This window comes from Mauremys mutica, chromosome 9 (genome assembly GCF_020497125.1).
Source record: "Mauremys mutica isolate MM-2020 ecotype Southern chromosome 9, ASM2049712v1, whole genome shotgun sequence".
Lineage (NCBI taxonomy): Eukaryota > Metazoa > Chordata > Testudines > Geoemydidae > Mauremys > Mauremys mutica.
Genome location: NC_059080.1, coordinates 66,924,788 through 67,068,966, shown reverse-complemented (window position 1 = coordinate 67,068,966; position 144,179 = coordinate 66,924,788).

Genomic DNA, 144,179 nt, shown 5'->3' with positions numbered 1-144,179 from the left:
AGGAGGGACGTCTGTCTACTAACAATTGTTCTATGCAGTGTAGTTTTAGCTGTGTTGGTCCCAAGGTATTAGAGAGTCAAGGTGGATGAGGTCATATCATATGCTGAACAATCTGTTCCACCTGGAATTTTGCTGTGACACTAAGCGTTCCTTTCCCAGACCTGAAGAAGAGCTCTCTGTGGCTCAAAGGCATCTCTCTCATACCAACTGAAGTTGGCCCAATAAAATATATAACCTAACCCACTTTCTCTGTCTACTAACATGTAAGGATTTTGGTGATATTTCATATGACTCCGTAAAAGGGAATGTTGGCTGCAGCCACTGAATAACTATTTTGAGTAAATTATAGAATACTTTCTAGGCTCCCTATTCATTTCCTAATGTGATTAGGAGTTGGTGTGGAATATGGTTCTAGTATTCCACTTTGTACCATGTGGCCTGCTTTGGATTAAGAGAAGTTGTACAGTAAATGCAATATAGATCTGATCCAAATCACATTGACATCAATAGTTTCCCAACTGGCTTTGGATCAGGCTTTACGATCCTAGTCAACAATTTATATTGAGACGTCAGCACCAGTAGGAGCCGAGTGCTACAGCTATAAGTCTTCTGCAGATTACCAAATTAAGCTTCCCTCCCAATCAGTCCACTGCCTGGGATTGATGCTGCAGGGACCAGTGTTTATATATTTTAAGAGGAAATTGGCTGAATACTCCTAATGCCTTATGCAAATTGTATACACAGTAGTAAAGGAATGAACTATCATTTAAAACCAATGGAGGGTATAAAGTCCATATTAATAGTAACATGGTTGAAAGAGAGAATCCAAATACAGTCCCATGTAAATCTGATTGTGATTGGAAGGAGGACAAGGCAAAAAGGCTATCAAATAGTAAGGATGAATGTGGTACAAAAACTTAGCTTTGATGTAAAAAAAAATCTCCTTTCTTTCTGCACCCTTTAAGCTGAGATCAAGTATAACCACATTTCCCTGCCCTCTGCTGAATGCAGGGACTGCTCCCTGCTAGCACCCTCTGCAAGTCCCCACAACTGGAGTGAAGAAGTGAGGGTGGGAGGTGGGGAAGCTGGGCCATAGCCAGCCTGGAGGGGAGATCTAGCTTAGACAGCCAGTGAGTGATGCAAGGAAACACTTGCGGGTCTCCCTGAAGCACTGTAGCAGTTAGTAAGCTCTTCATGTACATTGGAACCTCTAGAAGGCATTGGGCTACAATGATCCTTCTGTGACAGGGTCATTCCACCTCTATTGCAGGGCTTTCCCTAAAAGACACAGTAAAGATCTCGGTGGTGATGACTTGGGGCTCGATCCAAAATCCTGATGACTCCAGTGGGCTTTGACCCAGGCTCCCAGAACTGAAACAACTATCCTCCTCCTCCACTTCTGTGCTGAACACTGTTGTAGTTTTTCTTTTGCGTTCATTGAAATGTTACCTTTCCTGGTCAAACTTTGTCCTTTTCTGGAGTGGGGAGTTATCAAGGGATAATGGCAAAACTCCAGTTGATTCCAAGAGTGGAGGCTCAAGCCCGGAATCAACATTGTCCTCTCTCCCTGTGACCAGGAGGGGCTGTTTCTACAATAAAATTATGAATTCATTCTCCTAGACAATGTATGTCATCCTGCCATTTCAGCTTGATTTATTAAACTATTGTCTCATTGGTGGTTCTTCTATGCAGTATAGAATTTGCACATTACAGGCACGTGTATTTCATTAGCTTATAGCAAGCAAGAGATACATTTCCAGTTCTTCTTGCAAATGGTGTGTAGGTACTTGGGGCGTGTGTGTGTGAGGTACTATTGATGACTTGTTGTTGGGGTTTTTTTTCATTTTTTTTCTGGATAAATATTTCTAATGTAACCAACATGCTCTTGAAATGTTATTCATGTTTCAGGCTCTTAATGGAGTACTGTTTTAATTCAGGTGCTGAGACACTGAGTGACATGACATAGCACCTTGAAGCATTACAGAAAGTTATGCACAAGACCTGTGTCGGACACCTAACCTTTTTTATGTGGCTGCTATGTTGTAACTTACTTTCCATTCTGTTTATGCTTGCCATCATAAATGTCATGTCTGATGTAAGTAATTATTTAAAATCTTGGGGATGGCAGGGTGGCAATTCTGTTCTCTGCTAAATGAACAGATCTCAATGGGATTTGTAGTCAGACAAAGCCAAAACCTGCTGGGGAAAGTTATGGAGCACTTCATACATATTCATGTGCCTTGTATCTGATGGCCAAATTCTGCATTCCTTATTTAATCCTTACTCAGACAACAGTATATTTGAAGTCAAATGAAATATGTCAATCCTGAACCACCTTTACCTATCTAGGGCCTCACTCAATGACCATTAAAGTCAATGGAAAAACCTCTACCTCCATCTCCCTGACTTCAGTCACCATTAGAGCAAGTTCTCAAACATCATTAAATCTAACCTAAAAGTTAAATTCAATAGTCTGAGCAATCTGAACAAGGAAAATAGGGCAACAGTGTGAAAACACTAAATGGACTTTTTAAATCTGAGCTTTGAATTGTACGACTGGAAAATAAATTTGATCTTTTTGTGTAACATTTAGGCTCATTCCAAACCCAGGCTGAAGTATTGCTTCAGTCTTAGAACTTGAGAGCAGAACTGTTGTTCATTTTAGCAGTAAATGCTAGGGTAGGATGAAAGGAATGTCATCTCCAACTGATGTTGAAGTCTAACCCTCTGGTTTCACTGGCTATTTGGATTCCAATAACACAATACTAAGATCCTTCTTTTTTTCCTTATTACATTACCAACAACTAGTAAAATAAGTGTAACAAAATGCCGATCCTGTTAAAATGTGGTTAAACAAATGCACATTTCACCTCCTGTCTCTCATGATTTTGCCATATGCCGTAAGTTAAATCACTTTATACTTAGCATCTAGGCCCCAGTGCATCAACATGGCTTGTGCAATAGAGACATTTGTAGTCTAAGACTAGTTTGCTTTTTTTTTTTTTTGGTCTTGAGTAGGGAAAGATTTCCCCCTCCCCCCACGCAATAAAGTTCCTTACATAAAACTAGAAAGTCAATAAAGCTAAAAAGATGTGTCAGCAAAGATCCAAACAGTTAATTTATTACTCAAACATCCTGCCCAGGCACTTATTTACAATCAAATCTGGTCTTATAAAGCTATTCCTCTTCCCTTGTTTTGTATCTCACTGTTTACAGATCCCTGTCTGTTACTTTGTATCTTATAACATATTGAATTCATGTGTGTGTTCAATGAAAACAGTCTTGGTTTTGTTTCAAAGTCTTTTTTTGGATAAGTTGAAAGTGTATACAACACAGTTCTGATCTCAGCCCTGCCAACAACATTAAATTGTGCCACAATAAATCTAAATAAATTCAGCAATTACTGAATAGTGGCCTTCCTTACCAAAATCCCCCAAATTATTTAGAAAAGTGTTTACAGAAACTTACCCAGCAAGGGAAATATATTACAAGTAACATGTTACTATACTCATTTTTTTGCCTTATAAATATACACGAGAGAATATGCCTAACTATACAGTGCTTTGTATATATTACAGAATATGGTTTCTATGGGACTAAAGTATGGGCAGTGCCAAAAAATAATCTATCTAATCTGTCAAACATTTAGATAGAAAAATGTGATTTACTTGCTGAGGTTGTAACACAAATAAAAAGGTTACATTGTGAATCAAACAAATCTAGTCTCTTTACGGCTGTGAGCAATTAGGGGTGTGACATCCCAGCTGCGTGGTCTGCAGCTCCTAATTTGGCCTTCAGACAGTGTCTTTGCAATGCTAGAAAGCTTTGTATTTAAATGTGGTTCATGTACATCTGCTTGTGTTCATGGGGGAAAATCCGGGACCAATGGGCAGCTTTTATTAGATTGAATCCACACATGTGAGTGGGTTCCAAAGCACTCTACTTGACAAAGGAGGACAGTAAAAATCTTCCCTTCTGGTGTCAGACCAACTCCAGAGATAGCAGATTTCTCCAGGATAATGAGGTGTGCAGAACAGTGACAGCGGGCCAAGATGTACTCTTGGTTAGCTATGCTGGTGTAGATCTGAAGTATCTCCATTGACTTCACTAGCATTACTACAAATTAACACTGGGGTCACTGAGCAGAACATGGCCCAGAGTAAATGGTGTAACCTTATCAGGTGCCAGATCTCATGGGGGGGCAAGTGAATGGTCTAGGATAACTAATTGTCCAGGACAGATGTGACAGGAATAAAGAGGGAGGGCCACATATCAAATAAAGAAAACTATTTTCCTAGCTTGTTGGCATCAGGCTCTCTGTTCACATTACTGTGTTTCCTATTTGTTCTCCTTTCTGCATTAAAGCCCAGGAAAACTACAAAGTAGTCATAGTTCTTGAGCTTAAATCAAATTGCATTTGCAAAATAGATATACAATTGCATGTGTTATTTACACATAATTATCATGTTATCTGCATACAAGTACTGTAACTGTACTTTCAAAATGGGTAACGAGTACAAATAACATTACATAGACAAGTTGAGTAAGTGCATACGTACAAAGTTCTGCATGCAAACTTGTTTGTAATCAGACTCTAAAGATACATCAAAAGATACTACACAGGCTCAAGTCTACAACAGTGATTTTCAGTGTTATATCAGCTCCTCTGACTCATGTATTCTATAAATGTTCTTAAGAATTTTTGAAGAAAAATCCTCTGTAGAAATTACAGCGAGGAGTCCTTGTGGCACCTTAGAGACTAACAAATTTATTTGGACATAAGCTTTAATTTGTTGGTCTCTAAGGTGCCACAAGGACTCCTCGTCGTTTTTGCTGATACAGACTAACATGGCTACCATTCTGAAATCTGTAGAGATTGTAGTTCTGATATACAAAGGTGTAGGAAGTATTCCACTGCCTTTTCACCTGTCCAAAGTTGTGTAAAATGCTATCAAATGGTAACTCTTACAGCTTGATGAGAGTATGCCAGCATAGGGGCAGAGGTTTTCCAGTCAGTTCTGAGGGTTTTCATGGGGTGTTCTGCACTAGTAACAGAGAAGTTACTAACATGGAATTCCCAAGATGAGTTACTTCAAAGCTGGTGGAGAACAACTTTGCTCTTGTGTCAAACAAGTTGCTTATTACTGGTTGGTGCTGGTGGTGGTGGTGAGGGATAGGCTTGGACTCATGGAGACCCCCTTCACTGTGCCCTTTTCAAGTTTGCAGATGTTCTCTCTAGGATATTAATTTCTCCCATCTCTACCCACCTCCAGCCTACGTGCAGTAAGCAAATGTGCCAAATGACACTTCAGTCTCAGAAAAGGTCATACATGCACCTTCTTGTGACCTGTTAATCTAACCTGTCTTGCTGCTGAGAGTTGTGCCCAATCTCCTGTGCTGAAAAAACTTTGTGGTGGTGAAGGCTGTGATTAACGGGTTTTCATTAACTCTTCTGAAATTACTGTCTCTGAGGCCTCTTAGACATGCTATAATCTCCCCCCTAGACTATATGCTTTATAATGACACTAACCTTGCTAGATTCCTGTTTGGGAAATTCTACCCAAAACTCATTTCAGGGGGGATAAGGACAAAAGATGATGGTCTGTATTAGAGAAGAGTTTGGGCTACTCTATCACAGTTCAAGCTTCCCTATGTAGGGGGGAGTAAGGGACAGTAACTACCCCCCTTTACTCCCCTTTTCATCTGAGTAAGGGTTACTCAGCTTACAGCTGCAGCATAGTGCAGAGCAAGGGCCACTTGGGGATACGTCTCACAGTGATCAAGGGACTTGGGAGGACTGGGAAGCACAATGTGCACTGACTCAGATCTTGCCCAACCGGCATGCTGGCTGAGTGCACAGAGGTGAGGGGGTGCAAGCTGCTCTGGAAGGGAGTGAAGTCACTGACTTCCTCCCCAGAGCAAGGGAGAGGTGAGGAGTTAATTGCATCTCTGCATCAGTTGGGTCTCTGGTTTGCTCCTGTGGCGATGCACCAGCACCCTGTCCCTCATGCAAGGCAGACAGATTATACACTTACTATTTAGTCTTGAGTTATCTTTGAAATACCCAGTGCCGGATTGTCACTCGTAGGAGTGGCAAATGTCTACTCGCCTACAATACAAATACGGGCAGGAGTGTCAAAAGTAGCTCACTGATGGGGCACTGTTATATCCTTGGGGCAGCCGGTGTAGGAAACAATCACTTGAGGCCAGAGAGCAGGCAGCTAACCAAAACCTCCATTTTATTTACATATATACAGAGAGCTCCTCAGCCGGTTGAAACCGGTTGAGCTAACCCATAATAATCTAACTCAGTTGCCATAGCAACAAAACCATGACAACCAAATACACAACATATTCCTCCCCCCCTAATAAGAACATCCCCTAAATAAAACACACCTAGACTAGAGAAGGAGGGTAGACTGCCTCCATTCCCGGCTAAACCCTGGGGATTATTTTGCCCCATAACCGTGGGTTCGCCCTAGCTAAAGATCCAGCCGATGAGGAGGCCTTCTGTCTCTAGGTGGATTACGGTGAACTACTGGTGTTATTGCACCCGAAAGCACTAGGGGCTCAGGGTCCGCAGCACGAACAGGTGAGGAGGTGGTATCAGCTCGTGCTGGGCAAAGGGGTATCTCAGCCGCCGGCAGTAATGGAGGAGAACAGTCAGAAACAGGTGACTCGTGATTCGATCCCTCACCAGAAGAGGTGAAGTCAGACCCCTCAACTGCAGATGGGTCCTGAGGACTGGCATGACCTGGCAACAGCTGATCTACATGTCGCCGCCAGGTAAGATTCTCTGCAGTCCGGACTGTGTAGGAAACAGGTCCTGTTTGAGTGATGACTGTGGCCGGAACCCATTTAGCTCTGGAAGTATAATTCCGAGCCAAAACTGGCTGTCCCGGGCTAAAGGTTCGGTCTTTTGCTCTGGGTGCCCGTCTGATTACTTGATATTGCTGCTGATGTTGCACAATTTGTCGGGGTTCAGAAGGTTTCAGCAGATCAAAGCAAGTGCGCAGCTGTTGTCCCATCATTAGAAAGGCCGGAGATGCGTGGGTCGTAGCATGAGGTGTGTTTCTGTAGGAAAGTAAAAAGGTATCCAGACGCTTTTGAATGGAGTGTTGTCCCCTTGCTGATTTCAAAGCGTTTTTCATTGTCTGCACAAATCTTTCAGCTAATCCGTTGGTGGACGGATGATATGGTGCTGATGTGATGTGGTGTATCCCATTTGCTTTCATAAAATTTTGAAACTCCTGAGAAACGAACTGCGGTCCGTTGTCGCTCACAAGTTGTTCTGGCAGACCAAAACGACTAAAGAGTCCTCGTAGTTTTTGGATAGTACTCTCTGCAGAAGTGGACTGCATTATAGAGACTTCTGGCCATTTAGAATGGGCATCTATTGCCACCAAGAACATGCTTCCTTCAAGGGGGCCAGCAAAGTCAACGTGAATACGTTGCCACGGGTTTTCAGGCCAGTCCCATGGGTGTAGGGGTGCCCACTGGGGTGCATTCCTCACACCCTGACATGACATACAAGCTTTTGCCTTCTCTTCAATAGCGCTGTCCAGTCCAGGCCACCAAAAATAGCTTCGTGCAATTTCCTTCATGCGCACTATTCCACAGTGACCGGAATGTAGCTGTTCTAACATCTGTGATCTCAGTGGTGGTGGAATAATGACACGTCTCCCCCACAACAAACAACCAGATTGGACCGATAACTCCGTCCGCTTGGACATGTAGGGAACAAGGTCGGATGAGACCGGAGAGGTTTGTCGAGATGTTCCATGTATCACCAGGTCCATAACGTGGGACAATACTGGGTCAACGCGAGTTGCCTTCTTTATCTGAGTAGCAGTGATGGGTGTATTCTCTACCTGTTCAAAGTAGAAGATTTCCTTGTGGGCACTATCTTGGTGTTTGACCGGCAAAGGCAACCTTGAGAGGCCATCTGCATTGCCGTGTAGAGTGGATTTCCGATATTTGATTTCATATGTGTGTGCTGAAAGTAACAATGCCCAACGTTGCATACGACTAGCAGCTAATGGGGGAATGCCTGTGTAAGGTCCAAAAATTGATGTCAGAGGTCGATGGTCTGTGAGAAGAGTAAATTTTCGCCCAAACAGGTACTGATGAAACTTCCGAATTCCAAAAACAATTCCTAATGCCTCACGTTCGATTTGGGCGTAGTTAGTTTCTGCTTTGCTTAGAGTGCGTGAAGCAAAAGCAATAGGTCTCTCTTCTCCTGAAGGCATAATATGTGACACGACTGCTCCCACTCCATAAGGGGAGGCATCGCAGGCCAATTGCAGTGGTAAGGATGGATCAAAGTGCGTTAGAACTTCAGAATTTAGCAATGCATCCTTAGCTTTGTTAAACGCAACATCACAGGCTTCAGTCCACTTCCAGGTCTTGTTCTGCCCAAGGAGCTCATGAAGTGGTTTTAGCAGTGTGGCTAACTGTGAGATGAACTTTCCATAATAGTTCAGGAGTCCTAGAAACGAGCGCAGCTGGCTTACATTTCGAGGTGGGGGAGCCTCCACAATAGCTTTAACTTTTGCAGGGGCCTTATGAAGACCTGCAGAATCAATTATGTGTCCCAAATATTCAACAGAGGGCTTGAAGAATTCACACTTGTCTTTGCGAACTCGTAGGCCATACTCTTCCAGTCTTTGTAGGGTAGCCTCTAAATTCTTTAAGTGATCCTCTTCATTTCTTCCAGTGACCAGGATATCATCCAGATAGCACTGAACTCCTGACAAGCCACACAAGATCTGGTCCATAGCCCTCTGGAACAGGGCGGGAGCAGATGTTATTCCGAAGAGTAGACGACAGTATCGATAAAGCCCCTTATGAGTCACAATAGTCAACAGCTCTTGGGACTTTTCATCGACGTGCATCTGTAAATATGCTTGACTCAGATCAATCTTACTGAACTTTTGTCCCCCAGCCAGGCCTGCGAAGAGGTCATCGATGCGGGGAAGCGGGTATTGCTCTGCACACAACACTGGGTTGACAGTGACTTTAAAATCACCGCAAATCCGGAGAGAGCCATCTTTCTTCACGATTGGAACGATAGGAGTGGCCCATGAGCTATGGGTAACTGGTATTAGGACTCCATTGGTGACCAGGCGCTCCAGGTCTGCTTCAACTTTTGGCCTGATGGCATATGGCACAGTTCGGGCTTTCAGATATTTTGGTGGACTGCCAGGTTTAATGTTCAATGTCACAGTGATTCCCTTCATACTTCCCAAATCATCTCCAAAAACAGCAGCATGTTTCCTTAGTATAGGGGTTAGGCTGGTTTCTTCTTTAGTCATCCGGTGCACTTCTGCCCAGTTCAGTTGAATCTTCCCAAGCCAAGACCTACCCATTAAGGCTGGGTAGTTACCTCTCACCACAAACAGTGGCAATTTAGCCACCTGTCCATTGAGCTCCACCTTAACATCAATAGTGCCCAGCATAGGCACAGCTTCTCCCGTATACGTCTTCAGAACAGTTTTTGTTGCCTTAAGCGGAAGATGCTGTAGCTTTTCTTTATACACAGTCTCGGAGATCAGTGAGACGGCTGCACCGGTGTCCAGTTCCATGCGTATACGTTTGCCATCCAGTAACGGGGTTACCCAGTATTCATGTGAGCCCATTGCCAAAGACAAAACATGCAGTGGCACTTCCTCTTGCGATGAGGTGTCACCTTGATCATCCTGGGTCTGCTCTAGGGTATGCAGGGTTCCTCTTTTTGTCGGCCAGACCACAGGCCTCTTTTTCTTTTGTTTACAGGCACACTCAATGTGTCCCTTTTTGCCACAGTGTCGACACACCAGGTCCTTACACCAGCATTCTGATGCCTGGTGACCCGGCTTACCACAGCGGTAACATTCTTGACTCTGCACAGTTTTGTGGGTCGGTTCTTGTGACACTTTTTGCACCCTAGGGGGTGCACCGATGTATTGTGCCTCCCTTGTAGCCAGTTCCATGGAGACAGCAATATCAACAGCCTTCTGTAAGGTAAGCTGAGCCTCTGTCAGTAGGCGCTTCCGTATAGCTTCACTATACAGGCCACACACTACCTGTCACGCAGGGCATCATGTAACATTTCTTTAAATTCACAGTGTTCTGCTAGCTTTTTTAAAATGGCTACAAATTGTACAACTGTTTCATCTTCCTTTTGGTCTCTTTTGTGGAACCTATATCTTTCAGCAATTACCAGTGGTTTTGGGGAGAAATGAGACCCCAGGATTTCCACAATGTCACTGTAAGATTTAGTCTCAGGCTTAACAGGGTGTAGTAAGCTGCGTAGCAGAGAGTAGGTTTTAGCCCCTACAACAGTTAAGAATATTGGCACCTTCTTCGCTTCTGTAATGTCATTTGCAATACCAAAAAGCTCAAAACGCTCAGTATACACATGCCACTGCTCTGTATTCTCATCAAAAGGCTCCAGGGGCCTGATCAGAGTAGCCATGATTTTTAGTTTCACTTTCACAGTCAGTGCAAACAAGCAGCTTTTTTTCTTTGTTTGGTCTTTACCTTGACTTCTACTTCCTTCTGTTACTGGAGCAGCACCGGAGTCTCACCCTCGTCGCCAGTGTTATATCCTTGGGGCAGCCGGTGTAGGAAACAATCACTTGAGGCCAGAGAGCAGGCAGCTAACCAAAACCTCCATTTTATTTACATATATACAGAGAGCTCCTCAGCCGGTTGAAACCGGTTGAGCTAACCCATAATAATCTAACTCAGTTGCCATAGCAACAAAACCATGACAACCAAATACACAACAGGCACCACTGTTGCCATGGGCACAGGGCTGGCTCTACAGTTTTTGCCGCCCCAAGCAGCACACTGAATTGCCGCCACGGGGGTGTGTGTGTGTGGGGGGGCAGTCTGTGTGCCCTTAAGATGGCAGGCGCGTTTCCGCGGCTGCGGCAATTCAGCGGCAGCTTCTATGTTTAGCTGAAGCCGCCCCAGACAGCTAAACATAGAAGCTGCCGCCGAATTGCTGCCGCTAAACGCGCCTGCCGCCTTAAGGGCACACAGACTGCCCCCCCTCACCTGCCCGCGGCGGCAATTTGGTGCGCTGCGTGGGGGCAAAACAACAGGAACTGCCGCCCCTTGCAGATTGCCGCCCCAAGCACCAGCTTGGAATGCTGGTGCCTGGAGCTGGCCCTGCATGGGCGGCACCTCTGCATAACGAATCTGCACACCTATAGCCTTGCCCCCACCTTGTGGAGACAGGAGAAGGAACGAGGTCACAGGCTCTCTGGAGCAATAGAGCAGCCTAAATTCCGAGGTGGATTCCTCCAGTGGAGTTGAGCAACTAATTATTTTTTCCACTTGGTGGCTGAACTGAAATTTAAAAAAAAATCATTTTTTTTCTTGTTGAAACATAATTTCCTTCAGGTTGAATGAAATGTTTTGAATGTTTATTTGAATTGACTTTTGACACTGACATTTTGTAGGGAAAAATCCATTTTTTTTCCAGCTGAATTTTTTTTTCTGAACTGGACCCAAATTTACAAATACATTTTTCAGGGTGTTGAAACTATTTTTCAAAGGATTTATTATTGTCCAAAAAAAGTCACGCAGCTCTATCCTCCAGCCCCCACTTCTGTTCTCAGTTAGAAGAACCAGTTGATTGATTGATCTGAAAGAGGAACCACAGTCTTGGCTCTAAAGTTGAACCAAACTAGAAACTTTTGAGGTTCAAAAAAATATTGTATGGAAAGCTTACTTCCAAGTTATCACAGCAATTTGTATCCAAAGGATCAGAGCCTCATCTGGTGTAAATGGTATAGACAATTGAGGATCTGACCTACATAAAGCCAGGGAGTCCCTCACAGGAGATTTCTAGATTAAAGAATTGTGGACTAATTCAGAGAAGCTCTTGAACTTTTAAATTAGATGAGAAAACCAAAACTTTTCACATTCATTACTCTAAATCAAAAAAGGAGTGAGCATTCCAAGATAGCGTCTGAAGACATATCTTTTGTGAGTGTCCATTTTATCTCTTCTTTTCAAAGGACTTATAAACCAAATAAAAAGACAGATCTTTGAAAATAATGTTTCTTATGTGTCCATCTGAGTTTATCTCTTCAAAGCCATAGAAGATGCCTAGACACCCCATTTGCTTTCTTTTAATGGAATTTCTTATCCAGAATTGCTGATACTTCTGTTTATTTCTTGCTTTGAGAGATCTGCTCACCAGCACTGAGACTGCTGAACTCTCTGTGAAATCCTGCTTGATCACATATTGCAGGGATCTTTGGCACCTAGACTATGTCTGGCCTCACTTCCATGAATAAACAAATTCACCCAGACCTTCTCCACTGACCTTCTTTCTATTATTGTGCTCTCCATTGTAAAAAACGTGTTGGCAGTCAGGGGCCTGATATTCATTTTATATTTTGCACAGTTTGCAGTCTTTTATAGTTTAATATTCATAAGCTGGAGATAAAGGCTAGAAAAATTGAAGCAACACCAAGAAACTCTGGAAAAATAACTGGTTGATTCTTCTAGCATTTTGCCTTAGAGACTTACAAATATTAAATATGACTTAAATACACAGTTTTTTCTAGATAGTTTTAATGTGATTGTTTTGGAAATTTATTTGGCATTGGTGCAAACAGAGCAGAAATGACATTCTTCACTAAAGCTAACGGTAACATTTATAGTCCTGAGCCTACAGCCAGATATACACAGTCCTCTCAACCCCCCCGCAACAAACTGCACTCAGTGGGGCTGGCACAAGTGCTAGGATTTACCCTCACAGATATGAATGCAGTATCAGAGGTCTACCAATTTATCATTACTAAGGTCATTACCAGGGTATATGATGATTTCATTTATATATTTTCTGGATGGCTGGGGGAAGAGATCTTGTGGCAAAAGTGCAAGACTAGGGTTGTGACACTTGGGTTCTGTAGATTGTTTCTTATCGACAGTCACAGGCATGTTGTGAAGCCCAAGGTGAGCCTTGGTTAGAAGGCAGATGTGTTTTTAGTACTCAAAACACATCTGCATGCAATTTCATCATCCGTCCTCAGCATAGCACTGGAAGACCTTTCACAGTCTTAGAAAACAGGCACAGTCTCATGCTGCAGCAATACTCATTGAGATCAAGTATCTATTGAAGAGGAAGCTACCTCTGAAATATTTCCAAGTAACCATTTTCACAAAATGTTTCTCTGAGCAATCCCTCTGGCATAACAGGAGCAGCTGTTCCTCTCTAGGACCTATACTTTAAAGCTGTCCTAGCTGATTTGTCAGATCAGCTTCTTTAATGTACTAATCTGGTGAGGGATTGCTATCAGCTGCTCTGCATACTGCCACCCTCAATTCTACCTATCATTACCATATGCAACATCAGTGCCAATCCTCTCTCAAACGGAGGCTGTCACTTGTACCAAAGAATGAAAAATGGAGAAATCTTCAAGTACGGATGATCACTTATTGGGACTGTAGCAGCATTGGAGAGCCTCTGTCATCGACCTGGACCCCTTTGTGCAAGTCACTGTACACATTCCGAACAAAAAGATGGTCCCTGTCCCAAACAGCTTATAGTCAAGGCAAGAAACAAAAAGCTATAGACAGATAAGGGAGCAAAAGGAAGTAGTGAGACAATATTGGGCAATATGATAGGCAATGGTCTCAAGAGTAGAGTGCCAGCTGATGTGACACTACTATGTGAATTTGAAACTAATTCTGTAGTAGAACTGCATGCAGCTAGTTAGGGATGAAATTAGAAGTCCTGCAAAATCATCTAGTTTGGGGTTTCATTAAAACTCAACATGATTTGCTGTGGTTCACAATTTTTTTTTTTTAAACCTGGTCCCAGTTTTGAACAAATGTCTCACTAAAAATTGGTCTGAGCTAGAAAATTTTACATCTAGAATCAAACTTTCCCAGAGTTCAGGTGTGTTTAGATCTGAGCTTGTTGCTCTGGTGCATTGCTAGTTAGAACCCCATGTAACTTGCTGTTCATGATTTGACCGCAGAACCAGGTGAAACTGGGTGGCTTTTAATTGAGTTTCACTTTTTGTTTGAACAAAAAAACCAAACTTATTTAGCAAAATTCTGTTGCTGTGAACCCAAGTTTGAAGAAATGTCTCTAGTCTAGTGATACAAATTCACTGTATTAACCCGCAAATATCTCTGAACATGAACACACTCTACATCTGAAGCAAAGCAAGCTAATTGCAGTACAAGGAATCTTATGTGTCAGTGGGTCAATAGATCCATTGAAATCAACTCAGCTGTACCAACTTAAGCCAGCTGAGCCTTGAGTATGCATTCACATGTCTTAATTGATGGAAACTGGAATAAAATAATTATACCAAAAGGCAAGATGAGAAATATTGTTGCACCTCCCCCATGTGAAACACAAAATAATATGGCAGGTAACTAAAATGCCTGCAAACTAAAACAATACAATATTCTTCATAGACAACATTAGCCTAAAACTTGCAGATGTTTAAGAACTATTTCCAAAGTATGCCAGAAGAATTCCTTATTAGAGAAAAACAAGGATCTGGAATGGCTTCCCCACTGGTATCATAAAGAGTCTTCTACTATAACTCATTTTAATCCCCCCCCCCGCCCACTAAACAGAATTCAAACTCAAATAAACTGAGCCACTGGAGTTTACTACTTGAATAGTTCAAATCTACATAATCCCACTGTTGAATCAGGTATTGTTTTCTATGTTTTATAAGGAAATTTCAGACACATTTGACTTCTCTCCGCCAAAGGTTTTGGCGGGCGGGGGACAGGGAGGAGAGACACATGCCATTGAGTATATCTGTCTTCTTAAGTCAAATCTCCAGGCTTGAAACTGGAACATGCACTTTCCATTAAAATTATACAAACTTGTGAAAACCCTGACTAGGCCAACGTTGTGGTTAAATGTGGGTTACTTTAGTTCATAGCTGCTGTGATTCAATATTCAGTGAACAGATTGCTTCTTTCATTACATCAAGATTTTCTTGAACTTAAAACAAAGATCTCTAATTTTTAAATAGCAAGACAAACCATAATGGATATTGGGCCAGGCTCACTTCCCCCCATTGAACCCACGCAGCAGTCTCTCAGTGAGAAGAAGTCTGCCAGGAGTGAGATCACAAGCTGCTTGCCACCCTCCCAAGCCTTCATGAAATGGCCGCATTACAACTTTTCAAAAGCTAGTTTCTTTCTACTGAATATTTTTCATTACAGTAATTTTTTTTGTTTTTGTCAAAAAATAAACACAAAAAAACCTAAATATTTTTGGTCTCTAAAATCCTTTTTTTGGATTTGTAATCTTCCAGGAAAAAAAGAAATATGAAAAACTCACTTTCCAATGTTAAGCAGTTGTTTTGCAAAAAAGCTGCCTAATATTTTTGACTAGTTCCAGTTGTCAAAGTTAGACTCAGGACTCACAGTTTGTCAGACCACTCTGTTTTATTAGCACAGCGCTTCTGCTAATAACACCCAGATAATGTGAGCCCCATGCAAGACACAAACTATCTTATTTATACAGATAAAAGGATGAGAACTTAACAAGATAACAAAGGGAGCAGAATCAGATAAGTTTACCTGGGTTAGGCATGCATATTTTATTCCCTTACTAACTACTACCCATCTTCTGTTAATGTTTTGCCATTAGCACCATTGTTTATGCCTAATGTTTCTTTTCCTGGCACCTGTATTTCAACATTTCTTATTTCTGCTTAAAGGTACATACAACATTTCTTTAATCCATTCTTATTTTTACAATATAATTTATTCTACTTTCACAATCCCTCCTTTTGGTCAAGCTTACGCCATGACCAAAATTTTACTGGGTTTTACATATTAACCGTTTTTTTATCTCTTTGTTCATTAGCAATATTTAAAATTATTGTATTAGCACTCTGTTCTGGGGCAGTTACCTGAGTAGCATGCCTTACACAATTTTGGGTACAACAGGAGACTAACTGAAAACATACAAAAATTATTAGGATTTCAAACAGGATAGTTAGGGCTTCCTGAAACAACCAGTTTCCTATACCACAGAATACTTAGCCACTTCCATAAAGAACTTGGCTTTTTATGGGGAATATATGCGATTTGTTCTAAGTGGCTAGCGTGATCTATTACCTTATTGGTATCGTCAGGTATAAACACACAACATTGTTTTTTTTTTAATGAGAGCACAGGTCCCTCCTTTGGCCGCCAGCACTATGTACAATGCCTGACGTTTTTGGAGGGCCACCTGTCGGACCGCCCCTGTTTCTTTGGCCAGGGCTCTTAAAACTTTCTCCAGTTTTATTTGCCATTATTTTAACTACTTCTTTTAACCTCAGGAGCCTTTTTGCCCGGTGTATTACTCCCCCAAGTGGGTTAAAGGAACTGCCAATAGTCTCTTCCCAGGTGTCATTACTGTTCCATATTGTATTAAACGGACGAGGTCCTCCAGTGAGGTCTGGGGAATTGAGTGGGATAGCCAGGACAGGAACATCAGTTTGACAGTGGGCTGGGATGTGGCTGCAGACCCAGCATTTAGAAATATTAAGGGTCTGAGCTATCCACACTTGCTGCTGGATAAAAGAATTGTCATTGTGGACTCCCCCGACCTTCAGACACCAACAGCCGAGGAACAGGCACCACATGTTGGAGGCAGGGCCCTTCTGGTTCTGACAACCTCAACTGAGGGAACTGTAGTCACAGTTTTATGTCCACCAGGCAGCAGGCGCTAGGCTCACTACTGCTTTTTCTTGGGCCTTGCTTTAGGTAGTCGTCTGCTTCTGGCAACCCTTACGAGAACGTAGATTGTAAGGTATTGCAGGCTGTTCCTCTACGTCATCTTCTGGAGTCAAAATTGACTCTGCGTGGTCCTGAGGTGATGATTGGTTCGCTGGGGTGGTGCATTCTTACACGGCAAAGCATGTATTCATGCTGCGGATGCCAGACAGTTTAACAGCAGTTTGGGTAGTAAGCAGTGCCTGATGATTCTTTGATACTCTTTAAGTCTTTTTGCTTCTTTTCTTGACTCTGGCTATAACAATGGCCTTCACACCTTATCTTTTCCTGATGCATTCATTCCTCATTCACACAAACAGATTGAGAATACAAACAGTAGTATTTTATATTGAGCAAAAAGGCATTGCAAATTAAACCTTGCTAAGTTTTACAATTAACCAAGACAATTTACATTGAGACCCAGGCCTTCAATGTTTCTCTAATTTACTTAACATAGACACAATAGAGAATCCTGTCTCTTACTACCTAAATCTTAAAACAAAGAGTTAGAGAGGGCCCAATTTGTAATGCATATGGGAAAACAGAATCTTATAGTCCCAGAGGGTCATTTCTTTCTGCTATTCAAAAAGGGTGGCTGGTAGGATGAAATCAAATTATACATTATAAAGTCCAGCTCCTACATATCCCCCTTTTGACACTAAGATTATCAATCGCCAGTGTCACTTCTTATGTAGTAAAATACTGGGAGGTGATTTGGGCCTGTGGCTTTAGCTGTGCATACATTTGTTTTATTTACCAGCATATTTTAAACATTTTAATTAAACACATACAATTTAAAACCAAAAACAATTAGGGGTAGTAACATTAGTATGCCAGTAGTTGTGGGAGACCATCCAGATAATATGAATGGTTCTGTTTCCCACATACAGGATCCTAGTGAGGTGTCTTTACTACAGAGCTTTGGAGCAACAGGCATGGATAAGCATAACCACTTTTGAGGAGTTCACTTGGTACAACCTCTAGTGTCCAATAGTTTCCCTTCCTCCCCAGCCCACTGGCTTGAGGTTTGAGGTAGCCAGAAGGATCCCAGGTGCAATCTGTGGAGTGGGCTAACTTTTCATTTTTTTTGCTTCCAGAGCCTGTTGGTGTGCAATTTTAACAACAATTTCTTCACTTAACAAATTTTGTCTTACCGTACTGGAGACATACTGCATCCAGTTATATTGATAGGTATTAAACAATAATCTTTTCCTTTGATTTAACAGATGCATCAAAACCTTAATATTTTCTGATATTACCCAAAACATCTTATGTTCTAATTATCTGCATTTTAGTACATTTCATAGCTATTGCAGTATGTTTTTTTTTTTAACTTATTTGTTTTTGTAATAGGTTGTTCTGTAGCTGGTATTAGCTTTTTCTGATTTTCTGAAAGACAAAAATAACATTTTTCTACCCCTTTCAGGGTGGCATTGATTGTTGCTTAAAATATTCCTTTCTTTTACAAATACCCTTGCTGATTGCAGGCAAAACAGAGGAATTACCCCCATATTTTCCTGTGGTTTTTTTTTGTTCTATAGGCAGGCCAGGTTTTAATGGGTTCTACTTTTTAAGAGTTATGGGGAAATTATTCCACTGTTGAGGTATACCACCTCATGAATTTAATAACTAAAGTTTTTCTTCTTATATAGCAGACCAAGTTTGTAATGTTTTTCCTGCTGTGTTAAGCTTTAAGTTTATTCACAGGTAATAGCTGAGAAGCATTATTACCATATTACCTTCAAGGTTTTTTCCAAAAATCATACACACTATACGTTGTTACAGGGGTACTTACTAACATTAAATTTATTTCAATGTTTAATATTAACAATAACATTTAGCATCAAATCTCTTAAAGGGATCTTGTTATACCATGTCTTTTATTTAGGCAATTTCTTTTGTGCTGGCAGTTTTTACCTTCCTTTATCAGTTAGGTAATTTGCATTAACACAGGCTTGGCTTGTGGATTCAAAGCCATTAGCAGAGCTCAGAGACTTGTCTTAAAAGGGACACAATTAACTTCCACCAGAGTTTTAATTTCTTTCCACTTTCAACTCCTGCTTACAAAACACACAGAGATCTGAAAAAGAAAACAGTCTATTGCGGCTCTTTTTGGAGCCCTAATAGGATTTTAATTCAGTAGCATATTTCATTTGTATTTCTTTTACCCCTTTTTACAATATACACTGCACATGTCCTAGGGAAAAAGCACATTCCTTCTATATTACAACTTTTTTTTTTAAACATTAGCCATATCAATTTTTACATACGATGTAACTGTTTCTTTTTTCTTACAGAGTTTTCATGTACCCTTATCAAAAGTGACAGTCTGATTACACAGAGCCATTTTAAGGCTCAATGTTTTTAACATTGCTTCTTTTTGTTTTGTGCACCTCACCTCTGCTGTTGCTTCAGAGGGGCACTGTTAAAATATTTTTTTTTAATTCTTTCACTACAGCTCTTATCTGCTATTGTTACCAAAAAAAACAACAACCAACCAAACAAAAAGACTCCAGAATCTCTCCCTATTCTCCTGATTTTGACTGCCCTATTGCAGCCATGACTTGGTTTTTATTTAAAAAACATTTTAAATTTTATAAAGAATCAAGTTACCCCTTAAGGGTTAAATGCTAAATCCCAAAGCCAAACAACACTAATTACCTGTGTCTTGCAAAAAGGTCTGTCAGTTTTGCAACTTTGAATTAAGAGTCAAATGAATTTTTAGTGGCATTAAAAACAAAAACAAAACTAATTTATCTTACACCTACAAAACAGGAGTTTTACAAACCAGATGTGCTGGTTTAGATTCTTAGAACTTTACATATTTTCACAGACAACTAGATACATACACATTTTCTTTTCCTTAACATTCCTTTGCACTGCTTTGTTTTTACATAGCTCTATATATATTTGGATTATTTACAGGCATTCTTTTGGAAAAGGGCCCATTTTCCCTTCAGAATGGCTGCAAAGAAACCAAGAATTCTCTCTCTTTAACATGGTCCTTTTTAACATTTTCACAAAGTTTAACTGCTTAATTCTCTCCAGCCTTTGTAGAGTTAACTTTTCACTCTCTTTCCTTAAATCACTCGTTTATCTCCCAAAATAACACCTTTATCACCTCAGATTTCACCATTTTAAGTATTGTTCCAGGGGTTCATGCCTGCACTTACTGCTTTTCTTACTCCTTACACGATGCCCTTAGGGCTTCCAACCTGTTTTTCAGTTGTTTTTTTTATCTGTTGCTTGCCTGCTTTTCTGGGCCCGATCCTGCTTTTTGTCCTTTTTACAATGAGATGGGAGTATTAAGGGGGTTGGATCGATCCGGGGTGGGTTTTCTGAGAACGGGGTAAAGGGGAGCGCTCGGTCTGGTGGTGGGAGAGGAGGCTTTTAATAAAGCTTTCAACTTATTATTTGAATATTTGAGAGAGGCGAGTTTTTGATTTTGTCCAGCTACGATTTGCCTCTTCCCACCACTGAATGAAACAATTAACCTCTTCTTTAGCCAATTTAGTTTTAGGTTGGCCGAGTTTGTCCTTTAAGATGTCCACTCGGTCTTTGTTCCAAGATTTTAACAGTGGCCACTGAGTTTTGGGATCCCCCTGAGTTAGCCTAGACCATTTTTCCAGAAATTTACAGGAGTCCGGACCCTTCTTACAGGAGTCTGGACCCATCCTAAATACATAAAATGAGCCGGCGTTCGTTTAGGGAACTGTCCCTACTTAGACGTCTGGTTACCCATACAGGAGGACTTCACACACCAATCGCACAAGAAGGAAATTCGGGTTTGTCAGAGCAATGCCCAGTGCAACACACAAAAGGAGCCCACAGGCTACTGCCTCAATTGCCCTTGCTTTCACACCCAGGGATTTACCCAAAGTGTGGTGCGGCTGCAATTGTGCAGATTCCACTCACTCAGACCGCAGGGACAGGAACCCCTTGGTTGGCCGATCCCCGGACGGAGATGGCACCCAGACTCAAACACTCCACAGGAAGACGGATAGACACAGAGACAGAACAGTCCTCAGTCCGGACAAAACACAGAAATAATTACCTGACCAGATTCCTGATGTCAGATCCCGGATCCCTACCAGAACAGAGTGGGAACCAACAGGTTCAATGGCGTAGACTTCACTGTGGTTGTGCACCTTTCCGTTCTGGTGGAGGACCGCTCGGGCCAAATGCCCAGGTGCCGGCTTCCACGGTCGTCCTACAAAAACAGTCAGGAATCACACAGCCCCAGTGAAGACGGTTGCCATCTCGGTGGAACCTCCAAATTGTCAAAGTTAGACTCAGGACTCACAGTTTGTCAGACCACTCTGTTTTATTAGCACAGCGCTTCTGCTAATAACACCCAGATAATGTGAGCCCCATGCAAGACACAAACTATCTTATTTATACAGATAAAAGGATGAGAACTTAACAAGATAACAAAGGGAGCAGAATCAGATAAGTTTACCTGGGTTAGGCATGCATATTTTATTCCCTTACTAACTACTACCCATCTTCTGTTAATGTTTTGCCATTAGCACCATTGTTTATGCCTAATGTTTCTTTTCCTGGCACCTGTATTTCAACATTTCTTATTTCTGCTTAAAGGTACATACAACATTTCTTTAATCCATTCTTATTTTTACAATATAATTTATTCTACTTTCACACAGTCTTCCTATGGATCACAACTTTTCAAATTGACCCTTATTTAAAACTGTTAGAATAATTTGGAAAAATTATTCTTTAGAGCTTTGAGGTTGTTCAGATAACAGGTTGGCTTGTTCACAATCTGCTCATGGCAAGTAGTTTGAATTGAAGATTTGAATATTGTCTATTTTGATTGGACACTCGGGTTGCCTGTCTTCTCATCCATGGTTGGATGAGTACAATTCTTAAGAATCATGTTTCTAATTAGGAAAGAGAAAGATAATAAGACAGAAAAATATCAATCCATGGTACGCCTTTACCTTGAATTCTGCTTGCAGTTCTGGTCACACCATCTGAAAGTGATATGATAACTGGAAAAGGTACAGACAAGGGCAACACAAATGATTAAGGGCATGGAACAGCTTCTATATGAGGAGAGATTAAGAAGACTGGGACTTTTCAACTTGGAAAAGAGATGACTAAGAGGGTCTATAAAATCACAAATAGTGTGGAGAAAGTGAATAAGGAAGTGTTATTTACTCCTTCACATAACACAAGGGATTACCCAATGAAATCAATAGGCAGCAAGTTTAGAAAAAAGGAAGTACTTTTTTTTCACACAGTGCCCAGTTAACCTGTGGAATTCATTGCTGGGGATGTTGTGAAGGCCAAAACCCCAAAAGGAGTTTAAAAAAGAAATAGCCATTGATGGACCTATCCTCGATGAACCTATTAGCTGAGATGGTCAGGGGTGCAATCCCATGCTCTGAGTGTCCCTAGCCTCTGATAGTCAGAAATTGGAAGTGGATGATGTGATGAATCACTTGATTGCCTGTTCTGTTCATTCCTTCTGAAACATCTGGCATTATCCACTGTTGGAAGACTAAATGAACCATTGGTCTGACCCAGGATGGCCATTCTTATGTTCTTAATGTGACTGCTCATTGGCTTTAACCAAATATCTCGTAAAACTTGTTTTCTCTGTGTTTCTGTCAGTTAAGTAACTTTACTAAGCTACTAATGAACATGATCAATCCACTCAAATTTGAAAAAAAAATTGTGGAAATAGTTTCTCAGTCTTTGCACAGCTTTGTATGCAAAGTTTGCAAAATGCTTGTTGAATCCTTTAGGATGACAAGCAATCTAAAATGCAAATGGTTTTGGTTTATATTTACACAGTCTGCAAGGAAAATATCTATGTTCTAGGCAGTTAACTTTGCACTGGTTTTGTTAATCAGTCTTGCTACCTCTTTCTCATTGTTCTTGGTTTGGTGGCTTTGGTGTTTCTAAGTAATGGGAATATAATGGCATCTTCCATATTATTCAGTGAACAGCAAAAAACATTATGGAGGAGGAGGAATTTTACTAAAACGTAGCTCCTATTATTGATAAGAAATAATGTAGACTGGAGTGCAGTAACAAGCACTGAAACTTTGGGTCAGACTTTTGTCAGCCCTTAGTAGTACCTTAATGTGAGTAATCCCACTGAAATGAGTGAGACTACTTGAGGAGTAAGGTGGACAAATCTGGCCTACAAAATACAACGTCAGCCTCTCGTTGAAAGGTTATTTTGGCAAAGGTTTTGTATTAAAGGCTGTTTTGATTAGAGAGTTCTCAGTTGTGTAGCTATTGGGTCTTTCTCCTCTCACTGTATTTGAATTCAGACCAGCCCTAGGCTATGAGTTAGTGAATCAGGCCACATAGTTTAAGGAGCCTCTGAATCTTCTCTCTGTCCTTTAAAAGTCTTCAAGCAGATCTATTTAAGAGCATATTTTCAAATCACAGGAACTACTGGGCTGATTAGCATTGTATCATTTTGCTGTAGCACATCGTTGCTGAAAACTAGAATCCAAATTGTGTCCGAGCCCCCGTGGAGTGTAGAGTGTATGGAGCAGCTTTGCCTGAGTGGTGAAGGAAGGTGTTGTTCCTATGTAAAGACACAATGTGCCTGCATTCTTGCTAAAATCTATTGAAGTCTTCACTTGAGTGTACCTAAGCACAGGTCTATAGCAAGTGCACTCCCCAGGTGCTGGGAGAACCACTTGCCGTATACACCTGCAGACAAGATGTAGCATAGAGGCAGAGGCTTTTCCCTCTGTGCTCCTTTCCCAGTGCTGCCCAGTTCACAGGGAAACCCTGGTCCATGCAGGTACAACCCTTTAGGCAGAGTTAGCATCCCTGCTTGCTGCTTCTGGGACTAAAAGCAGCAACTTGAGTGGCCTCATGCATACAGATGCTAGTGGCAATAACAGGAGTGTGCAAAACACTTGTATTGAGCAGGGTATTGGATGAATTTAGCTCTTTTTCCTGTTTGTTTCCTCTAGTCTATCAATGAGGTATCTGAACACCTCCAAGTATTTCCTCTTAGAGCTCCCCTCCCCAGCAAGTAGGAGTAAAATCTTGACCAGAGTTAAGACTTTGAAGTGGTAGTTATGGGAGACCTAGCTTACAAAATTCTTCTGCTTAAACAGATGATGCTAACAATCATTACTCTCCCTGCTGTGGTTTCATAGTCTGCCATATGCCTGTAACGGTCTGTCTTCTACATTGAAATCTATTCCAGTTAGTTGAATTTCATTAGGGAGGCACCTTGGCTTATTGGATAGGGCTTGGGACTGGGAATCAGGAGAACTGAGCTCTAGTCCTGGTTCTGTTACTGACTTGCTGTGTGATCTCTGGCAAGTCACTCCACTCCTCTGTGCCTCTTTCCCCTCACCCTTTGTCTTGTCTATAACTGACTGTAAGCTCCTCAGAGCAGAGACCCCTTCTGTGCTTGTACTGGGTCTAGCATGTTCAGACCTTGGTGCTACTGTAGTTGAAATAATTATCAAGAAACATGGACATGGTCTCTCCTTTTTTAACTATCTCAAAAATAGCTAAGGCCAACCACAGGAACAGGTGCAGAGAGACAGTTATGTCAACTTTGACTCTGAGATTTCTCCCATCCAAAGGGCTAAACTGGCTAAATCAGATTTCCATCCTTCTCTTGCTATCATAGTCTTGCAAAGAGGACAGAGTGGGGCATAGAATCTAAACTGATTGATGTATAGATATTGGGTCAATCCAGGATGCTAAATTTGTAAGACCCGTGGACATGATATGGATATGAAAGAATATGCACAACGGCTGTGACATTCTTGCACATCTGATCTCAGTTAAGCAATGAACCCAGGAGTCAGATGGCAACTTACATACATGGCTAGTCCCTCTTCTGGTTGCAATACACAATCCTCCAGGGCTTTGGAGGCTTAGTGGACCTAAATAGAGAGGTCATACCTGTTTCATATGGTAGCAACATTTGATCAGCGGTCATTTCCAAAAGGAAAAGTGGGGCATCTGCTTAGCATACAAGGTTGTTAATGACATCCCCTTCCCCCTCTGACAGGTCAGTGGCCTGGTATTTGTCTTTGGTGCAAAGTAAAGGAGCTGGCATATTCTGCTGATCTCTAACACAGAGGAGAGAGTGAGGGTGCCTAAGTCAACTTTCACCTGTCACTTCATCTGCACTTCACACTCTGCCCCAAAAATTCCATCCATCCCTCGTATGTCACACCTGGCACTCTGTTGACTTCCAGAAGGCTCAGCAGGGACTGAGGCTGCTGATAAAGGCTGATTTGAGATTGAGCTTCCTCTCTTATCAGAGATTCTCAAGGACAGTTCTGGTGACCTGTAGAACAACAATTATTGCTTGCTTGTCTCTGCTTGCTTACCTCTCTTCTTAATCAATCGCTTGTTTCTTTTGAACCAGAGCTGGGAGACAGAATCCCATGCCATAGCAATTAGCAGCTCCAGATCTCATTGTTACACAGTGCTCTCAGCTTTAGTGTTTTCCTATGCATTCATTAATTTTGATTTGAGAGAAATCACTGCTATATATCCATGCACAGGAAAGAACCTGTAGCAACTCTGCTTACAGAACAATCAGAAACAGCAAAGAGAGAAAATGAGACTGATCCCTCTTACAGAAGTACAGGAAGCTTAGCCGGACTTCCTGAAGTTGGATTTGTCTCTTTGGCTGTGTGTTTATTGCTATCACAGCCTCCAAATCTGAGTCAGGGACTATCATTCATGTGTGTCTTCCCCATTTTGACCCATGATGTAACACAGGGTGTGCAAAAAATGTTTAGTCAGCTATCTCACCCACACAATGAGAATATTTGGTTTTATGCAATCAGCTGATAGATAAGAATCAGATTTATGCTACCTGATTTCACACAACATTATTTCACACAATGGGCATATTTACCTTAACTTGTTTAAATGTCACCTGACCTGAGGGAGAAAAACTGAGTTAATGATTCACTTAATGAATGAGAACATGTGGGCTGAGATCCCTGAAATATAGAGTTCATTAGCTAAGGAGGAACCCAGGAAGAACCAGTCAGTCAAGTCCGTGGTTAGACAGCCTGCATCAAAAAGCTTTCTGGGATGACTTTACTGAAAGTATCATCTGAATTTCTCTTGCTGCCCCTAAAGTTAGCTTTCTATTGCTTGTTTGTTTGTATAGCACCAGCAGTGTACTATGCATCTTACAGACAGGTATAAAAATGAGGTCCTTCCCTTGAAGAGCTTACAGACACCCACATGTGTGCTTATTCGTACTTGCGTGAGTAAAGCAAAGCCCATGGGGGGTGGGGTCCTGCAGCAACCTACAAATGGAGAATGGGATGATGTAGATCAGGGGTGGGCAAACTTTTTGGCCCGAGGGCCACATCTGGGTATGGAAATTGCATGGCGGGCCATGAATGCTCACAAAATTGGGGATGGAGGTGTAGGAGGGGGTGAGGGCTCCAGCGGGGGGTGTGGGGTCTGGGGTGGGGCTGGGGATGCAGGAGGGTGCTCCGGGCTGGACCGAGGGGTTCAGAGGGCAGGAGGGAGATCTGGGCGGGGGCAGTGGGTTGGGGCCTAGGGGCAGTCAGGGGTGCAGGCTCGGGGTGGCACTTACCCCCAGCAGCTCCCGGAAGCAGTGGCATGTCCCCCCTCTGGCTCCTACACAGAGGTGTGACCAAGCGGCTCTGTGTGATGCCCCATCTGCAGGCTCCCCCCTGCAGCTCCCATTGGCCACAGTTCCTGGCCAATGGGAGCTGCGGGGGCAGTGCTCGGGGCAAGGGCAGCATGCGGAGTCCCCTGGCTGTCCCTATAGATAGGGGCTGGAGGGGGGACATGCTGCTGCTTGCAGGAGCCACGCAGAGCAGGGCAAGCCCTCGACACTGCTCCCCGGCTGGAGCGCCGGAGCAGGGCAAGCCCCAGGCCCTGCTCCCTGGTGGGAGCTCGAGGGCCGGATTAAAATATCTGAAGGGCTGGATGCTGCCCCTGGGCTGTAGTTTGCCCACCCCGATGTAGATACTTTATTCTAACAAAATCTATAATATATTAATTGACTATTTCAGTTTCTGATGTTACTATTTGGATTTGCGGATTAAGCACTGTAGGGTGACACAAAGTATGCACAGAGGAGGATGCCTGAAATTTACTCTCCTTGGTCCCTGTGGCTCACACACTTGCAGTCAAAAGGATCAGCTGAATATAACATAAGCCTCATTCACTGTGAAAACTGCTAACAGAATTTATCTCCTTCAAACCAAGCATCTCCACCTCACACTTGTCATTCATAAGCTATTATTTAACTTAAGCTGTCATAGGAATTTTGGGAAACTCCATCAATCTTTTTTTTTTTTTTAAAAGGACACTCGTGTATTGTCAATGCTGGAAACAGATTCAGCACTGACTTGCAGAGTCTTGTGTAGGTGTGGGAAGAGGACATGCCTCATGTAAATACAGAACTGATTTATGCCACTATGAAATAGTAAGAGTTCAGCAAATAAGGGTGGTGGTGTGAGGTAGCTGATCCTCCTTAATTTGAAAATGCAAACAGTTATGCAACATCTTAAGGGAAGATTCTATTTTCATATTTTATCTATCTAGGTATTTATCCTGCATTTATGACAGCGATCTTAGCACTTCACATCCTGAATTTCTCCCTTGACAATCTGCTTTCTTTGCAGGTAACTCCCTGGAGCTTTCCACATAAGGAAAGTAGAATAGCTGGTTGAAAAATCTGATGAAACTATTTTCCACTGGAAAATGCAGCTTTGCTGAGATTGAAACATTTCATGTGATCATGTCAAATTTAGTCAAAATAGATGGAGGAAATGTCAAAATGAATAGCTTTAACTTTCTCAGTAAAGTTGAATCTTTTTATTTTGGCATTAATATATTATTAAAATAAAATCCTCTGGACTTTTTGTTCTGCAGGAAATTTTGAAATTTGTTTTCATTCTGAATCAGGACCAAACATTTGAAATGTTCAAATTTTCTGCAAAATGGAACTCTGGTTTTCTCACTAGCACTAAAAAGGAAGATGTATTCTGGATACGTTTAATGCCTAAAACTGTGTAACCACTTTGCACATGCAATCACAGCAGTCATGTGGCTAATTGGGTAACTGCTACACAAATGACCATAATTAACACTTACCACAAATTCATACACAAATCGGGTAAGTGCATGCACAAGCTAGGTATGCAGTTGCAGGTTCATTCCTGAAGCCCTCCATTGGTGTGTGTGCTTCAGACAAGTATTCCCATTAACTTCACTCAGGACTGCAAGATTGGCCCTCAGTTTGACTTGGAAAATCTCTCATTCCAATGGATGAAATTCTGCCACCACTTATATCACTGTAAATGCAAAGTGACTTCAATAGATTTACTCCATAATGACACTAGTGTGTAATTGGAGTTTATGGTGTCAAATTCTGTTCTCGGTTTTCCCTTGTAGGCTCCCTAACTGTTTACAGAGAAGTGATTTCATTTGGTTTTAAGTTTCTGGTTTTGCCATTTATCCCCTCATCTTCCTGGTTAACCAATCAAATAAAACTAGAAAATGCATCTGAATTTTTTTGGTTTGAATGTGTTTTCATAATTTATCTATTATGGCACTGTAATTTGTGATTTCAGTGACTCTGTAAATTATCATAACCTTGTATTAGTGGGGTTAATATGCTGAGTTGTTATAATAATACCCAGAAAGGGCAAGGAGAGACAGATCTCCAGTGATACGGCTCTAAGTCCACATAGTGTTTGAGTGAGTAGGTAGTTTCCTCCCCCAGACCAGTCGCCAAGTTCTTCTTCAGTTCATCCATCTGCAATCTGTTCCCTCTGCTTCACATTGGTGATGAATTATACTCCACTTCCTCAGTCTAATCCTTTTCATTTATTTATATTTTATGGAGGAAACATAAAAGACTCCTCATAAAAATCCAACTGTTTTTGATAAACCTTGTCATGTGCAAATAATGGAGCCTTGTCAAGCATAAGCCCTGCTGGAAATTTATGCCTTCTAATAATAATAATAAAGAAGAGGAAAATCAGAAACAAATAAGGAATATATTGAATTAGATTCAAAGCATGTTTATCGCTTTGACTTGGTTGCTGTAAAGTATTTTTATCTTTAAAAAGAAAAGTTTGTGCATGTTAGTGTGACTAAAATACCATGTTGTGCTTGAACTCTGGAATCTCTAGTAGAATGGAAATATACAGTTCCTTATTCTCTATCCAGAACCGACTCTCTTGTTTCTAAGACTGGGGGCGAGGGTGGGGGGAGGGTTTTGATGTTGGGAAGAAACATTTTGACACTGAAGCATTCTGTTAATATGGAATCAGGCTAATGAGAGGTCTGGGCAATAAGATGAGTTGCTGTTCATTCAAGGACCAGTTTGGGTTTAGCAAACCCAATTTTGGAGAGACTGTTTTAAGATGAATTGGTCAGGATCAGTTTTTACTAGAATACCAGAGTTCCTATAGCAGCAAATATCCCTGATAACAGACAACAGGTCTAAGTGTTGCCCACAGCTGGCAGTCACATTTGTTATTCTTTGTTGATTAAGCACATAGATATCTGATATAGAGACCTGATAATGTGTGGACAAGGATAAAATCCAAGGAAGCCCAGTCGAACTAGCCTCTAATTAAAATCTTCAGAAATCTCTTAACTTGAAGCCATTTTATTTCCTATTACAATTTGTGCTTTGAAAATAAGGCAAAATTGAACGTTAATGGCTCACTTACAATACTACTAAACATGTATGTAGCATTCTATGTCAATGAATCAATGAGACCATTTAGGATGCAAGGTTCTATGCAAAGCGAGTAAAGATGGCAGAATCTGATCCCAACAAATTATTCCCTCCATCTCTTAAAGAAAGCCAAAGGAGGCTTCTTACAAGTAACTAGTTGTCTGAGTAGATTTCTTGTGTATATCCACACAAGCAGATATTAATTAGTGCTTCCAAGAGTGAGGATCTTCACAGGAGTAGTAATTTCCTCATTTTGCAAATGAGGAAACCCAGTCAGAGGGATTAAGTGACACACCAAATCTGTCGGGTTGAGTTGCTGGTAGAGGTGGGATTAGAACATAAAAGGAACAATCTGAGGATGCTTTTAAATTTAGAGCATCTTCTGTACCAAGCTTAACTGGTTGTAGGGGCATATATGGGCGGTGAAAAGAAGTTCCCCTCTGAAACACCACTCTTGAGAGCATCCCTGCACTGCGGGGGAGGGAGGAAGAAGGGCCCTCTTTGGGCAGGTTCATTTAAGGGCCTACTTAAGATGTTTGGAGTTTGAGTACCTCAACTCTTGGGGCCCATATTAGAGTTGTGCTGAAAGAGAGAATTCCATTTCATAGAGGATTTCAAAATTTGGTTTTATTCTGGTTTGGAACCACCCCCCAGATTTCAAAATCCTTCAAAAGGGGCTGGCGCCCAGGCTCAAGGGCTGTTCCTGTGGCAGGTTGACCTGGTGTCAGACCCTGGAAGCCCTGGGGTCCCCAGCATTGGAGCTGTTCATCTGGCAGGCTATCACAGACCCTGAAGCCCAGGCTGCTGGGGAGCTGTGAGCCTAGATGCATGGACTGATCCAAAACCCTGGGAGTTCTGCAGCAGGCTGAGAGATGTGTTGCAGAGGCTGTTGAGGACCTGGGTGGGCAAGATGGCAGGAAACCAGGAAGGTTTCCAATGGCACCCTACTTGCCTGCATTCTGTTGCAACTTAATCAAAATTAAATAAATTATCTCTGTGAAGCATTTAGATTTTGATACACCAGAATTCTATGATGGAAAAGCATTCTGTCAGAGAATTTCTGACCTGCATCTACTCTGCTCTACTCAACATCACTAGTCAATGTTGAAAATATAAAATTAACACATCAGGGATCCAGGAATATATCAGTATTAATACACTCTCTGGGATCAGGCATCAAGTATTGAAACAGACACCACAGCATCTACCCTGTGTGCACTGCTGGCACAGCAGACCTATGATGGCAGTCTTTCTACTAAAGATGCCAAATGTTAATACAAGAATGATCAGATTAAGACTGTAATTTACAGCATAGATCCACTATTGTAATGAATTTTGCAACAAGATTGTAAATCCTTATCAATCAGCTTTATTGAAGGTTTGGGATTATCGTCTTCAAATACTATAGGTAGACTGTGTCTATAGGAGAAGGAAGAATTAATCTACTTATCTATCTCCTGCCAAATTCTTAGTGGGGTATATAGGCACAGTCAACTTTCAAGCTATGATACATATCCCATCTGTCTCATCTCCCTGCCTCCCAGGCACAGTCAGACCTGATTTGACAGGGATAGCTCATCTTTGGTCCATATGCGTCGGATTCTAAACAGCGGTCAAACAGAGCCAAATGTGTTGCAGCAACAGGTTTAGACAAATTGGGCCTGATTCTGATCTCACTGGTAAAGCCTATATAACTTTATTTTATTTGAGTCATTACTGATTTACACAATATCATGGAAATTAGAATCTGGGCTTCAGGTGCATCCACTAGTAACCCTGTAGTTTGGCCCTCACAACTTGGAAGAGAATTGCTTTTTGAATGTCTGATATCACCACATAGTGCTTTTGGATGATGCGACAGGACATGTTTTGAAGAAAGTAGTTATAATGCTAAGTGACCTAGAAGTTTATAGCAATGTGTATATTAATTAGAGCGCCTGGTGTAGAAAAAGGATGCAACAAAGAAATAATTTGAACATTTGTCTTGTATAGCATAGAAAATCAGTATTTCAGTCCTTGGTTATCTAAACAGCATGGCCTTCCACAATATGTATGGAGACTTGTCTCTTTTTTTTTTTTTTTTGAAGTCACTGTTCAATATGCCCTCCTTCCTGGAAGGTGACATAAATCATCAGCCAGTCAGGGTTGCTTCTTGTTTTTAATTCTTTGGAAATATCAATATTAGGGGTCATATTTCTGAGGATTATGGGAAGATGAAGATGATGATGGTTCATGGGTAAGAAAGAATCACTCAGTCTTCCAATGGAAACTTTGAATGACTAAAGAAACTAAACTGCATGAACCTGACTAAAATATCATGGCCCAGCTCCAGTTGTGAACATGGCCACTAGTGAATTTTTTGCTGTGACGTTAGCTTAGTTATTTTTTAGCCCCATGTAGGTGTTCCGAGTCTGTTCCTGTGACACAGACATCCATTGTGATGAACATACTCTGCATTTTTTTGAGGAGGGCAGGGAGAAGACTAAAAAGGACCTTGTAAGGATTCTGGTGTCCTAGGCTATATTTTTCCAGATGTGAATGCACAAGATCTATGCACTAACAAGCATGCTCACAAATGGTAGCAATGTAGGTGCACAATACCCCACATGAGCATGTGGATTACACAAACACATTTTTGCTTATGCATTACATCACTTGCTTGTACATATTAGTGAAAGAACATTAACTCACAGCTACTCCAAATGAGGTTCTATTGACCTCACCCGGCCACATAGCTTTCATGACACTCTGCTCCACCAAAAATGCTTTGAAATAAAGGAGACTTTCTGTTGGTAGTATTCTAGATGAGGTGCTTAGCAAGCCAGACTCTTTATAGGGAAATGCAACCAACAGGTGTTTTCTGGCCATGAATGTGCAAATGAGTTGGGGGGAGGAAGGGTGTTGCAGGGATAGTACTTCATTACTATGTAGACCCGCCCTGGTCATTCTTTGATGGCAACCCAGGATTCTGGCCACCTCCGCAGTCTAGTGGGTAAAGAATACTTTCACCTATTACCCCTGCAGGATCACTGCACAAGCAGCCCAGTTTAGGTTGGGCAGGCAACTAAGAATTTGAGCTGTAAGCTTCCTGGTCTGTGCCAGGTGTCTGAAACCATTACAAGGGAGATGTGGAATTTTCAACCCAAAAGAAAGAACAGATGTTTAAACATTCCTTTAACTGTAAACTAAAATTTTAAAGTCTCCCCATACATTTAATATCCTACATCTGTATATGCAATGTGTATATAATCTCTTTAGGCTGCTGAAAGGCCCACATTTCAAAAATAGGGCAGCTCCTTGTACCTTAGTCACTGTTGTGTACCTTTTTGATGTTGCAGCAAGCATGACATGTCACAACATATTCTTGGGGGAAGGCGGGGAGCATGAATCTCAGAAAAGAACATGACTGAGTGAGGTAAGGTCTGTCAGCCACAGCCCTGAGTTTTCCTTGCAATTCGTGGTTCTAATTACACCCTCTAAGCTGGTATTGAGTGAGCTCTTTAAATACAGCATATGCCCTGTCCTACCATTTTATAACATGAGATGATAGACACAGTAAATAATCCTATACAACATAATGACATCAAAAGCCTTATCCTCTATTATGATTCAGGGGTAAATGTAACTAAATGTGGTGTTGGACTGGATTGATAAATGTTGGAATAACTTTTTTGATATTCAGAACATTTCCCATGAACATCTCAAATACGGTTAGTAACTGTATGGTTAATATATGCTTTAAATACCTATATTTGCCATTTTCTACTGGCTTAATTTGTTGTCAGTGAAAAATCATGGTTAATGAAAACAGTCCAGTGCAATGAAACTATAGAATTGCTTAACAATACTAATTAAATGTTAAGTAGTAAATTAATTTAATGACAACACTCAAGCAGTTAACTTGTGTTTTACAATAAATGCTGAAGATTGACAACTATGCCAGTTTCTGACAGCAAAAACAAGTGAATTTTACTGCTTTATGCTTACTATCCCATAGTCCAGGTACTTACAATTTTAAAGTGGCGCCTAGGGATAAAGAATACAGTGTGGTATTTAAGTAGCATATAGGTGGTTAGGCAGGGCCTCTGCACTTCACCACCTAAATTGCTGATCTTCAGCATTGTCAAGATCACGTCAAACATTCAGACACAGAATAAAGCTGTGATCACAGTTCTGCTAAAAAGTAAATAGGCTAAGATAGTCTTTATTTTTAAGGTGTGCACAAGCCAGCAATGCATAGCTTCTTAGTTTGTTATTGTACTGCAGTGACTGAAGGCTTATTTGCAAACATGGCAACCATTATGCTTGGCAATAGCTTACATAGAGCCTTGGAGCTCACTTTGATATCACGTTGCTGTAAACCACGAGTAACCCTACTGAAGTCAATAGTGTTCAAGTTTCCAGTTCTTATTTATAGCAAGGGGCAAATTAAACATGGCCCATTATTTTCAGGGAGGGAAGACTGAGATAGCTGAATCTCTTATTATACCTACTAACCACAAAAAAAAACCCCAAAACAAGTGTGAACAAAATTAATACTAATATAACAGCAGGAGGACAAGGTCAAATGTCCAGTCTAATGGGATGGTGGAGGAGGAAAACCTTAGAAAAGTGATTACTAATAATCTATCAGAACAAGACTCTTAATCCTTCCAGAGTCCACTAATATGTTAGCTAAGACTACCTTTTATTCTGTTCTAAAGTTAAAACACTTTTTGAAATACTACTATGTTTGTAAATACATTACCCTGCATGGGAAGCTGTTGAAAGCATCACAATGGAATGGGGGCAAGGTATTTAATGATAGGGCCAAGATACAAACTCTAAATTTAGATCCAGAATTAAATTTACTCTAAATTTTGGATCCAGGGTTTTGGTTTGCCTTGTTATAGGGATATGGTGAGTCAAACAACATATCCAGTTTTGAACTTCCCCAAAGTTTGAATGGGGGTGGTTGTTCTTTTAATGAAAGGTTTTCATCTGGGTCCATCTTTTTTATATGTTCACTTGGTTCCCCCAAACCTGCCACCTTCCTGATCTTCAAGTATTAATTAGAAGAGTTCAAATACACCGCTACCTTGATATAACGTGACCCAATATAACACAAATTCAGATATAACGCGGTAAAGCAGTGCTCCGGGGGGGGGGGGAGAGCTGTGCACTCCGGTGGATCAAAGCAAGTTCAATATAACACGGTTTCACCTATAACGTGGTAAGACTTTTTGGCTCCCAAGAACAGCATTATATCGAGGTAGAGGTGTACAAATTTTGAATAGAACTGCTCAAAAATGTGAAATTTTCTTAATAAATTTAAAAAGTGCGAAATTTTCCATAAAAATAAGTTTTTTAGTTGGAAAACATCTTTACTTCTGAAAACAAAATTTTCATGAATGATTGTTTCTTGGTGGGTGTAAGTTTCTTTTCTTTTCTTTTCTTTTTTTTAATAACTCTAATTCTGAACTGCTTTAATCAACACTTTTGTGCCTCTGTCGATCCCAAGGAAACCAGTGGCAGACATATTTCAGTGAATACTCTAACAAACTGACAAGATCATCTTATGCTTTTTAATTCTATTGGTGAAAGCCAGTATGCTTTACTTAGCCATAATATCAATGCGGGTACTGACTAAAATCTGCAGGATTTGGTCCTGTGCTATTTCATATCACACATGGATAGTACACAAAGCTAATATAGGTTTGTCCACTTCCCCCACAAGTTATCATTTGTATTGTGTAGTATTTTCCCCCAGATACACATCTGACTCCTTTAAAATGTATACAAGTTCCTATTGCTGGCCATGGCAATATGTGACATATTTTTGGTAAATGGGGATTATCGCTTTATTCCAATTGTACCCTCCTTAGCCTATTTTAGGGTGCCATAATCATTTCCCCATATTATGTTGTGTGTCTAGATGTGTTCTAGGGTGATTTTTTTTGCCACTAAGTACCATGTTGAAGACTAGTTTTATTTACCAGTATGCCAAGATTTTCTCATGCTTAGTATCTTCAAGCAAAGAAATGTCAATTTACTTATTTTTTCTTCAGGATTCATTACCTTTATATCTTCCGTCTTAAATTTCAATATTACTTATCTGCCTATGCTCTTAACCTATTCACATTTTTGTTGGACTTTATTGCCAGTATTTTTACTGACTTTCTTCTCCCAACATTCTAGATTGGCATCAATTCTTTGATTTTCATAATGACCCTGAAGCAACAATGCACTTATCCTGATTTTTGTGAAAACTGTTCTCCCTCAATGCAGCCCGAACTGAGCACTCTCAGTCCTAAGCACCACTTTGGCAACATGAAGGGGTCTGTAAAGCTGACAGAAGTCTCCAGGTATCTGTATTGCCCATAGCATCTGCTAAATTGGCTCTCTAGCTCCTGCCCTGCACTGTGAAAGAATTGCAGGCAAAATGAGGAGTCATAGAAGGTCTTCTAACTCAGCAATCCACAGCAGCAGCACAAATCCTCTGGGACGGCGACCATCTGGGTGTAGCATAGAGCAGTCCTGAGGCTGCCCTAAATCTATACTGACATCAAAATTCTTTATGGCTCCTCCACTCACCAGCTGTTGTGAATACCACTACTTACGGATACTTTGCCTTAGCCCTTAATAAGGGTAATGAGGAGATTTGGGGTAGTACCAGGGTGGCTAATGGAAATGAGGATATGGAAGTAGAAATTGCTACATCAGAGATGGAAGGAAACTCAAACAGCTTAATGGGAGTAAATTGGGGGGGGGGCAGATAATCTCCATGCAAGGATATTAAAGGCCCAATAGTAAAGTAATGAATCTATTAACTCAGGGGTCATGCCCTATAAAAGGAGAATTGCTAATATAGTACCTATTTTTAAGAAAGGGAAAAAGGGATAGTTTGATCTTAATTGTATGCAAGGTCTTGGAACAAATTTTGAAAGAGAAAATAGTCAAGGACATAGAGGCAAATGGTAATTGGGATAAAATACAACATGGTTTTAAAAAAGGTAAATCATGTCAGACCAATCTTGACTCCTTCTTTGAAAAGATAATAGATTTTTTGTTTAGACAAAGGAAATGCAGTAGATTGGATTTCAGGAAGGCATTTGATACATGAGAAATTATTAGTTAAATTGGAGAAGATGGGGATTAATATGAGATTTGAAAGGTGGATAAGGAACTGGTTAAAGAGGAGACTGAAACAGGTCATACTGAAAGTTGAACTGTCAAGCTGGAGGGAGGTTATCATTGGAGTTCCTCAGGGACTGTCATGGGGCCAATCTTTAAAAAATTTTTTTTTAATGACTGTGGCGCATATAGTGGGAGCGTGCTAATAAAATTAGCGGATGACACAAAGTTAGGAGGTATAGTCAATATAGAGGAGGACTGGAATATCACACAAGAAGATCTGGATGACCTTATAAACTGAAATAATAGAAATGGGAAAGAATTTAATACTGCAAGGTCATGCACTTAGGGACTAACAACAAGAATTTTTGCTTCAATCTGGTGACATATCAGTGGGAAGGGATAGAGGAGGAGAAAGACCAGGTGTACTGGTTAATCACAAGATGACTATGAGCTGTTAAGGTGTTGCAGCCATGAAAAAGGCTAATGGGATCCTAGGGTGCATCAGGTGAGGTATTTCCAGTAGAGACAGGGAAGTGTTAGTACTGCTATACAAGGCACTGGTGAGATCTCATCTGGAATACTGTGTGCAGTTTTGGTCTCCCATGTTTGAAAAAGATGAATTCAAACTGGAACCGGTGCAGAGAAGGGCTTGTAGGATGATCAGAGGAATGGAAAATCTACCTTATGAAAGGAGAGCTTGGCTTGTTTAGCCTAACCAAAAGAAGGGAGATCTGAAGGGAGGTCTGATTGCTCTCTATAAATGCATCAGAGGGATAAATAATGGGGAGGGAGAGGCGTTATTTAAATTAAGCGCCAATGTGCACACAGGAACAAATGGATGTAAACTGGCCATCAATTAGTTTAGGCTTGAAATTAGATGACAGTTTCAAACTATCAGAGGAGTGAAGTTCTGGAACAGCCTTCTAAGGGGAGCAGTGGGGGCAAAAAACCTACCTGGTTTCAAGCCTGAGCTTGATAAGTTTGTGGAGGGGTGGTATGATGAAACTGCCTACGATCATAGAATCATAGAAGATTAGGGTGGGAAGAGACCTCAGGAGGTCATCTAATCCAACCCCCTGCTCAAAGCAGGATCAACCCCAACTAAATCGTCTCAGTCAGGACTTTGTCAAGCTGGGCCTTAAAAATCTCTAAGGATGGAGATTCCACCACCTCCCTAGGTAACCCATTCTAGTGCTTCACCACCCTCCTAGTGAAATAGTGTTTCCTAATATCCAACCTAGACCTCCCCTATTGCAACTTGAGACCATTGGTCCTTGTTCTGTCATCTGCCACCACTGAGAACAGGCTAGCTCCATTTTCTTTGGAACCCCCCTTCAGGTGGTTGAAGGCTGCTGTCAAATCCCTCCTCACTCTTCTTTTCTGCAGACTAAATAAGCCCAGTTCCCTCAGCCTCTCCTCATAAGTCATGTGCCCCAGCCCCCTAATCATTTTTGTTGCCCTTCACTGGACTCTCATGGCATGTAGCCAATCTGTCACTTCTAGTAGCAAATATCTCCCAGTGGCTGGTGATGGGATTCTAGTTGGGGAGGGCTCTGAGTGACTACAGAGAATTCTTTCCAAGGTGTCTGGCTTCTGGCTCTGCCTATGTGCTCAGGGTCTAATTGATTGCCATATTTGGGGTCAGGAAAAAATTTCCCCTGAGTCAGATTGGCAGAGATCCTGGATTTTATTTTTGTCTTCCTCTGCAGCATAGGACATGGGTCACTTGCAGGTTTAAACTAGTGTCATTCGTGGATTATTTATAACTTGGTCTTTAAAGCCAAGTTACTGAGGACTTCAGTAACTCAGACAGAGGTTATGGGTCTACTACAAGAGTATGAGGGTGAGGTTCTGCAGCTGGAAATGTGCAGGAGTCAGACTAGATGATCGTGATAGTTTCTTTTGGCCTTAATCTATGAGCGTGTACGTTTAGCTGAGAATTGAGGCCTATGTCTTTAATATCTGACTTGGTTCTTAGTTTTTGAGTGAGTATAAACCTGTCATAAGCTTACCATCCCACAGACAGGCACCATGCAAGCTTTTCTCCACAATCCTACTGGCACACACAATTTAGATATGTGACTGCCATTATTGCGAGCGTTGGCCATGCAATCCCCTGTGCTGCACCCTATCTTTATACAGCATGTAAACCTTTCTAGCATTAAATCATCTTTCAGCACTTTCCGTCTTTCCCATTTGTATGCTTTCCCTCATTGCTTTATCCCCTTCAGTTTCCCCCACTGTTTCCCGCATGTTTTTTGCAGACAGAGTAATTCATGTAGTTATGCATCTTTACAGTGATGGAGCTTTTTGAGCAATCCTCTTTTCTGCAAAGGAAAACTTGAAAACATTTCTGATATTAAGTGCTCAGGCAGGTAAATGAATTTAACTTTTTGGAGCTGTATTTAAAAAAAACAGCTCTTTGGGGGGGTTGCCATATAATCAGACACTTTTTTCAGATATTTTAGTATGTGGTAGAGGCTGGAAAACTAGTTATTGTATCTTGTGTATGAGGAAAATATGACCTTAATTGAAAACTTAAGATCTTTTGATATACTTTTCTAAACTGCCTATTTTCCTGGCAACTAGATATTGTGTGAAAACTCTAGAAAACAGGAAATTCTCCATCCCAATTTCTGGATTATTTTTCAGCTTGTTATTTGAAGCCCGCTACTATGTCTTCCTCTGTTTTGATTGTTTAAGGGAATGATTTATTGAACAGGTGAGACTTTTCAGCTTGATCTGACAACAGAGCTCTTCCTAATTCCTTTGAGAGGGTGTCCTTGGGCCTACTTCTGCCAAGTCTATCTGTGTATTTCCCTCATTTATTAAATTCGATTAGTCTGTACTAGGTAATTGTAATTGCTGTGCCAGTCCTGAAAGCCAAGGAAGTTGTTGACCCCTTGGTCCCATTCCACTGAAGGCTTTGTAGACCAGTAGCAGGACTTCGAATTAGGTACAATAGTGAATGATGTACATATAATAACGAATTATATACCAGCAGATTATGTGATCTGTTCATCTCAGAAGATGGGTAGCTCTGTTATGCAACAGCTCTAGTTTATTTAATACTTTATGTAGACCCAAATAGGGAAAATTCCAATAGATCAGCCTCAAGGTTATGAATGCACGTACTATTTTGGGCCTGTTTTATCTGGGAGGGATAGATAGAGTCATCTTGCTAGAAAATGTTTGGGGGAAAGATAAATTTGACTGCAGCTATAAGGTACTACATTTTGTGTGACCCCAAGGTTTGAAACTAATTAACTTTTGGAGGGTTAATTCTTAAAAGCACTTTATTTTTTTCCAACTAACATTACTTTAGCTTTTCCTAGATTAGTTTGAGGTGGTTCTTCATCCATGCACTAAGATATCTGGGAGAGCACACTGTAGTGGATGAGCAAGATTTATCACTGCCATACTGCTAGCATTGCAATCATGATACCTTGCAGTCCAATGCCCTCTCATGTGTGTACAGAGAGCAGAGACAAGTCTGATTCTCATGGGATTTCATATGTACAAGCTCAAGACAAAGACTGCAGTTGCCTGCCGTGATTATCTGGGATTTGTTGGGAAGGGATTAACTGACTGTTTAGCATAATTCTGCCTGTTTCATCCAGTACATGCAGGTGGGACAGGAATGTTTATCAGTGGTGTCAAAAGCAGGAGATGGAGTAGATTAACACTGTTTAACTTCCATTGTCATGAGACTATCCACTATTGCCAACAATGCTATTTTTAGCACCATGGCCTGGCCAGAAGACCAAACAGAAGGGGTCTATATATCAGCAGATTTCCAACATTGTTGGAGCTGCCTGACTACCACTGATTTTGATGCACCTGCTCAGTTTGAGATGGACAGTATTTAATGTTGAGCAATGAGTTTTCTTAGGAGGTGTTAGGCTAGTGTATGATTCAGGATGGCTGTCAGAATAACAATTCTGTAATGAATACCCTTCACTGCATGCATAACATACAATGAAATACCATAGTGGCTGACTTGAACCTCTGCAATTCATTGTAGTGTGATCCAATAAAAAGAGAATCTAGTTTATACATATCCTGGTGCCACATTCATTACTGATGTCACTCCTTTGAATTGAGTAAGTATAAGTCTGACCTCTGGTGTCTTTAAATTATTCAGTCATGAATCAGAGTGCCATATGGGCAAATACTAGTTTCCTCCAAATTAAACTGGTCCTAAGTTTGGTTGGGGGTCCTGGTAGCATGGCCTAGTTTGTAGGCTGTTTGACTCAAAGATTGCGTGGGTCTTCTGTTAAAAAGCAATAACACGTTTGGAAGACTATAATAAGCAAGCTGAAATCTAAATCCTATCTATAGTCCTTAAATTATAATGACCTGAAAATGAATCAATATAGTAAACTTCAATCAAGTACAGTGTCTTCACTTCCATTAGTGTGAGAATTATGTATAAGTTATCTCTCAAGAATGCATGCAACATCATAGGCTTGGTGGCCACCTGTGTCCAATTAAGATACTGAGACGAAATTATGCACTTACCTGTCACTATACTTCATCACCATTTGTCTGGCTTATCCACCTGTTGCATTTAATCATAAACCTAGATGATCTCTCTGAGGTGGTTCCTGTTTGTGCTCATTTATGCAGTGTCTAGGACAATGAGATCCCTGACTGGGACCTCGAGGTGCTACAGTAATAAAAAAGTATCAGAGGGGTAGCCGTGTTAGTCTGGATCTGTAAAAGCAGCAAAGAATCCTGTGGCACCTTATAGACTAACAGACGTTTTGGAGCATGAGCTTTTGTGGGTGAATCCCCACTTCGTCGGATGCAGTCCGACGATGTATTACTGACGTCTGTTAGTCAGTAATAAAAAAATATTTATGAATTCAAGAAAAGTTTCCAGATGAGACATTGCAGCATTTTAAGTATTTACACTGGGTGGTAGAGTGAAAAAGCAGAGTTACTTATTAGGAAAGCTGTGTATTGCTGTGATTAGAGCTATGGCTTTGAAGTCTTGCAATCAAAAGTCACAGTTTTTTAGTTACCATCATATGGACGAGTTGGATTGTTTTTGAAATGGCTGTTCCTCACTGCTGTTCTCTGGGTCATTTTATTTCAGGCCCAGCACATCACTGGCTTTACTTCCTTCCAAGCTTTAACTCTGATGTATAAGATAGATGTGAGCTGCTCCAGGTGCCCTTTGGTTATCTAGCTGGCTGCATGTTTATCTGACACTGACAAAGATCTGAAGTTTAGATACTGTGTTGTGTAATAGGAACACCATGAACACATTGTAGATTTTTCTGCTGATTCTTGAGACATATTTTGATTGAAATGTACAGCATGAAATTCCTATTCCAAATCTATGTAAATATTCCAAAAGGTGGATAGAAAGGCCATTGTAGGAATCTGCTTTTTTACACAGATGGCAAACATTACAAAATCCTGTTTGTGATGGAATTTATACATGGAGATTAGGATCCAAATTAAATGAGTTCACATTTCAGCATAAAAGGTCTTTGACCAGTCACTGGCTATCCTCTGCTATTTTGCCATTACAAGAAGTAGTGCTTTTGCAGCCTGTACCATACCACTTACTGACGTAGGATATCTACTGTTTGGTAGATATTAGCCTGATCCAAACTTTGGAAAACTTCCTGGCTTTTCCCAAGTTGAACCAAAATCCTTGATGTGGTTCTCTTTAAACTTGGATCAGGATCTGAAGTTTGTAGCTCAGAGCCGTGTCTGCCTTGTCAGCAAATTTCCTGATAAGTCACATCATTCTTTCATGCTGTCACTAAATCCTATAAGGCGTGAACACTGCTGAGTTCCTTCCAGTCATTCTGGTTGGATGAAGCACGTGTGATCAGAGGAATACATCTAGTTATCTTAGTTAAACAAAGATCATAGAATACAAACACTGGAGTCCAGCATGGAAGTCCAGTCTGGAACTATATGAACTCCTTGGCTTTTGGTTTTTGAAGAATGTTACTTTACATGTGCAACCAGTATCTGTGACCTTATGTCTCAGACCACTGCAGATCATGCCAGACAAACATCCCATTTTGAAAAGTGTAAGCCTCAGTGTATAGTCAGCCCAAAGACTACTCTCTTTAGGCTTGTTTTTTTTTCAACTTTTCACCGTCCAAATTGATAACTTAAATTGAATCATAGAATCATAGAATCATAGAATTCAAGATCAGAAGGGACCATTATGATCATCTAGTCTGACCTCCTGCAAGATGCAGGCCACATTAGCCGATCTACCCACTCTTTTAGCAAGCGACCCCTGCCCCATGCTTCGGAGGAAGGCGAAAAACCTCCAGGGACACTGCCAATCTGCCCTGGAGGAAAATTCCTTCCCGACCCCAAATATGGCGGTCAGCTGAACCCCGAGCATGCGGGCAAGACTCTCCAGCCATACCCTCTGAAAGAGGTTAAGAATATCATATCATTGACCCAATTTGACCCAATTAAGTACCAGTTTGGCACTTAATTGACCTATTGACTAAGCCTGTTATCCTATTATACCATCTCCTCCATAAACTTATCTAGCTTAATCTTAAAGTCATGGAGGTCCAGGACCTTTGATTTTTAGTGCCTCTTATTAAACTGCAGGAATGCTTTGTCCTGCTACTTTCTCTGGGTCCAGGGGTGAAAGTAACTTAAAAGACTTACCAGTACGCCGGAGTCCTGAGTGGGGGCGTGGCCTCAACCAGAAGAGGTGTGGCCTCAACCAGAAGAGGTGGGGCATTTCAAGATTTAAAGGCCCTGGGTCTCTGGCTGTGGCTGGGAGCCGCAGGGCCTTTAAATCACCCTGAAGCTACCAGCTGCAGAGGCGGCTGGGAGCTCAGGGGCGAATTAAAGGGCCCAGGGCTCCAGCTGCTGTGGAGCTCCGGTCCCTTTAAATCACTGCTGGAGCCCTGCCACTGCTACCCCAGGGTGGCAGGGCTCGGGCAGGGATTTAAAGGGCCCAGTGCTCCTGCCACTGTGGGGAGCCCAGGGCCCTTTAAATCCCTGCCCGAGCCTGGCTGCCGGGGCTCTGGCAGTGATTTAAAGAGCCAGAGGCTCCGGCCGCTGCAGGGAGCCCCGAGCCCTTTAAAGCACTGCCAGAGCTCTGGCAGCGGGGCTCGGGCAGTGCTTTAAAGGGCCTGGGGCTCTCTGCAGGGGCCAGAGCCCCGGGCCCTTTAAATCACCACTGGGGAAGCCGGTCCGGTCTGGCACGGCATACCAGCTCTTGACGGTATGCCATACCGGACTGGACAGGCTTACTTTCACCTCTGTCTGGGTCAGATGTCATATGAACTCATGCTAAGCATTACCTTAATTCTATGAAGCCTCTCATTTCAATGGGACTAGCTGTGGAGTGAGATATTACTTAACCTGACTAAGGGTAGCATAATCATCTCTAACTGTGGGGAAAATTGTCAGTTTTTCCCCATTCACTTTTTAATCAGCTCCTGTGCAAACCTTTCCAGACAAAAAGCTTAAGACAAGTTTTTTTCCTAGCATTTCTTTGATGGGGAAAAGTATCCACTCTTCTCAAGGAACTTGGCATAGAAGCTTCTTATTACAAAGCAGAGTCTTATTGTGAACTGTGTGCAAACAAATCATAAGATGAGACAATGAAGAACTCTTGGTGCAAGAGGACACAGAGTACAGAAATCTCTGGAGACTGTCTCATGAACTGATAAGAACATATTCCAAGACTGCCTAGAGTAGCTGACTGCATTTAAGGTATTTTATATTACTACATAAATTTGGTGTTAGCCTTAGATAGGTAATTAAAAACTTTCAGAGAGGAAGAAAGATCCAACTAAAAGGAGTTGTTGAAAGAAATAACTGACAGTGCTGCGGTCAATCTACCTCTTGTTCTCTTTGGGAAACTGAACAATTTCTTTCCTTCCTGCAACATTTTGGGCATTTGGGACATGGTCTGCCTTGTAACCCTGGGTGTGTTTTGGCTGTGCAGCTTTGGTTCAGAGCTCTAACTCCAGTAGCACTCAAGCTTCACCCTGGCTTTGTCCAACCCAGTTACTCCTTGCAGTCTGAACTTAGTACCCCGCCAGCCCTGAATTTGTCCTAAAATCATCCCACTGGAGGCACCAATCCCTCTCACTGAATCTTCACAGAGAAAGTGTTTAGTTCACTGCCTTTACAGAGACAGTAAAACACTCCAACCTATTAGCTTTCTAGAAGCACTACACTTCACTGAACATACGCTGTGCCTATTTATAATAAAAGCCCAACAAGTTTCTTAACAAAAGTACATGGATTAAGTGATACCAATTAAGAGTGATATAAATAGAAATGGTTACAAGCAAATAAAAGTGAAAATACACATGTAACAGTCTAAAACTTAATCTAGCAAGATAGTTTTTCAAGATGGTCCCTCCTACCCACAGTCTCCTTTTTAGCTTTTTACTGGTCAGCCTGGCCAGGATCTGTCACATAGATCAAATTACTTGGTTTCTTTGTCTCCATAAGGTAAAGAATCAAAAATGGAGTCTCTCTCTGTGCCTTATATTCCCAAGGAATTGCTTTGTTTTGCAAGTTAGGAAGGCCTTCTGGGGATTTAGTCTTCTGTCTCTCTTTGGCATACAAGATCCATGTTAATTCCCTCTCTGTCTCAAGTTCAGGATCAGGATCACTTCACTGCTGTAGCTGGATAGCTTTATTTACTGCTAATATGTACATTGAAATAAAAACATGTTCCTTTGTCTAGGGCAGACTTGTTTGTCACCTTTACCTTGGCTAGGCTGTCTGGTTTTAAACATGTTCTAATAACATCATACAGAGGGAATTCACAATTTCACATGTAACATTAACACATTTGTTTCACTGTGATATTAAAAGCCACTGTGTTGTTAGCTTTCATGTGATACACCACAAGGCATATTTTGTACAAATATCATTGCAGTAGGTTATAGAGTGTGAATACAGGTGTGCCTAGGGTCACGCTTCTCTGATGGGATGGACTAGTTTGGATGGCAACTTCTCTTCAAGTGAGAATGGCCACACTTGCTTTAAGAATAACAAGTTGAAATGAAAGATCTCAATCAGATTGGTGTGACTAAGTCTGCTGGGAAAAAAAATTCCTGTAAACATTTAGCTTTTTTTTTTTTTTAAAAAGAGCCTATTCAAAAAATTTTAAACACAGTGGGCCAGATCATCTGCTGGAGAAAGAAGGACATTGGTCGCTTTCTGCATCCCTGATTTTGGGGGAGCAGCCAGGGGCTGGTTCCACCACTGTTCAAATTTAAGCTAGCTGGATTGCCCTTTTCTGGGTGCTAGAGGGCAGCATATTCCAGTCATGGCCTCTCCCACCTCCTTGCATCCAGCTCTCCACCCGCACACCCACCAGCAGTCTTAAAATGCTCTGTTTGAACAGTATCAGAGGGGTAGCCGTGTTAGTCTGGATCTGTAAAAGCAGCAAAGAATCCTGTGGCACCTTATAGACTAACAGATGTTTTGCAGCATGAGCTTTCGTGGGTGAATACCCACTTCATCGGCTGCATCCACGAAAGCTCATGCTGCAAAACGTCTGTTAGTCTATAAGGTGCCACAGAATTCTTTGCTGTTTGAACAGGTCACCATCCTGAGGATTTGGCCCATTATCTTGAAATTAACTATTCTCATAGCCCTCAAATGCAGAATTCACTGGTGGATACAATATAGCTTCTATAAGATTACATCTCAGTTGTTCAGAATACCATGAAACACAACCTTTCTAGAGAGAGAAGAACTTAATTTGGATTATGATTACCCCTCCTCCCCCTTTCTTTTTCTCACTGCAGGCTACAAATCAATCCTAGTGAAAGAATTGGGATGTGCTTATATCCTGTGATTGTACAATTGGGGCTTTACTTTGGAAGCCAGCAAAGTGTATCAATGAACTAAGACCATAGAACAAGATGAACCAACTGTCATCATCTAGCAGTTGGGGGAATCGAAACAGAATAATATCTTACAGTTGGAGATAATTGGTTATAATGACTTTCTTAAAACCGCACAGCAGGTGAAATGTGAACATATTGTATCATATCACTGCTAATAATGCAGATGTCAGTTTATATTTTACTGAAGCCTGTCCTTCATGGGAACATCCCCCTTTGTCAATTACCTGTTACTCAAATTCTGTACTGATAGAGCAGTTATAAGAAGGTGCATGGCTAACCCATTGAACAGGTCTTTGAAAAATTATATGCAACTGTTGTATTCACAAAACCCCCCTTTCAAGACCTTCCATCAGCCAAGTGCATACAAAAATTATCCATTCCACTTTCCACATGCAATTTTGTTTACAATAGGTGCACATGCATTTTCATAGAATCATATGATAGGAAGGGACCTCAAGAGATCATCTAGTCCAATCCCCTGCATTCATGGCAGGACTAAGTATTATCTAACCTATCCCTGACAGGTGATTTTGCACAATTCCTCATTTGCTTGGCCCTTGAAAAATATGACCATGATAATTCCATTGTCAGTGAATTTAGTTTAGAAGCCAGGATGCATCAGTGAACTTTAATTTTCTCTTTGAAACCAACTTTGGAGGAACATGCAGAGTGTAAATCACTGCAGTTGCTTAAAGTCCTAGATTAAAAATCTAGGAACAGCAAATGAACATTTGACATTTCAAATGTAAGTGTGTAAAATCTAAAGAATGTGAAACAAGAGACCATTATCAGGCTGAAGCAGGACATAAAAATATACAAGTCTTTCTGGGCTGTGTTGATAACTGACCTTATGGAATGTGCATTATGTCATAGACACTGACAGCTTTAACTAGACAGGAAAACACAAGCACCTTTTTTGTGATAGCAGTGGGTGCCTGGATTATCTTTACTGACCTTATCCAAAGAATAATAAAGGCTTCAATTCCTCATTTTGTTCTTACTATTATTTTGTTTTATTTGTCTTTTGACTAACACCTCAATTAAGAAAAAGGCTACTATGCAAGCTGTGCCAAGATGTCAACTCCTGCAACCTTGTATGTTGCCTTTCTGATGTGATTCATCTTGAGAACCATATATTAAGAAGCAGACACAACTTGTAAGGCCTTGACCACATGAGAAAGTTGTGCTACTTTAACTACACTGGTTAAATGTAGAAGCAATTACTCTGGTATAAAGGGGTGTTATACTATGTATAGTTATGCCCATATCAGACAGGGAATAATTGTACTGGTGTCAGGTGCCTTTATTATCAGTATAACTGCATCCAGACTGGCTTTTACTGGTATAACTATTTCACAAAAAAAAATCACAATGCTAACTGACACAGCTATACCGGTAACACTTTCATGTGCGGCCCAGAGAGTAGGCCATGTATGTATCTCATGCTGTGCTGGTGTGCATGCCACTTCATACCTTTTTCTTCTCTCATTAAAAATCAACAGGAATCCTGAGCTATGACAACGTCCCTTTAACCAGAAAGACAGCACTATGGACCTGCTCAAAGCTTTCCCCACTGTGCCCCAAACTGGATCATCATGATAACTTAGTCTTGTTTGTGGCACTAGATGCTTCAATGTGGTCTCAGAGCTCTGAAGAATCTAGCACACCTGTCCACATTATGCTTATTGGAAATGCTAACTCATTTCCAGGGGCTCTAAATCCCTGCTCCCTCTTCTCACCCACACATAGGGCTTAAACCAGTGATTGGATCAGGACTCTTACCAGGCCAAATCCTTGCAGGGTTGGAGTTTCTGGAAGTACCTCAGGATTTGACCCAATAGTTTCATTTTAAAAACAAGAAAAGTAATTTGAACTAAGCAATGCAATGGTAAGGGCCACATTTGAAAGGTGCTGAGCATCCTCTGGTGCAGGAAGAGCTGAGCACCACAGAACTACAAAGCTTGCAGCAAGATCTAGATATTAGGTTTTTTGTGCCATCTAAGAGGATACTTTTTAAATGTTCATTTAACAGACTCCAAAATAAATTCTGTTTGTATAATATTCCCTACACCACTAATGAATACCACCAATGTTTGTAATGTTGCCTATGTTGCATGTGTATTTAGAAATTGGCTTGTTGCTCTGAAGATCTGTTCTGGAATTGTAATAGAATTCACTAAAGTATAATTCCAGCCATAGATTACACTACTGGGAACAATGTTTGCATGTGGGTTACTCTAGCTTCCCTCTAAAGCTGTCAGGCAGAGACTGTGTGCTTGCAGCTTTTCCTAAGTGTCAGAACTGCATAAACCTTAACCTAGACTCTGTAGGAGAATAAGGTTTCATTAGACTAGTGTCTCCTGCATAAAGCCCAAGGGCTGCTGATTGGAAGATGGCACCTTGTCCAAAGACAAGTGGAGTCCTTATGAAGGAAGTATTAGAGCTATAGCATTGGAAATGCATCTTATTTGAAATACAGCTTGAACCATAATAACCATAATGCCTATCTTGTCATGAACTGGTTAGTGTGCATCATTGTCTTCTACTGTTTATTAATGATGCTCACTATGTGTCAGAGCCCCTATATTGCTAATGGCAAATCTTCTTAATTCAAGTCCCACCTTGAAGCAGAAGTGTCAGAGTCCTCTTGCATGAAGTCACCATCGTGAAGTTCCAAAAGGCATGGTGACAATCATGGTGTCTCCAGGGAAGACATGGATTTATTTGGTGTATTTGTTATCTCCGTTACATATAAAACTGTAAAGGACTGGATATTCTCTCTAGTATGTACTTAAAAGTACTGGCATGGGTATTTTTATTTAAAAATGCATCTCCTCCAGCAAACAAATATTTAGATGCATTTTAAAAGATGTTATGTATTATTTAACATGTTCCCTTGAATGAATAATAAAAGCCAGTGCCACAAAACAAACAAACTCAGATATTAAAACTGGTCATAAACTTAACACGTTATCCTAATTTGGTTTCTTTATTTACAAAAATACACATCAATATAAATATTTAAAACAATAACTACAGTGGGGAAAGATGATTATAGTGAGAATGCTTAGTGCAGTGAAAACTTGCCTTTCCAATTCCATTTTTAGTTTGGGATAGGGCCTTTTTTCATAATAGGACAAAACTGTAGTGAATTAATGGCCAATATATATCCAGAATGAAGTCAGTTTTGTATATAATGTGAGCCCAAGGAAGTATATTGCAACCTAGATGTGCAGCTTTGCATCTGATCCATATAATAAGCTCAATACCAAACTGGCAAAGAATAACAAATGTTTAACCCAAAGAGTGTTTCACATGATTTCATAAATATTTACTCCAATGTAACTTTAAAATACCTCAAAAATCTATTGGTGCAAATATTCATCTAAACATGGTCCAAATGTAAAACCCATGAAACAAACTGCATTATGGCTGTGGTCCTACAAGCTGCTCCATAAAAGTGTGGGCACCAACTTCATGTAACTGCCTGCAAACTCAGGATCTCTGTGTGCATATTTGATCTTCTCACCTTGCCTCTGCCTTCATATCCATCTCTGCCAAGACTACTATCTTTCTCAACTGGCCTTTCACACACATTCATCTAACAACAAGTGTTTTTACCAAATTTCTAAATTCAAAGCCATAACCACATGAAACTTCCTTGGTTTAGGGCTGAAACATTCTGTTGTCTACCCATGCCGTAAGAAGATGACTTCGAAAAAATCTAGGGATTGGCTTAGCTGGTCCAAATAAGAGGGAGTTTCCTCATAATTGTATTAGCATCAGCAGATGTCATCTTGTGTGGCCTGTTTTTCAGTATTAAAGTGTTATGTCTCTCTGTCAAAAGCTGCACTAGATGTGAGAGAACAGGAACATCCGTGGCATAGCTGTACATGGACCAGGCATAATCTGCTTCCCAACACTGGAGAGCATGAGGGATGTGGAAGACTTGCAGTGAGGGCTTCTGGACATGTTCATGGCCCCATAGGGGAAGTTTTTTGGGAGGGGTGAAGGGCTCCCCTATCTATTTGCATTGCTGCACTAGTGTTGTCTTTTGAAAACAGGTAACAAGAAGTTCCTCTCCTCAACCTCCAGCCCAGCAACTTGTAGAGGCATTAAGTCTTCGAAAGACAAATCTCCAGGCACTGTCTTTCAGTGGCTGAGCTGCCTTCCCTCTCTCCCCTCTGCCCCCATCCCCTCCGCACAGCCATAGAAAGCCCTGGGTCTATTCATTTTATCTGAAATGTCCCCATTTCTGCCCATGCAGGGGTATGCACTCTGCTGCACACGAGCTACCTTTTAAAAAACTGGAGCCCTTTCTGACCATATACATTTTCTTAAACACTTGGAAAACAGGTTTCCCATTTCTGTTACCACGACTATTCAGTTATAGTTAGACACTCAGGTTTCTCAATTTTTTCCCCTCTCATCAGGAAGGTTACAAATTTGTAACTTCCAGCTGATTTTATTTCCCCCCTTGTGACTGACTGAAAACTGCAGAGGGATTTTTCTTTTGGTTGTCATTGGACTGAAATTCTGGATTAAGTTCAGAGCTCTTCCATGTTCAACCTGCATTACTTTGTATAAATGACTTACTCTCTTATACCTCCTCTGTGCTGATGCAACTTTATCCCCATCCTTTCTTGGTCTTGTTTATTTTGATTACAAACTCTTTTGCAGCAGGGGCTGTCTCTTGTGATGTGTTTTTTACATAGTCTAGCAAATGGGTCCAGTTCAAATCTGCGGCTTCTGTAACACACCCACCACCTATGACTAGAATATATGCCCTATTTACAGTGTTTGAATCAAATCTTTTGGAATGAGATCTTTAGTCCCTCACCTGATGCCATTTGTGAGAACAAGTGGTACATTCTTTCTGCATTTGGGTTTAATCATTACTCTTTCAAGTAAATACTCTTAAACTCAAAATTGCCACCTCTCTGGACGAGGAAGTATGCTAGATGCACCATTATGTCCCACCTCCTAGAATGACAGTTCTGCGCTCACCACTTGTATTCATATTATCGAGGATAACTTTTTAAAAAAGTCAGTTTGTTCTCTTAATGGATCATATTGTATCTGAACATCAGGGCTGAGAGAAAACTGACTTTTCCTGTTACTTTAATTAGGGCTATTACAGAAATGCATGTTCTGTTTCTGTGAGTATCACATTAGCAAGGCATACTTTGAAGCTGCTGTTTCCCCTTGCATGTAATTATGCAGTAATCTGCTACTCTAATTTACCTCTTTTCTTTGCCCTGGTTTGGAATGATCTTCAGTGTAAAGACAGTTCAGAGAGAGAGGAAAAAAACAAAAGAAATCCGTTATTAGTCCTGAAGTTTCATTTTCTCTTCTCTTTTCTCCTTAGGGAGATCTGCAACTTCCTTTTCTGCTTCTATTTTTGTAGTACCGGATATGAAAACATGCATGAGAGGTAAATGTAATTCACAATGTACTAAAATAGAGTGCTTTAGGACTTCATAAATTCCACCAAAGTCCATTTTCTTTAGGACTCCTACTCTATTCGATTAGCATGACATTTGCAACAATCTGATTCTTTTCTGCTCTTTTCTTTTGGTTTATGCCACTGATTCTTACTGAGGAAGAAATGTGCTTCAGTTATGGATAAGTTAAAAGAGTAAGACCTGATTCTCCTCCCTTTACACATATTTTGCAGTGGTGTAACTACATGGACTTCTGACTCAGTGATTTTAATTAGACTAGATCAGGCCCCTTAAGTTTAAATTTCAAAACTCTCGACTGAAGTTTGAATTGGCAGTGTTATTTTTTAAAAATGGACTATTATTTTAAGCCCACAAACATGATTGTGGGCATAAAAATACAGGCTGAAATGGCAGTAGAGCTGATCAAAGATTACAATAAAAATATTTACTGAACAGAGTTGATTATTTTACCTGTATCCACTGACTAATATATTTGCCAAATACTATTTAACCAGATGTGGAGATGGTTGAATACTCAATCAAGTATTTAATATATTTGAATACCAGAGAAAATTTGGCAAGTGTAATTTCAAGTAGCGCTAGGCTTCACTCAGTCCTAGAATTCAGCCATCTGGCACTTCTATTGTATATCACAGAAAGATCTAGGTGCCTCCAATCATGTCAGAGTCCCTTTCTGCTTATAAAAACCCAAACTCTGCAAACACTTAAGCGCTTGAATAACTTCCAGCACATGCACAATCCTAGTGAGTTCAATGGAATTACTCAGATGATTTACTCATACATGGAAGTGTTCGTAGAATTGGGGCCATATACTTTAATCATGCCATTTAATTAGGGTCTTATTCAAATAGAATGTATCAAGGGAAACAATGTGTGGATGTGGAGGAAGGATCAGTAACAAAAAAATAATGGTCTGTTTTAGGGTATAGCAGCTGTGTTCATAACTCATCGCCAATCAGTAATGCTAACTTCTGCTTGCTACCTAAATAGCAGTTATAGCAGCCAATCTGGTCCAGCAGGTGTGTGTACAATTTGCATTTCACCTACTATTGATTACACCAGCCCTTATGTACAGATACACCTTCGAGGATAGTTTGAAATTTTAAAAACCGGACTAGCTCTTGATCTCATTCAAATCAGTGGGAGTTCTGTCCTTGACTTCACTAGGACAAGGAGCAGCTAAAATAATGGGGGAGTTAGCACTGCAAATAGAAAGAGGGAAATCTCCACTAGCATTTCTTGATATGAATAAACCAATGATCCCTACTCCTGCTACTTCTTTCTCTGTGTAGTCAGCACTGGTAGAGACCTACAACAATTAAGATAGAACAACTAAGTGGCAATTGTCAGCTCTTCCTCTACCTCTGTGCCCCCCAGACCATCCGCAGTAATTGACTCTTCAGTCTGCACCCACTGATTAACTGTCTCTCTGAAAATCTTCAGCAGGTGCACGTTGCAGCTAAAGGTCTTGTGTGGATGAGCTTCTCATGGTATTGAAAGGGAAAATCTTAAACAAACAAAACCCCACTATGTTGCTGTGTGATGTGCTTAGTAAAGAAGAAAATATATATCAGTATATTTTATGTATTAGAATAGGTTTGCATCACAGTTGGCTGAACCTGACTGCTGTTTATGTTGAAAGAATTAAAATAAATATACTGTAGTTTAGGACTTTATCCATCCCATGCTGGGCTCGGAACTACTTCTATGCATGGATTACTTTCATTCAGGCATCCCTTTATGTAGAACCATGTATTATTTGACATAACAGCATGGGATGCCATCAAGCTTAAAATGGCAGTCAAACAACTTTTACTCTTTTAAAGATGGCTTTTACTTATTCTGCATAAAATCTTTTAAAATATAACCATTGAAAAGGAAAAGCGGTATGCGTGGGTTTTTTTTTAACAAGATTGTTTTAAAGTTCTCAGCTATGCCCACTGATTTGTTAATGTAGGGTTGCTTATGTATGATGGCCTACTGCCCTTGACTGCTTGTCCCTTCCAAGCTGGTTCCACTCATCTTGGCTCTAGCTCATCATCATAGCTCACACTGTGGGGATGAAGTAAAATCTTCACCCATTCCTTGACCCGCTTCCCCACTTCCCATCTGTTCACAAGGTGGATGGGGTGTAGAAGCTCCAGAAGGCCTGTCATCTCCCTTCTCCATGTGCTTAGACTAATGATGTGGGTATCTTGTCTTACAAGGGAGCAAGTGAATACTTGATTGCCCCTTCACTTCTGTGTGCAAGCGTATATAGGGCAAGTGACAATCTTGCTCATAACAGACATAGAAAAGGTGGCAATGAAAATACACTGGAACAAGAGCAATTAACTTTACACATATGAATAAACTCTGAACAGTTTACACAGCCTTCCATTCCAATAGGGAACCAAAACAATTTGCCGGTGCAGTCTCAAATCTCCATATACGCCTAACCTGTGTTGTAAGCCAGAGACAAACTTGCATGGGACTTTCAAAGGGGGTGATATGTGCACAGAAATGGGTGATGTGTTGAGCCAGGTCCCAGGGATATTACTCATTTTCACCCATTTATCCTGCCCTATGGAAAGCTAGTCATGGATTAGGCAGGGACATACAAAGAGGTGCAGGGGAAGGTAGCACCCATTCAGCCCATTTACAACTCTGCTTGCCACTCCACTTCAAAAGAGGAAGCAGTTGTGAATACATACAGGTGCACAATGGGTCTCAGTGGAAACTGCTTGGAGCTGAGCATTTCTGAAAATTGGACACCACTATAGTTAGGTGCCTAAATGGGAGACAAACTCTTTGGAAAAATCTGCCCTCAAGGAAGGGTGCTGAGCACTTCTGGAAGCGAGTCCCTTAGAGTTGTTGTGGGTGCTGTCTATTGAGAGAGGCTGATAGGTTTTAGGGATGAGAGAAGGAAGCAGGCTGGTGGTGGAAGGCTGAGGGTGGTTGACAGAGCTGGGGGAGGGTGACATAGACCCTGCTCAATGGGGCAGCCAGGGCCGGCTCCAGCTTTTTTGCCGCCCCAAGCGGCGAAAAAAAAAAGAAAAAGAAAAAAACCATTGAGCTGCTGAGTGAAGGACCTGCCGCCGAAATGCCACCGAATACTAAAGCAGAGCACTTGAGCTACCTACCGCCGAAATGCCACCGAAGACCTGGACGTGCCGCCCCAATAATGGATGGACTGCTGCTCCGTTCTACTGGCTGCCCCAGGCACCTGCTTCCTTCACTGGTGCCTGGAGCCGGCCCTGGGTGCAGCAGCAGACTTTACAGGGGTTTTCTGCTTTGTCCAGCGTTTTCCTCTGTCCAGGGTGCAGTTCTTGCATCTATGTCTTCTAGATTCACTGCAAGCTCGAGAAGACAATAGGCTGTGTTCTAATCCTGCTCAAACTTTATTTTTTGACAGGCAGAGTGTTGCTCATATTTAAAATAGTTCCAGCCATTGACTGATGAGCAGGGAAAAAGAACAGCTAGGAAGAATTAACAGCCTTCACCTGATTGTATATGATCCTGAATAAAGATTATTCAACTAGAACCTTTAACCCGGAAGCATGATTTCATCTATTATCCCCAGGCAAAAAGCTTTGCTAACCTAGAATTAAGGGTGAAAGAATATATTGCTTACTTCAGCCAAAAATCCCTTCAGTGATTGCTGTGTTTTTTCTAAACAAAACAAATACTACACATGCTATAAATGCACAGCCAAGGTCACCCAAACAACCTTAACTCTGACCTCAAAGTGCAACTGTGAAAATAACCAGCAGCATTGTCAGCATCCATCAGTCACACAGGATCATCTTCAGGAGTGACCAGAAAAATGTGGATGCCTTACTCCTAATTGTAATTAAACTTAATGAAGGATACATTTGTATATACATTACTATAGACCAGTGGTGGCCAAACATACTGACTGTCTGAGCTGCATACAACAATCTTCAGAAGTCTGAGAGACAGGGTGCACATGGTTGGGCTCAGGGCTTCAGCCCCACTCCTGCTGAAGCCCTGAGCCCTGGCGGGCACACCCTGTGGCAAGACCTCACCCCTGCCCCTCGCTGGGCAGAAGCCAGAGGCAACACATGGGGGGCCACATGGATGCATGTTCCCCCTACATTTTTGCCAGGGTTTGCTGGACCCATTTAGTCATATGGTGTCACCAGGCCCCCTCCCTAAATGGCAGCTGCTGGTGCCAGCAAACTAGGGGCTGCTGAGGCGAGGTGGTGGGAGCCAGTGGCAAATAGCTGGGAGCTGCAGGGAGAGCCACTGCTTTTGCTGCTGCTGCTTCTCCCCACAGAGCTAAAGCAGCCACCCCTCCCAGCTCTTTGCTGCTGCCTCTCCACAAGGAGCTAACATCTGGGAGTTGCAGGGAGGGGCTGCTGAGGGTAAGAGGGTGCCTGTAGGGGGCATGACTCAAGCTGTTTGGGGGGGGCAACCCTTTAAATTGTGCCCACCACTGTCCACAGGCACCAGTTGTCTCTGGCAGAAGCCCCTAGCCCCACCATCCTGCTGCAGGGGAGAAGCCCTGAGCCTCCTCCCATCCCAGTCTGGTAGCCAGAGAATGGGGGGGCATGGGAAGGGGGCTCTGGGAGCAACACTTTGACTGTGAAAGAGCCACATGTAGCTCATGAGCCACAATTTGGCCACCCCTGCTATATATTTTCACTCTAAAATGTGGCTAATGGAACACTGCAGAGTGCACATATAATATTGGACATAATCCATGACCTCTTAAATGCAAAACTCCCTACCCCTTCCGAGAGTAAAGTAATCATTAAGCCACCTGTTTCTGCCTCACTAAGGGGGGATCACAGAAAACGAGATGTGCCTTTATCATGCCCAGAACACATCCTGACTCTGGTGGCCAGTTTGTGAAGTGCATTCTGGCAATGCTTTCAGAGGGACAGGAAAGGCTGTATTTTAGTGGCCTGAGGCGACCTCAGCAAGAGCAATCCATGAGACTAGATAGTTGCTATGTATCAGGGGTTCTCAAACTTCATTGCACCGCGACCCCCTTCTGACAACCAAAAATTACTACACAACCCTAAAAGAGGGGGACTGAAGCCCGAGCCCCACCGCTCCGGGCGAGGGGACCAAAGTCGAAGCCCAAAGGCTTCAAGGGGCCTGTATCCTGAGCTCCGAAGTCTAGCTGTGTTTTTGTTTTATTTCAGGTTAGCTCATGTGCATTAGTTACTCCAAAGTGTTAACAAAATGGGGAGGGAGCAAACAAAAACACCCGTCTCTTTTGCAGTGAAAACAAAGCCCTTGCTATGATAAGTTATGATGCTCAGACAGTCACTAATGGTTATTGCTCGTGCTTTTGGAAACAGGCTTGTAACCTTCTGTTATCTTACCCTTCAACCGAGGTTAATCATTTCTGCATCAGTGTTGTTTATAAGGCAACAAGTCCAGAAGCATTGTTATTGATTGCAGCTCTAATGACTATGGGTGCAATCTTGTGGTTTTGAATCTTATAATGATTATGGTAATTTAAAAGTTGTGTTCTGTGGAAACAAAGTCAAGTTGGAGTAAATGGGGAAATGCTTATTATGTTACACACAGATTTGTGCACATTGGTGCCCTTCATTTGAATACCCCTAAACTTTGGCTACAGATTTGGACAGACATCGGATCTCTGTAGCCCAGGCCTGTCTCCAATTTCAGCAACCAATTTGGAGGGACTACTTTCCTTCAGACTGCACAAACATGCAGCGCTTACATACTTGCAAACCCACAGTTTATGCAGAGATTATTTTATGTTTAGCTATCACTCTCTAGCAACTGGGGCCCAGCCAGCCACAGATCTATATAAACAACAGATTTTACACATTAGATAGTTCTTATGGAGCTCATTTAGCGCACGGTACAGTGTAAATCTACCAATTGAGATCTAACCCCACCCCAATGACAATTTTTTTTGTTGCCAACAAAAGCAATGGGGTAACATTTAAACCAAAAAAATAGTGAAATCAAATCAGACGTGTATTCCTGTAAAGGAGGAGTCCTTAATATTATAAATGACTACCAGATGTGAAACAGCAAAATGCTTATTCTTCCACAAATAATAATTTGATTAATAATGCACTTTTTTTTTTACTATGGAGTCCAGCTCTCTGTCACAGGGTACATACTTCAATTCTAATACGTAACACAGGGAAAAGTATGCAAAATTGAAAGTAGTATTGTTTGTTGTACATCAAAGGACGGGGGAAAGTCTTTGCATCCTAGGACATTGGGCCTCCATGTAATAAGCATTAGGACAACTGTAGCTTGCCTTTCTTCTGGCAGAAAATAGTTTATTATATTGGTTTAAAAAATTGGACCAATTCATGGCCAGTCTGCCAGTATATCTTTGCCTTTAATCATTTCTTATATTCCAAGAGTAATCCTGGCAGAACATATATACATAAAGGAACATTATAAATTGTTTTAAGGATATTCATAATCACTTCACCCAGTATTAAATTTTTAGTGAAAAGTTTATATTTAAGAACAATCCAAAATAGAAATCATCCAGGGAGCCTGTTTACTGACATATAGCCAGGCACTTCCATGCTTGTGAACTGAAAACATATCAACTTGTAGCAGTGTGTGTGGTTAAAACAATAATTAAAAATAGATAATCAAACACCATAAAAGATAACCATAGGAGTCTAATCAGCACAGTTTCTACAAAGGAAAATCATGCCTCTTAGAAGGAAGACATGGATAGTGAGCGATCAGCTGTTGTGACCTGCTCAGAATGTGCCATGTTTGTCTTTCTCCCAGAGGACAGAAGCAACTTCATCTGTACGAAGTGCAAGCTGGTCTGCATATTGGAAGAGAAGGTTAAAGAACTGGAGAACCAGGTATCAACCCTGCATTGCATCGGAGAAAATGAAGATTTTCTGGATAGAAGTCAGTGTTTGGTTCTGGAAGCAAAACATGCTATGGAATCAGAGAGTGTGGTGCAGAATGGTCAAGAGTATTAGCAGCAGGTGACCTCCAGAAGAAGAAAGAGGAGAACCTATGTACTCCCAATGCAGATGGAGGCGTGAAATCATTTTGAGACTCTCTCCACAGGTACTACTGTGGAGAAGGATTTGGAAGAGCCCTCTGAGTGAAAGGATCAGAAGGAGACCCCATCGGCCGAAAGGCATGGGATGCATTGTCCTAGGGATGAGGGTTCCATGACCACCACTCCCAAGAGGAGAAGACGGGTGGTGGAGGTCAAGGACTCCCTCCTAAGGGGGACAAAGTCATCCATCTGCCGACCAGACTGGGAGACTCAAGAAGTGTGCTGCTTGCCTGGAGCTAGAATCCAGGATGTGACTGAGTGTTTGCCAACACTGATCAAGACCCCGGACCGCTACCCCTTCCTACTTCTGCATGGGGGCACCAATGATACTGCCAAGAATGACCTTGAGCAGATCACTGCAGACTAAGTGGCTCTGGGAAGAAGGATAAAGGAGTTTGAGGTGTAGGTCATGTTCTGATCCATCCTCCCTATTGAAGGAAAAGGCCCAGGTAGGGACCATCGAATTGTGGAGGTGAATGTGTGGTTACAAATGTGGTGTCGGAGAGAAGGCTTTGGATTTTTCGACCATGGGATGTTATTCCGGGAAGAAGAATTGCTAGGAAGAGATGGGATCCACCTAAGGAAGAAAGGGAAGAGCATCTTCGCAGGAAGACTTGTTAACCTAGTGAGGAGGGCTTTAAACTAGGCTCGCCAGGGGATAGTGACCTAAGCCCAGAGGTAAGTGGGGGAGTGGGATACCGGGAAGAAACACAAGGAGGAGAGTACAAGACAGGAAGCCTCCTGATTCATACTGAGAAAGTAGGGCAATGGGCTAGTTATCCTAGGTGCATGTACACAAACACAAGAAGCCTGGGAAACAAGCAGGAAGAATTGGAAGTCCTGGCACAATCAAGGAACTATGATGTGATTGGAATAACAGAAACTTGGTGGGGCAGTTCACATGACTGGAACACTGTCATGGATGGGTATAAACTGTTCAGGAAGGACAGGTATCAGAGGGAAGGTGGAGGAATTGCATTGTATGTAAGAGAGCAGTATGATTGCTCAAAGCTCCAGTTTGAAACTGGAGAAAAGCCTGTTGAGAGTCTTTGAGATAAGTTTAGAGGTGAGAGCAACAAGGGTGATGTCATGGTGGGCGTGTGCTATAGACCATCCGATCAGAAGGAGGAGGTAGACAAAGCTTTCTTCAGACAACTAACTGAAATCTCCAGATCACAGGCCCTGGTTCTAATGGGGAACTTCAATCACCCTGACATCTGCTGGGAGAGCAATACAGCAGTGCACAAACAATCCAGGAAGTTTTTGGAGAGTGTTGCGGACAACTTCCTGGTACAAATGCTGGAGGAACTGACTAGGGGCCATGCTCCCCTCGACCTGCTGCTTGGAAACTGGGAAGAATTGGTAGGGGAAGTAGAAGTGGGTGGCAACCTAGGCAGCAGTAACCATGAGATGGTTGAGTTCAGGATCCTGAAAAAAGGAAGAAAAGAGAGCAGCAAAATACGGACTCTGGATTTCAGAAAAGCAGACTTAGACTCCCTTAGGGAACTGATGGGCAGGATCCCCTGGGAGGCTAATATGAGGGGGAAAGGAGTCCAGGAGAGCTAACTGCATTTTAAAGAAGCCTTATTGTGGGCGCAGGAGCAAACCATCAGAATAGCAAGTATGGCAGGTGACAAGCTTGGCTTACCAGTGAAAGCTTCGGTGAGCTTAAACTCAAAAAAGAAGCTTATAAGAAGTGGAAATTTGGACAGATGACTAGGGAGGAGTATAAAAATATTGCTAGAGCATTCAGGGGTGTAATCAGGAAGGCCAAGGCACAATTGGAGTTACAGCTAGCAAGGAATATGAAGGGTAACAAAAAGGGTTTCTACAGATATGTTAGCAACAAGAAGAAGGTCGGGGAAAGTGTGGGACCCTTACTGAATGGGGGAGGCAACATAGTGACAGATGATGTGGAAAAAGCTGAAATACTCAATGCTTTTTTTGCCTCGATCTTCACAGACGGGCAGCTCCCAGACTGCTGCACTGGGCAACACAGCATGGGGAGTAGGTGAGCAGCCCTCAGTGGTGAAAGAACAGGTTAAGGACTATTTAGAAAAGCTGGACATGCACAAGTCCATGGGTCCAGATCTAAGGCATCCAAGAGTGCTGAGCGAGTTGGCTGATGTGATTGCAGAGCCATTGGCCATTATCTTTGAAATTTTGTGGCAATCAGGGGAGGTCCTGGACAATTGGAAAAAGGAAAATATAGTGCCCATATTTTAAAAGGGGAAAAAAGAGAACCCGGGAAACTACAGACCGGTCAGCCTCACTTCAGTCCCTGGCAAAATCATGGAGCAGGTCCTCAAGGAATCCATTTTGAAGCACTTGGAGGCGAGAAAGGTGATCAGGAACAGTCAACATGGATTCACCAAGAGCAAGTCATGCCTGACCAACCTGATTGCCTTCTGTGATGAGATTACTGACTCTGTGGATATGGGGAAAGCAGTGATATATCTTGACTTTAGCAAAGCTTTTGATACAGTCTCCCACAGTATTCTTGCCAACATGTTAAAAAAGTATGGATTGAATGAATGGACTATAAGATGGATAGAAAGCTGGCTAGATTGTCGGGCTCAACAGGTAGTGATCAACGGCTCAATGTCTAGTTGGCAGCTGGTATCAAGCGGAGTTCCCCATGGGTCAGTCCTGGGGCCAGTTTAGTTCAACATCTTCATTAATGATCTGGATGATGGGACGGATTTCACCCTCAGCAAGTTAGTGGATGACACTAAGCTGGGGGGAGAGGTAGATATGCTGGAGGGTAGGGATAGGATCCACAGTGACCTAGACAAATTGGAGGATTGGGCCAAAAGAAATCTGATGATGTTCAACAAGGACAAGTGAAGAGTTCTGCACTTAGGAAGGAAGAATCCCATGCACCGCTACAGGCTGGGGACTGACTGGCTAAGCAGCAGTTCTGCAGAAAAGGATCTGGGGATTACAGTGGATGAGAAACTGGATATGAGTAATCAGTGTGTCCTTGTTGCCAAGAAGGCCAATGGTGTATTAGGCTGTATTAGTAGGAGCATTGCCAGCAGATCGAGGGAAGTGATTATTCCCCTCTATTTGGTACTGGTGAGGCTACACCTGGAGTATTGCATCCAGTTTTGGTCCTCCCACTACAGAAGGGATGTAGACAACTTGGAAAGAGTCCAGCAGAGGGCAATGAAAATGATTAGGGGACTGAGGCACATGACTTACGAGGAGAGGCTGAGGGAACTGGGGTTATTTATTCTGCAGAAGAGAAGATTGAAGAGGGATTTGATAGCAGCCTTCAACAATGTGAAGGGGGTTCCAAAAAGGATGGAGCTAGGGAATTCTTAGTGGTGGCAGATGACAGAACAAGAAGCAATGGTCTCAAGGTGCAGTGGGATATTAGGATACAAGGTTGGATATTAGGAAACACTATTTCACTAGGAGGGTGCTGAAGCACTGGAATGGGTTACCGAGGTGGTGGAATCTCCATCCTTAGAGGTTTTTAAGGCCTGGCTTGAGACAAAGCCTTGGCTGGGATGATTTAGTTGGTGTTGGTCCTGCTTTGAGCAGGGTATTGGACTAGATGACCTCCTGAGATCTCTTCCAACCCTAGTATTCTATGATTCTATGAATATATATTAGTATATTTTGAATGAGTTTATAAAGTAGTGGATAAAGGAGAATTGGCTGATATAATTTATATAGACTTTCAAAAGGATTTTGAAAAGGGCCCTCAAAAGAAGTGACCGAAGAAAGTAAGTAGTCATAAAATGAGAGGCAATGTATTGTCCTGAATCAAAATGTCACAAAGAGTTGCGGGCTGGGAGGAAAGAGAAGGAATGAATGTTTAATTTTCATCATGGCATAATGTTAACAGCCGGGTGCCACAAGGTTCTGTGCTAGGACTGGAGTTTAACATATTTTGCAAGATGTGGTAAAGGAGATGAGCAGAGAGTTGGCAAAATTTGCAGATTATATTACATTACATAAATTAGTCAAATCCAGACAAGACTGTCAAGAATTGCAGAGGAACCTATCAAGGTAGGTTCAGGGATTGACACTCAGCATGCAGAAACTCAGGAAGAGAGAGAGAAAATATTGGGATTGTTTACTTTAGTGAGTAGAGAAATAAGAGAGTACATGATTAAAGTATGGAAAATAATGTAATGGTGTAGGCTGGGATGATAGATTGGGAACTTCTGTTTTCCCTGTCTCATAATGCAAGAGAACAAGAGAACAGTCACTGTAACTGAAAGGTGATGAATTCAAAATAATAATAATTTCACAGAAATATGTAATTAGACTAGCTAACTTGTAGCCACAGCATGTCAAAGAGGCCAAGAATTTAGTAAGATTCAAAGAGGATTTTACATTTATCTATATAAGAATATGGAATATCTGGAATATAATACCTTGAATGGATATAAAAGCATATGTATCAAGATCTAAGCCAAAGCCTAACTATTAGGGGCTAGGAGGAGATTTTCTTCGGGGCTGGATTATACTAGATCTGCCTACTGTGGGGTTTCTTGCACCTTTCTCTGAAATGTTTGAGCTGGCCACTCTCAGGAGACTGCACTAGATAGACCATAAGTCTGACCCAGTCTGGCAATTCCTTTGTAAATTTTCCTATGCTGTTATATCAACCTTCCACATGAAAATGAGTGAATGTGGAATAGAAGGCATCAAGACCAATCCTAAATTCTTATTCTGTCCTGCAGAAATAAATTAAGGTACAACAAACCGTGGATGGAGAGGATAATGGTGTTTCATAACTTGCTATTGGCAGATGCAATATACATAAATATTTCAAAGGTTGTTGAAGCTTACAGGGGCCATGCAATTCTCTGTATGTCCCTAGACGCAATGGACTTTATCCTGAAAGCCTTAAAATGCCCCCTGTATCCATTTTCTGAGTGTCTTTCACTGGGGTGCACACTTTAGTACAGCCACAAAGTGAGGTAAGAAAGAATTGAGACTGCAGAGACTATCTGTATGGTGACAAAAAAATCAACCCCCTTCTCAGACCTTCAGAGATCTGTGTATCTGGTTTCTATTCACTCTTTACCCCCATGTCTTTGTGTAGGTGTTCTTTCTTTTTATACTTACAGCACTGTATTAACAAATGACTGTAATGTAGTCTTCCTGTGCACTAATGAAATTGAGTACTTTGAATATTTAATATTTAATTACACCCAGTTATTTAATATTCCCTGTATGTGATTTTTTGATTGATGATTATGATAAAACTTTGCTCTTACATGATGCCCTTTGTCCAAGGACACAGCAGCCAGCCCAAGTAGCAAGTTGTATAATGTGCATCTCAGCATGAAGCCATAAGATAACAGTCCTCTTACCTCCAAATCATGCTGTGGCTGTGGATTCCTTCCACAGAGACTACATCAGTCTAACAACCCCAGCATATCTCATCTGGGGGCTGGGGGTTATGGACCCTGTAGTCCTGGCATTCCCTTGCTATGATCCCACCAAATCCCCAAGCACTGTTGCATACGGAGACCCAGAATGCTGGATTTTACATTGGCCAGTGGGTGCATCTCCCTTGTGTGGCCTCCCAAATCCATGGTCTCCCTTGCACAGTAGAACCATCCTAGTTCTGCCTTTCCTGCCTCTCACCCCACATCCCGGGGATTCCCTCTGCCTGTGGACTTTGAGTGTGGGTTTGCCTCTGACAACACTCATATGAATACATTTATTATCCAAATCATTTTACAGATAGATTCTATGTCTCCGTTTAACTGACTTGTCCAAGGTCATGTAAAGAATCAGTGTCAGAGTTGGGAAATGATCCCAGGAACTTGACTTTCGTTCAACATTGTAATGATTAGACCACTATCCTTGACACCTTCCTACTTCTAACAAGGGGAAATGGGCAGCCGCTGATTATAGTAGATCACTTCAGTATTCACTGCTTATCTCACTCTAGCAATTATGCTGGTCTTCCATGTGTTCTAATTATCCAAAGAACCTCCTGATCCAGTGTAAATTAAGAAATTGCTCATGAAAGAGGCTTTTGTTTTGGCAAAGCATTTCAGTGATTTAAAAAAAATATTCCAGTATGCTTAATGCATTACAACCTTTATGTGTGTTCCAACTTCTAAAAAACAGGAGAATTTTAATATGGCACTTTTTGTTTTGTTTTTTAAAGGTTGCTCATCTTTTCTTTGTCTTCAAAATATGTGCTAGTCACTTTTTCAGTGCGACGTTAATATGGGCATACTGTACAATGCCCATAAAAGATGCCTTAGTTTTGAATAGCATTTTGTAGTACTTCAGAAAAGCAATTGAAATTTAATATCCCACAGCATGAATCACATAGTGTTCTTATAGCTGGGTTGTACTGTATCAATAAGTCAGTCACAAAATGCATCGGTGACTTTCTTTATCTCGTTAGTCTGTGCTACTCTGTATAGGTTGGAGGTGGGAAGTTTGTGAGATCTATCTTCCAGAATTAATTTTAGGACCTGTTTTGTTCATAAACAATGCAATCTATGTGGAAAAAACTGTTTTCTCTACAACTCAGTCTCTATTCTATATATTTTTACATTGATTCAGAATTTTTCTCATATTCTTGTTCCAAAAAACTCACTCAATAACACTATAAGAACATGACATGTCTGGCAATATTGAGTTACTTTCACCTGCTCCAAGACTAGTGGAAGACAGTAGAGTATATTTTAAAATATGGTGTAAAAAAAATCCAAACTTCACGATTATATTGTTTTTGTTGGCCCATTTTTCCACTCTGTAAACACTATTCATTGTGCTTTCTAGTTCAGTAGAAGACAGATACTAGCATAATAATAATAATTCTGTAGTTTGGAAGGGTCAGGTTCTGACTTACACATCCTAGTTTCCTATTACCTGTGTAATGGATCAATATTATGGTTAAAGCATTAGGCTGAGACTCAGGAAATGTGGATTTGATTTCCAGCTCTGCCACAGACTTCTGTCACAATGGGCAAAATGCTTACTGTCTCTGTGCCTCAGTTCCCTAATGCTTCTGCTTTTCACCCTTTGACTGTCTTTTTTATTTACATTGTAAGCTCTTCAGAGCAGGGACTGTTTCTTATTATGCGTTTGTACTTAGTACAAAGGGTTCCTGGTCTCTGCTGAGGCCTGTAGAAAAAGAATGGCCAAAAAAAAAGGCAAAAATTGTTTTGTGAAAATTTTCTCTAAAATTATATTGTTTTCAAAGAAATTCAAAATTGGTTAACCAGCTCTACTCTAAGTGCTATTGAAATACAGACAACAAATAGTTAAAACAATAACTTGTTAACCACATGTATTAAGTCTCTTACTTAAAATGATGTAGAACTGTTTGTTTTTATGCTCTGTTCCTGGTCCTTCTAATCACTCTTGCATATTCGATTGTCTCATTGAAGCACTTGGAGATGTAACTGTAGAGCTATTTTCAATCAGTACCATGTTCTGGGTTTTCTTGAAAGCTCATTCCTGACCAGCTTTAACCTGCCTTGATAGTTTTAATTTATTAAAAGTTAATGGAACCGTAAAATATGGTGATAAAAGTTAGTATATCAGCTGGAACTCTGTTAAAGTGACTGATTGCCATGCAGGAAAAAGGCAATGTTATCCTAACAGGAGACAGAAGTGCCCTTTCATCACCAGCTTATTTTTAGTTGCTACATCAAAGAAGATGATGTTGTAGTCAATATCTGGATTTTCAATCTTTCTTTTATTAATTTGGCTATAAAATTGCCGTCCAACTGGCTTTGCTGCTGCCTCACACAAACACTGAAAAGCTCCCACCATAAGTTATAATAGAATTATAAAAAATAATGCCTTTTCTGTGGAACAGAATTTCAGGAATCCTCCTTGGGTCACCAAAAGGAAGAGAGAGAGACAATATTTTAGGATGGTTGGTGGGGCTAATATCATATCAGTAGGAACATCTGGGGCCCACATGAAACTGTCGTGTTCCTTTCTGTTTGAAGTCAATGCTTTCAAACATATTAGCTATCCCAAACCTCTAACTATTCAAACCTTCTTCTCCTTCCCAGTCCCTAAAATGTATGATGTGAAGGCTCTTCTTACCTCTCCTTTTATTGTTGTTTAGTGGTCTCTCTTTACTCTCTTGGATCCTGTTTCTATAGAAGACAAAATAAGTTTTCAAATTGATGTGAATGGTAGGAAGAATGGATACAAAATATATAGGATGGAGAAGGTCAAAAATGCCAATTGTTATACATGAGAAATCTTGAAAAGAAGTTTTTTTCCTCAAAATTTCCTATTTTTTTTCCAGTTTTCAAAGGAAAATGGAGACCAAAACAAAGCAAAATCCTCACTCCCGCTTCCTCTTCGTTATTCCCTAGAGGTCAATGGAATGAATTATGGTCATGTTTACCATCAACATACATATTTGTTTTGTTTGTTTTTAAATTGAGAAAAGAAGTTGAGCTTGAGGGTCCTGGAGGCTCCCATGAAAGCCAAAGGGGCATGGTGTTTCAGGTTAATACTTGGGAGGGGTGCATCTATTCCAAATATTTATAGAAAAATGGAACTTAATATTGCAATCTAATGCATATGATCTCACCAACAGCACAAATCAGTGTCCTCTGCACATTACAAAATTCAAACCGTAACTACTGCTACTGATTGAAGTTTAATAGCAGATAAACTACCAAAAAGAAATGCCACTTATGTATTGGCACACTGGCCCCATGTTTCTTGGCATAGTACCCAAGCTTTTCTCAGTTGGATGAGCAATATGATTTCAAAAAAGACCCAAGATCATTCCAAGTGGTCCCTAATATAGAAATACTGTACAGTGTCTAGCACAATGGGTAATATTAGCTAGTACTTAAGATAGCAGTAGAAAGCGGGTCCCAGCTAACATCCACACCAGTGCTCAATGGCCACAGGGGGACACAGTTTGGCACCTAGAGGGCACGACCAGGTCATCAGCTGATTATTACAAACAGCCCATGAGAGTGTGGACTAGTTAGTGGCACAAATTGCACCTATTTTAAACAGCAAACATAGCCCTCCTACCCTACATCAGGAGGGCATCTCTAGTGCTATGCATGTGGCTAGCACTGCTCTCCTCTTTCCTGCACTTGTAACTGCATGGGCACATGTCTTAAGGGCAGTATTTCAACCAAAATATGAGGAGAAGTCACTGTCTTCTCACTTCTCCTTTCCTGCCTTTTGGAAGCTTCTCCCACTCACAACATGTTTCCTATAAATGCCATTGCTCTAATTGGTTTGACGTGATTTTTTTCCTTCAACATGGTTCAGATGATTTTTTTTTTAATTTTGAGACCAGAGATGGCAGAGGGAACTTCAGCTGATCATTTTGGAAAGGAATTTAAATAACAGGGTATCAAAAGTATAGCTGTTTAAAGTATGCAAAGACTTAAGTGTTCTAAATAGAAACTGCAATGTTAGGATACTAAAGAAGAAAAGGTAATAAACATACTATTATACACTTTACATATTATTCAACCTCCCCACTCCCATCCCAGCCTCCAAAACAGTATAAAAAATTATTCAGAAAGAAGACATTTTTTCAACACAACTCTTATGTCATTTGCAAATACTACTATATTCTATAAAAAGCGACAGAGTCCTGTGGCACCTTATAGTCTTAGTCTATAAGGTGCCACAGGACTCTTTGTTGCTTTTTACAGATCCAGACTAACACGGCTACCCCCTGATACTATATTCTATGTGGTTTGTTTCTACTTTCCTTCTTTTGTGAATGTGCATCTTTGCAGATACCATTGACACTAATGAACGTGCTTCCCGCAAAAAATGTGTAGAGATAGGAATGTGGTTTTTTTCAAGTTAGCCAGATCAAAGTGTTGAAAATAAATGCACTTTTAAAGAATTTATACTCCCCCCCACCACACACACCCAAATAGCCTCAAAGGAACAGGGATACCATGATCTTACTCTTAGCAGAGAAAGGTACAGTAACTTCATGACTGAGCGCTTTAAAGAGTAGAAATCTTCTCATTCCCAAGCTTTTTCAGCAGCTCTGATATTCTTTTCAAGATGTATCACATTTGACCTTAGCCACAAAGACGAGGCCTGTCTAGAATCTTTAAAAAATAGGGTGAAGTCATGCAGAGATGTCTAAATACTTGCTTTGAACAAAGCTCTTTTCATATCCACCTAAAAGCCATGGACCATAGAAAATAAGCTGAGGACAGGACCACTCAAGCCCAAACTGCCTAAAGGGCAGCATTTAGGATGACCTTTTCCAATCCCTTATCAATGATCTCCATAGTTGAGTCAATTGTCTAAGACCATCCTTGTGTGGCTAATTGTGAATAGTGAGGATACACTGTTTCAATAGCATTTTAATCTTTTTCCTGTGCAGAAGGGATTCAGAGGGTCCCTTCAGATGTTTTATTAATATTTCCCAAGGTTCCAGAATCTCTTTTCATTAAAACACAAAGTTTACAAAACTTTAAGGGTAGTGAATTTAAGGAAATTAATCCACTTAGTGGTGACTATTCCAAACAATACCAATACTGACTAAATATTTAAACTATGTTGATAATTTCAAATTATTTGTTCTTGTTTCTGTGAATCTAGAAATATTTTTTTTCATGACAGAGAAACATTTTCCCATGAAAAGCTGTGATTTTACAAAAATTGCATTTTCTGTCAGAAAATCATTCCATTGGAAGATTCCCAGCCAGATCCACTTAAAAACCCCTTTTGAAGAGGGAAGTTGAAGCATACTGCAAAGTTGTTGTTGTCTGTATTATGGGGATCCAACTGGTACTGTACAAACACAGAGAGAGAATTCAGACTCCCAAGTGTGTACAACTGAAACAGACAAGACAGACAAAGGATGGGATAAAGAGAATATTAATTGGGTATAATGAAATATGATGAGCTGAGATACAAAGATTTAAGGCCTGAACTATAGCCCATTAAAGTATTTCAGTTTACTTCTATGAGCTTTCGATCAGGTCTTAAGGGACATATCTGAGGAAGTCAGTGGCAAAGCTAGGAAATTAATCCAGATCTCCTGAGGTCTGTCCCAGTGATGTAGTTATAGGGCATCCATCCTTGTAGTTATTTAATAAAGACACTTTATTAAATAAACATGCAACGCAATGTATAGTGGTTTGATAATAAAGTCTGAGTGGAAGAAGAAAGGCTCAGACATCTTTAATATTTGGGATTTCAACTCATTGATGGGAAAAGCTGAGGCTGGTGCTAAACATCTGTTGCAAGTTATTGTGTCTTAAATATCCCTGGCCTTGCTCATGTTTCCCCAGAGCGGGATTGCTCAAACTGTAGTCCATAGACCTCTGATCATAGACCTCACACGTACTGTTGATCAGTGGAAAACTTGCTAATCACATGAAGTTGGTTGTAATCACTTTTATTTAATAAAATGCATTAAAAAGTATTTAAATGAATTACCTTCCAAATATTTTTGAATGTAAGCTATCATTGGAAAGTTAGGTGACCATACATGATAGATAGTGTTCTTCACAATCGTAAATGGGAAATCAGGAGGTGAAGTTGGTCCAGAAGACCATCTTTGTTGTGAAGAGGGTTTCCATGCTGTGGGAGGGGAAAAAAAGAAAGAAAACCCATGTCCCAACTAGAGGAACCATCAGAACTAAAAGTGCAGTACCTCCTCCCACTGGGAGATTAAAGTAAAAGATCCAATTCATACAGTAAATTATTTATACAATAAAATTCAGTCAATCTGTGTACTCTTGTGTATTAGGGGTGATATTTTCAGAGTGGCTGCTTAATAAAAGCAATCTAAGAAATAGTTATGCCTGAGATCAATAAAACTATTATCAGCAAGACTCCAGTTTAAATGCATAAACAAGTGCTTATTAAGGATTTGTGCAACATCATTGCTGAGTTTGAAGATTCTGAGTTCAAGGCCCTGAACTCAGTCAGAGCTCTCATGGCTGTGCAATTAAATTAGAGTGAAGGGCTTTACTGCTCCATTCTTTAAGAAAAATGGCAAACCAAAGTGCTGTAAACTATCTTACATGGTGGTTGGGGTAAATAGTAGAACTGGGTTTCTCCTCTTTTGTATCATAGAATGTGAGATTTTAAAGAAATACCCATCATTATTTTAAAACTGCACCCATTGAAGTTAATGACAAAACTCCATTGACATCAGTGGAAGCAGAGTTGGTCTAGTACTCACCATTTTTAAACTCTGCTCTAACTGTCCAGGTGAATCTCTGTCTGTCAATCATATCACTGTTTCACTGGCACTGCTATAATTCAGAATCACATGCATATGATGTGGTGTTGGGGTTGGGTAACATTGTGTCACTTTCCAAACACATTCAGCATTTAAATTATTGCACTGGGCTTTGTAAAAACAAACAAAAACCTTTCAGTACCATAGACTGAGGCCCTGATCTGCCATCTAGGTGTATCCTCCTCCTCCTCCTCCTTTCTGTATCTCCTTTTTCAAATGCCAAAACTGGGTAGGGCCAAGATTATAAGCAGATTCCATCATCTTCTGTTCTGAGCCAGCATTTGAACATGTTGGGTTGCCTGGATGGGTTTATATATTATGTTATACCACTGTTTCCCTGTATGTCCATGACCTTTGTCTCCATGTACTCTTCCATACAGACTAAATGTAGGCAGTCAGAACAGAGTCTTTTTAGCAACAGGGCAAAATCGTTATAGCTGGCACATTTAGATGATTGTAGTCCATCCACTGCACTTTCAGGCCTGGTCTACACTATGAGGTTAGGTCGAGTTTAGCCATGTTAGGTCGATTTTATAATTACATTATTTTATAATGAATGCGTCTACACAACCAATCCTGTTCTGCTGACCTAAAGGGCTCTTAAAATTAACTGCTGTACTCCTCCCCGATGAGGGGAGTAGCACTAAAATTGACCTTCCTGGGTCGAATTTGGGGTAGTGTAGATGCAACACTGAACAATTTGATGGTATTGGCCTTTGGGAGCTATTCCAGAGTGCTCCAATGTGACCACTCTGGACAGCACTTTCAACTCTGCTGCACTAGCCAGGTACACAGGAAAAGCCCTGGGAACTTTTGAATTTCATTTCCTATTTTGTCAGCGTGGCGAGCTCAGGAGATTAGGTGACCATGCAGTCTCAGGCCACGTCTATACTTACCCGCCGGGTCGACGTGGCGAGTTCGACTTCTCGGAGTTCAAACTATCGCGTCTGATCTAGACGCGATAGTTCGAACTCCGGAAGCGCCGCGGTCGACTCCGGTACTCCACCGCGGCAGGAGGAGTTGCCGGAGTCGACCTTGGAGCCGCGGAGTTTGCTTCCGCGGCGTCTGGACGGTAAGTCATTCGAACTAGGGTAGTTCGAATTCAGCTACGTTATTCACGTAGCTGAATTCGCGTACCCTAGTTCGAACCAGGGGCTGTGTGTAGACCAGGGCTCAGAATCGCAAATGAGCTCTAGCATGGAGCGAACGGGAGACACTGGATCTGATTGCTGTATGGGGAGAAGAATCTGTGCAGGCAGAACTCCGAACCAGCAGAAGAAATGCTGATGTATATGCCAAAATCGCATAGGGCATGGCGGAGAGAGGCTACATCAGGGACGCACAGCAGTGCCACGTGAAAATTAAGAAGCTCAGGCAAGCCTACCAAAAGACAAAGGAGGCAAACGGTCGCTCCGGGTCAGAGCCCCAGACATGCCGCTTCTATGATCAGCTGCATGCCATTCTAGGGGGGGACCCTACCAGTACCCCAACACTCTCCGTGGACACCTGCCAAGGTGCCAGCTTCAGGAACACGGATGAGGATTTTGTGGGTGAGGAAGAGGAGGAGGAGGAGGATAATGCACAGCAAGCAAGTGGAGAATCTGTTCTCCCCAGCAGCCAGGACCTTTTCCTCACCCTGGAGCCAATACCCTCCCAGGGACTATTGTTCCCAGACCCTAATGGTGGAGAAGGCACCTCTGGTGAGTGCACATTTGTAATGACACTAAGGGGTTAAAAGCAACTGTGTTTAATGTTTGATTTGTCCTGAACAATTGGGATGCATTCACGGCCAGTACAGCTAATGGAAAAGTCTGTTTACCTGTCTGGGGATGGAGTGAGAATCTTCCAAGGACATCACCATGAAGCTCTCCTGGAGGTACTCTGAAAGCCTTTGCAGAAGGTTTCTAGGGAGGGCTACCTTATTTCGTCCTCCATGGTAGGACACTTTACCATGCCAAGCGAGTAACAAGTGGTCTGGAATCATTGCAGCACAAAGCATGGCAGAGAATCGTTCTGGGTTTTGGTCACATTCATGCAACATTCAATCTTTATCTTTCTGGGTCAGCCTCAGGAGAGTGATATCATTCATGGTTACCTGGTTGAAACAGGGGAAGTTTTGTAAGGGAACAATAATCCCCTCTGTTTGGTGAGCCCCGACACATTAGATCCCAGGCATGCTGGGCTGTTTGCGCTTGGCTAAAAGGGATCATCCCAGAGAATAGCCACGCTGTGAGAGGAGGTGTGTGTGTGGAAGCCACGCTGACAGTGCATGTGCTGCACATCCACCCCAAAACAGCAGCCCATCCTTTTAAATGACAAACACAACCGGCATTGGTTGCTATGGGAAAGGAGGGCGCTGCAGTTTGAAACCATTCCCACATGTTATGAACGCGGAAGAAGCCAACCCCATGTACCCTTTGGCTTACCATGGCTGCCTGCAAATTGAATTCTGTTGCCCAGCCGTGTCTCTTGTGTCACCATACTGCCAGGCACTCAATATAAAATGCGACCTTGTACATAAAACACATGTGCTGTCTGCTGTGAATTGCTTGATTCACTGAGAAAGAGTCTCCTTTTTGTTCTCAGAAATGTATCTTCTGTAAAGTCTACTCTCCCTTTCCCCTCCCTGTTTCTATGCTCCACGCATCAACTCCAGCCTTCAGGTTAGCGCAGATTAGAAGGCGAAAAAAACGCATTTGTGATTACATGTTTTCAGAGCTCATGCAGTCCTCCCGCACTGATAGAGCACAGCTGAATACATGGAGGCATTCGGTGGCAGGCCCAGGAAAGCATACAGTGAGCATGATCGTAACATGCAGGAAGTGATGCTGAGGCTAATGGGGGAGCAAATGGACATGATGAGGCATCTGGTGGAGCTAGGAAAGGCAACTAGAGTACAGACCCCCTCTGCAGCCATTGTGTAACCACCTGCCCTCCTCACCAGGTTCCATATCCTCCTCACCCAGATGCCCAAGAATGCGGGGCGGTGAGGGGAGGCTCTGGGCACCCTGCCACTGAACTCCAGGGGATGGCCCAAGAAACAGAAGGCTATCATTCAAACAGCTTTGATTTGTAGTGTGGCTACGATAAACAATGTGGCATTGTCTTTCTCTCCTCCCGCACCATGAAATGTACTGTGGAAAGCCGTTATCAAACTCTTTGTATACCTGGGCTTCCTTTTACTAGTCAGCGTTGCCAGTGCTCTCAAGTTTTTTTAAATAAATAAAGAATGAATGGATTCAGAACAATAGGAACTTTATTTCCTGTGCCATCAGTGGTCGAAGGGGGGAGGGGAAGTACATTCACCAAACGGGTTGGATTTGCATCAAGGACAAACACACACAAATGTCACACCGTAGCCTGATCAGTCATTAAACTGTTTTTCAAAGCCTCTCTGATGTGCAGTGTGCCTCAGAGTGTTCTTTTAATTGCCCTGATGTCTGGCTGTTCAAAATTGGCTGCCAGGCAATTTGCCTAAACCTCCCACCCCGCCATAAATGTCTCCCCCGTACTCTCACAGATATTATGAAGCACACAGCAAGCAGCAATAACAATGGGAATATTGCTTTCACTGAGGTCTTACCTACTCAACAGACTGCGCCAGCACCCTTTTAAATGCCCAAAGGCACATTCTACCACCATTCTGCACTTGCTCAGCCTATAGTTGAACTGCTCCTTACTGCTGTCCAGTCTGCCTGTGTACGGCTTCATGAGCCATGGGAGCAAGGGGTAGGCTGAGTCCTCAAGGATAACTATTGGCATCTCAACTCCCAATGGTAATTTTCTGATCGGGGAAGAAATTCCCTTCTTGTAGCTTTCTGTATAGCCTAGAGTTCCAAAAGATGTGAATGTCATGCACCTTTCCCAACCATCCCACGTTGATGTCAGTGAAACGGCTCTTGTGATCCACCAGTGCTTGCAACACCATTGAGAAGTACCCCTTATGGTTTAAGTACTCTTTGGCAAAGTGGTCTGGTGCCAAGTTAGGGATATGTGTTCCGTCTATCACCCCACCACAGTTAGGGAACCCATTGAAGCAAAGCCATCCACTATGCCCTGCACATTTCCTAGAGTCACTACTCTTCTTAGCAGGGTACTTGCTACTTATCACTATGCCCTGGCTACTTATCACAGCAGCCCCCACGGTAGATTTGCCCACTCCAAATTGATTCCCGACTGACCACTAGCAGTCAGATGTTGCAAGCTTCCACAGGGCTATCAACACTCGCTTCTCAACTGTCAAGGCAGGTCTCATCTTGGTATTCCTGTGCTTCAGGGCGGGGGAAAGCAACTCACAAAGTTCCATGAAAGTGGCCTTACGCATGCGAAAGTTTTGCAGCCACTGGGAATCATCCCATACCTGCAATACTATGCGATCCCACCAGTCTGTGCTTGTTTCCCGGGCCCAGAATCAACGTTCCACTGTATCAAATGCCCCAATGATGCCATGATATCCCAATTACCACATCTCGTGCTTTCAGGAATGTCTGTGTCCATGTCTTCCTCACAATCTTCCTCGTGCTGGCAGCTCCTAGCTAGGCTCTGCACATACTGCAGGATAATGCGGGAGTGTTTGCAATGCTCACAAAAGTGGCTCCATGCTTGCCATGCTATGGTGCCTGCATGGATTATCCAGGAAAAAAAGGCGTGAAATGATTGTTTGCCGTTGCTTTCAAGGAAGGAGGGAGGGAGGGAGGAAGGGAGAATGATGACATGTACCCAAAACTGCCCATGACAATGTTTTTGCCCCATCAGGCATTGGGAGCTTAATCCAGAATTCCAATGGGCAGCGGGGACTGTGGGATAGCTACCTACAGTGCACCACTCCGTGAGTAATGCTAGCCATGGTATTGAGGACACACTCTGCCAACCTAATGCACTTAGTGGGGACATGCACGATCAACTGTATAAAATTGGTTGCTAAAGATCGACTTCTATAAAATCGACCTAATTTCATAGTATAGACATGCCCTCAGTCTTCTATAGATGTTGTCAATTCCTAGTCTATCTAGCTTCCATGCCTTAGACTTTGCACAGGCACCTCACTTCAAATGTTTTCAGCAAAAGCTGCAATAAAAACTAAGGGTAGCCCCAGTTAAATTATCAAGACATCTGGTCATGAATCTTAAAAGTGGTAACTATACAAGACTGGTTTCTTTTTTGGGGTGGGCTGCATGGAAACCGTTTGTTCTCAATACAGATTTATTGTACTTTTCTATAATACTTTATAGCACATTACAATCCTCTTTAAAAGTCACATATTTGACACAGTACACATTAATATGCCGAAACTAATAGCAAATCCCACACACATAGGACCTCATTATATAGCAATTCCAAGAAATACAACTGCATTGCAAAGAAGGCATGTTTCTTTTACTGATCGCTATAAGTAAAACACAAGGTCAAATTCTAACCTCTGGTAGTTTTATTCAACTTAAGCATGTACAAGAAATTTATTTTATAACATACATTTCTTAGATGGGTTTATTTTAACTGTTTGTTAAAAGTCTGAAGGCCATTTCCCTTCGCAATATGAGTATGTAAGTCATACTAGGATCACTGGGATTTACATAGAATCCTATTGATCAGAGCTCAGAAATAGAAGAAAATTATTTATATAGACATGACAACATTTTACATTAATCTGATTTATCCATCCTCCTGCCTCTTTTATGTTCACTTCCTATGATTATCTGACTGAGTTTTAACATAAATGTTTGTGGAAAGCAAATTTCAAGGTCACATATGGTAGAATTTTAAGAAACTAAAATATTAAATTTCCACATGGAAACACTCATGATAGAGGTGCTTTCATGCTTATTAAATTATGGAACAAACAATACCATGTGACTTATCTGGCCAAACCTAACTTACTGAGATAACTTGCTTTTTAAATATTTGTGATCAATACAGTTTATTTTAAAACCCTTGACATTTAATAAATGAATGTTAATAACAAATATTTTGAATAACTCACAACCTGCTTGTAGGTATTCCATAAGGCTAAATTTCTAGAATAAATTATTTATTAATGATTTGCTCAACTCTACTGTTGACTTACTATAGCTTTAGTCCTACCAACATTTAGATTTATTTCTAACTAAACTAATACAGTAAATGATATCTACTTCCTGGCTGTGAAAAAAGATCTGAAAGACTGCAGTGGTTCTAACAAATCTGTGTTATATTGATATAGGGTATTTCTCACCAACCATAAAGTCTTTCTTCAAGAGTTTTACCATTGATTTCAATGGCAGATCCAGATCCCAACATAGAAAACAATGGCAGATGGTCTAAACAAGTTCAGCAATAGTCTAGAATCTCCAAATTCTGGATTGGGTAGCGTACGTAGTTGTGTGGGACGTGAAGCAAGCCAATAGCTTTTCATCACTGGAAAATATTTGGTGCTATCCTAAGCCTTATATATTTAAAACTTAAAGTCTATATGAATTCAGAGTCTTTGCTATGCAATCCAGTTGCCTTTATCTCTGAACATCCATAGACACTGAAGTGATCAAATGTTCACATGTGAACTAGAGATAGGACCCAGCCAACCCCCCAAAGCCAAACACCTTGATTCTTTGGGATTGGACCTTTGCACCTAGCCTCTACTGTTATAATGGATTGAATCAACTCTGGAGCCTAATGGCCGTGAACTGTAGAGAAGTTCACATCTAATCTGAATTTTGCATTTTAGACATATCTTTAATTTGAACCAGAACTACTACCACCCCTATGAGGCATATAAAATTAATGAGGTCTTGAACATAAACCTCTGGTGGTTTTGATCCAATCCATTTATTTACTCTTCCATTTCTCTATGGAAATGCTCTGGCACTCTGTTTTGAAACAGTAGTACATCAAAGCATGCTGCAGAACTTTTAGTGTGAGTTAGCAGGGTCCACACGGCCATTTAGTGCGCAGCAGGGTAGTACACTGTAGATTTACATCCAGTCTTGCTGTTTATAAAGTCTCTGTGTAGACAAGTCTTTATGCAAGGAAGAAATTAAGGAAAATGTCATCCTATGGAATCTGCTTTTGGAACAAATGCTCTTTTTGGTCCAGTGATGTCCTCTGGGACATAGCAAATCTCCTATTCTTAATCCATGGCAGCAGATCAGTGAACTGTTCTAGAATTAATAGTCATATTTGCAATCTTTCAGGACCACTTTATGTAATTCATTTTTATTTTTACAACATTGACCAGTGTTACAGAAAGGAAACCTTAGTAGTATGTTTCCCAAAGATGTTAGCCAGCTGCATTATGACTGGTTTTACAAGCAACAAAAAGTTATACAATTATGACATACCACTGTTTTATTTTGAATCTTTTATATTAGGCACTTGGAAAGCATTGCTATACTTGGAAAGCATCCACAAGAGTAGGATTCTAAAAACTGGTTGTAGTTAGAACCAAGCCAAACTGAATCTACCACCATAATAGCACTTTTAGGTTAATCCATCTTTAATCCAAATACAAATTATCCAGTCTATACCCCCAAAGCTCTGTCTTCTGATAACTGTATCTTTTAAAATCCTCAGGGCATAGAATAGAAGTTGCCACATAGGTAAATCACAAAAACCTTAAAGATGAGCCATTTAAGATCAAGTATCAGAGGGGTAGCCGTGTTAGTCTGGTTCTGTAGAAGCAGCAAAGAATCCTGTGGCACCTTATAGACTAACAGACGTTTTGCAGCATGAGCTTTCGTGGGTGAATACCCACTTCTTCGGATGCAAGCAGTTTTTTTTTTCCACTGCTTGCATCCGAAGAAGTGGGTATTCACCCACGAAAGCTCATGCTGCAAAACGTCTGTTAGTCTATAAGGTGCCACAGGATTCATTTAAGATCAGAGTTCATGTCAGTAGTGTCAATGAACTGATTCAATTTGTTCTTTGCACATAATTCCTTCAGGCAAGGAAGCTACTATTTTGAGCTCATCAGGAGACTGAAGACACTGTTTTAATTAGTCTAACTGAAGAAGTAAATGCAATAATGGCTGGTTTGGTGACAAATACCCAGAGGTGAAGCTAGAATAATTAGCTGGGGAGGGGGAGGGAGTGAAGGAGTGGTGAGGACCATTATTGGAGGAGCAAGGATTTTACAGCACATACTTTACAGAATGGGGATAAATAATGTTGGTTACAATCTATTTACCTTATTGAAGCTGAATGTGCCTTTTGTTGTGAACAGCAGCAAATCTGTTGACAACTCCCTTCAGAGCAAGGGAAGGACGAGGACAAGTTGGCCATAGGTGACAAGGTGAAAACTAGCAAATCTACCCTAGAAGTACAGTGAGTAAAATAAGAAGAGTTAAGAATACTGGTATTAAAGAAACTTGAGGGCAGAAAGCCAGTGATCTGGCAAAAAATACTGTTCTTGTGGCACGTTACTGATGTTCAGCCTTTGAAACACAAACCATCCCTGATTTCAACATGTATCTTTTCTTAATAGGCAATACTATTATTTTGGGGCACTAAATTGCTCTCACACACATAAGGCTGAACTTCAGCTGAGCTTTTGCTTTGGAATACTCAACATTTAAGAATTTCAGGCGGGATCATTTATTATTATTTGTCTAGCTCACGAGAACTAAACGTTTTTGATCAGCCACTCAAAAATACTTTCTTCATCTGGGTGTGAGCGAATCCTCCTGATGATGATGATGACTGTTAGATATAGGATCTGACGTGATTTTAAAAAATAGATTCTTCAAGGATGTATTATTAGAGAAATATTTATCACAGTTAGTTGTGGGTCCAGATATTTTATTTGAGGGAGCTATAGTGGGTCTCTGAATGTGGTGGGGTATAGTCGTGGAAATGAGCTGATGATAGGCCTTCCCTTGGCATCTGAGTGTGCAGTCTGCTTCACAAAGAGCTTCATTGTGATGGACCTTGTGTAGGCGCAAAAGGGAATGAAGAGGATGCAAGGAACCTTCCATCCAGCTTGTGTGCATGGGCCATCAATGGACAGCAGCATCCTTCTGCTCTCTCATGTAGCAAGGTGCTAATTAGTGATGGGAGGATAATTAGAATCTGGCTCAATGTCAGCTGTGAATATTACAATAAAATATACAATTTAGGAAGAGGGGGACATAGGAGAATTCTTGCCAAATAGATTGTTTCCAAGTAACTGAAGCACAATTAGAAAAAAGCCTAGCTAAGTATGACTGAGAAACCAAATTTGTGGGATCTTTCAAGATTTCATGAATGTGACAAAGAAGAACTGACAAAAGTTGATAATGCTCTGAGGCTCAAATCCCTCATCGAGGCTTGAGCTAGTCTTAAGCTACTAGTCAATCATCAGCTGCTGGTCATTAAGACAGAAGTGCTCTACTGCTCTGTTCTTTAAGCAAGATGCCAATTCATGATTCAATCCACTGTGTTAGTCTGTTGTCTGCCTTATTCCATTAAGAGTGGTTTGATTTTGCAGACACAGCCCTTTTCATTAAAATAAGTTTTCTGGCATCCTGATATTGTATGAAGGCCTTTTATTTTATTTTTTATTTTTGAAGAAAAAAAATTTCATTCCATCTCTTACCCTATGATGCTTCCTCTTGCCTTTCTTACAGATAAGTTTGGCAAACTGCTCTCCACCTCAGCATGTGAAATGCAATTCAGAGTCAGAGAAGGAAAGGAAAATGTCAGCATTCCATGGTAAAACAGAGGTAAGGAGCTGATATGTTTTTGGAAGGATTGTTAGAAAAAGCCCTCTGCCAATGTACACTTGTAATTAATTTCAGGTAAACTCCAAAATCCAGTCAGGGAATCAAGTGTTGCTATCATGTCTTGGCTATGTGTCTGACACATCTTTGGAATCCAGATTAGTCTGATAGGACTTGATCCTGCACAACTGAAATCAATGGGAGTTTATGAAAAAACTTGGATGGGCACAGGATCAGACCCTTAATTCAGAAGAATCTGTAACCTGAATTCGATCTGTGTGTTTGATTCAGCTTGCACCGGCCCTGCTTTGTTTACATGCTCAAGATATTTAGGAGCCCTGAAGACTCTTATTACCCTTTATCCCTGTACTACCTCACTTTTTGATCTTCACACAGTTCTCCCACTTTTCTGCTTTGTGATGGGTTATGTACCCCACACAGTCTCTGAAAGGGTTAATGTGAGCCCGAGGGGCCAGTTTTGCTACCTGGCTGTATCTGGAGGGTTAGCTAGGTGTCATTAAAGATGAGTCCCAAATGCAAGAAGAGCTGGCTGGGTGGTATTTAAAGAGAAGAATTTTTGAAGCAGAAGGGAGCTATGGGGAGGAACTCTGCTATTACTCTCTAGGATTAGAGTGGGAAGACCAGGCAGGCCAAGGAGGAATCCCAGAGGGAGAGTTGGATCCTAGAATAGGGAAGTCTGGAAAGAGCCCAGGAGTGATACAAAACAGCCTCTGAGGTAGAGCAGATGAGCCCTGGGAGTCATTTAATAGAGGTACTATATAAGGGGAATTCAAGTGTGATGACAGGTCAAGCCTGAGGAAGGCAGAACTTGGGTTAAGTTGTAGTTTTGGTTTGAGATTTATTGGGAGATTCCAGGGCAAGCCCTGAGATTCCTTGCCTTGAATGGAGGGGTGAGTTTGTGAAGACATGGCCTGGCAAAAGGCTGTGTGATGGGAAGAAGCCCAGGAAGGTAACAGAGACGATCTGCACCTCCACACATGAGCCTAGACTATATCATGAATCACTTTGTGAGATGCACATCTTAGCAATTTAGTTTAGTGGGAACCATTTCCAGAAGACTCTACTTCTGCAAATTGACTGAGTCAAAGATAATAGCAAAAAGGAAAATTACTGGGAGGAACAATTATGAATAAGAAAGGTTCTCTTTTATTCTCACTCAAACCACACTAGCCACTGTGGGCTTAAGTTCAGAGGTGATTTGCTTAACTTACCTACTTAATTTTACTTACCAGAACTGATCTGAAGGAACCTGAAATTAAGATGCCATCCCAAAGTGGTGTATTGCATGTTAATCTCAATCATCCTTTTTTTAAATTGCCGTCCTCTTTAGGTTATGGAGTGATAGAAGAACCAAGCTAAGAATGCAATGCTTGATTTTTTTTCATACTTTTTACTTCAAAAGTGGCAAAACAAGAGAATTATTAACAAGAAAATAAGGTAGTGGGGGGGAGGGGCACTAATTTAGACATTTCTATTTTTCCTCATGGGATCATATTACATATAGAGACCAAGGGAGATGTCTATTTTCTGAGTTTAGCTTTCTTCTGAGATTATAATAGGGATTTTAACATGGTTTTCTCAATATGGCATCCAAAAACCTCAGAAAATGATATGAGTATATTTGAAGGGCACCAAAATGCCTCTCTACAGGTATTGTGAGAGTCCTCTTGGAACACCATTTTAAAGCAGTTTGGGCCTGTTTTTATTCTCACATACACATCAGTGTAAACCAGGCTTATCTCTATTGAATTCAGTGGAATTGCATTTGTCATGAAACTTTTATCATCCAACTTTGTCCCACACTTCATGAACTTGTTTGACAATCATCTTCCCCAGCTGGACTCATCTCTCAAATTAAGAAACACTGCTTTACTTGCCAAAAAAAATTGAACTGTAACCAATACAAATCTCTTCCTGCAGTAATAGCTTATAGGTTCCATACTGATGCCTTTTAAAGTTAACATTCTATTTCTGTAGTTGCTCTGGCTCAGGTTTTTAAAGGTACTTAGATGTTGCTCCAGCAGTGTAAAGCCTAAATCACTTTTCAAAATTAAGAAAAAAAAAATTGGGCCTAACCCTCTAATACCGCACTATAATAAGTTGTAGTGACTGCTGGATACAAGTGCTTGTATAAATCTACCACAGAGGCTGGATTCTCCACTGCCTTGTATAGTCATTTACACCCATGCAAAGTCTGAACAGCAGCACTTGACACCATTTTTTCACAAGTTCAAATGATGCCACATGGTGCAAGACAGTGAAGTATCAGGCCCAGAAAGTGCTGTTTGTCTTTTTTTAAAGGTGACTTATAGATACACCTATGCTAGGATGCTACAGCTTCACAGAAGTGTTGTTGTTTTTTCTGTCGATGTAGTGAACCCACCTCTCTGAAAGGTGTCCACTATGTTGATGGAAGAATTCTTCCATCAACCTAGCTGTGTCTACAGTGGGAGTTAGGTTGACCTAGCTATGCCACAAAGGGCATACTTAAGTGTTGTACCTAGGTTGATCACATTTTTAGGCACCACCACTTTTGTCTGTATAATTTATGCTGCTCAGGGGTGAGAAAAAAACACCTCCCAAGCGACATAAGTTACACCACCAGAAGTGCCATTCATGGAGGTGGTTTTGTTATGTCAGTGGGAGAGCTCTCTCCAGCCAGCATAGAGGGGCTAGATAAGTGATCTTTCAGTGGCTCGGCTGCATCATTACAGCTGTGCCACGGTAAGCTAGCTAGTGTAGATATGGCCTTATTCAAGGGAAAAGTGTGTGAAATTCCCTGACACCATTTTTATGTCACTTTACCAGTTAATATGCCTTCTGGCTTGTAATTAAAATTAACTTTAACTTTAGTACTTGATAAGATGGTTCTACATATCCACCCCCTTCAATCTCAAGCATAGCAATTCAACATTTTCAAACAATACAGATATTAATGCTTGGTAAGACCATTGTAGACAAAAATAAATCTGATTCTCAAGTAACTATTAGGGGCCTATCCATGGTGCAAAGGGACCCAATGGAAGTAGTTACCCATGCCACTTCATAGCACATGGGAAGGATACAGAGAGTCTGTGCTGCTGTATCTACACTGCAATATACCCTGCAGCTCTTGTTCTACAGGGATCCATCCATGTGACTATTGAAACTAAGAAATATCAGTTGTTTTCATGGGTTTTTCTTCCCACCCTCAGAATTTAGATTTGAAAAAAAAAGCACATTTTACACCATTTTTGTGACTAGTGTTCTCATTTTTCAACCAACTTGACTGAGCACAGATGGGTATTTCGGTGGTGGGTTAGGGAGAAGGACTGAAACTTGCCAGTGGATCCACTAGCCACCTCACCCCTGAATGGTTCTGAGGGCTACTGCAGGCCTGAAGCTATAGTAGTGGTGATGGAAAGACACTCTTGCTGCCCTGCAGCTTAGTGACTGGCCTCTTCAGTGTGCAGCTCGGTTACTTAGGCTGTGTACAAAGACTTGCCCGATATTACAGTTAAATACATCTTCTCGTGAAAACAATCTGTGAGGTGTTTCTAAAGCACCTGCTATCTTCAGCATTCAGATATCATGATAGTTTGGGCAAATTTTGGTGTACCAAATTGGAAACTCTTTAAGCTCCCAGAATGTGTCAGACAGACCCACCAACAGCAATTCCGGGTCCTAGGGCAGAATAGTAAATGGGTGCTCTTCCGTCATGGCCAGGGCTTCCACATGGTCACCCATCTGCCTTCGCCGCTGCCAGTACCACCCTACGCATGCCTAGGAGCCCTGTGGCCTACCCTGCAGCCTGGGGCCCTTTTAAATTGCCCCCCCCCCCTTGGTGGGCTAGTGTCAGACATGGTGGAGAGAGACTTTGATGGGTTTCTCTTGAGCCTTTACCCAGCTATGATTTATTAGGGTCATACTGAGCTTGCCCAAGATATCCTAGACCCCCTAATAATGACCTATTCACTATGCCAAGTTTGTTTCAGAAGATTTCATTTAAGAAAGTTCATTCTGTAATCAGATAAATTAGTACACTGCAGATTTATTCCTTAGCATGTCTGCATTTGATATACACAACACTTTAAGTTTTTATACACTTAGCAAAGCATTTACTCTATTATCATGTAATCATTTCCAGTCTAAATACAGAATCTAGAGATTAATGTATAATAAATTTCTTCTTGGAACATTTTTATTGCTGTATTAGCTATTAAGTTTGTGTCATATTTCCAAAATAGGAAAGACAGATAAAAGATTTGCTTGCATTTAAATTGTAGTGGATATCCTTTACTGTGTTTAAGATTACATGGCTATAGTGTACTGTTGTAATTAGAGCTGGTCACATTTTATCAAAGATGAAATTTTCAAAGTAGAAAAACACTTTGACAAAATTTTGTCATTTGCTTTTTCACCACCTGACCCTCAATACCCCATGATTTTTGACCAGCTATAAAACTTGTCATTTTTTTTTCAAATTTTGAAACTTTGAATTTAAAAAAAAGTGTGTGTGTGGGTGGGTGGGGGAAGCACACATTCCCTCATTCCCTCACCCCTTTTCTTCCCTCGACAGCTCTAATAACACTACTAATGACACCAAGACTAATACAATATTTTACATATATAAAGAGTCCAGAAGGGTTTTATCCAGAAGGGTTTCTAAACTCTTCAACTCAAAGGATCCTAAGCAATACATATGTGGTAGAGGAATCACTTACCTACCACTGGAGTGTACCCACATCTGTGTGGCACGGGGCATCTGTTTAACACTGTATATTGCTATATGGTAGTTTAGGATAGGAAGTGAAGAATAGCAGAAAATCTTGGTCTTGTAAAAGACAGCCTCTTCAAACAGTACAGCCCCTATTAATCCATGGGTTCAGCAAGACCTATAAGGGAGAGTACCACCAGTTGACTCACTGTCCCGGCTTATTTCAGAAAGTGGTTTCTCCAAGTAATCACTTAGACCTATTTGTACTTGGCTTAGGAGTGCATGAGGACTCAGCTCAGACTGTATGCATGCCTCGGGGAGATAAAACATATAAACCAGTATGAATGCTTGACTATTTTCCAACATTGTATTTTCTTGACATGCAACAAATCTTTTATCTGTCGTTCCTCTTTTGGAAATATGATGCAAACTGACATTAACTAGTATAGTAATAAAACTGTTACATGGAGAAATATATTGTACAGATTTTGTAGTTAGACTATTACATAATAGTTGACCTGCTTTACTAAGTGAATAAAAACTTGAATTCTGTGTATAGCAAATGCAGACATACAGTGCACTAACATAGATATGTTTACACCCACAAAAGTGGGACAGTTTTCTTTTGACCTTTTTACTATTGGGTTAACTATTACTAGTTTTAGTAGTATTTCCTATTGTAAGCCCGGGAAAAAACATCCAAATCTACTCTGTGTGCGTGTGTTTGTGTGTGTGTGTGTGTGTATTTATAGCATTATATAAATATCCCACTTGTTCACAGGCCTCACTAAGTAGGAGGATTTCCAGGACAAGTGTGGCCAATCACATCAACTTCTGCAGAAGCCAGAATTTCATTGTTTTTTAAAGTAAATTTCTAGCCTATTTAAAAATGTGAATTGAATGTGAAGCAAGGCACCATGAGGAGCTTCTGCTGTTACTCTGGCAGGCCTGTAGGGGAGTACCACTTATTGCTTCAGTTCAGTTCAGCACTCTACAATCAGGGCCGGCTCCAGGCACCAACCAAGCAAGCTTGTGCTTGGGGCGTCAGATTCTAAGGGTGGCTTCCGCCCAATCCTAAGGCGGCACAGCTGCCCTCTTCTTTTTTTTGTTTGTTTTTTTTGCTTTGCCTCTGGGTCCAGCCACCCTGCACCCACGGTTTTTGGGGTCTTTTTGCTTTGCCTCCAGGTCCGGCCGCCCTGTGCCCTGTGGTTTGTTTATTTATTTATTTATTTTGCTTTGCCTCTGGATCCAGCCGCCCTGCAACCAGGATTTTGGGGGTTTTTTTGCTTTGCCTCCAGGTCCGGCCGCCCTGCGCCCTGTTTGTTTGTTTTTTGTTTTTTGTTTCCTTAGGGGCGGCAAAAAAGTGAGAGCCAGCCCTGTCTACAAAACAAAGCTACCAATGGTGCTTGTCTAAGAGCCCAGCCCATTGAAGCCAATAGAAAGACTCCTGTTAATTTCAGTGGGAGCTGGATTGGGTCATAAAAGAACAGACAAAACAATACAGGGTTATGGCTCAGTCTGCAGTTGAAACGTTAGCTGCCTGTTAAAAGTTTAAGGTTCTTTTGGCTACTGGAAAAATACAAATGAGCCAAAGAACGGGCTGGGATCTGGCCCACAGACTGCTCTGTCTAAGCAGAGAGAGATTGTCTAGAGGACATTGGAATCTGTAGTTTTGTTAATAGATGTTTAACACCATTTTTAGCTTAGGTGGGTTTTTGCTGTTTTGGTCAAGTAGTTGTTCTCTGCATCTCTTCCTTGTATTCTCTTCCATCTCTCTATTGCCTGCTAGCCTCATCCACATCCTTTTTATTCTTTCCAGTTTTTAAATGCACATTACCACTTCTGCCAGGCCACTTGTCCCCTGCCACACTGAATCAGTGTTTCCACAATGCACACTTCCTCTAAGCTTGGATGTGTCACACACAAAGGAGAGAGGAGCTGTTTTCTGGTGATTCAGTGCAGCAGGGGACAGATGCTCAAACGGCATTTGTTCATCAAGGAGAAACAAATAGAACTTTCACACCGTACCCTGGCCAGTCATGAAACTGGTTTTCAAAGCTTCTCTGATGCGCACCGCACCCTTCTGTACTCTGCTAACCGCCCTGCTGTCTAGCTGCGTGTAATCAGTAGCCAGTGTGATGGGGCAAGGCCAGATGGCTACAGTAAAGTAGTAAGGAACAGGTATGTTAGCCCCAGGCTAACCAAATCCCTAGTACCGTGGTAACCAAATGGCAGTTGCTCCAGTTTAATCAAGACACCTGGGGCCAATTAAGATCTTTCTAGAAGGCAGTGGAGATAGTTACATTGATTGGGCCACCTGAAGCCAATCAAGGGCTGGCTGGAACTAGTTAAAAGCCTCCCAGTTAGTCAGTGAGATTCGTGTGTGAGGAGCTGAGAGCAAGAGGTGCAAGGAGCTGAGAGTGAGAGAGTGTACTGCTGGAAGATTGAGGAGTACAAGCATTATCAGACACCAGGAGGAAGGTCCTGTGGTGAGGCTAAAGAAGGTGTTTGGAGGAAGTAGCCCAGGGAGTTGTAGCTGTCATGCAGCTGTTACAGGAGGCACTATAGACAGCTGTGATCCACAGGGCCCTGGGCTGGAACCTGGAGTAGAGGGCGGGCCCGGGTTCCCCCCAAACCTCCCAACTCCTGATCAGACACAGGAGGAGTTGACCCAGACTGTGGGTTCCACAAGAGGGGAAGATCACTGAGGTGAGCAAATCCACCAATAAGCACAGGACCCACCAAGGTAGAGGAGGAACTTTGTCACACCAGGCAATTTGCCTCAACCTCCCACCCCGCCATAAACGTCTCCCCCTTACTCTCACAGATATTATGGAGTGCACAGCAAGCAGTAATAACAAGGGGAATATTGGTTTCGCTGAGGTCTATCCGAGTCAGTAAACTGTGCCAGTGCACTTTTAAACGTCCAAATGCACATTCTACCACCATTCTGCACTTGCTCAGCCTATAGTTGAACAGCTCCTGACTACTGTCCAAGCTGCCTGTGTACGGCTTCATAAGCCATGGCATTAAGGGGTAGGCAGGGTCCCCAAGGATAACTATAGGCATTTCAACATCCCCAACAGTTATTTTCTGGTCTGGAAAGTAAGTCCCTTGCTGCAGCCGTTCACACAGACCAGAGTTCCTAAAGATGTGAGTGTCATGTACCTTTCCCAGCCATCCCACACTGATGATGGTGAAACATCCCTTGTGATCCACCAGTGCTTGCAGCACAATTGAAAGGTACCCCTTGTGGTTTATGTACTGGCTGCCTTGGTGGTCCGGTCCCAAGATAGGGATATGAGTTCCATATATCACCCCACCACAGTTAGGGAATCCCATTGCATCAAAGCCATCCACTATGACCTGCACACACCCAGAGTCACTACCCTTGATAGCAGCAGCTCTTTGATTGCATTGGCTACTTGGGTCACAGCAGCCCCACAGTAGATTTGCCCACTCCAAATTGGTGCCCGACTGACCGGTAGCTGTCTGGCGTTGCAAGCTTCCACAGGGCTAATGCCACTCGTTTGTGAACTGTGAGGGTTGCTCTCATCTTGGCATTCATGCAGTTCAGAGCAGGGGAAAGGAAGTCACAAAGTTCCATGAAAGTGCCCTTACGCGTGCGAAAGTTTTGCAGCCACTGGGAATCGTCCCAGATATGCAACACTATGTGGTCCCACCAGTCTGTGTTTGTTTCCCGAGCCCAGAATCGGCATTCCACAGCATGAACATGCCCCATTAACACCATGATGTCCACATTGTCCATGTCTTCATCACTCTCGTCACTGTGCTGCTGTCACCTCCTCACCTGGTTTTGCTTTTGCGGGTTCTGGTTCTGCATATAGTGCAGGATAATGCATGTGGTGTTTACAGTGCTCATAATTGCCACAGTGATCTGAATGGGCTCCATGCTTGCTGTGCTATGGTGTCTTCCCCCAAAAAAGGTGTGAAACGATTATCTGCTGTTGATCTGATGGAGGGAGGGGTGACTGATGACATGGCTTACAGGGAATTAAAATCAACAAAGGGGGTGAGTTTGCATCAAGGAGAAACACACACCACGACTCCCTCAAGGATTGAACTTGAAACCATGGGTTTAGCAAGCCAATGGTCAAACCACTGAGCTATCCCTCCCACCCCACTATTCACAGAAAGAGGGAGGGGGGAGCAAATGAGTACAAATGAATACAAAACAAATCTGGTCTCTTTCTTGTTTTGATCTACTCCATCTCTCTTATACATGTTAGGTTAGCAGCAGACGGTGCAGTATGACTGCTAGCCATTGTCATCTCCTGGGTGCTCACCAGAAGACGGTGCAGTACGACTGCTAGCCATTGTCGTCTCCTGGCTGCTTGCCATAAGGCAGTGCAGTATGACTGCAGGCAGAACTGAATCTCCATCAGATGAAACTTAAAAAGAGAATGACCTGGAGTCACTCCCATTTATGTCCAGGCGCCCCTGACAGACCTCACCGAGGTCTACCAGGAGCACCCATGTCTGCCCAGGCGCCCCTGACCAACCTTACCGAGGTCGGCTAAAAGAGCACCCAGGAGATGACAACAATGGCTACCAATCGTAATGCACCATCTGCTGCCAAAAGGCAATGAGCTGCTGCTGTGTAGCAATGCAGTCCCACGTCTGCCAGCACCCAGGAGACGTATGGTGATGGTGAGCTGAGCGGGTAACCCAGGAAAAAAGGCTCAAAACGATTGTCTGCCATTGATTTCATGGAGGGGGTGGGGGGGGCTGATAACATTTACCCAGAACCACCCGCGACAATGTGTTTGACCCATCAGGCATTGGGATCTCAACCCAGAATTCCAATGGGTGGCGGGAACTGTGGGATAGCTACCCACAGTGCAATGCTCTGGAAGTCAACGCTAGCCTCGGTACTGTGGACGCACTCTGCCGAGTTAATGGTCTTAATGGTCTTAAGTAGGGACACACACAATCGACTATATAAAATAGATTTCTAAAAAAATTAACTTCTATAAATTTGACCTAATTTCGTAGTGTAGACATACCCTCAGTCTGGTGTTGTAACCCATGCATCATAATGCCTCACAATACACTTTGTGCAATTTGGAAGAATTTAATGTCAAGACTTAAGTCACACATGAGTTGGAAAATTTAACTCTGCCATACTGTGTATGCATTGCAAATAGGGTCTTTGATTGAAAGTGGCCTATATGTCATCAGCTGGTCATTCCTTCTCCAAAGGATTACTTTTAAATGATCTCACAGGCACATTTTCAAAGCAAAGCAGTGGTGACATACAGAGTCTGTCTCCATATAGTATTTATCTTAAACCAAAACTTACTTCTGTTGAACACAAATCCTCTGTTATTCCACTCTTTATCATTGTACCCATCACAAACACCCTATTGTGAAACTAAGGTCTGTAGAAATTCACATTAGACGCTTTTATGCTTCCTTCAGTGTTATTTTTGGTTCTGTACCTTTGTTGTCACGTATTTGGAAGGCAAGTGTCATGTATGCCTCTTGTACCCACCTTTTCCAATGGGACAAGGATGTTGTTATTGCTGTTCAGCTCCTACAAATGTGGAAGGCACAATCCCTCCCTTGAGGAGCTCAGTCTAGAGAATCCATTCCTTTCTGGAAGTGATCAGTTTGGCTAGGCTTAATTCTGAAGATGATTATGCACAGTACAATATGTTTTATTCAATAAAGGTGTGCTCTTATCTAATATGAGTCTGCCTCTGCAAGTGTCTCTTGAATGTCTATTATAATTTGTGTTATGCTCTCAAGACTCTGTGTTTAAAATAGATACTTATGGTAAGCACCTTCTATTCAGGTAAGCACTCCAAACACACTCTATGAATAAGATCAAGGACTGAAAACACACTCAGAACATTTTGAATAATTCCTTTCCCTTGCAGAAATGCTCTTGAGGAACACTGAAACCTTCAGAATAATGTGCCATGCATTTCAGACACTACAAAGGCATCTAACTGTCAGCATCATTTCAGAAAAACTGGATGTAAAATGTAAGGGTAAAAGACCTTTTAATCTATGGTTTCAGAGTAGCAGCCGTGTTAGTCTGTATCCGCAAAAAGAACAGGAGTACTTGTGGCACCTTAGGCCTGGTCTACACTTGGGGGGGGCGGGTTGAACTAGGGTACGCGACTTCAGCTACGCGAATAGCGTAGCTGAAGTCGAACTACCTTAGTTCGAACTGCCTACCTGTCCAGACACCGCAGGATCGAAGTCCGCGGCTCCCCCGTCGACTCCGCCACCGCCGTTCACGGTGGTGGAGTTCCAGAGTCGATGGGAGCGCGTTTGGAGTTCGAACTATCGCGTCCAAACTCTCTTTGGAGTTCGAACTATCGCGTCTAGATTAGACGCGATAGTTCGAACTCCGAGAAGTCGAACTCTACGCGTTGACCCGGTGGGTAAGTATAGCCCTACTCTTAGAGACTAACAAACTTATTTAAGCATAAGCTTTCGTGGGCTACAGCCCACTTCTTCGGATGTATCTGAAGAAGTGAGCTGTAGCCCACGAAAGCTTATGCTCAAATAAATTTGTTAGTCTCTAAGGTGCCACAAGTACTCCTGTTCTTTTTAATCTGTGGGTCACTCAGGAGAATGGGCAGTTGCTTGGCAGAGGCCGGACGGTGGGGATGTCTTCTTCACCAGTTTCATTATTACATTTAATAATCTCCTAAGGGCTCTCAGTGAAGAGGACTGGCTGGCATCTGATAGTTGACTAGCAGGAATAAAGCTTTTTTAAAAGACTGAAGTTTAATCTGAAGCTAACGGTTTATTTTTACATTATTTCTTCTGACACAAAGCTCCCACCATTTTGTCTCTCTCAAAATTCCATTGGGTTTACCCATTCTTATTTTATTGTCTTGTTTTTCTTTTTATCCTATACTGTAGCTATCGCATCATTGGACTATTTGAGTACTGTTTCCTATTATAGGTATAGATTGCACAATTTGTGTATTTATTTTGAAAAATAATAAAGGAAGGAAGAAAATCTGAAAAAAAATCTTTTAATAGGAATTTAGTGTTGGTGAAAATTATTGGATTTAGAGCTCTGGAGAATGAAGTACTCTGTTTATCCATATAGCTGGTATAGCACATGCATTGGCAGCTTTTTCCATAGCAATCCACCAACGTGCCTCAGTCCTGAGTTGTAGAGATGGACTCTTAAGGTAAGAGAGCGAGGTTTGCTCTTCAGCTAATGCCAATGGAGCTAGGTCAATTTACTTCAGTGTAGCTATGACAATTTAACCAGTTGAGTGGTCGTCCTCTTTGGTTTATGGTTCTCCTGACTTCGTTCTTTGGCAACAAGTGTAGTAACTAGTGCTAATTGTGAAGTGTTTAAACATGTGAGTACATACAATGTTCAAATGTGGAATTTACTATAATTGATTTCAATAAGGAAAGACAGAGATGTTGCTGTGAACAGTTCCTTACACTTTTTTCCCTTCCAAAGACAGATGCAACTAACTTCCTGTTAAAGATTCCAAGTAATGTAGTCCAGTAATGAAGCAATTTCCTATATGAATAAATAGTATAATTGGAACTACCACTAGAGGGCATTGAAAATGATTCAGGCCAAATCTTGCTCTCCATCACAATGATTTCAATGTGGAGTGACAGCCAGAAACTTTGGTGGAATTCCTCCAAATTTAAAATGCTGTAACTGAAAGTTGAATCTGAAGATTGCTGTTTGAAAGATTAGCACGTCAGTTTAAAATAAAATGTGACAGACAGATTAGAGTAACTTTTTGAAACAAAATGAAGTGTGCAGTTAAAAACAAATGTGCAAATGTATCAGTAAGATTTGAGGATGCTCTCCTTCCACTTTGCCTAGAGTGCTTTTGAAAATCCCGCTTTTAATTGCAAAGACCACAGTAGATATTCAAAGTAGTTCACAGGTTGTCTTTTTAGTGCTTTATGCTGGGGCTGTGTACTAACAGTCATAATCTTGGTATTGATACTATGCAAAAAGAACATGGTAAATGCACAGATGGATATTCAAATAGACAAAAGCAAGACTTCCACATTCATCCAATAATACTTAACACTTTGGGTAAATCTTCAAAGAGCTGAGCTAATAGCAATTAATTTAATCTTCAAACCACCTGAGTGAGTAAGTCTTAACATCCTTATTTAACTGAGACTCAGAGCAATGCAAAGTAGTAGGGAAGAACACAAAGGCAGGCCTTCACTTTAACTTACCCCTCACCAGTAAGAAGTGCATTACTAGGTTTAGTCCTATATAGTGGAGCTAGGTATCCTGGTATGCCTGCTCTTGAGGGAGGATGAGTGGTGGGAAAGACACACAAAAGTACTGACACCTCCCATTTCCTAGAGCACAGGTTCTGCATTAAGATCTACACTTAGGTCAGGCCAGAGCTAGGGAGAAAGAACCAAACTTGGTTTCCTTTGGGGCCTAGAGCTCAGGTGCCTCTAGGATGGCTTTATAAAAGATGGACAAACAAGCAGTGCAGACCCAGACTTCACTCTCTTACCTCACTGAAGTTCTCAGGAGCCCCATTTCTCTCAGTCTCCCCTATATACTTTGTAACTGAGGCCAGCCCATCTGCAGCACTGTGTTGCAAAGGCTCCCTTGCGGGATCTCTGCTGTCCTAGTTTTGTCTTCCCTTAGCTTTTCCTCCACTTCCTGAAGAATCTCTGAGGAAAAAGCACAGGAAAATCACACCTCCCTTTGGCAGCATGTCACAGTAGTGCTTTAGATTGTCTCAACTGGAAAAGTCAGTGCAGTGCTGGAGCCTGCACCAGTGAGTAATGAGGGAGCTATAGGGCCTTATTTCAGCAGCTGAACTATTAGTAGCTGTGGCTGTAATATCACTCCACTCAGTGGTGGATTAAAGCTAAATGAGGCCCAGATCCACCAAAATCATAGGGCCTCTATTCCGGCTTCTCTCTCCACTGGCCCTTCCCCCAGAGGGATGTTTGTCTTTCTCCCCTTCCTCAGTGCTTGAACTTCTTTCCAAGTGAGGAAATCCAGCCATTCCTTAGGCTGCCCTGCGGCTGCTTGACCATCTGCCAATCAGCTGTATTTTGTAGAACTGCCTGCTGCTCTGGTCCTGACTTGCTGCTATCTCCCTCTCTCTGTGACTGCAGGAACTGCATCCCAAGGATCCTATCTCAAGTCCCCTCTGCTTCCCTGTAGTATAGTTGTGGGTAAGCTTGGGTAAGCTGAGTTTACCCACTTCTCATTAGTGTAGGATAGGTTTTTTTTTAACCACTCCACCACTGCTGCTTCCTCTCTCCACAACCACATATCTAGATATGATGGTGCTGGCACCTGATTTGGTTTTAGTCCATTGATTTTTGATCTTCACACAGTTCTCCCACTTTTATGCTTTGTGATTGGGTATGTACACAGTCTCTGAAAGGGTTAATGTGAGCCCAAGGGGCCAATTTTGCTACCTGTCTGTATCTGGCTGTATCTGGGGGGTGAGCTAAGTGTCATTAAAGATGGAAGGATTGTTAGAAAAAGCCCTCTGCCAAGGTACACTTGTAATTAATTTCAGGTAAATTCCCAAATTCAGCCAGGGAATTAGGGGTTGCTATCATGTCTTGGCTATGTTTCTGACACATCTTTGGAATCCAGATTAGTCTGATAGGACTTGATCCTGCACAATTGCAATCAATGGGAGTTTATGAAAAAACTTGGATGGGCACAGGATCAGACCCTTAATTCAGAAGAATCTGTAACCTGAATTTGATTTGGGTGTTTGATTCAGCTTGCACCAGCCCTGCTTTGTTTACATGCTAAAGATATTTAGGAGCCCTGAAGACTCTTATTACCCTTTCTCCCTGTACCACCACACTTTTTGATCTTCACACAGTTCTCCCACTTTTATGCTTTGTGATGGGGTATGTACCCCACACAGTCTCTGAAACGGTTAATGTGAGCCCAAGGGGCCAATTTTGCTACTTGGCTGTATCTGTAGGGTGAGCTAGGTGTCATTAAAGATGAGTCCTAGCTGAAAGAATAGCTGGATGGGTGGTATTTAAAGAGAGGACTTTTTGGAGCAGAAGGGAGCTATCGGGAGGAACTCTGCTATCACTCTCTTGGGTTAGCATTGGAAGACCAAGAGGGCCAAGGAGGAATTCCAGAGGGAGAGTTGGGTCCTGGGATCCTTTCTGGAACAGAGAAGTCTGGAAAGAGGCCATGAATGATACAAAACAGCCTCTGAGGTAGAGCAGATGAGCCCTGGGAGTCATTTAATTGAGGAACTATATAAGGGAAATTCAAGTGTGATGACAGGTCAAGCCTGAGGAAGGCAGAACTTGGGTTAAGTTGTAGTTTTGGTTTGAGATTTATTGGGAGATTCCAGGGGAGAGCCTTGAATGGAGGGGTGAGTTTGTGATATGGCCTGGCAAAAGGCTGTGTGATGGGAAGAAGCCCTGCAAAGTAAGAGACAATCTGAATAGACAGATTTCGACTGCTTGCTACACGGCTGGGCTGTAACGCAAATTGGAGAATGGGCCTGGGTTACCCTACCAGCCACCTGAGAAGGTGGTGAGAATCCCCCTGCTTTCCCTCACCCCGAAATAAGGGGATGAGGACACAGGAAAGCCCTGAGATAAGGAGCTGTAAGCACTTTGGACTTATTTCTTGGATTTTATTACCCTGTAAGTGGTGGGACTCGATTGTTACCTGGCCAGATGGCTGAGTTATGGGAAGACTAACCAGACTAACTGTCAGATGGGGGTGCTAGATGGGGAAAGCGCCTGCTATGAACTACCCAGCCAGGAGAGGGTGAGCGTATCCTCCTAACCACATTCTGACCCAGCTTATCCTCAGAACATCTCATATGAACTGAATCAATGGCTTCATCATGGGAGCTCTCTTTTTCCTTTTTCCATCATGCTTGCTTCCCACTGTTGATTGCTAGACTAGGAGGTTTGGGTCACTATAAAATGAAAAAAAAAATGCCGACAAGAAATAAAGAGAGAGAGAGGGCAGAGAGTTCAGGCCAACATATAAAGGAACAATAAATTCACCTCAAATATTCAGAGTCCAGCTCCTGACTGAATGCTTGTCTGAATTAGTCAAACATTTTCATGTGTTTCTGTGACTAAAACTGTGTGAAACAACTGAGGTTTTTGGCTCCAAGAGGGATTCTGAGTTCAGCTGCCTCTAAGTTTAGCTTCAGGTTTGAGTTTGCAGCTAAAAGCAAAACTTAGAAAAAAATGTGTTGGTTGGCTTTGGTTTGGGCCTATGCAAAACAACATTTTTTTCATCTTTATTTTAGTGGGGTGAGGGAGAAGATCCCTGGCATTCCCTGTCACCCAGACAAACTATTGGAGTAAGACTTGAGACCACATACTCCCATCTAGAATTACCTCTCCCTCCCCACAACAGGTTGTCTGGAGAAGTCTCAATAACTGTTTTCTCTCTCTCTCTCTCTCTCTCTCACACACACACACACACACACACACACACACACACACACACACACACACACACACACACACACACACACACACACACACACACACACACACACACACACACACACGATTTTGTCATGAGTCTCATACTTATTGTTTCGCTTGAAGTCCCAGCCCCTGGAATCATGATTTCAGCCTTCATTCTTGAAGAAAAAGTAAGTTTCTAGCACTTGTGGCTGTGGAGACAGCTTTAAAATGTGACTCCAGTTTGCCGTAAAGGCTCAAAAAGCAGAAGGCAAATAAAAAGAACACCAAATCTATTATTTTTACATAATCTCATGATTTTAAAGCTAATCTCATGATTTTGAACATTTGGGGTTGGCACTATTACACACACCACATCCCTCTGAAGTCGGTGGCCAGTGCACTTCCCCAAACTTCTTTTGAGTAGTGTTGGCAAACTAGGCCCACTTCTCCCTATGTTATGTCCCACAGCTGGCATGGGGCACAGCTTGCTTACCCATTGGTTTTTAAAGTAGCGAGACACAAAGGGTTCCACCTGATCTTGCTGCTACATGTCTACTTTAGTTCATGTTGGGGCCTGAGATGCAAAATACCCACCCATCCTCAAGAAGAACCTTATTTGGAATCTTATGAAAAATCTGACCTACCTGCAGTTGCATTCTTCCCACCTTCTCTCAAAACACAACCTATGTTGTACAAAATGGTGATTCCTGGAGCAATGTCAGCCAATCTGCGTTAGCTCATGGCATGATCTCAACTCTCCTGCAAATCCTATTTTAGGCTAAGCAAAACTGAGCAAGCCTGTGCTTGTGCCAGTTTTGCACGTCCTACCTGTCTATTACTTATCTTCCCAGAGCATTAGCCTTGTACTGAAATAGCAATGATAGCCAGTTGTAAGGCCACAAGGAACCTTTGAAAGGAAGGGGTGTAACATGATTGTGGAATGCTCAGAAATGTATTCATTGTGATGCCTTTGTCTTTGTAAATCTTTTCAACATTCTGCAGGGTAGCCATGCCGTGGCTGCTAGCTATTAGGGCTGCACACTGCTTTTCAGATTTACAGCTGTGTGCTTGTCATTTCCAGATGCAGTTTTACTAAGACAGTCACTCAGGAAACATTGTAAGAAGCAGCAGGTTTCCAGTAAAACATGCCCATAAACACCATGGTTGCTGGCAAAATAAGGCTTACACCCAGATGCTTTATACAAAAATACAGTCTATGCTTTGTTCACTCTTACCCTAAGGGTTTCACTCAGCTCCATAAATATATACAATGGAACAACCCATCCAGCTGAGAGTATGGGATACATAATATCCTATCTGCAGATATGATTGCTGTTTATTGCACGTTTTGACTTGAGTTAAGATTAGTTGGTGAGATCAGTTCAGAAAGAAGTGAAGAAAGTGCTATGTGGGTATTACCATTCCTTTGTCATTGGGTGTGTTAGATACAGCAAAGTCAAAACTGGTTATGAATAGGTGAAGGAATAGTCATGTGGTGTCAACTGTGGCAAATTCAAGTAGTGACAGATTCACATAACTCTCTCATAAGATCCAACCCAAATTGCTGAACTCTGAGGCAGTTTGCGTGTAGATTGGGTCCCAGCCTAGCTCAATAAGGGGACAAACCAGAATCCTGTGGACTCAGTTGGCACCCTGTGTAGTATTGTCAGCCCTGGACAGTGTCTGGGTGGGACACTGTAAAGCTTGCGTTATGAAAGCCACTTGGAACTGGACACAGAATAAAGCTGAGCTCTTGCAAGCACCTGAAGTACTGAGTGATCACTGAACATCATCACACTTTGCAAAGTGCCCTGAATAAAAGGCAATGTACATTTGCGTTGCCCTACATGCAAGTTATTGATCAAGTTGGGGCTTAGTCACAATTGGGTCCATGCTTCCCCTTGCTCCATGGGGGGAAGTAAACTGTGCCAATGCTGTTCCTGGAGCCTTATTTCCTTTTCCATATTGATCTAGTTGTGCTGGCCAGCCTTTGTGTGGGGCAGAGTCAAGGCTCTGCTCACTCCCGAGCCTGTCTACATGGGAGGCCAAGTAGCAGTCCATTAACAGCTGCTCTCCCCATGCACTAGCGACCCATGGTGTGGGTAGTACATGCATGGGAATAAGGAAGTGCCTTATAGTGCTTAGTCTCCTCTGTGACTACATTAACCAGTTCACAATAGAGCCCTGAATGCATTTATCCCCCATACTTTGGGATGGTTTCCATTCAGACATGATTTTGGATCCAAATCTCATCTCTTCGCCTATTTCCTGATCACAATTTAAAGACCAATCTCAGATCAAGTTCCTCTGTAAATAAACTTAGTATCCATCATGTAAATAAGCTTAGAATCCATCATGATATTGATGTATCCTGTTCTCATTTCCTTCCTTTCTTTCTTTCTTTCTTTCTTTCTTTCTTTCTTTCTTTCTTTCTTTCTTTCTTTCTTTCTTTCAAAAACAAAAACAAAAAATGTCAATGTGTTGACAAATACTTTTTCCTTTAAAGGAGTGTGGTCTACTTTAGAAAAGCAGAGATTGGCTATTGGCACTTATGTTTTTTCCCTTTGTTTAGGGTAGAAGAGGTATCGTATGTTTGAACTCAGATACCACAGCTGAAATTGAGTACTTTATCTTTCCTCATCATCTTTGTGATTTGAGCAGCATATATTTTTTCCCTGGCAAATTTTGCCTGTTCCTTTTTAGCCTCTGTAGCACAGTAATCATTATAGTTCCTTTTACAGAGTAGAGGGAAAGGAGATGTATTCATTACTGGAACACCCCGGGCATTTTTTGTCTAATGTATAGAGACGTACTGGATGAAAGATACCTACTGCCAGCTTGTCAGCCAGTACATGGGTCTGCGCATTCCTAGAAGAAAGTGCTTTTGTGTCATGGCTCCTGCCTGCTACCCTATGCTTTTTTTTTAAAGTGGGCTAGCAACCAAAAACAATAGTGACACATTGAAATATAGGAGTGATACTCCAGGACAGTTCACACACACACACACACATAGTAGACCATGATCTTGGCCCTTGGGATTGAAGTTTATTTGGTGAACTTCTTTTGGTAAGAAAAAGAAATATCTATCCTTCAAAGTTAATGAAGAAAATAATAGCATTAGCTGCACATTGCTAATCCTGTAATAAAAAATGATGCATCCACTGTATGTTGACTGAAGTTGACAGTTATTGTGAAAAATTATATTTCCCTGTAGATTGGGGAAGAAAATGACTTGGTGAAATAAAATGCTTAGCATCGCACACTGAGGCTGAATGCCCCGACTTGATGTCATATTTTCTTTTTAAAGGCTCTTTTTAGTTCAAATCAAAATTTTCATTGTCTCAGTAACTCTTGCTTTCTGCTCTCCCCCCCGCCCTTGTAAATCCCTTCCCTTTTCTTTTCTTTTGGGTTGCTCAGAGGAGTTGGTTTCTATATATATATATATAGCAAAAAAAGAAACCCTTTTGAAACTTCAAAGTCCCTTTAATTCTGCATTTTGAAATGGAACAGTGTTTCTGAAATTTAATAACTGATAACCTACAATTTTTTGATTTGGTGTTTTGATATACGTGTATTCCATTTTCCCACTGAATGAAATAGACTGAATGATTTCTAGTGGAGGGAGAGTGGAACAGAAGGAGTTGGTTGTGGTGTTTTACTTCAATTTTCCTTTTGCCTCTCTAACTTCTTAAAACTTTACAGAGGGAAAGATAATAAATAGTCCCAAAATTCTGATTTCAACAAAAATATTTTAAAATGTTGAATTTTTGTGTAAGCTTTAATTGTTTGTCATTTTTTTTCAATCAAACATTCCGAAAAATTTTTTTGGACCAGCTCCAGTGCTGAGGTCCAACTTTCCCTTTCGCCTACCTCAAAACTGCAGTAGGAGCCATAGTTTCTTACTGAGCCACAGCAAATGACGCCTTCAAAACTCTGATGCACCTCATGATTCTGTGCATCGGCTGCTACACCATTTCAGAGGAAGCTTGGTATGTAAGATCTTTGAGAGTGAGAGTCTTGAAGACTGCATATTGAAGCAATGTTGTGCAATGTTTCACATTTGTCACTACATGTAGACAGAGCTCCTAAGCTGTGGTTTGCCCCACTTTCTCAAGTACCCATAGTGCGGCACTGTTGAATAACAATAAACAATTATTAGTAGAGATCAGCTGGAAATACACAGTTCAGATCTAGATCTGAAATTCCCCAAAGTTTAAGGGCTGTTCATATCTGGGATGCTGAACTTGGTTCATATATTGAGCCTGTCTTGACAAGATTGTCTCAATGTTTCTATCTATGCATGTTCACTTATTTAGGTACTCATGCAGGTAGGGAGCTATAGTTTGGAGAGAAAGATAAAACACAATTCAATTCCTCACGTTTTATTTTCATGAGTTAAGCTGATTACATCGTTCAGGAGTGGCAGAGTGACACACACACAGGTCAGTTGTTAGGTCACCCTAATGAGGGCAAATAAAATGTGTTTCTTCCAAAGAGATGGAGTGCCTTTTTAATTAGACATTTGTGGCATGCTATTATTTTTTTTATGCCTTGGTTTTATGGAGGTTGTTTTCCTGTGAATCTGCATTTATAGTGGTAAGTTTTATACAATGTGTTTTCATGTCATGTCTGAAAGTGTAAGTATTAATGTAATTGTTCTAAAATGGAGGTAAATATATATTCTCTGTACCTAGTTTTTGGACATCAGCATCCTAATTTTTATCACGTATAGCGTTAGTATATATAAAAAGCTCATTATTTCTATCTCACACATGACATATATGCACCATATTTGGTTATGCACTGCAGTTTCATAGCCCTAACACTGGAGTAAAGAGCTTTATCAAAATTGCCTTATAGTTAATTGTAATGGGTAAACCTTTTCTATGAAAACCATCAACCCTCCTAAAAGAAACAAGTTTCAAGATAGCGACATCTTACAGATTTCAAACACCTCTCCCATTTAATAGAATCATAGATTAGGGTTGGAAGAGACCTCAGGAGGTCTTCTAGTCCAATCCCCTGCTCAAAGCAGGACCAACCCCAACTAAATCATCCCAGTAAGGGCTTTGTCAAGCCAGGCCTTAAAAACCTCTAAGGATGGAGATTCCACCACCTCCCTAGGTAACCCATTCCAGTGCTTCACCATCCTCCTAGTTAAATAGTTTTTCCTAATATCCAACCTCCCTCACTGCTTGAGAACATTGCTCCTTGTTCTGTCATCTGCCACCACTGAGAACAGCTCCATCCGAGGTACTAATACATCTTTCAGAATCTCAATTCTATTATGACTAAACTAAAGAGCCTAAGTCACTCTCCTTTCAAAAGAAAAAGTGGAGTTCCTTGATCACCTTACTCCATGTGGAGGGTAATACCATGCTTGGCTGATTGCATTGGGTATTTTCGCCTAGTATTCCAGCTTGCTGTTATACCACTACATTTTATTGGTCACTGAATTATTTTCATTCCCAGTGCCACTACACTTCTGAAACTGACTGTGGACATGTGTAGGTCAAGGGGAAGGAAAATTAAGGGTCATCTTAAGTTTATACAGTGGTGCTCTTTCATTTTCTATAAAGCTAACTACATTTAGGCTCCCTGTTGGGTAAGCTTTTTTCCTGTCTATTATTTTCAAAGGAGAGAGTGCATATGACAGTCTGAGAATCACACCAGCCTGAACACAGATGGTGGGGATTACACCACACTGAGCCTTGACCTTCAAAAGCCTGCCGTTTCTTTTCAAGGTTTCTCTTCTTTGACAGCTAGACTGGCTTTTGTCAATTAATTTTATTAATGCCAATTTTTTTTTCTTATGATCAATTACCTGTGCTTTTAGATCATGACTCAAAATCACAGAAATATTCAAAGCAAGTTCCAGGTTGAAAGACTGAAACAATTCCCCCACCCCACTCCCCAAAGCCACTATGAAATACTGGAATATTTAACTCATCATGATGAAACACAGTCCAGGTTCTACTCAACTTTTTCAGCAACTCCCTGTGCTAACAGATTTCAGCCAGTACGAAAGAGGAGGAAGGAGTTTGGCTATATGTACATCAGGGTTGTAGTGAACTCTATTTATGTAAAATAAGGGGGAAAAGAAATGGATTTTTGAGATGGCTACAAAGTGTAAAAGATCTCAGCAAAAAAACAACAACAACAACACACCTTTATTTTATAATAAAAAGGCAACTATATGTAGGGCCAGCTGTTGCAGATATGACATATGATGAATAGTCCCTTTCCCTATTCTTTGAATAGTCCCATTGGAATTAGTGGGGCTACTCGAGGAGTTACAGGGCTACTCAGTGTGATCAAGGTTGGCAGATAATGCTAAAATAATGACTTATGCCTTCAATTATATTTTGTTAAATGGTGACGGCATACTGTCTGCTAACGGCGTTAAATATCCCACTGACTGCAATGTGACGTTACTATGGAAAAATACATGAAGGCCTGTAAATGTAAACAGTGATTCAAATTCTCCTATGTTATATCAGTGTAACCTCAATGAAGTTAATGGGGAGGCACCAATATGATAGAAAGTAGAATTTAGTCTGTGGTCTTTATTGTATACTATGATGAGCAAACCAAAAGTTGAAATGCTTATTGAAAGCTTTCCTAACTTACCTGAACTACATGAGTCTTCAAAATCTGGGCTTTGAATCTAAGCAGAATAGGTTTTCTTGTGAGATTTATGCTATTTCTTCTTTGGGACCCAGCTGGAAACACAAGAGCATTTTTTCTCTCAGTACTTCAGCACTTCCTGCCCTAGTCACAGAAGAGAGTTCAGCAACATTTAAATATGACACTTACAAGTTAGCTTTGCAGTTCAGAACCTTAAACATGATCTGGTTTGAATTTGTTTCTAAAATTGGATGACTGATCAAGGGCATTCTGACTTCATATGAAACATCCATCCCTAACCACAGAGCTATGGGATTAAAACTATCTTTGCAGCAGAACTAGTAAAAGCAAGTTTACTAGGGGCCAGGTTCACAGCCTGGGCCTATGCGGCCATGCAGCAAAATAAGGAGAGTAGGTCAGTCCCCCACCCTATGCATCCACTATGTATCTCCCCTTCCTGCATACCCAAAACCTCTCTTCTCCTTTCCATGGGTGGGCAGAAAGGGGGTGGGCCTTTATCTTGGTCCTTTGTCCTTGCCCTAGTACACCAGCCTGCTGACGATAGTAATCTGCTACTGGTATAGGGCAGTAGCAGATGACATCCCAAGAGCAAGAAGAAGTAGGGAAGTAATTGTCACAATACAGCAGTACTGCACCGGGCAGTACAGCTAAATACTCCCCCTTACACAGAGCTGGACCTAAAGTCACAATCTAACCCTAAATGAAAACTTTACAGGTGTTAACATATAAGACAACTACGGGGGCACAAACTCTTTGTGATACACAGGGGAGCTATGCAATTAATTCTCATTAATATTAATAGGAGTTACCAATATAAATCCTGTTTCCTGGGAAGTACAGAGCAAAGTTAAAAACCCTAATAAATCTGACTCAAATATAGTGATATTTATTCAAACCACAGTATAATCACTATAACAACATCATGGTGCTGTAACGCATGTTGAAATATAGTGTTACATCATGTGCACATATTATTTGTTCCTATAATTTTACTACAATGAATTATAGTTCAACCATTGGTTTAGGATAAAAAATATAGTTTTAATATGGGACTTGTTAGTTTGCATAATTTTCAGAATCCAGTACAGGTAAGGTTTTTAACCGAAAACGAATAGGTGATAAAAATGCCATGAAGGGGTTGCTTGGATTTTAAAACTTCATTAAAAAGAGATTTATGATTAGCACAACATATGAGTGGGAGAAAAAATAACTAATTAGAAATGAGGCCCCTCCATAAATTCACTCTGCTTTTGCCAGGTACTTACGTAATATTTTGCAAAAATCAAGAACAATAGGACTGCAGTTCAAAGAGCAAAAAACAAATGTGACCCATTTTCAAAAGAAATAATGATAGCTTAAAGAAAAGCATGCTAGTTATTCTGTAAACTGACAAGCCACAAGTATGACTTCCTGTTCTCTCTCCAGTCTCCCCCTCCAAAAAACGATCACAGCCTTACTTTTATCATGCCTCCCTAGTGAACTGATCCTACCCTGATGTAATAAATGAAAGTTTTGCCATAGTTGGAAATAGGCTGATGAAACTTGTTACAGTTGAGGACTGGAATATCTAAACAAAACTTGTCCAGGAAACTGAAGTTTTGTCAGTCTGGGGACAGGAGGAGCATATTGTGCACTTGAGCAATTCAACTTTCTGGATAGGTTTTGTTCAGGGCAAATCTTCTAAGAACTGAATCAAAACCTCTACATTAAGTCCTATTTTGTAGGTCTGATAGCTGACTTTTTAATCATTTCAAAGGTAAAGTTGCCTATTTGGGGGAGACTATTACATTTACAGCCTCTTGCTGTTGATATACCTTTTGAAACATGCATTGCAAAATTTTGCAATTTCAAAAGATGCAGATAATTTTCATCCCTGCAATAGCTGTATCTCACATCTGAATTAGTAAGGTCCTTGTCTGTGCAAGGGATATGACTATTGTGTTATCTTTTACTTTTTACACAATAACTGTATGAAGAAATCACACTGACACAGTTGGTCTCAAATAACCATGTTTACTAAATATGACTGTGAGGCCTGGCTACAAACACACTGCTGCTCTGACTGGTTTCTGGTAGTTTCTAAAGCATAAAATGCAGTGAGTCCCACTAGAGGCCTCACAAATTATTTAAAGGGATACTACTCTATTCGTATACATATAGTAAGACTGCTCTATTTTCAAAATGCTCTAATAGTTGCAGTACCACAGTGATAAAAACTAAAGTGATTTGTTCATTATAACATTTTCTGTTGTGTTTCACAGAGACAATGAACTTTCACATAGCTAGTTCTATTATACACTGCCAGATATTACTAGAGGTAACCAATCATTTTTCTTCTTGTTTTATTATCAAACAGCATTTTTCCATTATGATCTGATTACTGAAGACTTTTTTGATAAAATAGAACAAAAGCACATCAAAGAGAAAACACACAATATAGTAACAAAATACATAAAAAGATCAAAAGCTCAGGCTTTGACTTGACAATGTACACTGTTTCATCCTGTACAAGTAAAATAGACAAAATTCAGCAATTATTCAAAATCCCTACAGTGTTGCAATGAATTAGGAAATAAAGCCTGTTTCTATGTGGAACACTATTTTTATTTTATTTGTGTGTCACAAGCAAAATTTCATTGGCATTATTTCTTCTAGTTGTATATCTGTAGTAGCTCCTGAATGTATCAATCTTGGCTAATATTTTACTATTTACCAGTTCCTATTTCTTCTATAAACACTGATGTTCAAGTATAGAAAACACATAGCAATATTGTCCATTTCTACTAACAAATATTTGGATGTAATTGAATCTTACGTAAAATTGCAAGCTTATAAAATTAAAAATTTTGCAGAGAAGTTCTTGGGTATGATAGTTTCTACTCATATTTCACACTGGAATGGAAATAAATGCTATCCATTCAGCTAGATAAATATCCTCTGGGGTTTACTTAGAAAAAGTGTCTTCAAACTATGGGCCCAATCATTGACTCAGCAAACTTCCCATGTAAGTGGACGTTGTGCTTTGGAATTCTGTTGAGGTAAGAGGGACAAAGCGACAGGAAATGCAATTCTCCCTACAGGCTAAATGCTCCATGGTTGCTTGTACAGAGTCAGAGCTCCTGTGCATGAAGGTGATGACCAGGCGGAACCACTGGTTCTGCCCCTGTTACATTTGCAAACCTTCCCACATGTACAACATACCTTCAAGCATACTGACCTGTAAAAAGCAGAAGGACACTGCTTCCCCTGCATGTTGGCCATTCTGGACCTGAACAGCTGGGAAGGAATTAGGATTTGCCCCTAGAATATTATTCTGTCAGCAGGAAAACACAAAGGGTTGGATTCACCAGCATTCGTTCTATTTGATGCAAAGCATCTGTAAACCTGGCTGAACCACCCTACTAAGTGAACTTTATGACTACTTTGCATCACCCGAGTGGTGCAAAGCATCTGGAATGTACCAGGAAAGACTCTGAGCCAGAGTTAAGTGTTACTTTCCCCAAAATACTGTTTCTGTACCATGTAATATTATGGGCATGACTGGAACACACATCAATCCCTGCTTTTCCTGAAAGTGACGTTTTCAAGTAGAGCTGGACAAAATGATACTTGCTGTGAAGTGAACCCCTTTTATCTGATTATAAATCATTCTCAAACAGACGTTGCTTTTCACTGAGCTGCTTGCTACTCTTAATTATCAGCTTATGCAAACAAATCTCAGGCTTTGGTTGATCTGTGAACTCTTTAAATTGACTGTTCACTGTTCATTGTTTGTTGGCAAACTTAGTTGGGAAATGTTTTGTTCCTGTGAATCTTTTTTGACAAAGCTTATGGCAATATTTTTCTTCAGGTTTTTTGTGTTGTTTTTTTTTAAAGAGGATTTTTTACATGAAAAACTGAAATTTTGTCAAAAACTGAGTCTTTTCACAGAAATTTCCAATTTGACAAAAATCATTTTTCACTGAAAAATGTTTTGAACTAAAACTTTCTACCAGCTCTAGTTTGTAGTATGTGGTTATATGCCATTGGTTTTGGTCTCTATGTAGTGCACCAATTCAGGAAAACCCTAAGTCCATGTCCATGCTACCGTACACACACTTGTGGTAGTTTGATGAGAGCTAATGCAAGTAGAAATAGTAGTGTAGCCACGGTAGCAGGGGCAGTGGTGGCACAGATTATCCGTGCCAGATACATAACCACTGGTTTCAGGCAGGTTTGTACTCGGCGCAGCTGCCACTGCGTATATTACTATTTATACTTGCACTATCTCTCATCAAGTATATGCATGCGAGCTATAGTTTAGACAGTCACACCCTGAGCTTGTAGTGTAGACATGGCATTAAACATGTGCTTCCCTTTAAGCCCATAATTAGATTTTATTGAAGTCATTCCCAAAGACTTCAGTGGGAGCCAGGTATTTGCTTAACCTTAACCACATGCTCAAGTTATCTGCTAAACTTGGGATCTGAACAACCGCAACATTGATAAATGTCAGAATAAAAAATTCATTACAACTATTTAAAAAAAAATCTTGTTCACAAGGTGGATGAAGTACATATAGTCTTGTCTCTCACCCAATATCCTGCGACCAACATGGCTATAACTACACTGCATACAATCTTGTTCACACACAGCTAGCTTTATTTGGGTTCACGTGGGTGTCTGTGGAAAAAAGTAGCCATTCCCCAAACTTTTAAGGAAGCAAAAACCCATTTGTACAAATGTTCAAAAATAGTGAACAGCAGTCCAGAACTTTAAATTCGTATTTGTAGCATTCTAATTAAAAAGTGTATCATGATTATAACTAGATGAAATTTTTCAGACAAACCGTTTTTTTGATGAATAATGCAGATGCATCCTGATGGAAACATTTCTCAAAGCCATGTTGAATTCACCAAATTGTTTCACTCAAAACTAAAAAAAAAAATCTGAAAAAATCAGAATGTTTAATTTGGACATTTTGTGAATGAAAGTTTGATTTTTTTCTATTCAAAATTGTTCTTTTTGTTTTAAATATTACTTCAGTTTTATTTTTTTAAATATCCTGTTAAAACAAAGTTTAATTTTGTGTATTGTTTGACCCCCATTTTTTTTAATTTATTTGTTTATTTTTGGGTGGGTCAGCAAACCAAAAAATCAGGTATTTGTACAGCTCTAAAAATATTTTAATTTTAATATTATATGTTTGTATTGGAAGGGACGGGAAATGATCCCAACACTTTGTGCATGCTTTTTTAGTTAGTAAACTCTTAAATATGTAAGATTTTTGTTAACTTTCTCTGCAGTAAGATGATCTCTTATAAGAATAACATTTATTAATTATGCAATTGTTACAATGTACCACTATAAAATTACTTTGTGTCTAATTAATATGTAGGCAAGGATTAATTAATGTAACAAACAATTTTGACTAACTTTTTAACTAATACTAATTACTTTCATAAAAAACTTCCTGAAAACCCTCAAGTAATTTTGAGTGCCCCCTGCTGTAATCTAATAATTCTGTAATTAGCAATTAATAATTTCATGAAAAGATCCATGTTTAAATCAAAACAAGTGTTGTATGTGTGTGTGTGTGTGTGTTTATTTTAAGGAAAATTATATCAGTGTTTGTTGCTGAAATGTGATCACTGGTGAGTACATCTGTATCCACAGAGTCTTTTATTGCACCTATTAAATCTTACTTGGGTGCTGGATCTGGCCTAGAACTCACATTAACTTCTTGTTCCATTTGGCATGTCTTCACTTGTTAACAAGTCACCATGTGTAAGAGGGAGAGAGGATGAGGTCCAATCTTTGCCCCAGCTAACAAGGTTGTTTGGGGTGCAGATGGGTAAAAAGAGAACCAGAAGGCGAGAAGACAGCAGAGCTGGATGGAAGGGAGATTGATGCTGGAAAGATGTATGAGCTTGAAACTGGGACAAGGCAACTGCCAGGAATCTTACGTGATGGAAGGACCATGAAATAGAGGGAAGGAACACAGGGTTAGGATTGGGGAATAAGGCTAGAACAAGTATCAATGAACCAGGCAAGAAGAGAATAGACCTGGATAAAGGAGATGGGGAGCTGGTGGGATGTGAGAGCACTAACCTAAGAGAGGAAGTAATATGGAATCTGCTGTGAGAAGAGAGGAGAAAGGTTGTGGGTGTGATTGGTGTGGGATGGGAAGGAACTAAAACTTGATAGTCACTGAAGTGGGCAGGAGGAATCCAGTAGTACTAATAGGGCAATGAAGTTTTGTCTGTGTGTGTGTGTGTGTGTGTGTGTGTGTGTGTGTGTGTGTGTGAGAGAGAGAGAGAGAGAGAGAGAGAGATTAAGTTGATTTTGGTACTAATAGGGCAATGAAGTTTTGTGTGTGTGTGTGAGAGAGAGAGAGAGAGAGATTAAGTTGATTTTGGATTTGAGGAATGGAGCAGGGGTTTACAATGAAATGGGAGAGGGATAAGTAAATTCTTTTTGTGTATGGTTCTTACCATTTTTTGCATGTACACATAAAAATTATTGACCACCTTATTTGCAAAAAATGGCAATGATTGTTGGAGAAATGTTGTGGCCACAGAAATTGGAGTATGATTTGGAGGGAAGGTGGCGCTTGAGATGACCTATCTATGAAGAGCTGATCTGTACTATGAAAATTTGAGAATCCCTGATACCATTTATAAATCCAGGACATATCACTCTAAAATACAGGTCTATAATTTAAAAGGTTATTTGCTACCATGTTTTATGTACATTAATACCCATCTGTATCAGTAAATCTTTTTCTAAAAGATTCATGGTTAAAATTTAAAAGTAAAATTTAATTTCCTTTCCATATCAAATACTGTGCTTCAGCACCACATTCATGCTTCAAGTTCAGCTACACTAAGGAGTTTTTTTCATCTTCTGTACTTTACATTGGTCCCTTTATGTCAGTTATTTATACATTCGGTATCTCTTCTCCTGACCTTACCTTCCTGTTGATTCAGAGATACCATTTGCTGCTACACCTACTTATGTCTGCCTCTTGTGAAATGCTTTTGCGATGATTTGTCACCAATACAGATCTTTCAAAACACAGACACGAGGCTGTTCATCTCTGAATATTGCCAACCCCCTTTCTTACAGTAGATAGTGTGTGTGCTATGTGAAAGTGTATATGGACAAATTATGGCTAGCCAATAGGAGTGTGCTAAATCAGAGGGAAGACATGGGGAGTTCCGATTAGAGCCAATCAAATTTTTTTTCAACAGAACATTTTTTTTGTCAAGGGAAACATTTTGAGGAACTAAAAGTCTTTGTCAAAAAGTCATTTAGCAATGAAAATTGAAAAGAGCATTTTGATAAGGTTGAAACATTCCATTTTGACCTTTTCAGAATAGAAAATTTTTATTTTCTTTTCAGAAAGATTTTTTCATTTCATGTTCTTAATTTTGTATGACAAAAATATAAAATGACAAGAAGTCTCAACTGGAATGAAACATTTCAATTTTGCGGAAGAACTATGTTGCCTGATCTATTGATTAGGTATTATCCGGATCTCCCAATTTAACATCACGTGTTTTGGCAGTGGTCAGCTGCCACTACATCAAGCCACCGTATTGCAGTTAATTTGAGAGTGAGGACCCCAGTGTATGCGGGAGAGACATACACACTTAGGGGAAGACCATCTGAATTTATAATAGTTTTATCTGCACAATCCATAATAACACAAACACTACAAAACAGCAAAGTAGGTTGTGCATCATCTCTATGTCCAGCATTTGCAAGCTCCCATTATTCTTTGCCGGGGAGCACTGTAGTTGTTAAGATGAACAACACGAGGTCCTTGGCCTGGCAAATTCCAGGAAATCTCCCCAGAGTGCAGCATGAGCTGAGTGCCACCTTTTATCATAGGCTGAGCAAATGCTTATACATATGCAATAAAGGTGTCAGTCCCTTTTTCTTATCTGTACTCTCTCATTCTTCTCTCATAGGTTACTGGGCCTTTTACCTCAATCTTATTAGCATATACATCAATTAGTTACTATGGCATTATTGTGGTTGAATATCTGTTGATGGTCCTAACTTAAAATATCTGAAGATGATATAAACTGGCATTCTGTGGTTCCCTATGAGCAGTTTAGCAACACTTGTTTGTGACAGCAGCCTCTCTTGTAACATCTAGTGATACAGGATCAACTACTGGTTAGTTGCTTATGTCAAGTCTTTAGGCTTCAGTTAGTTTGGCTAAGCTATTGTTTTACAGGTCTGTAGCTTTTTTTTTTGCATTACCACCATACTCCATACCTATACCTTACCAACATATATCTATGTATTTATAGCAAAATAGCTGGGTACATTTGAAACAAACTATTTTGGTTGACCTGAAATCCAGGGTTTTGGGGAATTCCAGTGTGCAGAAAATTTTGAAATTTGTTAGTTGCAATCCAGATCAGAAGAAATGTTGGCATTGTGAAACTCCCCTCTGAAATGAAAAATCCCACCCAGCTGCAGTCTCTATATCATCCCCATGTTTGAATATAGGCAACAGCCATAAATTACGTGTAAAAACACTGGAGTGCAGTGGCTGCTGCCAAGGCCCTGTTCCTCCTGCATATCACTTGGGTTTTGCCAGTGGAAATGTGCAAACTATGTTGTTTTAAAGGCGAATGAAAATTTGCTCTTTACTGTATTATTCACTTACACAAACCTAATGGGCCTATTCTGAACTCACTTCATCATTCTCACATTGGTATAACTTCAGTGTGAATTCAGGGTACTCAGCACCAGTCTAGGTTTATATAGGGGCTTAAATACGGTTCCAGGTACCTAATTTTAGGCATCTAGACTCAAAAAATTTTACCACTATTTTTTAATCTAAATAAATCACTAAATAGAACCCATGTTTTTAACTTCCACTCTGGAATTCAGAAAATTCCCTTTTCCCAATCCGTCTCTAAATTTCTCCCTATATAAAAACAGTTTAGAAAGGGTGAAAAATGCTATCATAGATAAATTCCAGTTTGAAGCATCATACCAGTAGCCAATATTGGGCATGGTAATATATCCATCTCACATGCAGATTCTCAAAAGTCAGTCATCTGCTTACATTGGTAAGTGCTGCAGGATTGGGCCCAATATGTACTGTATATGCAGACACACCAAATGTAACACACAAACCCAATCTTGTGAGGTGCTTAGAACCCTCAGCTAGCAAAGCCTTTAATGGAAGTTGAGGGAATTTTGCAAGATGCAACTAGCATCTGTCAGAATAAGGCCTTTAGCCCTCTTTATCTGTGTTTTTTTGCTATTGCACTGAGCTGTAAAATCTCCTATACATTAATAAAGAGAGTAAATACAATCAGAATCCCAGCCTAAAGTTAATGTCAAGAGACATTTGTCAAACCTTTTAATGTTAAAATTTGGCCCAAATCATGTTAGGCTAGATTCCAGAAAGCAACCACCAAGCTGTTGTTTGTGCTCTGTATTGGGTTTCAGAAAAGCCTTATTTGGAAATTCATTATTGTCTCTCTCATAAAATGACATCCATGGTTTCATTTCACTAGCTTGTGACATATTCACAGAAATCAGATAAGGATTAGTTGACTGTAATACCAAACATATTAGAACAATCCCTTTGTATTAGACAGATCTGACCCTATCAGCCGTAGACTTACTACGGCTGTACTGTTGAAACATTCAACAACCTGTCATTAGTTACTGTTCCCTTGGATAGAAAATATAAGTCATCTAATTATTTAAAGTTACAGTAAAGGACCCTGCGGTTTGCAACAAGAACTGTGGAAGATTCCCACTGAACTTAATAGCAATTTAATGAGCACTGTGAGTACTACACTACCCGCCCTCCCTATACATACACGTTCCTGGAGTACTCCATTTTTCAGTGGTCAGTGCTGTGCTTTGTTATAAGAAAATGGAATATGCTTAACTATTTATATTCATTCCCAGAACTTGGTAAAGCATCTAAAAACGCAAGTACAGAACAATCACTTAGGGCCAGGTTCTGCCATGCTAACTCATGGTGAGGAGTACCTTACTCTGTGAGTAGTGCCACTAATTTTTGAGGGATTACTCCTGGGGTAAGGTACTACACAACGTGAGTAAAGGTGGTAGAATCAAGGCCTTAAATTATAATGGCCTACTAGGTTATTGTAACCCAAAAGTATGACTCATGCATTTATAAGCTGAGTTATAGCTCAGACATCCTTGAACATTAACCTGTTTCAGTGAGAAAGGGAAGATCGTTTAGAAAAATAAATTGTGTTCTGTTTGTTTAAAATAAAAAAGCTAGATGTTCTAGTCCAGTCAAGCTGTGCATAGTGGAGGACTGGGAGAAGAGTGCTACTGGAGGGCTCTATGAAAGAGATGTCTGTGTATATGTTAATATTTAATTAATAGGAAGTGTGTCTGTAGTTGAGTCTCCAGAAAATGCAGAATCCTACACAGGGTTTGTAGAACGTGTAAAGGTGGTTGTGGTTATGCACTGCAAATGGCTTCCAGTGTGCGGCTCTTTATATGAAGCTCTTACCCAGAAGGTGCAGAAATGGCCACTCCCCATTTTTTCTGGGAATGCCTGCTGGTGGCATAGCACCAGTGCATCAGCTCCACAAAATCCTAGGATTTCTCGCCTACAGGGAGAATCCTAAAGTTGCCCATGGAGACAGCTTTTTCTGTTGCTTTTCATATCCAAATTAGTGACTTTATGCAATACTGAGGGGCTGTGCCTAAACCTGATACAAATCTTCTCTAATGTGCTGAGCATGCTCATCTCCCACAACTTTTAGTTGAAGCTCAGGAACTAGGTGGCCTGAGTCCATAATCTGTGATAAGAGCAGAAGAAACTTTCCAATGCCATTACATTGTATATACACCTCTGAGGCTTTACCTAAACTATACCTCTGGGGATATAGGAGGTGACTCCAACAGTTGTAACTTATTTATTGTAAACCTATAATATACCTCAATTGGGACAGGGTAATGGCAGTATGAGTTTTATGTTCTGAAACATAGGTGTATTGTATTTGTATTATATATAGGTTATGTACCATACTGCCAAATTATAAAGAAATACGTTTCTAAGGATAACTGAAATATATAGACAAAGACTTTGTATCTTTAAGGACAATCCATCACATTTCCCTCCCCTCCCTCTCTCCGTTCTGCTCACCAAAAGCAAAGAGAACGTGTAGGGATAAAATCCTTGTCACTTGTGCTTTGGACAAGTGAATGAGATATGAGGTTAACCAATTTGGGAGTGGGGCTTTTGTGCCTTTCCCAAAATCATGGACTTCCTGCACAGCCATTCTTTTAATGGCCACCCTGCAAAGCTTTGACACAATGGCCACGCAATACTCCAACAGCCCACCCACAAACACAGTAAGCCCTGGCATGCTGAGAGCCTCCCTTCTGGCATTGCTCTGCTGTGCTTGGAGGGGTGGAGAATGTGGATTACCCTCTATGCATGGTCCCCACCCTGTGTCCTCTACATCCTGCTACCCACTATGCAACTGAGCCCCATTTGTTCTGAGGTATTTCAGTCTTTGTGTATTCAGTCAGAGAGAAAGGATTTCCTCCTAAGGGAGAGGATACCTTCAAATGTTCAGTGGATGCAGGCATAGACTTGGATATTAGAATCACAGAACCATAGGATTAGAAGGGACAGCAAGAATCATCTAGTCCAGGGGTTCTCAGACTTCATTGCACCACGACCCCCCTTCTGACAATAAAAATTAATACACAACCTCAGGAGAGGGGACCGAAGCATGAGCCCACCCGAACCCTGCAGCCCTGGGGGACGCGCGAAAGCCAAAGCCCAAGGGCTTCAGCCCTGGGCAAGAGGCCTGTAAACTGCTTTGGCCCCAGACCCCAGCAAGTCTAAGCCAGCCCATGGGGTCATGACCCACTCTGGGCTTCCAACCCACCGTTTGAGAACCGCTGACAGTCTAATCCCTGCCAAGATGCAAGATTTTTGGTGTTTAAACCATCCAAGCAGCCTCCTTTTGAAAACCTCCAGTGAAGGCGTTTCCATGACCTCCCGAGGCAGTCTTTTCCAGTCCTACAGTTAGGAAGTTTTTCTGAGATTTAAACCTATCGACTACTGACTGTTAGTTGTCTCAGTGTGAATATTAGAACAGTATACATTCATCAGTAAAGAGTTACACAAATTGAATATTACACAGGGACTAATTTATTAATAAAAATCATTGCAATGAGATAGCAAAAACGTCTGCATGACTTTAACACAGTAAATAATCATGGCTGCAACCTTCCCCTTTGTTTCCCACAAATAAACTAAAAGCTATTGGCTAAAGAATGTGGCTTTGACATCAAATGAAGTGACGGCGTACACTGGCGGACATATCTAGCTGTCTGGCATTAGAAGAATTATCAAATATGCCTGGCTCATGCTAACTTTGCACTACAAGCTGTTAAGTATTTATTTTTTCTTTGAATTTAATATTTTAGTTATTGATCTCAATTTATTGTCATCCAGAGAATTCCATCTCGTGATAAAAACACAGGCATTGTAGAGGATAGATAGACTTGTTTTTGCATTTCAGGAAGTTTAGATCCCTTGCAGACTATTTCTAATGTCCATGTAAAAGGAAAGCTGTCTCCACAGAAATCCCTCCTCCTTTTGCCCCCTTACAACTCTTACCTTCCTTTAGGGAAGGGGCTCCCTGTTCAAAACTTTCCTTGAGGGAGTATTGTGTTCCTTGCATCCTGCTAGATCCATTATCATTCATTAGAGCAGGTAAGCAGATGTGTATGTTGCATATGTGTGGAAGCTCTTATAAAGGAATAAATGAAAAGAATAGAGCATATTTATTAATTTCTACACATGCTGGACTTGTCCAAATACATTAGGTGTAATAGTTTCCCTTTCCAGAGATATCTGAAGCATGTTGTGGTAAACCAGAAGGTCAGGAGAAGGGCTAATTGCAAGAGCAGCTGTCATCAACCAAAGGAGTTAGTTGAAAAAGGCCTTCTGCTTTTTCATAACATCCCTCCAAGTAATCTAGTGGTGCATGTTCACAGTATTTGTAAGGAGTCAACCACAAACATTTCTTAAACACAATTTGTTCTCTTACATTAAGCAGTGGCTAAAACAAAGGGCCAGATACTCGGCTGGCATAAGTCAGTGTCAATGGAGGTATGCGGATTTACACCATCTTAGGTTCTGGCCCACAACATAATAATATATAGGAACATTTTTTTTTAATCTGAGTGAAACTAGTACAAATCCAGACCAACTCCACTGAGGTTGAATGGACTTACTCTGAATTTACATTGATGTCACAAAGATCAGAATTAGGCCACTTGTGTTGATTAGAGATAGATCAAAGCTGGAATCTCAAATCTGAACCATTTTGAACTTCAGGGCAGTTCTGGATCCCTGGGTTCAAACCTGTAATTTATTTATTTAGATGTATGGTTTGATACAAATTGGAAGAGTTCAGTTTACTGGATATAACTAAAATCTCATGAGAACATTCATCATATAACTTCTGCCCAAGATCTCAGAAATCTTCTGAAAATAGCTGATCTTGTGAGAATCCCATTATTCAGCATGGTTGGAACTGTGCACAGCAACCTGATGTAGTGAGAATTCCATGGTCTCTGCTTTGGTCAATGATTTCCTCCTTGTGATGTATAATGAGCAGGTGTAACAATAGATCCAGACTCCTGCCATGTGACAGGAGCGCTGATATACCCTGAGCCAGGACGGGTGTCTGGGCCAGAAAATAAAATGGAGTTGTCTCTCCCTAGCCTCTTCTGTCACACTTTTACTACATACTCTAGTGTCAGAAGTAAACTGAATTTCACAAAAATGGAGCAAATTAAGCCTCCTGAACCTGTTAGTCTGTGAGGGATCCTAGAAAGAGACTTGATACTGACAATGAAAAAACACCACATGCAGCAACCACAAGCTCCAGATTGTGGATCCAGCTCAGCAGAAGGGACCATTCTGAAAACAAGTGGTCACATCAACAGAATGCCATCACAGTTCAGAGAACAGTTATTGATTGATGTTTTAATAAGAGACAGAATAATCCTCCCATCTGTCAAGGGTTCAGATTGTCCCCATTCTAGATGGTTTTCATTGTTTTACTGATTGGGTGAATTAGTTTGTGGTTGTTGGTTTTGGTTGATATTTGAAGGGAGAAGTCAAGATTTAACAGTAGCCACTAGCTAGAGTCAGTATATACTGATCCCTAGTATCCCATGATGGGGTATTAATCTTTTGTAATCTTGACTGGGCCCAGCAAGTAAAGTTCAGTCTCTTTCCAAAACTCTTGTGCATCACACCTTTATTACAAGTGGGAGGATCCACACTGCAGCAGATGCTACAGCTCTATTGATTATTACTCCACTCTCATTTCACCTTGTGCATCAAATCTTTCTTCCCTTGCACAGAAAACTAGGTCCAATTCCAGTGCAGTTACAAAAGCAGAATTTGCCCCATAGGTGCCAAGACTGTAGCAACTCTTATGGGTTATAGAATGGAGCAGGAAAGAATAATGATGAGGTAAGCAGTCAGATGTACAGGTGTTCTGTTGCATGAACACTTTCTTCCAGAAATCCAGGTTTTCCTCTCATTTCTCTCACTTTTATTTGGCTTTTACACATTGGATCAACCTGTCTGCTACTCAGTTAGTATCAATGGGCTCCCTGAAGCCTTGCATATTTATTTTCTTTTGCACTGACACATTTAAATTACCATATTTGAGCTGAAAAGCAAAGATCCCCAAATGCTTGCTTCTCACAGGAAGTACATTATGCAGAATTATGTTGCCAGTTTGTAACATCTTAAATTCCTGTTGTTACAAAAACACTTTCTTTTGTTCCTTCAATTGCTAATCAAGAATTCTGTTGTCCATTTTCTCAGTCATCATTACAGTCCTGGAAAAATCTATCTATATCTATGTTTAATTACAGCATCCTCTCATTTGCTTGAGCATAGATCGGAGCAAAAGAAACTAAATGCTCCAAAGCATTTTATCATCTTTTGCCCTTCATAAAGAGGCTAGATGCTAGCAAACTTCCTGAGCTATCTATAGCCCATAATTACATATTCAGAAAAGTTATAAGGAATCTATCATGAATACAAATAAAATAGCTTGAAATACACGCATATAAGCAATGCTGGTCTTAATTTTATCTGACTTACACCAACATAATGCTGCTGACTTCAGCAGAATTAATCTTGATTTACACTGATGTGAAGGATCACAATCAAGCCCTGAATTCATGTGATTCAATGCTTGGGGCTCTGCTGAATGGAACGTATGCCAAGACTGGAAGGCCACAGATTTGGGCTGTGCTGCAGGCTCCGATTCCTAATGCTCTCTTTACACTTCCAGCCCCCTGAGACTGGATTCCATGCACCATTCTGTGCTAGAGAACTAGATGTGGGATAACCAGGGGGTGCAGCCTCATTGGAGGTTATTTTTTATATTTCCTAGGCATAGCTTTCTTGTTTGGTTTCTTTTGTTTGTCTCTTCTACCCATAATAGCAGATAAGTTATTTGGGGCGGTGGCGTACTGATCATAATATGAGGAGAAGGAATTATGTACTTCTAAGCCCCATCTTCTCTTCCTGGTGGAGCTTTGGGCAGAAAAGAAAGATTCTTAGGGCTGCCTAGCTGTTCTGCACAGAGTATCCCTAAAGCAGGGTGAGCAGACAGCAAGTGTGAAAAATCATGACAGGGTGGGGGATAATAGAAACCTATATAAGAAAAAAACCCCAAAATCGGGACTATCTATAAAATTAGGACATCTGGTCACTCTACCCTAAAAGCCCTTTGCTGGGCTTTTTAGATATAGGATTTGGGAAAGGCATATTGTTAAACCTGTTCTATTGATGATATTGTTCCATCTGTTTTCAAACACAATTCCCCACTGAAATCAATGGGGATTTCTGTTTGCAAGCTGATGACACAATATAGTGCTATATTACACTATAGCCTACACGCATTATTTTTATTATGAGTCTCACAATACTTGTTTTCTCCAAGCCCATTTCTTGGAGAGATGTGATTATGTGAGAATCTCAGCTGTGTTTTTTTTAAAACATTCTAGTTCACATGGCTGCAGAGAGAAGCTTGCAAATGTGACCAGAATGCACCCTATACGCTCAAAAGATAGAAGAGAAAGCAGAAGAACCTTGTTGTATTTAAAAATCATGTGATTTTTTTAAAGCCATTCTCAAGATTTTTGAACACTTGGGATTGGCAATACTGCATATAACTGCAATATACATTTACATATGGAAAAGCTCACTTATTTTAAATGATTAAAATTGTATTTTCATGTCTGTCCTCTTGTGTGGCTTCCTGTGTGTTATAACAAATCAGTGCTTTCCATCTGCTTAGGGAAATGATGCAATTGCTTTGTACTTGTAAATGTAAAACATAAGTAATGCTGAACTTTTTGCTCTTTGCAGAGTCTTTTTAAATATTGCTTGCCAATTTAGTATCTCATCAAGCCAAAATTAGCAATTACATTAGCTTGAGAGGGTTTTTTTTAAGTTACTTTAAATTCATAGAGGAAATAATTCCAGGTATTCACTAATATTCTTTCCTCATATCCTTATTTTGACTGCCATGGCAGAACCCAAAGACTCTCTCCAACAAATACAGACCAAAGATAATATATTAAAATATAATTCCCAGAGACCTTGAAGGACTATGACAGTAATAGAGATTTTTTGACTGGATCTTTTAGCAATGTCTCCTGTAACTTTAATTGTGGTTAAAGAAATCCTCTCATGAAGGTATCAGGGTGACAGCCAGAACTACAGTATGTTTAGAACTCAAGTAAGTGTTTTGTTTTTACTCTTCTTAAATCCTTTATAAGCAGCCAGAACTTCAATTCCAATTATTTGTTGTTGATATCTCTATTTCAGTAATATACCGAAGGATCCAAACATTCAGTTTCATGGGTATCTCAAAGTGTTCTAACTTAAACCATACCAGCCATCTGCAATAAAAATCTTTCTCGTTTTAGTTACTGGGAACGTTGTTGAACTCACAGACTAAACATTTAACAGTTGTAAGCAGGCAGCAGCTTTATTACTTCTTACTGTTCTTGTGGATTCATCCTGGATTCAATTTGTCTTTGTACATCAAAGAATTTTAATGCTCAAATACCCCTAGCATTTTAGCCTGTTTAAAGATTATTTGTCTTCTGAAAAGGCTGAATGTAAACTAAACTAAAAATTGTCTTGATGATTTTATTCTGTTTTAAATAACTGTCACGTAATTTCCCTTGTGCTTGGAAAATGCCCCTCAAGCTTAAACTTATGTTTCCTTCTTTAAAGTAATGCTAAGCATGTCAGTTTCAAGTTACATAGTCAACTGGGTTTCCTTTATTTTCCTAGTTTTCCCTTCCCATACAAAGTTCAATGAATTAAACACTTACTAATGTCATCAATTTGTCTCAAATTCCTTATTTCTTTCAAAGTCTGAGAGTTTTTTTAATACTGGACAACAAATGAGTACATACATAACTGATCCATCATGTTAAATTAATCCATGTCTAGTCTCAGACTAAAAACTGCATGAACATTTGAGCTGCTTGAGTAGTATTGACCAAGCACAAACCTGGATAAAGTTTGGTTTTTCTGGCACGGTGAAGTTTTCACCTAACAGTCCTGATGTTTGCAAATATATTCATTATTCAGAAACATTCAAAAAATACCTAAGTGAACAATGGTCGCATGTGAATTATTCACCAAGTCTCTTTGGTTGGTATTTGAGCTTCAAAACTAGTCATTCGGGTCACTAGTGGGTGAAATATGCATACATTCACAATCAAATGCATGTAGTGGCATCAAACACATATTTTCAACTTAATCAGAGACCAGGTTCTAATCTTCATGAATTTTTGGAATATTAAAGGGCTTGAACCCAGCTATATTGAGCCAAAGCCCTCGTATTTGTAAAATAAATTATGAATGTTAGTCAAGACTGGGGAAGACTCTGAAGAAGTCAGAAAGGCCAAACAAAGCTAGATAAATGGGCAACAAAATAGCAGATGAAATTCAGTGTTGATAAATGCAAGACAATACCCATAGAAGGAATAATGTGAACTACTCACATGCCTTACTTAGTTAAAAATAATAGTGACAACTCATTAAAAAGCTTACTGTCTAAATAGACAAGCTAGACAAACCTTATCAGGCAGATAACATAAGAAAACTGTTAAGAGGTACAAAACTTGGTAGTTAGTGGGTTGATTGGATTTTGGTTGGTTTTTGCATCATTCCTGTGTCCACCTGCCCTTTCTACATGTGCCCCAAAAAACTTGTACCCCACATTTCTGACCACAACCAGCTCCCAAACATTCTAAAATAAGCTGCTTGAAGTATCTGAGGGTATCACCTTTCCTTCTACCTACCTTGCCATAGCTGTTTCAGTAGCAGCCAGCATGAGGCTTCAACTTCTCACGTTTTGGCCCCTACCGATGTGATTTGGGAAAGAAAAGTTCCTGCTCTATGAAGTGCCTTTCAGAAGTGAGGGATGGGCTGCTGGGACTGTTCATTTTTTAAAAAGCAAACAAAATATTAAAATACATGAGTTGGGAAATATTAGTGAAAATATGATTCAATTACATAAATGAATGTTGTGCCCTCACCTAGAAAACTGTTCAGTTCTGAGCAACCTACCTCAAAAAGGCTAGGACAGAGATAAAGAGGTTTCAGAGATAAGTGCTGAAAATAATTAGAGGCATGGGGAAAACTCTCATATGAACAGATATTGAAAAGAATAGGTAGAATTATTTAGTCTAAAGAGGAGATAATAAGAGGGGATGATAGAGGTATGAAAAAATGATGGAATACTATAGGGTGAGTAGACTGAGTGCTTTTATTTACTCTCTCCCATATTATGAAAAAAGAGAACATACAATCAAATGGAAAGGCAGCAAATATAAAACTGATCGATGGAAATATTTTTAGCCTGTGGAAACCATTGCCAGGAGATAGAGATACAAAGAGCTAAGCAGGATTCAAAAAAAAAAAGTGGCTGTTTATATGGATGAGAATAGCCACACTTACATTAGACAGGATTAAAAGAGGTATATAAAACCTCACTTTTCAGGGCTTAACCAGCCACTAACTGTCTGAGCCCTGGTCTACACTATGAGTTTAGGTCGAATTTAGCAGCATTACATCGATTTAACTCTGCACCCGTCCACACAACGAAGCCATTTTTGTTGACTTAAATCAATTTCTGTACTCCTCCCCGATGAGGGGATTAGCGCTGAAATCGACCTTGCTGAGTCAAATTTGGGGTAGTGTGGACGCAATTCGATAGTATTGGCCTCCGGGAGCTATCCCAGAGTGCTCCATTGTGACCGCTCTGGACAGAACTCTCAACTCAGATGCACTGGCCAGGTAGACAGGAAAAGCCCCGTGAACTTTTGAATTTCATTTCCTGTTTGGCCAGCATGGCGAGCTGATCAGCACAGGTGACCATGTAGCGCTCAGTGACCATGGAGTCCCAGAATTGCAAAAGAGCTCCAGCATGGACCGAACGGGGGTATGGGATCTGATCGCTGTATGGGGAGATGAATCCATGCTATCAGAACTCCATTCCAAAAGACGAAATGCCCAAATATTTGAAAAAATCTCCAAGGGCATGAAGGACAGAGGCTATAACAGGGACCCGCAGCAGTGCTGCATGAAACTTAAGGAGCTCAGGCAAGCCTACCGAAGAACCAAAGAGGCAAACGGCTGCTCCAGGTCACAGCCCCAGACATGTCACTTCTATGATAAGCTGCATGCCATTCTAGGGGGTGCCCCTACAACTACCCCACCCCTGTGCGTGGACTCCGTCAATGGATTCTCACACAACAGGGATGCGGATTTTGGGGACAAGGAAGATGATGATGAGGAGGTTGAAGATAGCACACAGCAAGCAAGCGGAGAAACTGTTTTCCCTGACAGCCAGGAACTGTTTATCACCCTGGAGCCAATACTCTCCCAACCCACCCAACTCAGGCTCCCGGACCTTGAAAGGGGAGAATATAATACCTTTGTAAATATAATACATGGTTTAAAAGCAAGAGTGCTTAATGATTAATTTTCCCCGAAGACTTGGGATGCATTCGCAGCCAGTACAGCTACTGGAAAAGTCTGTTAACGTGTGTGGGGATGGAGCGGAAATCCTCTTTATCTCTCTGTGTTATCCTCAGGAGAGTGATATCATTCATGGTAACCTGCTTGAAATAGAGGAATTTTATTAAGGGGACATTCAGAGGTGGCCGTTCCTGCTGGGATGTTTGCCTGTGGATGAGCAGAAACCATCCCCGCTGTTAGCCACACAGTGGGGGAAGGGGTGAAGCAATCATCCCAGAGAATTGTGTGTGTGTGTGAGGTTGGGGGGTTCAGTTGGGTTTGTGCTGCACGTTAACCCGAAAACCACAGCCCCTCCTTTTAAATGGCCAACCCAACAGGGGCTTGGTATGGGAAATGGTTTCACTGCTGTTTGAAACCATTCCCACATGTTATGAAGATTAAAGAAGCCAAAAGACTGTTTCTTACCATATCTGCCTGGAAGCCGAATTCTGTTGCCCACCGGCCCTGTGTGTGTGATCTCTCACACCAAACCAGCAGGCCCTCAATATAAGAGGCAAAATGCATCCTTGTAAAGAAAGCACATGTGCTATGTAATGTTAACAGCTTTGTTCACTGTGAAAGAGTATACCCTTTGTTCTCTAAAATGTGTCTTTTTAAATACTACTCTCCCTTTTTTCCCTCCCGCAGCTGCAAATGTTTCAATGCTCGCCCTATCATCTCTGCCCCAAAGGCTAGCGGAGATTAGAATGCGAAAAAAACGCACTCATGATGAAATGTTCTCTGAGTTCATGCAGTCCTCCCACATTGAAAGAGCCCAGCAGAATGCATGGAGGCAGACAATGTCAGAGTGCAGGAAAGCACAAAATGAACGCGAGGACAGGAGGCGGGAGCAAGAGGAGAGGTGGCAGGATCAAGATGATAGGTGGTGTCAGCGTGATTAGAGGAGGCAGGAAGCAATGGTGAGGCTACTGGAGAATCAAATTGATATGCTCCGGCATATGGTTGAGGTCAGGCAAAGGCAGCATGAGCACAGACCGCCGCTACAGCCCCTGTGTAACCAACCACCCTCCTCCCCAAATTCCATAGCCTCCTAACCCAGACGCCCAAGAATGCAGTGGGGGGGCCTCCGGGCACCCAACCACTCCACCCCAGAGGACTGCCCAAGCAACAGAAAGCTGGCATTCAATATATTTTGAAGTGCAGTGTGGGCTTGTCCTTCCCTCCTCCCCACCACCCCACCTGGTGCTTCCCTCCTCCTCCTCCACCCCTCCCAGGCTATCTTGGCAGTTATCTCCACATTTGTGTGACGAATTAATAAAGAAGGCATGAATTTGAAACAATCATGATTTTATTGCCTCTGCAAGCGGTGATCAAAATGGGGAGGGGAGGGCAGTTGGCTTACAGGGAAGTAGAGTGAACCAAGGGGGCGGGTTTTCATCAAGGAGAAACAAACAGAACTTTCACACCATAGCTTGGCGAATCATGACACTGGTTTTCAAAGCTTCTCTGATGCGCAGCGCGCCTTGCTGTGCTTTTCTAATCGCAAACAGCCTAGTCAGCAAACAGCGCCAGTGAGCTTTTAAATGTCCAAAGGCCCATTCTACCACCATTCTGCACTTGCTCAGCCTATAGTTAAACTGCTCCTTACTACTGTTAGGTTTCATGAGCCATAGGAGCAATGGGTAGGCTGGGGTAGGTGCGACCGCACGGTGCTGCTGGCTGGGAGATCAGCCTGAGGCATAAGCCTCCAGCACGCATGATATTCCAGGCAGGACTGAATCTCCCTGAGATGAAACTTATAGAATGACCTGGAGTCACTCCCATTTATGTCCAGGCGCCCCTGACTGACCTCACCAAGGTCAGCCCGGAGCACCCAAGTCTGCCCAGAAACCCCTGACCAACCTCACCGAGATCGGCCAGGAGCACCCAGAAGACGATGGCTAGCAGTCGTATTGCACCGTCTCCTGCTGCGAAGGGAAGGAGCTGCTGCTGTGTAGCAACACAGTACCGCGTCTGCCAGCAGCACCCAGGAGATATACAGTGACGGTGAGCTGAGCGAGCTCCATGCTTACTGTGGTATGTCGTCTGCATGGGTAACCCAAGAAAAAAAGCGAGAAACAATTGTTTGCTGTTGCTTTCATGGAGGGAGGAGGGAGTGCGGCCTGACAACATGTACCCAAAACCACCCGCGACAATGTTTTTGCCCCATCAAGCATTGGGAGCTCAACCCAGAATTCCAATGGGCGGTGAAGACTGCGGGAACTGTGGGATAGCTACCCTCAGTGCAATGCTCCGAAAGTTGATACTAACCTTGGTACTGTGGACACACTCCGCCGACTTAATGCGCCTAGTGGGGACACACACACAACCGACTGTATAAAATCAATTTCTAAAAAATCACCTTCTATAAAATTGACCTAATTTCATAGTGTAGACATACCCTGAGAGGAACAGCTTTAACAGGAAAGAGAGATAGAGAGAGACCCACCCCACCCCAGAATATCCAATCGCCTGGTGCTTAAGGCATTCACCTGACATGGAGAGACCAGAGTTCAAGTCTCTGCTCCAGAGTGGGTGTCCCACATCCCAGGTAGCCATTGGGCTATTAGGTAAAAAGGGGATGGTGCCGCCACCTCTAGTTTTGTGAACTAACCCTTAATTTCCTTTGTATTTGTTAAAAATGTCCAGAAATGAAATGCTTCATTTAAACCAAAAATGAATATTTCCTATCTTTTTTGTTTTGTTTTTTTTATTCACTAAAACATCTGTTTCTGTTCGGCCTGAACTGAAATTTCTTTTGATTGTTTGGAACTGCCAGTAAATTGAAAAATCAGTTATTCACACAACTCTATTTGTGATTCCAAGTTTCGCTTCATCCATGACCCTCTCTACAGACTCAGGTGAGTCGTTAACATCATGTCTCTCTTCCCATAACTAATCTCTAGATAAGTTACTTTCCAAATGTATCTAGGGCCATGCTATCAAATGCTTCACTTGTTGTCTCCTAGCTTTCTGCTTGCTCTCCTGCTGCCTTTTTGCTTCTGACCCAAACAGCTGCAAATCCCAAATCCCAAATCCCAGCCTCTGCATTTCCATAGTCTAATATTTTGGGCTGCATCTTCCATTGCTTCAACTATCACTAAAGAGAGTCATTTAATTGTTGCCTCATTTAGCCTGAATGGAAGATAGCTATTTGTAGTGCTTCCCAGGGGGAGTCAGAGTTTTAAGGATATTCACTACCACCTTCCCTTAGAGCGAGGAAGTCTCATCTGTGCCTGCTGTGGGTCAGCTCCCTGATCCACCAGTCTCTGGCAACACAAGCTGGCCTCACTCTCGGTGTACAGGTTAATGATAGGAATATACCAACCCCATAGTCATCTGTGCATCCCTCTGGAGTGCCCAGCCCCTAATCCACTGAACACTCTCACAGAACTTTCAAATTCACTGCTCCCAAAGGAAAACTGCACACCAGTTTACTAATTTCAACTCAGGGTCACTGCTCTGGCTAATACACAGAAGTTCAACTTGTTTTCACTATAAATATACCTATCATATCATCAAAGAACCAGAGTCAAGTGATAGTAAAAATATTGGAAACAGATGATTACATATAAAAGAAAATCATAAACTGCTTTCTAGAGCCTTAACTTAACAAACAAGTTATCCTTCCGTCTAAAGACGTTAATCTCACCCAAAGTACTTCCCAGAACTTTTCCTAAGCCTTTTTCCTGACGCAAACCCTACTTTCCTGGTAAAGAATGAAATCTTGTCCTCTCTCCACTTGTATGCAATTACAATATGTGGTCCTTTACCCCAGGAAGTCCCCTCTTCAGAGGCTAATTTTGGAGTTCCTTTGTAGATCCTCGGGCCTGCACCTGACCCAGACAGCAAACATAGCTTGTCTCCACATATGCTGATTAGGCTGGTTGGGTGGCATACAGTACACAATGGTGTGCCAGAGAGATAAGTGTTTACTAACTTCTTCCTTCCTAGAATTTGGTTATCACCATCTGGTGACCTGTCTTAACTTGCATACTTTAAGGACATATTTTTCAGCATACATACATAACTCCTTACTCATTATCTGCACATATGTTTTGCAGTGATTATGATGCCCAGTGTGATACATGCTTTCAGCAGAGACCTTATATGACCCCTTTTGGTGAACCCAGGGGATCCCTGTAACCCTATGTATCAGCGTGCCCCCTGTCAGTGAGCATCAAGAGGTCCTTGATAGGGGACCACACTATTACGTTCACCAGCTAAATAGGGTTTGTAACTGCCCATAGATCAAAGGCACCATGCAAGCTCCAACATAATAGTATTAAGAATTTGGCTCTATAATAATGTATGTGAGAACTATGATTAATATCTTCCCACTATCACTCTGATGAATCTCTAGTATGTCTAGGCACATCATCCCATGATGCCAAGACATGGTGTACAAAAATAGAAACTGGCTTTTGCCATTTGATTAGCACGCTGTCATGCCCAAGATGGAATGCATCGTGTTTCTTGTGCAGCAGTAATTTCTCTAGGCAATTTAGGTGAAGCATTGCGGGGTTCCTTCCAGTTTCAGCATGCAACCGGAAGAAAACCACAATAATGTGGGAGGAGGGAAAATGGTGAATAGATCATAGCTCAGCTCCTCCCCATCAAAATAATAAATGGCACCACCAAGTACAATAGGTCCTGACCTGTCTGAGGCTTCTGTTGGCTATTGCAATATAAATGTGAAATAATGCGAACAATAACATGGTAAGATGATTTTAAATCAAAAGTGATATATTTAAGTTGTATTTCTCCTTGATTCACATATGATCCCTCAGTAGAGAGGATGGGCAACCTATCATAGCTTGCAAACAACTGGAAATATCAAAATATATCAGCTCTAATTAGAGAAAAAGAACTCAATTAATCAGAAAATCCACCCAGAACTCAGAATGGCCACAGAATCCTTGTAAAATCCTGTTTGTGTGGCTAAGGATAAAAATTTCTGTGATCACAGAATCTCTTTTGTGTAAGTAAAGAGAGGATAGACGATTTAAAAGCATTCCACACAAAAAACCTTTTCCATGTTGGTAATGTGTAGATATCAAGTTTCAGCCCTAACACTTTAGTTACTGCAAAATTATAAACCTGTGAATAGAAAGGTGTAGCAGATTAGATGTAGATATATTTAAACATACTCCTTTTTTCGTTTGGTACTATCTCTGAGGTAAAAGCATCTGATAAGCCATTTGGAATTTGATTTTTTTTTTGCTTATCCTCTTTAAGACTCCTGTGAATAGCATAGCAAACAGCTCCACTAACAAAAAGGATTTTTTTTTCTTTTCCAAAATTGAAGCACTAGGTAAAACAAAGGTCATTGAAACAACCTTTGAAAGAACAAAAACATATTTTTCCACTTTTGCATTTTAACTGGTTCTCAATGCAATGTTGAAAATCATTTTTAAGTTTGCCCATCTGTTTTACATAAAACCTTAGCTGACCTTATACAAAATGAAGCAAATGCACAAAAAAGCTTTGCTGTTGGGTTGTTGCCAATGAGACACACTGAGCAAAGAGAAAAAAAAAAGTAAGGTTAGATCCTTGTCTGGTGTAAATCAGCCCAGCTCCACCGAGGAAATGGGAGCTACATTGATTTACACCAGCTGAGGTTCTGGCTTGTGATTTTCACAATAGCCAGACTAACTTTTGGGCATGGGCCTACTACTGTTGAAATCATACAGAAGGTTGCCATTGGCTTCAATGGAAATAGGACCAAACCCTAAGGGAGCCATGTTTGTCTGAGATAAATAAGCAGTGTGCATCCAAATTCTCAAAATGTATTTTATGCAGATTTAGGAGATGAATGGGGAGGACTACAAATACTTTCTTATGATCTAATTTCACCCCTTTTCAGAGCCAGCATAAGGCTTAAATCACACTTAAACCTTCCAAATAGACGTTTGAGTAGACTCAAACGTGGTGCACAGGTCTTATGCTGGCTTTGCAAAGAGACGAATTTAACCCATGTGATTTAGGTGGTCTAGGCTGCACTTAAATATTATTTGGCTCCTTGAAAATTCAAGTGAAGGGACTGCTACACAAACTGGTGATACTCAGATCCCCTTGGCAGAGCCAACAGTTTCCTCTTATTGGTCTAAATCACTCCATCCACCATTGTCATTTTGTTGTTAGCAGTGGTGGGGAAGCCATGTTGGTCCCAGGATATTATCGAGACAAGGTGGATGAGGTAATATCTTTTACTGGACCAGCTTCTGAAGCTCAAAAGCTTGTCTCTTTCCCTCACTCCCTGTTGTCTCTCTAATCATCATATTACTCTGAAATTGCTGAAGAAAGGAAGCGATTGGAATTCTCTATGACAGAGAAAACAAAAGCAGAGACCAAAAGTAAGTGGAATTGGAGTACAATAAGGGAAACTGTAGGCCTAATTCACGCTCTGCTATGTGCACACAACCCACACGTGACCTTCAGTGAGAATCGTGTCTGAAGGCTGAAGTATGCCCCTTCTATCAACAGCTCTAATCTAATAATATGATTAATGAGTATAAAGTAAAGTTTAAGCTTTTAATTAAAACAGGCAATTATAAGTCACTGAGCAGTGAAGGTCTAGCTGGGCTCCTCTGAAGTAGGTTATTTAACAGAATGAGATGCCCCAAAAAGAGTTAGTGGGCCAAAATCTTTCTTGACTTATATCCTGTGAAATGCATAACCGAGAGCAGAATTTGATCTGTAGCACCCCTTTCTACCTGGTTACCTCCTTTAATGCCAATCCGCTTACAGGTTTTGATGGACAGGTCTGGGTTCTTTGGGATCCTGCCACCCACTCAGCAGGGTGTATCTTCTTTCTTTCTTTTCTATGAAATTATTTGGCGGTGCCTCCACCCCCCTCGCTCCTTGATGTAGCACATGTAAAATTAGTGTCCCGTTGGTACACATACTTTGCTGGGGCCCTTGATGATCTATAACCACAAAATTATTCTCTGCAGTGGTTTAGCAGTGTGGCTGACTGGGTTCAGTACAGCCCAAAGGACTCACAAGTGGGAGGAGGTGGTAAATCCATGCACAGGTGTAATATGCATCAGGTTATAAAATCTTCAAACCCTTACTTCCTGGCTTGAGGACACAGTTGAGGGAGTAGGGGGGTCCCCAAAACAAATTCCCTGACTAACTAACTAAAAGATGGTGCACTCATAAACTCCATGAATGATCCCCAGGTTTGAAGATGATTCTGGAGTCCTCAGTCACTGCAGAGGGACTGCTGTCAGGGATCCTCCTCAGGCAGGAATTAGGCTGCATCGGTCTCAGGATTTCCCCTCACCACAAAGGGGTGCAGGGCTCAAGCTGTAGGTTATACAACTCGTAAAGCGGCGAGGGCCACATTATTCCAAAGAAAACAGCTGAGGGCCAAACCCCCCCGGCCCTGCGGAAACACCCCCCCAGCACCTCCTGGCCCCACGAAAACACCCTGCTCCAGCACCGCCCAGCCCTGCAGAAACAAACCCTCCTTCCCCAGCGCCGCCCCACCAAAACAGTTGTGGGCCAAAAAGGAAGGTTGGGGGTGGGGAGGTGATACTGGATTTTAAATCAACCAGGGGCTCCCAGCTGAAGAGGTGGCTGGGAGCCCTCAGGGGCAAATTAAAGGGCCCGGGGCTTCGGTGGCTGGGGGAACCCGGAGCTTTCCGGGGCTGGGGCAGGGATTTAAAGGGCCCAGAACTCCTGCCGCTGAGGGGAGCCCGAGCCCTTTAAATCCCAGCCCCAGCCCATCTGCTGGAGCCGTGGCCGGGATTCAAAGGGCTCTGGGCTCCCCGGGGCTGCGGGCTGCCCAGAGCCCTTTGATTCCTGTCCGCGGCTGGGATTTAAAGGGCTCTGGGCTCCCTGCTGCTGCGGGCAGCACAGAGCCCTTTGATTCCCAGCCGCGGCTGGGATTTAAAGGGCTCTGGGCTGCCTGCAGAGCGCCATGTGCGGCGGATTTAGAATCCCCCCGCGGGCCGCACAGTGAGGCTCCGCGGGCCGCATGTTGTGCAGGCCTGATTTAGGGTGACCAGATGTCCTCATTTTATAGGGACAGTCCCAATTTTGGGGTCTTTTTCTTACATAGACTCCTATTACCCCCAACCCCCTGTCCCGATTTTGCACACTTGCTGTCTGGTCACCCTAATAACATCCAAACTGTAGCCTCCTAGCCTAGCCTCCAGTCACACACTCAGCTTCCCTGGACTAGCAGGCAGAGCAGAGCTGACCATGTGGTGACTGGTCTCACGTAGGGAGCTGGAGGACTAACTTAGCCTGGCTGGGGAAGTTTCCCAGCAAACGCTACAAACTGGGAATCATCAGTGGGGAAGGAAAACCCAGCTGAGGGCTCTGCTGTCATGTCCCTGGAGGCCAGTTCTCAGGGGGAGCCCTGCTTGCAAACCTGGGACTCACCAGCTCCCCACACACCCAGTCCTGCCCTTGCCCTGGCTGGCTCCAGACTGACTCCAAAATGGCTTCTCCCCTTTCCTGAACTCCCTGGGAAGGGCATTTCACTCTCTATTGGTTGCTGGGCAGACTCTGAGTTTGCCCTAGCTCCCCCTCCTTGAGCTACCAGCAGACAGAGCTCTAGGAATCTAGTTAATGTCCCTGGGGGTCACAGATCTATGGAAATTTGTGTGTCCATGTTTGTATATATCATAGGGTGTGCAGGTAGTGATACCTAGACTTCAGCTGCTTATTACTTTTCCAAATTTTAACTGTTTGGGCTAAAATTTTCTAAGCTGGCTGTCTGCCTTGGCCTGAAGGTTTCTGGTTTTGGGGGTCTTTGTTTTAAGTTTCAGCAAAAATAGTTACACTGTTTCTGTGAGTGAGATTTGCCCCCAGTAGTGACTTGGTTGTAAGATTTTTATTTTACATGCTCTAGAGCAGGGGTCGGCAACCTCTGACACGCAGCTCGCCTGGGTAAGCACCCTGGCGGGCTGGGCCAGTTTGTTTACCTGCCGCGTTGGCAGGTTCGGCCGATCGCAGCTCCCACTGGCCACAGTTCGCCATCCCAGGCCAATGGGGGCTACGGGAAGCGGCGTGGGCCGAGGGATGTGCTGGCCGCTGCTTCCTGCAGCCCCCCATTGTCCTGGAGTGGCAAACCACGGCCAGTGGGAGCGGCGCTCAGCTGAACCGGCCAATGCGGCAGGTGAACAAACTGGCCCTGCCCGCCAGGGTGCTTACCCTGGCGAGCCGCATGCCAGAGCTTGCCGACCCCTGCTCTAGACCCATCATGTTTTGGAGCAAGCACTTAAAATTTGGTAGGGGGGTTGCCCTGGTATCAGGGATGTGCCTTTTGCTGCTCCCATGGAAAAGCTGCCCCAATTTGCCAAGTTATGAGTTTTTGAAAAGCCTCCTTTCACACCTACTCAGTAGAGACTTATTAAGAGTTTGGCTGCTAAATTCTCTGCAGATTCCATCGGCACTGAGCATGTTCCATTCCCTTGCAGCCTGTGTGAGCAGATTGCACACATGCATCCTTACACGGTTCCTGAGCATGCACCGTTCTGGGGCTGAAGAGGCTGAGCAGGGTTCTCCAGGCTACTGTGGCACCAGGCATCAGAACTGAGAATAGGGAGACTGTCTCTCCTGTGCTTTCAGGGCTCCCTCATTGGTGCCCAGGCAGCAAGGAGAAGCGGGGCAGCCTGACTTAGGGTTTTTCTTCACTGCAGCATTAGCTCAAATTATCTACATTCAACTCAACTTCTTGGAGTTATTCTAGCTCGAGTGAGAGTGGTCACATTGCAGAACAACCCTTGAGCAGCACAGAGTAGCGGAGTCCCCATTGCATTACTAAATCGAACATCAGCAGCACTTGAGCTTCAACCCAACCCCCCGCCCAAAGAGCCAACTAGCTTAAATTTAAAGCACCACTTAACTCTAGATAGAGATTTTTATATGTGCATGGATGTTAGGATAGGGGCAACACTCAAGTTCAAGCTAACACTGCAGTGAAGACAAACCTTGTATGTATGGAGAGGGATGTAAAACTGTGGGCAGGGAGAAGCATGGTTATGGCTAAATCCTGATCATTGATTCGAATTGTATTGTACTTTATTAATAGGCGGCAACCTGACCCTGCAAGAAGAGGCACTCTTTTGTTGAACCACTGTACAGGGGCTCAGGCACTATTACTTCAGTTCCTGATGCCAACACAGACTTTCTGCACGACCTTGGGCAAGTCACTTAATCTTTCTGTGCCTTCATTCCACATCCATAAAAAGGGGACAATAATACTCTGTCACTCTTAATCTGTCTTGTCTGTTTCGACTGTGAGCTCCTCAGGGTCTGGAGCATCTCTTATTCGGTGTTTGCAGAATACCTACCACAAAGGGATCGTGATCTCAGTTGTGGGCTCTAGGCTCTCTCATAATACAAACAATAGAAAATAAACTGACTGGTGAGATATGCAGTTGTTTTGAATCCCAGTGATCCGTGCAGGTGTTAGTGTGAGGTAGATGAGTCCTGGAACAGGGTAAAGATTAGACAGAAGGAAAAATGAAAAAGCAAGTGTAAATAAAAGGGATTTCCATTTGCTTTGCTGAGATTTTCTTACAATTTGACTTACAGTAGTTTATTAACATAGTGAGATGGAGCAAGACGATAATTTTAAATGCTGCAGGGCATTCTTCCAATCATTTGACAAGAAAGCACTACACATGCTAAAAAAAATTTAAGTATCTACTCTTGTAATGCAGGTTCATTAGGCAACAGATTGATTTATTGTATTGTTTCCTTTATAAATTATTTTCATTATGTTGTATCACAGTACATGCCTACTGCTTTGGGGGAATATGCAGGAATGAATTGAACAGCGTGTGTAATAGACTGCTTTAATTAAAATAGTGTAATGCATATTTCAATGGTATTAACAAAAACAGAATTGATTTTTGTTTTCTGGGTAATTGAATATATTAAAGCTCAGGTGCTTTGCTTCTATTGTTTAACCCTCTGAGGTCAACTTCATTTGGTGTTCTAAAGCAGACGGAGTTAATTTACTTCCAAATGTTTCAGTTGGAGAATTTTCCTCTCCACTATTGGCATTTTCTCCTGTCCTCTCGACCCGTGCATGTGTGTAGCAGCACTACTGAGAAACAGGAGAGCATAACCCTCAAATTCAATAAGATTCTTGATTCCTTCCAGTGCCTTGGAGTGAGGTCCAGAGGTGAGACACTGTTCCGAGATACAGGAAAGCCCATTACTCCTGTGCACTTTTTAACCTGATGTTCTGTGGTGACAGCAATAGTACACCACCATAATTCCATTAGTTAATGAACACTTCAAGAATGTGTCCATCATAAAAAATACACTTAAAATTATAGTCATTCAATTATCTACCTTTTAAAGTAGCTTCTTTTTTCCTACCTTATTAAAGTAGGTCAATTATGATTTTTTTTCCTTCAGCCCCTCAAAAGTTTACTTCTTTTAACTTTAAGGCAGTTAGCTAGATGATAGACTGAAAGACAAGCACACAGATTGCAATAATGATGGCTGAATTATAAATAACAAAAAATGAATAAACAAAACAAAATAAAAACAAGACATTCCCCACAATTCTAGTAAATTAACAATGGCATAGAGATGGACTAGCTGTCCTACAGTGGTCACCATTAAAAAAACAGTCTTTGCTGCTAGTTGTATCTAACATACCACAACATTCCCCTAAATATTATAAGAAATACAACTTTTGTCTCTCTTGGCAAATGTGATTTTTTTAATGGAGACTACTGTACAGTAATGGTTCACTTCAACATTTATATACTATGATTCTATGAACATATACTATCTCTATCATGCAATAGGGAAGTACACAGCAATTTGGATTCTAAGCTCCTATGCCAGATTCTTTATCCCACTCCATCCCCTTTGCGCTGCTTCTGTGGTAGAAAGAGAAAGCAGTTGTAGCTTGCCTGCTGAGGATACCTCACCTTGGGGGAGTTGCTACAAGTGAACAGTTGGCATAGCCAGATTTTTGACCACTCTTCCTTCCCATACCCCATCCACAAGGGGTGTGGTGGAGGTGGGGGTGGGGAAGGGTTTAGAAGAGGAGTGGGCTAATCTCTAACTATGATGTACTGGTGGATGGTCCCTTAGGGATAGTTGCCAGCTACTGCAAGTTAATGCAGCCTCCAAATTCTGGTGCTGAGAAATAGGGAGCCAATAACCCACCTCCTTGATGACCCTCCCTCACTGCTGTGCTCATTACATCTGAGCTATAAATTATATTGTTTATAGCAGAGATGCAAGGACTTAACAGATTCTACCTGATGGTAGGGAAACGTATTAGGTGAAATCCTGGCCCCCTCAAAATCAATGGCAACACTCCTTGGTTGCAGTAGGGTTAGGATTTCACCTACTGTTTTATAAAGCCTGCCATAGCTGGCAAGTACGTGAACATAGGTGAAAGTGAATTAAACTTGTATATCTGGGTGGATGGGAGGGATAAGAGGGCTAATTACAGAAGAAAGAAATATAATCATAATGACAGTAAAAAATTAATATAAGTCTAACAAGGTAAGAGCAGTAAGAGGTTTGATAATAGTTGTGTAGGTTTGGATATGTCAAGTATAAGAAGAAATAAATGACCAAGGCCAAGCAGAACTTTTGTAACCCAAAAAGGCGGCAAAGCCAGATACTCCAGAACTTCATTATCACCAATCCAGATAACGAGGGAGGTACCCAGTGATGGGTGGCAGTACAGGATCCTAGCGTATATATTTTGCCTCACAAATCTGTCATCCCCATTTTAAAAAATTATCATCTTTTTTCTAAGTGTTCTGTGGGAACTCCTTTACCCAACAACACATTTTAAAAAATGATTGCTCTGCCTTTTATAACAGAAGAGTGGTCCATATTAGTGGTGAGTCATCAGTTCACTGGGTTTCATAGGAAAATTCTTATTACTTTTAAGCACCCACTTTAGGTCTTCTGCTCACTTCCCATTGAGGAGCTGCAGATAGAGCTTGATTCCAAATAGTTCCCATAAAAGAATAGACCACTGAACTATTTTTACATACATTTTAGTCTTTATAGTTTCCACTGCTATGGAATTAATGTGACTTGGCTGGAACCCCAATTACTTCTGGGTTGTGATTTATAAAGCACCAGTACAGATTTAATTTTTTAAAAGAATGATTTCCCACATGTTAACGTTATTAGTCCACTTTTTAGATATAATCTCTCCTTTTCTTTCCTTGAAACTGGTCATCTTTTAAAAGTCCTTTTCAGGGTCTTCCTGAAATGGGTTTTAAGAGTAATAGGAATATGCTTATAAGTGAAAAGCATTTAAAGAATGTAGGTAACATGACAAAATTATGTGTTTTGGATATTTAACATTTCCAAGGCAAAATGAATCAATACACTAAAACTCTAAATGAAGCCCCAGGAATCTGATTACTAGAGTTATCAGAATTATTAACTGCAAATAAAGTATGGGAAGGATTTCCCCTTGATTCTGTCTGTATAGTCTCAGTAAACTGATCTTGATTTCTATGGTGTATTTGTTCCTTGTAAATATTCGCTGAAAAGTTTATGGAAAGAAATGTCAGGCTATTGTTCTCAGACTCTTTATTTTGACAATTTGCTAGTCATTATTTGTGGTGTGTGATTGGTCAATAAAATTGTATTGTTTACACACCCTTGGCTGGATGATTGAAATTTCTTTAAAAGGAAAATAAGGATGGATGAGAAATAATAATAATTTATTATTTTATTATTATATATTTGTATTACCATAACAGCTAGAGGCTCCAGCTGACCTTGGTCTCCATTCTGCTAGGCAGAACATTTTCATGAATAACTGGAGATCAACTGTCATGGTTTTACCCTCACTTGAAACTGGGGGGTTTCAAGTTGAGGACCAGCATGTATTCCCCCACCCTAAAATCCTAGGGTAGGTCCCCTTTTTGCCACCACCACCCGGTCAATTACGTGGGCCGGGACACCCCTGTTTTCCCCCTGCCTCTTTCCAAAGACGTTCCCTGGGGAAACACAGATCAACTCACAGAGAGAGAAACCTTCCCCCTCCCCTCTCTGCCGGAGATAAGTCTGTCTCACCACCGAGAGAGAGTTTCTTAGCCCCTCCCCCTGTATCCACAGTAGAGGGATTTAATCAAATCTTTATAAAAATAATTTATTAAAAGAAAAACAAGAAAATACAGAATCTCTATGAGTCCAAGCTGGACACTCATAGGGTATAACCTTGCTAAGTTCTGGAGAGAATCCTCTCTCCTTCTCAGTACAAACAATACAGGCAGAATTAAGAATAATCAATAGCAAACACACAGAATTGCAAACATAGGATTATTAGATGAGGACACAAAGTACCTTTCTAATACTCACTATTTTGACTAGAAGAAATTAGTTCAGAAAGATGGAAATTTGTAGCAGACTTGATTAAAACATCTGGACTCTTGTAACTCCAAACGGCTAAGAACACACACACACACACACACAGAGAAAGTTCCCTCCTAGGAATTTCAAATTCTCTTCCCTGATTGGTCCTCAGGTCAGGTGCCCACCAGGTACTATGTTTTAACCCTTTACTAACTATTTATGACATCAACCAATACTCACAATCAAATCATGTGATGAAGTAAATTTGCCACTTTTATTTGCAACCTCCCCCACCCCTCCAAAAAATACACACCTCAAATAACCGAGTCAGATCACACCTTTAAAGCACAGACCTGTGATGTAGCTACATAGCACTCCAGGAAATGCTCAGAAAGCAAATTGTACCTTAGAGCGGTCAAGCTTGGTGAGCATGTATAACTACTGAAAAGTCCCGTAGAAGTGTTTGGTGAGTATGTCCCTCTGCAGCCAGCCAGCCATTTTTCACTGGTTGTTTGTGGCTATCATTAGCTATTGGGGTAACACCTGGGCTAGGCTCTATACAAATATATAACAAAAAGATAAAGTGTTTACAGTCTAAGTACAGAAAGGGCTCAATCCTCCAAGGTGCCAAGCATTCTGACTCTGATCCAGCAAAACACTTAATCACAAGCTTAGCTTCAAATGTGTATAGTCCCTTTGAATACCATGAGACCATTTGTGTGCTTAAAGTTAAGCACATGCTTAAATGCTCTGCTGGGATGGAGTTGGTTGTAGTCCAATGGCATCTACTGAGCCCTGGAAGCACTTGTAGAAAAGCAGTGCTTTTACCTGGAAGACTTCAAGGGCTGTAGATGTGCCCAGCTTCTATGCAGGCAAGTGAAAGGGAAAGGCTCCTTGCTCCCTGCCCTGCTACTGCACTGGCTCGAGGTCCAGACACAATCTGGGCCTTTCTGTATTAATCTGCTCATTATGCACAGGCTAGTTAGCAAACAAAGAGAAATACTCAAGTGCATAGTAGCATTCATGTTGACCGTGAAGGCATTTGTCAGATTATTTGCTGAGGATATTTGGGGGGTAGCCCCCTATTTTGGTAATGTGCTGAACCATAATCCTGAATTAGAACACTTTGGGATGTATTCTCCCCCACAGGATGGGGGAAATTCAACTCTGATGCAGAAGGATTGAGTGCTGAGCCAACACAAGGGGGTCCTGATCCTGACTGGGACCTTTGTGCCCTCCCGTAATACAAAAGGCAAGAACAAGTACTGAAGCACTTGTTTAGGAAAAAAAGCATAATAAATTATATGCACTTTGCAAAAAAAAGTAAGAAAAATAAAATGCAATATAAGATGTATGAAAAAAGTACATTTAAAATTAATAAAAGCTAGGATACATGGGTGAGCCTATAATACTGAATCACTGTCTTCACAAAATAGAGGATCAAGGAAATATATATCACTTTTAGACTTTCAAAATGCATTACAATCAGCAATGATATAAGAAAAATCACACAAAATAATTTCACCCAAGAAAGAGATGAATTGGGAGCTAAACTTTAAAAAAAGTCTTTTACAAGCCATGCTTGAGAGGCGCACAGGAAACAATGTAGTTCATTTGCGAGCATGCTCAAACCTTTGAGTCAAATCTTTATCTAACCTACAGAAGCAGTCCCAGTAAAGTGAATGTGCCATCCCTTTAAAGTCTCTCTCTCTCTTCTGATATCTGACTCAGGTGTGTTCTGTGTGAAATATCTATGAGGTGAAGGTGGAGCGGGAATCAAGCAAGCATACTAAGGATCCAAACTTGCTTTAGAAGGCCCATCTCTTGTGCTGTCATTGACATTGGAGCAGGATTTGCTTCAGCTATTAACATATTTCGCCATACATGGCTTTCATATCATGGTGTAACAAAATGTTCAAACTCATCACCAGATTCACTTGTTTTAATGTTATAATCTCATCCCTTATCCATTGTTTGCTACTGTCTTTTTAGACCCTGATCCTGCAAAAACTATGCAAGTGCCATTGAAGTCACTTGTCATCACAAAGTTAAGCATTAAAGATCACAGATCTTGGGAGACAGGCCAGTCCTTGCTTATAGACAACCCCCAAACCTGAAGCAAATACTCACCAGCAACCACACACCGCACAACAAAAACACTAAACTAGGAACCTATCCTTGCAACAAAGCTCATTGCCAACTCTGTCCACATATCTATTCAGAGGATAACATCATAAGACCTAATCACATCAGCCATGCCATCAGGGGCTCATTCACTTGCACATCTACCAATGTCATATATGCCATCATGTGCCAGCAGTGCCCCTCTGCCATGTACATTGGCCAAACCGGACAGTGTCTACATAAAAGAATAAATGGACACAAATCAGACGTCAAGAATTATAACATTCAAAAAACAGTTGGAGAACACTTCAATCTCCCTGGACACTCGATTACAGACCTAAAAGTCGCAATATTACAACAAAACAACTTCAAAAAGAGACTCCAATGAGAGACTGCTGAATTGGAATTAATTTGCAAATTGGACACCATCAAATTAGGCTTGAATAAAGACTGGGAGTGGATGGGCCATTACACAAAGTAAAACTATTTCCTCATGTTTATTCCCCCCCCCCTCTAGTTCCTTATATCTCCTTGTCAATTGCAGGAAATGGGCCATTTTCATTACCACTACAAACAGTTTTTTTCCTCTCCTGCAGATAACAGCTCACCTTAACTGATCACTCTTCTTATAGTGCGTATGGTAACACCCATTGTTTCATGTTCTCTGTGTATATATATATATTTTCCTACTGTATTTTCCTCTGCATGCATCTGATGAAGTGGGCTGTAGCCCACGAAAGCTTATGCTCAAATAAATTTGTTAGTCTCTAAGGTGCCACAAATACTCCTGTTCTTTTTGCAGATACAGACTAACACGGCTGCTACTCTGAAAAAAGTTAAGCATGTGCTCATTGGGACTGTGTGTGTGAAGGATTCAGGACCTTAGACCGTAAACCTCCCATGGTGAGAATTTCTTTTTTTCTGTGTTTGTACGAATTGTCTGTGCACAATGGGGCTCTTTTCCTGACAGGAATTTTTAGTCACCCCCATAATGTATCATGATCCATTATATATAATATATATAATTATGGGTTAATAATATGACCAGTAGCCAAGCTTTGCTGCTAGATGAGATGTCCTACTTTCTCCTATTCTGTGACATTATTGAATGCACACATATTGGCCTGCACTTTGTCTTATTTAAAAAAAGAAGGCGGCAACTTGCTGCTTTCAAATTGCAAGGAAATGGGAAACAGTTTCTGTTTACTGGTCTCAGACAGCAACTAATATAACTTAATTTTCCATAAATAGTGCCTCTGCATCATCTGACTTCTGCTATTTTTGTCTGTTAACAAGCTATAAACACTGACTCATTGGTATATAGCATCCCTGAAAGACAAATCTATTCCACTGCACTGGTCTCTAAATATAATTTTGATAGTTTTGCTTTATATGGTAGTTCTGGCTCCAAACCAAAACAAGACCTGATCTTGTAGCACTTACTGAGTTTAGCTCCTGCTGAAATCAGGGAGGGTTTTTGTGTGTTAGAGGTTACAGAACTGGGCTTAATAATAACTAATAAAAAATCTTTGTGTTCTAAATGCAAAATATTGATTTTGTTTTCCTGATAGTCAGTTGAGGATGGACCTCAAAAGTTTTTCATATTCTTTTTGAAGAAAAGCACCTAGAACCCAAAGGCTTTATTCTGATGTCACACCAGTACCAATAAACAATAAGGCCAATGCACTTACACCTCTGTAAAACCAATATAAGACCCTCTTGCAGCATGGGAGATCCATGCATGTGGCCCCCTAGGCCCAGGCCAGGTAGTCTGATTTAATGGATTGTGATGCAGGAATGGAGATGAAGTGAGACCCCAACTGGGCCTCAAGTGCTTATCTGCATCTTTCAGGACAGTGAATGTTTGCTGAAAAATCTTTCGCAAGAACAGGATTTCTCACACGATAGGCACTTTTCTCATGGCACCTTTCCACTTCTCTATTCCATGCCCTGTTTGAACCCAGACATTATAGAGGTGAGTAAAATATTTTTTTTAAATGGAGAAAAAAACCCTTAACTTTTCTGAACCTCAAACCCCTTCTCACCCCAAACTTAATATTTGGTTAGAGTTTGGGGTGAAGCTTCTGAGTGTTTCTGATTGTATCTGAATCTATTCATCCTAAATGTTATGCTTTCACTCATGTGGGAAGATCTTCATTTCTGCTCTAGACCTTTTACATGGCATAAAGTAGCCAGAATAACGTAAAGGGGCCCTGAATTCCCCTAGTGCAAGCAGTGTGGGGGACTGCCATACGGCTGCCTTCCAAGGACCCTCTCACAAGCTCTGTAGTAGGCGGGTATGCCGGGATCCAGGGTTAAGGGTGAGAGGAGTCAGTGGGGAGTGTGACTATAGCATGCATTGCTGTGGAGAGTCTGGCCAGCTCTGTAGCTGGGGAGGCTGCTGTAATTTAAATAGATAGCCTTGGGGAGGAGGTAAGTTGTGCTAGGAGTTTCTCTAGCCCCTGGAGTAGCCCATGAATTAGAGGGCATAATGGTGTCTTAAAAGCCAGTTTAGCCACTCTCACCCTGGGTTAATGGTTCTGTGCTCCATGTCTAAGAGGTGTAGGTCAGAATCTCACTCTGGATGTTCTGATTCACAAATATGTAATGGAAATGGGGATTTGGAGCAGAAAGCTGCCTGATCATGTAGTATGGCATTCACACAGAAATGTCTATTGACTTAATTTGGATTTAATTTATTAAATTATATTATTAGCAGCCTAAATGAACAGCAAAAATGACTTGTTGGTTTACGTATTTGGAATAATACATGAGTGAAACTTATTATCTATTTTATGTAATGCTGTTCTATCAATAAGCAGACTGAGCTGTGGTTAAAACAGAACAAACAAACTTCCCTGAATACCCTTTCTAAATGGAGCATGTTTTTATTGCCTTTGGTACATTGTACATGATTTTTGTACTGTAATAGAACAAACTTCTGAACTGAAGAAAAAAACAGCAGGATATTTAAAAATGAAAAGGTATGTCTTAGAAATGTATTATCCAGAGGTTTAGAAAATGGATTCAATTTAAATGAAATGACAGATAATGAGTCCGTCAAAGTATCTGCGCTTTGAGTCATGAAACTCCCGAGTTATAAAAGAAAGCTTCAAATGAGACACAAAGGGGGTAGTAGTAGTGGGGAACAATTCTTTAGAAATACATATTTAAATATTATTTCTTGATAAAATATTATTCATTACAGGCAAATTACTACTCATAATTAATCTTGATTAGCTATATTTTAAACAAACATGGGGAAGTAGAGGCAGAGCTCAGATGTCCTTCAGATTACACCCACTCCTTTTGCATTTCATGTACAAATATGTGATAACAATTACCTAGTAATAATTTTTAAAATACTAAATTGGATGGAATAGTACATGTTCTAAGCTAAGATATAAGATGTGTGAAGGAATTTGATGAACTGGTAACTGCCTCTATCTGCAGCTAATGCCCATTTATCTGTGAAGCTAACGTGACGTGATATGAGTCCTAAATGCACTTCCTCTGCAATATCAGGAGTCTGAGATTGACCTGTGGTAGATAAACATGGAATTACTCTAAGGAGAGGTGAAGGCATATGTCTCTGTATATACATTACAAAAGTACAATGAGTAAAAAATCCTTTCAATATATCTCTGAGCGTATGTTACACTTTAGAGCAAAATAGATACATTTGTGCTTGATCTATATGCCCATAAAATCTAGTTCTGATTATTTTGGACCAGGGAATTTTAAGGCTAGGATGAAGTTATGTTCAATGCACCACCCCTAAGATGGAAAGGAGAGTGAAGAAGGTAGCTTTCTGCCACCTTTATATCCTTTCCACTCCTAGCTGTGAGCTGCTGTGGCTGCTGGTGCAAGTTAAAACAATCTTCTGCCTCCACCATAACCTTAGACATACCAGTTTTAGACGTGGCCAGTTTCCTGCTTTGGACACACTTAATATCAGATGTAGCTGTAAATGAACAGTCATGATTGTGC